The 144,179-nt window shown below is 31.6% G+C and overlaps 4 protein-coding genes across 10 annotated transcripts in view; all 4 read right to left on the bottom strand.

Annotated features, from left to right (window-relative positions):
- LOC127721668 (uncharacterized) overlaps positions 1-3,111 on the bottom strand; it is an 11,141-nt gene extending 8,030 nt beyond the window's left edge. Inside the window, exons 1-4 of the mRNA XM_052228463.1 lie at positions 2,737-3,111; positions 1,703-1,757; positions 1,252-1,287; positions 1-281 (exon numbers count right to left, since the gene is read on the bottom strand). The exon at positions 1-281 is cut by the window's left edge and continues 34 nt beyond it. Of these exons, the coding sequence (XP_052084423.1) occupies positions 1-281; positions 1,252-1,287; positions 1,703-1,757; positions 2,737-2,895 (531 nt within the window). The 5' untranslated portion in view covers positions 2,896-3,111. The remainder of the gene's footprint in view (positions 282-1,251; positions 1,288-1,702; positions 1,758-2,736) is intronic.
- A 25,173-nt stretch (positions 3,112-28,284) lies between these two features.
- On the bottom strand, positions 28,285-106,473 carry LOC127721666 (uncharacterized). Of its 7 annotated transcripts, XM_052228459.1 has the most exons (11): positions 58,173-58,228; positions 55,654-55,720; positions 40,516-40,615; positions 39,920-39,968; positions 39,457-39,659; positions 38,524-38,810; positions 36,087-36,227; positions 34,884-35,135; positions 32,939-33,048; positions 32,415-32,556; positions 28,285-30,781 (listed from the first exon to the last, which is right to left on the bottom strand). In XM_052228459.1, the coding sequence occupies exons 3-11, from the start codon at positions 40,598-40,600 to the stop codon at positions 30,023-30,025; spliced, it is 2,028 nt and encodes a 675-aa protein (XP_052084419.1). In that variant the 5' UTR covers positions 40,601-40,615; positions 55,654-55,720; positions 58,173-58,228; the 3' UTR covers positions 28,285-30,022. The 7 variants fall into 7 exon arrangements, with proteins under 7 accessions (XP_052084419.1, XP_052084416.1, XP_052084414.1 ...); XM_052228456.1 differs by lacking the exons at positions 39,457-39,659; positions 39,920-39,968; positions 40,516-40,615; positions 55,654-55,720; positions 58,173-58,228 and adding exons at positions 90,608-90,810; positions 91,506-91,557; positions 92,324-92,606; positions 106,378-106,473; XM_052228454.1 differs by lacking the exons at positions 39,457-39,659; positions 39,920-39,968; positions 40,516-40,615; positions 55,654-55,720; positions 58,173-58,228 and adding exons at positions 90,608-90,810; positions 91,506-91,557; positions 92,324-92,606; positions 102,759-102,852.
- LOC127721667 (uncharacterized) lies at positions 79,160-90,185 on the bottom strand. Its single transcript, XM_052228462.1, has 6 exons — positions 89,950-90,185; positions 83,447-83,587; positions 82,889-83,143; positions 82,381-82,490; positions 81,958-82,099; positions 79,160-80,912 (listed from the first exon to the last, which is right to left on the bottom strand). Exons 1-6 carry the CDS (start codon positions 90,163-90,165, stop codon positions 80,157-80,159), a joined length of 1,620 nt encoding a protein of 539 aa, XP_052084422.1. The 5' UTR covers positions 90,166-90,185; the 3' UTR covers positions 79,160-80,156.
- Positions 106,474-122,282: 15,809 nt separating the features above from the next.
- LOC127721669 (uncharacterized) lies at positions 122,283-128,697 on the bottom strand. The gene is made up of 2 exons (XM_052228464.1): positions 128,657-128,697; positions 122,283-123,292 (listed from the first exon to the last, which is right to left on the bottom strand). The coding sequence occupies exon 2, from the start codon at positions 123,248-123,250 to the stop codon at positions 122,324-122,326; it is 927 nt and encodes a 308-aa protein (XP_052084424.1). The 5' UTR covers positions 123,251-123,292; positions 128,657-128,697; the 3' UTR covers positions 122,283-122,323.
- Between the last annotated feature and the right edge of the window lie 15,482 nt (positions 128,698-144,179).

Below are 144,179 nucleotides of genomic sequence, written 5' to 3' on the forward strand. Positions count from 1 at the left end.
TCCAATTAGACCTATATCCCCTTTTGGTCCTCTTAAGCCCTGGCTTCCAGGTTCTCCCTTTAATCCAATTATGGCTGGATCGCCAATTTCCCCTTTCAAACCTTTTTCTCCTTTCATACCAGGATCTCCACGAAGACCCGGAGGTCCTCTCTGTCCTTTATCGCCTGGTGGACCTAGCGGTCCTTGATACCCTGGATCTCCCATCAATCCAGGGTGACCAGTCAAACCCTTAGCTCCGTGTATTCCTTGGTTTCCTTTAACGCCACTTAAGCCCCGTGGTCCTTCAGAAAATAAATATTGTTAATCTACTTAATTGAATGCGTACATTTAAGATTATCTAAACGAAAGCCAAAATTGTGTTTTAGTAAACTGTTTGTTGACTTTATATGTTCATATATAGTTCAACAAATGTAGATATGTATATATAAAACTACCGGGACCAATTTTAATGCACCAGATGTGCATTTAGAGAATTATTGTGTCTTCATTGATGCTCGAAGTCCACATATTTGTTGGCAAAACTTATATAGATCTTTAAATGTTTGATTATGTGTTGCTCGTTTTCACCTTTTTTCTGCCTATATTTTACTGACCTATTTTGTCTTTTAAATTTAATTTGTTCTGATGTTAAACTGTCTCTTATTTTTGTTCATCTATTTGTTTAAGTTTAACAATATGTTATTGTAAATTTTAAATTGATCTTACTGTAAGTGACTCACTTTTATCTATTTTGTTTCTTTTAAAAATAATATTGTATACCACCGAAATATAGAAAGGTAACAAGTGGTAACCAGTGGTTTTGCTTGATGTGAAATGCTGGTTGTCGTTTGTTGCTGTAAATCATATTCGTTTTTGTTTTATTATCTTGTACATACATCTAGCTGTTAGTTTCCTCGTTTGAGAGTATTACATTTGCCATTTAGGATCCGTTTGAAGTTGACTATGCAGTATGGATTTTGCTCATTGTTGAAGGCCGCACGGTGACCTATAGTTGTTAACTTCTATGTCATTTTTGTCTCTTGCGGAGAGTTGTAACATTGGCAGTCATACCACATCTTCTTATTTTTATTTTAATCATTTAATTTGATAAATTCATGTCGTTTATTAAATGCGAATTCGTAAGATATTGCGAAAGCGTGAGTTTTAAAGGGACTCGAATACTAGTACAATGAAAATAACTTGAAATCGAAACAATGTCGGTAAACTTTTACCATGAAAAATTATTCATCGTAGTGAAAGCGTAGTACTCACCTTTTGTTCCCTTTGCCCCAGGTTGTCCTTTAATTCCTACAAAAGAAACACATTAGTTTTATGGTAAAGAGCACACAGTACGCCCGTCATACGCATACTGATGATGTTGCCAAAATGATATGGACATTTGTAGAAGGTTTTTTTTATCAGAAGGCGTTAAAATGCTATTATAAAAAACAACTTACAGAAGGCTAGCTTGAGGCGTATGAAAACGTGTTCAAATTTATTGTTAACAGCCTCGTTAATCTTGTGAAATAAATCTTAAAGCACGCACGTTTGTGTGAAAAAATTACAAATGGGCGCCTCATTTAAGAAAGTGTTATATATCGGCTTGGCGAATTCAACAATACCAAATTTGATCATATTTCTATACTATAGTTTACTCTTCAAAGGTCCATTTAATTAAACCTATGATCAGCAAATTTATTTACAGGATTTAACTGATACTCACCCCAAGAACAAACGGTACCATTACTAGAAGTGCAGTGTTGTTCTAGAATAGATTCCTGTAAATATAAACAAATGTACTTCATAATCTTACCTTAATTGCTTTCTCAAACAAGATACTTCCAAATAAGGAAGTCTAGGTTAAAAAGTGTCTAAATAATGTATGAAATGTGTTTTTCATTTATATCTGCTTTGCCTTTTTCAAAACTATTTCATTATTGCTCATCTTTTACGTTTGGTGTTACGTTGAAAGAAACGAAAAACAGCTGCCCAACAAGCATAGTTGCAGTATCAGATTTATTGATTAATTTGCTGTTTTAAGCCTCATTAACATATTGACGAATGATATGTAACGTACAGATTTAAGTTTAAAAGAAGTGTAATTAAAAAAAAATCAATTAACCCATTTTATATATATAATCAACGTTTAAAACTAATATTTGTCAATGATAAAACAAATGTCATCTGACGTCCACATGCATTTCTACTTTGTGATACGTGTATCATAGGATATTTGAGGTGTTATACCACCAACTCATAGTACGTCTCATCCGGTTGCATATGGAATGAATTTAGAGGTGTAGGAAATTAATCCTATATATTTCATTGCATTAACAATTTTTGAATTATAAACATATATCTTGTGTGTTTCAAAGCACCATTATGTTTTATTTAGTGTTTCTATAGAAGATTAAGGAAACCTGATGTTACATGGTTACTTAGGTTGTACACATGAACAACAATGTGAAAAATTTGATTGGTTAACTTCCGATGATGGTTATTTTCTTATATGCAATAAAATGGTAAGCAGTATTTTGTTTATAGTAATTGACTGGATTAACTTTACTCATGCCAAGTATTTCTTTTTTTGAAACAAAGATAAATTCTGCACAATGTTTTGAAAAGTGCAAATTTAACAAAGAGTAATAGTGGAATATCAATGGAGGTTTCACACCCTTTAAACACTTTCTATAGCTATAAATACTATATGTGACACTACCTTTTGATACATTATATAAAGCACAATTGATGTCATACCTGCATGGTTAGCAACTGTTGAAACATAGCGTGAAGAGAGGAGGATGTCTGTCTTTTATGTAGATCCTTACGAACTCCATTTTCAGGTTCCAAGACTTTAAGTATGTCTTTTACTATATTGTTCGGAAGATGTTTGGTGTTCTCTAGGAAATTTATCATTTCTTTTGTCTGAAAACAAAAAAACTAAACTAAACATGTTTTCTTCTGTGTTGTTTTTCTTTCCTCTCATTTGTTCTTACAAAAGGGACTAAATATTGATTACAACTGCATGAAATATTTACCAATAAATGATTCCGTTTTTATTCCAGAGCTACATGGTTATATAATACCGTTTCACGAACCAATATGAAGATAAAGAGGTCGACTGAAGTATTCACAAAAAAACATATCTCAAATATCGGTACTGTGTCTTTCTAGCATGTCTGACATATTGTTGGATGTTTGGTGCTGTGTTTCATGTTTATTATTCTCTTCATTTCCTTCGAATGAATAAAGTATTCTTCCCTTGTTCACAATTTGCATACTCGTGGTGGAACTTCCTTTTATAAAGCAGGTATTAGACGATAATGGGTAAATGTGTTAGCTTTTTGTATTGTTATATTCTAAAAGCTCTTATAGTTTGTGTTCCCGAGCGGAAGGATGATGTTATTCAATAATCGCGTAGTGTGTGAGAGTAAATATGCATTTGTTTTATTACTATTGAGTTAGTTTTGTATTCACATTTGGTTGATTTTTATCTTAAAAGGTCACACTCCTTGAGGTCAGTGTGTTGCTAGCATGCAATTAAAAATTCATAATTTTTATACAAATGTATTATGCACACGTAAGAAATAACTAATCTTACCTCAGACATTGTATCCTCAGAACCACATCGTGTTTCCAGGACCCGTAACTTTTCTGACTCGTATAAGTATTCATGCTTGAGTGTGTAGGTTTTATAATATTGCCAAAGAGACAATATAATAAATAAAGCCGTGTACAATGTTGTCAGACATATAAGTATTGTACGAGATAAAGGTTTAATCTCCATTTTGAAATACTTATCACGCAGACATTTCATGTTAGTATTACAATATGTAGAATTATCTATACATGTATGTCCAAATATAGCAAAACAAGTTAAACCTTGGTCAAAGGTCCTTTACAATAATCTTTTATGGATTTAAGTTATGAATTTTGAAAATATCATTTTCTTTCGCTAAAGACATTCTTTAAAAGGTAAACTACATTTTTGAAACTAAAACACAAAACAAAATGTTTCATAGATTTTAAAGGAAATTTCGAAAGTGCTTTTTAAAACTGATTAAAACGGGAATTAATGTTATTTTATCCTAGAATAATAATTTTATAAACGGACAGTCAATACTAGTTAATGTATCATGATTGTTATTTGACTTCAACTGTCAATCTAATCTTCTTAATGCTACTATTATTCGGTCAATCGATAATTATTTAACAATTTTCTATCTTTCTTACAAGCTTCGGTAACTGCGATAACAGGTCTAGTAACCGCTCGACTCCATCCTTCCGTCAATGGATAGAAAACTTTCTTCGAGTTTTTCTGTCTTCTTCTATGGAAGATAATGATTGAATATTTAGACTGCAGCTTTAAAATATTGAGATGTAGTGTGTTAGCATGTTTTACATTGCTGTGCAGCAACTACCTGTTTGATGATAGTTTGGAATTTTACAACACTCATTGTACAAGTGAAATGTTGGTCAAAATTTTATTTGTTTCTATGGAAGAGAACGACTTTATATAATGGTCTGCAGCTCGATAAGTACCGATTATCAGGTCTGCATATTTATATTGTAAAATAATTGCTGCGAGTCACAATATGAAACTTTCTGTCGAGTGAGCGCACCGAACGAGTTCAAAAAGGCTCGATATTGTGTCGAGCAGCTGATATTTTACAATATAGATTTGATGAAAATCTAATAATCGATTTATCGGATTATATATTTGTGTATTTTGCATGATAGAAACAAGTCTTTTTCTTTGTTTAACTAGCAAACAGGGAGATGAATGATAAGTTCGGGTCAAACCAATGTTGGTTCATTCATTGTGACGTCGATGATATGTCTGGGTCAAAGGTTTTTATGCCGATTTAACGTATTTAACGTCACAAAGCCGTGATACGCAATTTTATGAAGAGCTGAGCAGAGTGATACAGACAGTTGGAACACCGACAATATTGAGTCGCAGCATGTTTGCAATTCATACATCTGCCGTGAAGCAACTTTCGTTTGCTGATAGTTTTTCCAACATTCACACTTTTTGCACAAGGAAAATTTTCGAAAATATTTTCTTGGCTTCAATAAAAGGGAGTTATCAGGTTTTTTTTCCTTAATCAAGTAATTGATACGGCTACATTGTTTACATATGATAATTAGAAATAAGAAGATATGGTGTGAGTGCCAATGAGACAACTCTTCACCCAACTCACAATGTGTAAAAAGTAAACAATTACAGGTCAAAGTACGGCCTTCAACACAAAGCCTTGGCTCACACCGAACAGCAAGCTATAAAGAGCCCCAAAATGACTAGTGTAAAACAATTCGAACATAAGTTCCTTTCGCAACACTAAATGTAGCCCTGATCTTAGCCTGGGGAAGAATATTATCAGAAAATAAAATTTGATAAAACAAATGAAACAAATACATCAACCAACAGCAACCTAAACGACTCAAGCAATCTGAATTCCCATTTCAAGTCGAGAATTCCAGCGTATAATAGTAACTCATGTCTACTCATTTTACTAAATGAAAATACATTTAAATGTCAGATAACTGTTAATTCCTAATTCATATGTTGGACTATAAAGTGCGATGGGGAAGCTTAAACGCGATGGTCACGCAAAAGTGCGATGGTCTACGCTAAAGTGCAATGGTTTGGTACACTAAAGTGCGATGGTCTGTGCTATTCAATGGAACACGCTAAAGTCCGATGCCTCGATACGCTTAAGTGCGTTTTCTCGCGAAAGTTCGTTTGTTTATGAAAGTAAAGAAGTTAACAACGCTTAACAGCATTCTGTCATTACAAGCAGTTTGTGCAAACAAAAATGGACATGCCGGAATACTAGAATGTTTGTTCAAGGTTTTGTGAGACAACGAAAAAGAACAAAAGGAAAAAATGCAAATGATCCTTATCCGGAACAGGTTTGGTCGGTGCTGGAAGAGGTTAACTATATTTGGCTAATTTGTGTTTACAAAAGGGCCTCAAAACGACGAGAGTATTTAACTATTCAAACGAGAAAAAATAACGGCCTAGTTTATATACAAAACAATAAACGAAAAACAGATATGAAATACAGCAACAAACGAATACCACTGAATTACAGGTTCTTGGCTTGAAACGGGTTCATAAAGTATATACTTGCTACTGCAATGCAACCATTTCACTGGTCTAATAACCATACGTCCTTAAACGTAGAGTCTTGGCGCACGCTGCATAGCAAGTTTTGTAGGGCCACACAATGACCAGTGTCAAACATTTCAAAAGAGAAAGACAACGGCATGATTCATAAACATAAGAATAAACGAAAAATTAAAAGGAATACAGCAAAAAACAAAAACCATTGCCTGAACCCCATTTCCGTTACACTATCAAACTTTAACTTGCTATATCATTGCTCTTTAGCATGTTATACCATCGCACTTTAGCGTGTCATGTAATTGCACTTTAGCGTGTCATACCATCATACCTGAGGGTGTCATATAATCGCACTTAAAAAAAAACAACCATCGCACTTTAGATTCTGACACAATCACACTTTATCGTACACCATCCAACTTTAGCGTGGTCATCGCACTTTAGAGTACCATCGCACTTTAGAGTCCTACACATATATTTTCTAAAGGTTTCAATTGTTTATTGTTTTATTCTGTTCGTTCCCTCTAGATGTCGATTTTTTATTGGTATAATCGTTATTGTAACTTTATTCTTGATGCTAACTTTACAACTCAATTCGTTAAATCTAACACCTAACGTGAATGCATTGGGCTCAACACAACTCAAATTATAGCCAAAACGGAACCCCTGTCTTAATTTTTTCCTTTTTCTAAATTATAAATGCAAAATTAAGATATAAATCAATTGTTTTAAAAACAATTGTTAACGGTCTTTTCTCTCCGAAACATGATTGATTAATTAATTGATTGATTGGTAGGTTGGTTGGTTGGTTGATTGGCTGGTTGGCTGGCTGGCTGACTGGCTGGTTGGCTGATATAGTAATTAAACACATGGGGTAGGGTCTCATTGAATAAGCGAAGAAGAAACAAATGAGATCTTGGACCCCGTATTAAACAGATTGATTGATTGGTTGGTTTGGTAGGTTGGTTGGTTGGTTGATTGATTGATTGATTGTTTGATTGATTGATTGAGTGATTGATTGATTGATTGAAAGTTTGCATGGCACTCTCTCTATGCGAGGCATCGGACTTAACGTTCTGAGCAAACGTGGCTGCGTATTTGTACATCCCGGACAGCCAAACGGACGGCCAGGATTTCCTTATGAATACAAATCTTTACATTTTATAAATGTTTTCTTTTTTCTACGGGAACTCTGACTTATTCATATTGATTCAGGTAAACAAGTTGTAGATACAGAAATTATGTACACTTGTTAAAAACAAGTGTGTTTACAAACCTGTCACCACGATCCCACAATCGTTTATCAGTAAATCACGTTTCGCTGTTAGGAAGACAGTCATGTAGTTCGGGTATGCTGCAGATAATTTATCATGCAGGTCTTTGTCGAAATCCGGAGAATTCAACATATCTTCAACTGACTCAAATATAACTTTTAAACATTTAATTTGCTCATCTGAAGATGTTCTCATTGTTTCATGCCTAAAAAATAATATTCGTTTAACATTAATTGTCGTCGCTTGTATCAAGGACCAGGTACTACATATGTATCTATCAACGTTAATATTTCAAATATGTTTTACCTATTGACTATATCGATGATTGTACAGATTTCCTTTAAATAGAAATATATTTGTATAATAAGAAACTACTTTGGCACCTAAACAAATCTGAAATAACTCATTATTTGTTTGGTGTGTAAATGGCTAACTCATAATAATTAATATGTGATCGGCAAAAGAAATAAGTTAAATTAGATGTCACCTGATCACAAAACTGATTGAAAAATGCTAAGAATGTAACAAATTTGTTACGACAGAATTGTACACATCTTTTACGGTTATAAAAGATTTATGATAACAAGAAATATAATGTACGGTGAGAAAACTCTTATAGGTTCCGTCATTCATGGTGTATTCTGAAACAGATATCACTGTATCGTTTTATGTTTAATTTTTTATTCGAATTATCGCAAAACAAAAAAACTAAAACATCCGGCGGAAAAAAGAAAAAGCCATTATCAACAATATCAAAAGGTCTTTTTACCGAAAAGTAGATTTTCTTAATCAAATTTATATAGTTATTTAAACTAGACAAGTACTTAATGCAGTTAATGTTAACATCTTTTCAAATACATTAACCTATAATGGTTTATCCAAAACTATCTTGTTTGTAAATGTACCGATATATGTGTTGCTTATCTCAAATCTTCGCGGTTGTTTCCTAATGTAAAAAACAATTTTTTCTCACCTTGCCATTGCTTCCTCATCACAAATTCCATCCTCATTGATTGATCCAAACATATCCATATTCTTTACATAACTTTCCAACTCTTTGATTCTTCTCAGCAATTCCTTTTTTCCAAAGCACGTTTTCTTTGAAGTAGCATTTGTCTTTTGTGCTGTAAATCTTCTATTTCAATTGTCAATTATGGTTCAACCTAACTGATAGCGTGAAACTTCTAAGTCATTCTCTCTACCCGAAAAAAGGTAAATTAACTCTTGGTCATTGCCTATTATATCAGATCTAGATAAATAAGTTGAGATGTCAATTTGAATTTGTAATTGGGGCTAGATTAGCAATTATGTCTTTTGTTGTATTCTGAATATTTAGCTTAATATAAAGGCTTTTTTACAAACTAAAATTTCCAATAATGTCGTGAAGATCCGAAAAATTATCCACACCTTTTATCAGATTGATATATACATCAACAGTTTATATTTCCAAAAAAGCTATTCATAGTCTTTGCAGTGTACTTTCTTTTTGTTAGGGATGTTCTAGGTTCAAACTTTTACACATGCAAAAATTTACAATATGTAAAAAACATTGTCTTGAACAGCAAAGTAGAGTACAAATGAACATACTTGGTTTTTGACAATATTTCACATGACCTTAGGCATCTGGCATACCAATTTATAAACCTGGTATATTCGATGATTTGTGAAGGTATATTATCAGACTTCAACTAGATTCAATCAAATTTGAGATTTGTAACCCATGAGAAAAAACTTATTAGAGATCTTTTAATCAAATGAAATTACTCGACATAACATACCTATCTGAACATATTTCGTATTGAAACATGACGGAGGGGAGCAGAGACTGCATGGATGTTGTTTTTTTTGTAAAAATTGACCGAAACGTGTTTTCAATCTATATACATTTTGTTACTTAAGGTTTGATGTTTTAAGTTACAACAATCATTCAGCGTTAAATTGACTAGTAACCGATGCACCAATCTCTCCTTGGTTATTTCAGTAGTGTTTTGACCCGGATATAGTGGTTCACTGAACATTGAAATGTGATACTGTACATATGAGGGGAGCATGTTGTCTTATGGACACATATTCTTGTTTCATAAGTTTTTAAAATATAAGTATGTATATTATCAATAATCATCATCTACCCCACTAGTAATTAATCTTTTGTTTACAAATTATGTATACTATATATACTTACTAAATGTGTGATAAACAACTATGGTTCTACAAGTTGATACTTATATTTTGGCTTTGCACAAGGTCGTGGGAACAAAATCGAAATGACACCAATAACAGTGCCTTTGTGACTGCATTGTGCATTTAAATCTTGTAATTTTATTTTTTTCCATGTTTTCTTACTTATAAAAAATGCACTTCAATGATTATGCAGTCAAAACGAATTCGAGGACCTATAAATTATTAATTATTCATATTTGTAAAATAACATAAGTTGATATACATCAAGTTATAAAAAAGATTTTAACTGGAAATGTCTTTTTGTATTTGGACTCAAATAGCAATTTGTACTGTCAACCCCGTTAAACAAAACCACACAGTACAATCCCGAAACAAGTACAACTTCTAAAATACAAATTTTCTATGAAATGTACTTATCTATAAATCTAATCATAAAAGCAAATTACTCTTTTTTGTTGGCTTACATTTTAAAGAAAAGTGTTGTGTAAAGATTCTCGTCAGTGTTATATGTTTCTGCATGTTTATTTTTCAATTAAGAATCAGAGACATAAATGTTTGTTGAATTTGTAAATAAGGTTTAGTTTGATTTAGAGCTTACCAAATAAGATTGTCATTTGCTCATCCTCAGAGGCCGTATGTCTACCTATCAGTGTTTTATTGTTATCTCTTACTTTGATCTGTCGCGTATCTGCTGTAAAAAGGGGTTGCTATTGCAATGTTTATCAGTTTTTCATCAAAGATTCTTTTTCATTGTGAAATTTGTTTTTATTATAAATAATTATTTTTATAAAGATAGGATCGGCCACTCTGACAACGATCTATAACTTTAAAACTTGTACAAGGTCTACTGCATCTTTTTTTTTTTTAACTCTGTGTAAACGGTCTAGCTGAACACATTCTTTCTTCTATAGGAATCCTCTTAATTTCTTCACATGTACACATCTTTTATTCGTATACATATTTACACGAAAGAATATCTAGATTAGATGGAAGCGAAAGTTATCAAACTGGATTTTCTTATTCCTTACAATTTGCCGAAGGAGAGTTTGCTATAAAACCAGGTATAATCCACCATTTTCTACGTGAGGAAATACCTGTTCCAAGACAACTGTTTTCCATCGTTTGATGTGTTTCAGCTTTTTATTTTGCCATTTGATAAAGGACTTTCCGTTTGGAATTTTCCGTGGAGCTCGGTATTTTTGCTATTTTACTTTTGTTAAATGATGCTTTATAACATTTTCAAGTTTTATCAATAGACAAATTCTGAAATACCTTGATTTCGAAATATGTAAACTTGTCAGAAAAATATCCTATCTCAAGGAGCATTAGCTATGATTTAGACAAAGAATTAAAATACGATTCTTTTTGTTTCTAGTATTAATAAAAGCGGAGTTTTGAAATAATATTTTGTTATAAGCAGTCAGTTTGGCCCAGAATTGTCAAAATAAGCCCAAAAACATCGCTGATGTATTATTGACTTGCAGGTTAAAAATTAACACTCAATTGAATCCATATTCATGTGACCTTCAATTTAACCCCTTAGCTTGAGATATATTACGCATGTACTAGGCATGCTCAGCTATTAAATAGAAAGGAATTTCATCATTGAAAGGGAAACAAGAGTGAATCATTTCATTTAAGATTCAATCCACAAAAAAAATATTCTTATACAGGTAAAAAACGATACTTTACATATTTTTTTAATCTATAACATGAAATCAAACAGACCTAGAAAAATCTAATCACACGTGCTCTCTATCTATTTATAATCATATTCATGTCTTATCTAGTTATATATGGGCATTTTTCGGCGGTCATCTCAATGGTTTATTAAATTGCTTATACACTAGAATACACACAAAATGCTGATTCATATTATCGAGTCCATGCATTGTTAACTGGTTTATGTTAAGACGTTTTGTAATTTGGATAGACATTGTAGTATATTGTATATCAAATATGAGAATTTGAGTTAAATCAGTGAATATGACAGCTAATGCCGATGTTATATTTTTCTCCCACCCCAAAAAAGCAAACGAAATTGATATAGAAAGAAAGAAAGAAAGGAGTGTGATAATGACAAAATAGCATATGAAATGTAGAATAATGGAACGTTCGTACAAATAAACTCATCATAGATACCAGGCTTTCACTGATGTACGCCAGACGCACGTGTCTACAAGAGACGTTCGAATAAAATAGTTAAAAAGGTTAGATAAAGAACGAAGTTGAAGAGCATTTAGAACCAAGAAGTCCTGCAAGGAATGCCCTACATAGGAATGGAAAGTTCACAATTGAAAAGCTAATACTATGTCATGTTTTGTTCTCCTCTACTCTTAAATTTAAGTCAAGATATTAGGCAGACTTATCTGTATCTGTGTAATCCGTTATATCAATGAGATATATGCGTTCATCAATGACATATTGTAAGAAGGTCAAATTTTAAATCTTTTTCAAATGTTTTTAGGATAAGATATGTTTTGATGAATAGTGATGATTATTCCTCATAAATGATTATTTAATTTTCTATGGTATTTATTTGATATAATACATTTCAAAGATTAAAACCAATGTTAAATACTCTATATAACAGCCCACCACATCAACAACCATTCCTGACTAAAAAAAACGACATAAATACATGCACACACACAAATGAAAAACATATGGTCCAGATAGCCTGATTTGTTGCAAGCACAAATTATTTCAGTGATGTTAAACAAGATGGACGAGCAAATAAACCTAATACCCTTGTTTTATGTCCAAAGAGTTAAACCCATGAAAACGTCACAGTCCAGTTACCAACATTATGACCAATAACTTGGAAAATAAAACACGGTCAGTGATTCAGAGAACTGGGTTAACATGTGTTCGACACTCAAGAAAGCCATGCTTGTTAAACAACTTCTGTAACTCACTGCAGTGTAACGTTGGCGTGTATATATTTTTGCATTACTAACATATTTAGGTATTTAAATCAACTTACCAAATTACCTTGAATAATGCAAACTATACACATTGCGTTATAAAAACGCGTGTTTTAGTTTAAACAAACGAGCTTCAGTCAGGAGCCTATTGTTCAGTGGTTGTCGTTTGTTGGTGTGGTTTATATGTGTTTCTCGTTTCTTGCTTTTATGTAGATTAGATCGTTGGTTTTCCTGTTTGAATTGTTTTACGCTAGTCATTTTGGGGTCATTAGCTTGTTGTTCGGTGTTAGCCAAGGCTCCGTGTTGAAGGCCGTACTTTGACGTATGATTGTTAACTTTTTATACATTGTGACTTGGATGGAGAGTTACATATAATGTTTATGTAATTGGCAATATTTCAGACTAAATGTCAATAATGTATATCGTATACTATTGTGTTTACACATGGTTATATATAAATTATTGTTACTAAAAGTAACGATCCACTTTTTGTTTTACTTTTTTACATTGTCGCTGTCGGATCACGGGCTTATACTTGTAAAATTATTTTTAAAACTGTTTTTATCTTAAAATGCTTTCCTTTAATATAGAAATCTCGTTTTTGCATGCGATATTTAACTAACTTATTATTTTTCCAGTTAAAACATTACCTTATATCGATGTCTATAAATGTTGTTTATGAAATTAATTTTTCTACCATTCAAATTATATTTCCAAATTTTATTACAGCGTAAATTGTATAAATTTCGTATCAAAAATACAATATATATGTTTTTTTTTTTCTATAAGTGGTCAATTTTCGATAGTAATGTTTACCTCTGTTTTTGTGTGCTCCATATTCATATGTCCTTGAAGATATTATTGCTTGTCATAAATTCAAGGCACATTTAAATCACGTAAAATTACGTAATTTTAATTTTAAATTCCATGATTGAAATTCAAATGTGTTTCGTTTGAATGGAGATACAGTTAGACCAGCCTTTTGATGCACAAATAATAAAATTTTACAACTTCTTTCAGGTGTTCACAGGATATTAGTTTTTTTTGTTGTTATAACTATATTCTTTGTAATGTATTATATTAAGACTTCAAACTTCTTGCATTCCCTATTAAACTACATTAACTGGTTATATAGTCTGATTTGAGACCTTTTCAGATAAAGATATGAAACAAACAAAAAATATTCTGTTTCAATTTATAATATATATAAACAAAGCTGTTAATGTGGGGAAAAATGTGTTTGGCTAAGACCTATGCTTATATCAATTTTTTTCAAAAACTATGCGTAAAATTTCCAAAAAAAGGCACTTGCTAAAGACTAGAAAATGAAAACAACACGTTTTAAATTTCATGCGTCCGAAGCACTTTTCTGGATTTACCTTCATCAGGATCGCTCAATGCCAAATATTTGAAACCAAGGATGTCTAAGAACCGAATCAGTTGAAGAGCTATACAAACAAAAAGGATCTAAAAATATAGCGTCAAACTTTAAAAATGAGTTGCAAGGTCAAATTATTTATCTGTAGATTGAATTAATTAAATGCCAATATTTGTGATTTGATAAATAGTGCAAATAAGAGTAGTATAAGGTAATAATTTTATCTTGAACACCCTAAATTGTTTTGATGTTTTCAATTGGATAGTTGTCTTTTTTGTTGCAAAAAGTACTGATAATCATGTAAACAAATATTTTTTTTATAAAGGTCAATTTTAAATGAGTAGATCTGCATAAATCTCCAATGTCGTGTAACTTCGACACAATAATTAAACAGGATATATATTTTTTTCTATTTCGTCAATTTTTTTTATGTGACTTAATAAATCAAATAACATTGAGCATTTCAACAGACAAAGTAAGTGTATTCTAATTAATATCAAATATTATCAGTATGTAAAGCAAGCTACCTTCTTACCGTTATTGGCAAGACTCTACTGTGTATTTTGAGTTTGTATACCCTACAAAATACCTGGTTTAGCAAGTTGATAAGAAAGCATGCGACATTTATATATATATATATATATATATATATATATATATATATGTTGTGTACAAGTTATCATTTTGTACAAATTATAATTAGTACAAAACAATTGTACAAATTATAATTAGTACAAAACAATTGTACAAATTATAATTTGTATTTTGACTTTGTACAAATTGTAATTTGTACAAAAAGTGCTTGTACAAATTACAATTTGTACAAAATTTGACTAAAATCCACTTATAACTTATAATTTATTGTATGGATTTTGTTATAAAAAAGCATTGATACAAACTATAGATTTTTTATTCAATGACCACACAATAAACCTTTTTTACAAAATTCAAAAATACCCAGATGGAGACAGGAAATGTAATTGATACATGCATGCCAGTTAATTCTGATAGTACAATAGAAGTTGGCCCAAGTGACAATTCTGATAGTATAATAGAAATTGGCCCCAGTGACAATTCTGATAGTATAATAGAAATTGGCCCCAGTGACAATTCTGATAGTATAATGAAATTGACCCCAGTGACAATTCTGATAGTATAATAGAAATTGGCCCCAGTGACTGTTCTGATAGTAAAATAGAAATTGGCCCCAGTGACAATTCTGATAGTATAATAGAAATTGGCCCCAGTGACTGTTCTGATAGTATAATAGAAATTGGCCCCAGTGACAATTCTGATAGTATAATAGAAATTGGCCCCAGTGACTGTTCTGATAGTATAATAGAAATAGGCCCCAGTGACAATTCTGATAGTATAATAGAAATTGGCCCCAGTGACTGTTCTGATAGTATAATAGAAATTGGACCCAGTGACAATTCTGATAGTATAATAGAAATTGGCCCAAGTGACTGTTCTGATAGTATAATAGAAATTGGCCCCAGTGACAATTCTGATAGTTTAATAGAAATTAGCCCCAGTGACTGTTCTGATAGTATAATAGAAATTAGCCCCAGTGACAATTCTGATAGTATAATAGAAATTGGCCCCAGTGACTGTTCTGATAGTATAATAGAAATTTGCCCCAGTGACAATTCTGATAGTTTAATAGAAATTAGCCCCAGTGACTGTTCTGATAGTATAATAGAAATTAGCCCCAGTGATAATTCTGATAGTATAATAGAAATTGGCCCCAGTGACAATCAGGATGACACTGACTTTGAAACACCAATCATACGTGACAGGAAGCGTGCGGTGTCTATCCAACAGATCCAAACCGAATATCTAACCAAGAAAACGAAACAGAAATTATCAGAACTTGCTATTCATAATGTCATTATACCAATTCCTCAGTGGGATCTTGCCCAAACTGATCCTCGAAATATCTTAGGCGTAATTATTGAATCTCGAGAATTTGGGTACCGCATAGGAACAGCTGTAGAAATTTGAACAGGATATTTGTTGAGAAATTCAAATTGAAGCTGTTAAAGACACATCTTTATTCGCAGCAATGGTTTCTGAGATTCAACTATCGCTACAGTACGTGAAGCATTTTGAAAGCTTCCAAAAACTGGTGGTCAGGCGTTCCTTTAAAGTAAATGCAAAGGGATGTGCAGCACTTCTAAAAGTAAATGTAAAAAGCAAAAGATGTTGTGCAATTCCCGATGCCATAATTTACTCGAATGCCCAAATAAATGATACAGAACCATTTTTTGTATTTTGTAAGTAAGGTTTATGGTGTGGTCATTGAATAAAAAATTCTATAGTGTGTATCAACAAAATCTATACTATTAATTATTGTACAAGTTATAAGTGAATTTTAGTCAAATTTTGTACAAATTGTAATTTGTACAAGCACTTTTTGTACAAATTACAATTTGTACAAAGTCAAAATACAAATTATAATTTGTACAATTGTTTTGTACAAATTATAATTTGTACAAAATGATAACTTTTACACAACATATATATATATATCTGAATAGAAATAAATATTTCTTTTATAGGACAACTTTCGAAAAATGATGTTTATCATCGACATCTGACAACAACCTTGGATTTAATTTATTGCTTCAATACATTTTGATTTATGTTGGAATTACATAGGTGTGTCACTTGTATAAATTGTTAAAAATTAAAATTTATTTGAAGACTGATTGGTTAATATTTATTATATATGATTTTGATGACAAAAAATTAGACGTCTGACTGATAAATTTGTCTTTCATGTCTCTCTTAAATGGAACCAAGGGAGGACAGCATCTGTAAAACATAGTTTGTCCTTGCATCTCCTCAGCAGAACTAACTATAATAGTACTGTATTCCAACAGCAAGTACAGCTCATAGGATACATGTACCTTATCGCGAAAAGTGCCTTCACATATCAAAGTTTATATTGGATGTAAGAATTTGAATATATTTCTTCCTTTTTCAAAATCATATGAATACCGAAGCACTATAGTTAACGGAAAGGTGATTCCATCGGGTACTAATAATTCACCGGCATCGGTTGCATGTATAAATTTAGGTGCGAATTATGTCTAGTTTATAGTATATATTGGTTATTTGTTTCAAAATAAGATTGTTTAAAATTTTTTAAATGTCATACTTATTATATTTTTAACAATAAAACATAAAAGAAAAAATGATACGATACTTTATTCTGTTCACAAATAATATATATAATATTATTTTGTCACTTGAAATACGAAGATAGATATAAGTAATTATATGGGTTATGCCTTTTTTATATCCCTTCTGCTCCTGAACATGCATGTCATATTTGCCATTGGAGGTTAAGCAACCAACAATCAATCAACCCTTCAGCCGTTTGAGCATCACTATTTTGAGCATTTTACTTTTAGACTATTTACTAGTAATTTGTTCTACTATTTTCCGTTGCAATAGAATTATTCGTTTAAATACAGTTTGTTTATATGAATAAACCCTATAGGTTGCATTTCTGTAAATATAGACAATGCAATTTCCCATAGGAACTCTCTTTACGGCTAAAACTGTGTCACTTTGACTATGAAGTTTCGTAAAAAAATATATCCTTGAATGGAAAGTTGATATGCACTACTATTTTATTCAAAGGTCAAAACATAGGGCTGTGCAGCATATTTTCAACATTAATATGCCCCAAACTTCTAAGAGTTTAAACTTATACTAACATTATGTACAATCCCTCCATTCACTTTGGGTCTTCTTCAGAATTCAATATCGCCGCTATCTATGTTTATTTATACTGGTAACATTCCCAAGTTATGACTCTATGAGATGAAACATAGAGATCATACCTGGGAACCAGTATGTAAACAAAACAAAATTTCTATGAATAGTATATATCTATCCAAAAGAGGCGTGGTTTGTCAAACAGCTGTATTTACAAAGTGCAACCTATAAAAGAGAGGCAAAAGATACCAGAGGGACATTCAAACTCATAAGTCGGAAATAAACAGACAACGCCATGGCTAAAAAAGAAAAAGACAAACAGACAAGCAATAGTACACAAAACACAACATAGAAAACTAAAGACGGAGCAAAACAAACCCCACCAAAAACATGGGGTGATCTCATGTGCTCCGGAAGGGTAGGCAGATCCTGATCCACATGTGGCACCCGTCGTGTTGATAATGATGTTTGTTTAACTATGTCATGAAAAGATAATTTTGTCTTTTTATCAGACATTTATGACGCATTATGTGTTTTCAAAATAACATTGTTTGACTGATTGTTTTGTGTATATTTTCTCATGCAGCAGATATCATCAAAACCCACAGATGTGTTGCGATTATCAACTATCGATCGTGTGTTACTTTTTATTTTTAAACTGAAACTGAAAACAGTTATACACTTTGTGTCTTTATATGCTGACTATTGAGCAAAAATATGTCAACATTTTGATTTTTTAAAGGTTTATTGTTATCGAGTAAAATATTCATTTTGAAGCTTTTAAGAATAGACATCATCAAATCCCGATTACAACATATTTAAAAAATAGCTTAGTGCAGCCTGATTGTAACTGTTTGTACTTTGTACGTAAAAACCGAATATATTATGTGACACAGAGAATATTTGAAAATTTATGTTAACATTTTTAATGATAAAAAAAATGTTATAGATCTTAAAATTACAAAAATCAAGATGAATAAGTTAATTGACAAATGTGTCGTCAGGTCATTCAAAGAGAGGCTAAGGATACCAAAGACCAAAGGGACATTCAAACTCACAAGTCAAAACAAACTGACAACGCCATGGCCATGAAAAGAAAAGAAAAAGACAAACAGACAAACAACAGCACACAAAGAAATCAAAGACTGAGCAACACGAACCCCACCAAGAAATTGGGGGTGATCTTAGGTGCTCTGGAAGGATAAGCAGATCCTGCTCCACAAGTAGCACCCGTTGTGTGGCTCATGTAAGTACAAATCCGGTGATATATCTAATTAGGTCACATTCAGGGGAAGGGGACAAGATTGCAGTTACGACAATTGGAACATATCCGTTTGAAACATATATTTCATAACTGATAACGGTCAACCAACTCACGATGGCGTCAGTAAAATTTACAAAGGGATGACTTCACTAAAGTCCCAAATTTCAATTCAGTAAATGGGGGCATTTGATTTTAAGAATGTATTTTATATATCCAATTATAGTATGCCAACAAATGTCGTATAAAAACTGTAAAGCATCCAAAAGTAATATTTTTTCATCACTATGCTTTCCTTAAAACGTACGTACGATTATTTGTCAATTGAAGTCTGGATCTGGTCTGTCAGTTACTGCTAGTAGTCCTTAGTAAATATATGTTTGCATAAGTCTTTCTCGTTTCTCCTTTTTATATAGATTAGACCGTTGGTTTTCTTGTTTTAATGGTTTTACACTAGTCATTTTTGGGGCACTTTATAGCTTGCTGTTTGGTGTGAGCCGAGGCTCCATGTTGAAGGCCGTACTTTGACCTATAATGGTTTACATTTACAAATTGTGACTTGAATGGAGAGTTGTCTCATTGGCACTCATACCACATCTTCTTATATCTATTATCATTGTCATTTGACTTAGTTTCTTCTGTTACCTATTCTAACATCGAACTCGGACTTCCTTTGAACTGAGTTTTACTGTGCGTTTTGCTGTGTGTTTGTTTATTCCACATTGGTTAGAGGTAAAGGGGAGGTTGAGATTTCAAAAGTCATTTTTAACCCCGCCACATGATTACGCCTGTCCTCAGTCAGCAACCTCTAGCCTTTGTTAGTCTTGTTTGTTTTTAATTTTGGTTCATCTGTATGTTCCGGTGTTTAGTTTGGCGTCTATTTTGCTGAAATATTATACATTATTGTTTAGGGGCAGCTGAAGACCGGGTCTCTTTCGCTGCGTTGAAGACCAATTGGTGGCGCTGGTGTGTTTTCTACTCTATGGTCAGGTTGTTGTCTCTTTGACACATTCCTCGTTTCCATTCTCTATTCTCGTTTCAAATGACTTTTGTATAGACGTTAGTATAGAAAATGGTTCTCTTTTAACATGAAATTGTGAAACATCGAAGTTTATATATTTTTATAATGGCTATGTTATAACATTGATCTCATCATCATTCAAGACAGAGATAAAAGGACTAAATTTTCGTCTTCCTTCGAAAATAAATTGAAGAGAATTTCGTCAAGTCATTAAAGATGTTCCTTCATTCGTTGGTAAATAGATTAGTGTAAACGGGACAAAACTAGTAAACAAAATCACAAACAACAGATACAGATAAGTCTGTTTTCTATCTTGACTCACGTTTAGAAATTGACCTGAATGGCGTTTTATAATTAATGTGTTAGTTATAATTCGTTTGCGAAAGTGACGATTTTGCAAAAATGTATCAATTTCTAGAAATTAAAGCTGGCGCATTTCTTAATGTATTCTGTTGTTATTTTCTTATTGTAAGTCTTTTTTCAAGGAGAAGTTTGTTTTTATTTAGAATTTATTTCTCTTTTATCATGTTCATACATGATTCAGATCCCGTTTATTAAGGGCAAACGATACAGTAGAGATCCCTCGTTGAATTTTTCTTGAAATTTTCATAGAAGGTCAATTTCAATGTGTACTTTTGAAATATGCAAAGACAAATATACCTTCATGACTTACTTTTTGAGATATCTTGGTTCGTAATTTGCATATTTGAAGGAAAAACCCTGAAATTTTATAATTAAGGACTTTTACGGAAAGTAGCAATACTTTTGGACGAACAGTCATATTTTAGCAGGTTTGTTTTTGTAAAATGCTCCCTTGGTCAATGGCATTAACGTTCTGTTACAAATTTAAGGTTTAACTCAATTATTATATCCTGAATTTATATTACTATAAGTGAAATAAAAAAGCTGACAATATTTTTGTGTTTACAACGAAGTGCAGAAAAAATCTATCGTTGATTTTTTCCTAAAATATTGGCGGAGCGTTCTTGAAACAGTAATTGATTGATTGCAAAAGACAAAAATAGGGGTCCATGTGCTTGTTTTTTCAATATGAGCCATAAACCTTGATTTTTTAATGGAAACGACCCGTTTGCCAATATGGCGTAAGATTCCTTTGAAATAAGTTTTGATCACAACAACGTCGTGCAATCATTCCCGCCTTACACGACTACGCTGTCAAGTTCAGTGGTATAACCAAGGGTTTTTTCCCAAAAGCAACGATATTAATCATCAAAATTTATAAAGCTGGTAACTCGTAAAATAGCAAAAAATATTTGCCAAAACCTTTATTAAATGATGAGAAACTTGGACAGAAACTTATTCATAATCCAAAAAATAGCATCTTAAAAGTATTCTACAAAATTACTTACAGAAATGTACTGAAACAAAAAAGATGAATCTGATATAAGAAATAATTTTAATCTCAGTCCGACATTAGTCCTGAATTGTTTCATGTAGACAACACAGCTTGAGCATAGTTTTAATTATTCAAAAGGCCCCGCTCGACATGGCAAAATGTGAACAAAATATAAAGCAAGTAGGATAATATAAAAATAAGGACATTTGAAACGTTTGCCAATGAGACAACTGTCCACCATAGTTCAAATAACGAAGATAAAAGCAACAAAAGGTCCCCATACGGCCTTCAACAATGACAAATCCACACCGTATAGTCAGCTATAAGAGGCCCCGACATGAAAAATATGAAACAATTCAAACGAGAAAACTAACGGCAAAATTTAAACCTGTTTTACGTTTCCTGTATGTTTCAGTGCACTTCTTTGTCCATTGAATCTATTAAACAGGACAAGGGGTTTATCATTTCGGTTCAAAGACCTTTTCCTCTACATTCAAACTTTAATTGCAAGGAGAGACAAAGATATAAATCAGCTAAAATGTTCCTCGTTGAGAAATTGGTGTAGTGAACATTAATTTAGTTATGTGGATTGAGAATAAACAGAATATCTGTGGACACTTGATTTCGTGGTTCTAACAAATTCTGCATGCAATAGCAGCCTAAAGTAAAATATAACTCTGTTGAGAACATGAATTTATGGTTTCCGTTTCATATATACGAATCAACAAAATTGATAACCCATTGATAATTTTGAATTCCTAGCCTTCGATTAATTCAAAGTCACGCTACATTGTACAGAATGGTCAAAATAATTGATATGCATGTCATTATACAATAACCATACATATTATTATTTCGTTGACAAATTTTTCATAAAAAAATCAGAACATGAGAGCATGGGTATTAAATTTGTGTCTATAGGCATTATATGTACGCTCAACCACATATATGCACATTAACTCGTGAATATTTAGAGCTGTTTCGTGCAAATTCATGTCATAATTGTCTCATTAATAAGTCCATTGCGTTGTAGTATAACATTTAATAGGAAGTGCACCAGCCGGTATTAGATCATGAAAATGCATGATTTCTATATCAATAGATAAGTTACAATAGCTTGTCTTCAGGGTAATATTCTTTATTACGATACACGTGATTATTTACATAATTTTCTGTATTATACTTCCACTCTAGGAGTGGATCAATATTGCAACGACCTTGTTTGTCCGTCCGTCCGGTCGTCAAATATTTTTGTTTTTGAAACTACCTTACAGAATGACTTCATATTGGGCATATTGGGTCAGCTGCTTTGTATCAACGAGTTTTAACGTGTGAACGCTTTTCTGGTCTGTCAGATACCTTGTTATCCGATACTTCGATTTTTTTCTCTCAATTTGTACAAGAGGGTACATGCTTAGCACGTCAACGGGTGGGTTCTTGATTCTTATCTATCATACCTGGTTTATTATTACTCTGTCTTTTTAACTGACAGTTCTTCTTCATACACATATATATTCCACTGTCACCGTGTTAAATAAATTAAAAAAAAATAGTCAGGAACAGTATTAGGCGTTGTCTATATCTATTATGTTATTTTGTTATTTTCTAGATAGTCTTTGTTAAATATCCGTACAATGACAATTCTACATACGATTTAGATTTTGCCAAATGAAATAGATACTATATATATATATGTATTGATAAAAACAGTACGTTGATATCTAAATTACTTTTTTTGGCTTTTTGTGTAGTTGGGTTTCCGTGTAATTGACATATTATTATCTGCATATCTTTTTATTCATTTCCTATATGAAATAAAAAAAAAACATGATTTGATTTTATACGCCCGTTTACGGGACGTATTATGGTAAACCGTTGTCCGTCCGTCCGTCCGTCCGTCTGTCCGTCCGTCCGTCGTCAACATGTCGGACATTAACTCAAAAACGCTTTAACCAATTTGCATAAAACTTTGCTGAATTGTTTATATCTATTGACGTGAGCTGCCTTTCGTTTTTTATAAATTTTAGATTTTACGTTTCCGAGTTAAGGGGTTTTATTCATTAAAAAAAGGGGGATTTTCGAGTTTTCGGACAATAACTCAAGAATGCTTTCACCAACTTGCAAGACATTGTGGCGAATTGTTTATATATATTGACATGAGCTTCCTTTCGATTTTTATATATTTTAGATTTTACGTTTCCGAGTTACAGAGTTTTATTCATAAAAAAAAGGGGAATTTTCCAGTTTTCGGACAAGAAATCAAATATGCTTTCAGCAGTTCTTATGAAACTTTGGTGAATAGTTTATATCTATTGATGTAAGCTCCGTTTAGAATTTTATAAATTTTACATTTTACATTTCTGAGTTATGGGGTTTTATTCATTAAAAAAGGGGGGATTTTCCAGTTTTCGGACAATAACTCAAAAATGCTGTCAGCAATTCTCATGAAACTTTGGTGAATTGTTTATATCGATTGATGTAAGCTCCCTTTACATTTTCATAAATTTCTAATATGACATTGAGAACTAATTGAACTTTAATTGTTTATAGTCTGACAACAGATTTACTAAGTATTGCGCAACAGCAAGAAATCTTTAATTGGATATAAATTCAATTCATATAACCAATGTCAAGTTCTTTGACTACATTTATTCAGAAACCTATAATATGTCAAATATTTAATACAATCCAAATTCAGACCTGTATCAAGCTTGAATATTGTGTCCATTTTTGCTCCAACTGTTCAGGATTGGACCTCTGCGGGCGTATTCAGCTGCGCTCAGCGAAGCAGTTTATTTTTACATTTCAAGATTAAAAGATAAGAGAAACATCGCGAAATTACAACGGTTTTATTAACAACGTCGAGAAAGCAACACGAAACGTTTTGAAATGTTATTTTCTGCCCGTGCTGTGCTACTGTATCGTATGCCCTTAAACCCAGCATACTTTGTGCCTATGCACGTTTTTTAACTTATTTAACGATGCTGGTTTTCATCCAAACTTGGTTTTTAATTTTTAATACAATATTTATACACAATTTTCAATTTTTACTAATCAAAATATATGTGTATGTTACAGGCATTTTCTAAATTTAGGCATTTTGTAAAATGACTGAATTTTCAGGAAATTTATAAAATGCCTAACCTTGACAGGCATTATATAAAATGACTAAGAATACCTAGTCATTTTGTAAAATGACTGAAATTTTGAAAGAAAATTCAACAAATTGCATGTTCAGTTTTGGGCAATTTGTAGAAAAAGGATATCATTGAGATGCATACATGTATGACAAGAAAGTGGACAAAAACACAACATCTTGCAAAGAAAATAACCAATGGTTCGGTAGAATTAGTTAATTCTTGAATAACCAGCTGGGAAAGTTTGTATATATATGTAATATGATATGTTCTTTTTAGTGAAACTACGTTAAGTATGTACTCACTCTGTATTTTTTATAGTAAATTTATGATTATTTTATCAAAATGGCAGAAGGACAAATTGTTCTTTCAATAGACCACCTAAGGGGCAGATCTGCTTTAGTTCAAAAACTATAAGCCAAAAGATACAAGTCAAACTAATCATGAAAATGTACTTTGAATCTTTTGGGAACATTTGAAAAATAAGATATTCATGTGTGACGTGAGTGCTTATTGCGGAACCCAATGTTGTCGAACGTTAAGTGTTTTATCAGATTCTGCTCCATAATTCGGCCTTTTAAACATGACAAAACAGAAAGACTTTAATATGAATCTATGACAAACGTAATTATTTCAACTGTCCATTTCTCAGTAGAAACATACTTACTCTGCTCAATTGATACGTTACGCTAGTCACACTATACGGTTTTCATTGAGAGAGGCGTGATCCTTACACAAAAAACGATCCATACACATGATACAGTTATAAAGACATACAACTTACATCGACACTGCTTAAGTTTTACTGCCACCATCACAAAATGATTGACCGATACGATATGCCAGTGTCTCAACTCACTCACGGCATGATTTCAGCGATCTATAGATACCGAAAATGTCGTCTTATCTGTAATTTAATCAATTGTGTCCTTTTTACTAAGCATACATTTGCATGGCGCGTAATGCATGCCTCCACGAAGTAAGAGATATTTATCCTGTCGATATACCAGGACTCGCTGCTTTTGAAGTCCGTGCTATTTCTTCAGTTTTTGTCTGTTTGCTTTATTTGTCTTCTTAATCAATTTATGTGATTTGAACATTGGTAAACTACTGTTGCCATTATTTAACTAATTTGACCGATTCTACTTATTTTCTTGTTTAATATAGAAGACGGAAACTGTAAACAGCAAACCTGATAATATAGGATCCTAAAAATGTCTGCATAAAAAAAAAGAAAAATCAATTGAAATCTATACAAGAGTTAATATAAATAGAATAAGGTTTTGAGTTTTATCATTGTGATTTTATAAGATAGACAGACTCTGTTAACAGAATAAATAATCAGGAATGCAAGATCTTAGAAAATCACAAATTGACGCCTTGTAGGAGTTACATAGTCAACTTTTGCCTTTGAAATTAATAAAATGTATCTCTCTCATGCAAAGCTTTAACTCCTTGGCCGGCTTTGGCTATATGTTTTGTCCTTTTTTGGTTTAAAAAGAACTTCAGTTTTGGATTTTCGAATATTTTGGCCTCTCGAATCATTGAAGAGACATTTATTGTCGAAATGCACATCTGGTGCAGTACAAGTAGTATCGTTAATGTCATTTGCTGTTCATCTAAAATCTATAATAGATTTATAATTAACTCAAATATGCTGAACATAACAAATAACTTCCAACTTCTTTCTATATAAAGAAGTTGCATTATTTTATGTTTTGGCTTAAACAAAAACTTAAAATGTAGTATATAACTTAGCATAACCTTTAAACCTATCCCCAAGTTTAAAGTGAAATGTTCGTTTAAGTGGAGACTCTTTGGGATTTCAGAAACTGAACATCAAAGCCATATTCCTTGTTTTAGGGAAGCGATACACGCGAATTCAGTGTTCAAAGGTTTGGCAACATTAGTCGTTTCTGGGTTTAAAATATGTTTTTGAGAAGTCAAAACATGCAAAACGGAGATATAACAAATTCTTCATTCCCACTTGCATTTGATATTTATGATACAAAAAAAGAGTGTGTAAAAATTTAACTAATATCAATGACTTGTTTTACAGTATAATACAGTAAACATGTTTACATTATATAATTAAATAGAGTTGGTCAGTTTTTAGCTTTGTAGTATACTTTACTATGGACAAATTTGTAGGAGTTATTGCCTTAACACACGATCAGTGAACAATTTTGCATATTTAACTTTAATATTGAAGGCTGAAACAAACCGTAAACAACGAAATTATTTAACATACATGATCTGCAGCAAAATAAAACATCAAATGATGCCTTGTAGGACGTAGTACCTCATAGAGAGGCAAAAGATACAAAAGGGACATTCAAACTCATAAGTCGAAAATAAACTGACAAAGCCATGGCAAAAAAAAAAGACTAAAAGACAGTCAACATTTTACAAGATACAGTATAAAAAACTAAAGCCTGAGCAACACGAACCTAAAAAAACTGGTGATCTCAGATGCTCCGGAAAGATATACAGCTCCTGCTCCACATGTGGCACTTATAGTAAAGTAATTTATTTCAGACAGTACAATTGCATACTATTGTATCATTTTAGAAGTATATATTTGACAGATTTAGCAGTAATAAAATATTCAATAAAAACAATCATGGAATCAAAGATTTACTTATAAGTGTTTTCTGCTTAGCATTTACAATACTATGGCTATTCTTATCTTAGGGCCTGGGTGGCCGAGTGGTCTATGTAGTTCATTTATTGTACGACTAGCCTGTCAACACTTGGATTGTGAATTGAAAACGGCACGTGGAAGGCGCGTTCGACACCAATCTTAATTGACAAGGAGGGTTCATTTTCCTGCCTAAGGTGTTTGCCTTTTTTCCTACCACTCCTACCAATAATAAATGACCGCCACCATATATCCAATAGTGCTGAAAATTGTGTTAAACAATGACAATCAATCAATCAATTATTCCTATCGAGAACATTTGCAAATCCAGTTTGTGTATACTTACTTGTGTTTTCTTCTCTTATTACGGATATCAAAATATACTTGAAGTCCTGCTATCAGTTCGAGTTAGCAAATTGAAGGTATAGCTGCTGTAAATCACGCCCTTTACAACAACAAAGTAGATGTGTTGGAACGACACGAATGGTCCCGGCTCAAAAAGTTGAAAAATCTGTAGTTTCAACAACACATGTGGGCACAAACATGCATGGATAATATCCAGCTCTCAATACCAATATTAGTTTGATGAACAATTTCCTTGATCTATGAGTAGTTAAATTTCAAACAATCAGCAAACAGGAAGTAGATGTACTGCGAAACGACATGAAAATCAGCATAGCGGAACTAAACATAAACTTGACCTGTAACTCATCATGGTAGACTTGCATATCAAAATCAGTGCAAAATTTGAGAGCGTATAGAAAAAAAAGGCCGTATAACTGTGATTTTCAACAATTTATCAAAGTCCAAAGCCCGTAATTTCAACAAAAACTAGCAGAGCGGAACGAAACATAAACTTGATCTGTAACTCATCATGGTTAACTCACATACCAAAAATCAGCCTAATATCTAAAGGCGTTTAGAAAAAAAGTCTGTATAACTGTGATTTTCAACAATTTATCAACGTTCAAAGCCTGTAATTTCGGCAAAAATTAGCAGGGCGGAACGAAACTTACACTTGATCTGTAACTCATCATGGTTAACTGACATACCAAAATCAGCCCAATATCTGAAGGCGTGCAGAAAAAAAATGCGTATAATGGTTTGTTGCGGAATGACGGACAAGGGTAAAACTATATGGCACCGACAACTTTGTTGCGGGGCCATACAAATCGACTCTTATCAATACAAGACAAGTATACAAACTACCTTGTTCAATATCAAATACATAGTTCCTATTCAGAACTATATGCAATAAAGAAAGCAAAATAATTCAAAACATTTTACTTGTGATCCAATCTTTTTTTTAATGGTAAATAACATTAAACATCTCCAAGTATTCAATGGGTACATAAATATTAATTTACAACTGATAAAAATGGAAAACACGTATGTCATAATTCGTCAGGAAAAATTGAGTTAAGTAGATTTCGTGCCATGCTTTAAGTCATTTCAGGTGTCGATTTGCCTGTTCATTTTTAATTCTCAACTTCTGGTTCTGACCCTTTCTATATACATGTATAAATGTGTATAAAACTTATTGAAATCAGTTGGGGCAAACTATATTTACCATTTATCACATGCATTATTGAAGGACTGACTGACGGAAAGAAACACAGAGAAGATTTAAATCCTTAGGGCAACACCATCACTATTTGGCGGGCCTTAATAATCTTGCAGTTGTATACACAAAATGACAACACTCAACAATATTATTATTATCTTAAACACACGGTACTTTTGCAAGCAACATACGTAATTTTATGTTATAGAAGCAAAATGTAAATGATTTCTTTTCAATCTGCGAAAAAAAAAAGTTATCTTTATTTCTTTTAAAAAAAAAGTCATTTAAAATATACAAGAAGTTAGCCGATTAAATTAAGACAAGTTAATAAAATTCACAAAATCTCCCTCTCCAAATGACGAAATGTATCAACTTTATTTTTTCAGTCTGAAATACATTATTTATGTTTTTTTCACGTAAAGGATTTTTTTCTGGTATAAACAAAAACGAAGAAATGTATTCTAGAACAATATAATAACGCTTTATATAATTTGTGTTGGAGAGTAAGTTCGTGAACGCGATATGAATGCCATAATTATTGTCTTTAAAAGTAAATTGTAATGCCATCAATTTCATATTATTAATTACTTATTGATGTAAGACTAAATATACTTATGGAGGTCGTATTGTACGAATATGACATTTCACAAACCAAACTAAAATTACTAAAATTAGTTTTTCAAGTTAGTTTTTTTAATTGTGAATCAAATATAAAATATAAAAATAAGGAGATGTGGTATGCTTGCCAATGAGACAACTATCCACCAAAAATCAAATGAAGTGGATGTAAGCAATTATATGCATCAGGTCGACAACATTGAGAAAAATCCATACTGAATTGTTGGTTATAAAAGGCCCTGACATAAAAAATATGAAACAATTCGACTGAGAAAACTAACAGTCTGATCTATTACAAAACAATATATGAAAAACAAATATGACAGACCTAAACCAACGACAACCACTAAACTACTGACGCCTGACTTTGGACAAACACACAAAGTATGTGGAGGGGTTAAACATTTTTGTGAACACTCAACCTCCCTTACCTACGACAGTGGTGTAACAGCACAACATGAGAACAAACTTCAAAATTAGTTGAAAAAGGCTTAACTCATCAGATCGATACAAAGCGGATAAACATCAAACAAAAACACAGGACCGGACGTGGCAGGGTATATATCAATCCCTCATCAATCCCTCATCCATAATGACTAAAAAGAAAGTAAATACAGATCTACGAGCACTCGCAGATACTGACAGCTAGTGCAAAGCCAATAACAACTAATAAAAAAATCAATTATCTAAGACTGTATCTAAAATGTCTGTATATGGATAATCTTAGGAAAACACTTTAAAAGACTTGTACAAATTGAAAAAGGATAACACATTCATGCTGTTTTATCTTTGACACCATCCTCATGTTAGTCGACACAATCAAAGTCAATGAAGCTGTTCAAAATCCCTTTCAAAATTTTCGGTTGCTGTCTGGATTTTCTGAATTTTACCTTTTAATCGCATGAATGATTTACTTTTTTGTTTTATAGCCTTGTGCTCGGCATGAAGCTTTTTATTTGTACTTAAAAGACTTTCTATTACCTTTGGCACACTTTCCTCAAAAATACGAATAATCACCTTACCGTATTCGACACCAAATGATTTTTCGAAACTTTCCTGTAATTCAAGCTTTGATATCTTCCCGAGACACTCATCATAAATTTCATCTGCCTTTTTACGAACACCTGCCGACCCAATAACCCAGCCCCAAGCTATATATAAGGGTGCAAATACCACAGCAAAAACAAACGTAAGTACAATTGAAAAGGGTAAAAAGAGAAGCCCAAGACTAAGACCAAGTCCGAGAATAACGCGACTGCCTTCGACTCTTGGGTCTATTCCTGTCATCTCAATCTCAATTTCCAGCAGTTTCGACTCTATATCATTGACACTTAATCTGATTTTTGTGTCTGCATCTTCAATAATTGATTTTACTTCTTGACCATCGCACCATCGATTGATTCCACTCTGAAGTCGTGATTGCACTTCTTGCCCAACTGATCTGTACGAGACATCCCATATTTTAGTTTCACCAGGAGGATTCAAAATTTCTTCCCGTCCATGACTTGAGTAAAGGTAGGCATATAGTTTTTCTGCAAGCTGTGAAGTTATTTCGGTTTTATAGAATTCTAATTCTATTTTTGACTGCAAATTTAAAAAAAATTAATACATATTTGAAAATACAACTTTTAACATAAATATGTCTTCTTCTATTCATTTTTCTTAATTTGTTGTTTTGTTTTGCTTTTTTATTTTACTATTTGGGTTCTTATAATTTCAAATGGATCCATTTAATTTCAATTTGACATTTTAAGTCACATCATCGTCAAAAAATTAAATGTAAAATAACATTTTATGACTCTCTAGGTATTTTAATCTCTCAGATCAAAATGTTTGAGAACCAAGTAATAAAAACTATATATAATTGTTACATGTGTTCAGACTAAAAATAAACATCACCTGGGTTGAAAAAGAGCAGCAAAGTAAACCGTCTTAGAATAAATGACCAATTTCTCTGCAGTAAGTTGATTCCATTGTTTTTAGATTCTAAAACATCGGAAATAGTATTCAGTTTTGTCGAATGGTTAAAGGTTGATGTTACAGCTTAATTTATTGATATATGATACGATTGTATAACTAATCAAAAGTGCGTTAATTTCCTTTAGGACTATTTGTACTGACAAGTCACACACAATGGACACTTTTATCCACAAAATATACGACATAGATATGAATATTACGTCCTTTTGCAGGCTGTCAATGTTTTATTATAGTCAGGAAGCAGCTTTTTATTTGAAACTAGAGGCTCTAAAGACAGAGAGCATGTATCGCTCACCTTTGTATATGTGCATATTCAACAAAGGACACTCTCCAATATTGTAGACGAGAATAGAATTCATGACAAAAATCTCTGTTTTTTAAATCTTGTAATGCTGATCATTCAATCTGATCAGTTTCTGTCTATCTTCTTTAGTTTTAGCTCAAAACACAAAAGAGAGTAAAAAATCCTTATTAAGGGAAATCACATAAGTGATGGTCATTAATAGGCAATAATTCAAATAAGGAGTCGTCGGACGATTTCCTCCATATTGTCCTAATTTTAGATCTTGTCTTCCTGATCATTTTTGCTTAGTTTAGTTTTTATCTATCTATTACAATTTTTAAGATATCAGTCAAAAATTGGTAAAAACCGTCATCAAAGGGCAATAACTCTAATAAGGAGCAGATTTCGACAATTTTTGACTTGTGAAGTTTCTCTCTATCTATTATAGTTTTCAAGATAAAAGGCAAAAATGAAAAAAATAAATTGGTAAAATTTGTCATTTGAGTGCAATAACTCCTATAAGAAGTCGTCTGACAGTTTTGAGGTATATAATCAATTGGTAGAGCTCAACATTCTGAACATTTCTGCTCCTGTCAGATTTTCTCTTTTTATAACGGTTTTCAAAATTATAGAAAAAACTTGCTGTTTGCCCCTATGTTCTATTTTTAGCCATGTCGGCCATCTTGGTTAACAGTCGGGGTCATCGGACACATTTGTCAAACTAGATACAATAATGATGATTGTGGCCGAGTTTGGTTAAATTTGACCCAATAGTTCCAGAGGAGAAGATTTTTGTAAAAGTTAATGGCGACGGACGACAGACGAGGACGACGACGGATGATGACGACGGACGACGGACGCCAAGTGATGAGGAAAGCTCACTTGACCCTTTTTGCTAGGTTAGCTACTTAAAACCAATAGAAACAATTTTGTTTGAATTAATCATCCATTTACCTGCTTGCATTTCATTTCTAAATCTCGGATCTTAGCATTGTTTTGATCCATGATTCGCTGCTGTTCGTCTTCTGATCGCTCCAATAGTTTTAACCTAGCTAGTGTACCTCTCTCAGCATTTCGGATGAAATTTTTCAAAAACCTTTTAGAAAATAGGAATAAGAGAGTTTGTTTTTAATTTTCTTTTTGTCTGTATATTTGGAATTAATTGTAAAATGCAAGTTTTATAAAGTATTCACCAGTTTCCAAGTTTTTAATTAAACTTTAACAAAATGATAACATAATCAATTACGAAATAAAACATGTGACACATGAGAAACCTTTCCAAACCACTTGAAATAGAATAAAAATGCAAATGGTGTCTTAAAACAAAAATGGAGAATCATTATTTTCATTTTGTTCATACAATTTTATTATAAACTGACACGAATTTTTAAGTATTTTTTTTTTACCAAGAAACACAAAAGAAATCATGCATCATTTGTCAGGTTTTTTTTAAACCATCTAGAATGCATGTAACCAACCTGTAGTAGAATTCCACTCTTTTATTTTCATTTTTATGTATCGTTTCCTTTAACAAAGTTTCGAACCTTCTGTATTCATCAGTAAAGAAATTGCTGACCCCTTTTTCAACCTTAAACAATAAAAAGAAACAAAGGTATTGAATACGACTACTAAAAAAATGAAAGGCTTATAATTATGTACGCATGACGCGCGATTTGTCTACTTTAGTCACAACAGTGGCACACAAATCAAAATAGTTGAAAAGCCAAATCAAATACGTAGTCGAAGAGCAAAAATCAGCCTAAGAGTTGTTTTTAAATAAAACCTGTATAGATTTGTGTTCTTCTAATGTCTCTGGGTTTTTTCAACTCACAAAATGTGACCAGTTTTCTTCCTTCCTTTTTAGATTTTTTTCTATTTAAGGTGGAAAGGGGCTGAAATAAAATCTGATCGATAAATTTTTAGTTTTAAAATTGAATCAGTTATTGCTATCATTGTTTCGGCATTTCAACTTTATAGCTCTATTGAGGAGAATTTTTTTTAAATTTTTAATTGTTTGGTAAAATGAATAAGGCATCGATCTGAAACATTTTGTATTCTCCAGTTTTGACAACGATAAATGTTTAACAGACGTCTTGTTTATCGCACTTAGTGCACATGTATACTTCAGCTCCTTAGTTACTAAATGTCAACTGTGGACTTGACGGTAACTAATGAGAAAACATGTTAATCAAAAATGGCAAATGTTGGGGATGAGAATTAAAAGAATAAAACAATTTTTTCTACGGTTTTACAAAAAATATTTCATGCAAGCTATAGATTTATTGGACTTTTTTTAGCTTTATCTAACAGGGTGTAAAAAAGAACACACACACACACACACGGCATACCCACCCTCACTTCAGTTTTTAAATTACCGTATTTGTCCAATTAGAATCGAAATAATTCATGGAAGCCATAGATTTGTTGGCCTTTCATTTCTTTATGTAAAATTTTTGAAGGATTTGTTATGCATGTATACATGTGCACTAGGTGCGATAAACAAGACGTTTTTTAAACATTTGGCAATAATTCTTTTTGTTATGCATCCAAATAAGAATAAAGGTTCTGTAGTTTTTTTTATCAATTTCAATTTTTAACACAGTGAATTCGGCGTACCGTTTACACATACGATACATGTAGGTTTACGTGGGAGGTAAATTGTAACAGCCATTATTATGTATAACTCTGAGTTTGCGCTAAGTATAGATATATCGAGAATTTTATCACGGTGTTGTTTACAAAGCGAAAGAAGCACGTCATATTAGAATTTGTTTTATGTATGAAAAAAAATTAAATGCTGCAGATGAGAGCATTTTGCGCTTTTAATCTGTTATGTCAAACAAAAATTCTACACTGCAAATTGCAATTTTTGCTTTTACGATTGATATAGAAACAAGATTTGTTCTTAGATCAACACAGATAAAACTTCTTTTAATTCTTGTTAAATGTTGAAAAAAATAATCAGTTTTTGCATTAATGTTATTTTGATGTTTTAAACTTTTTTCGAAAAAAAAAATTAATTTAATGAACATTTAAAACTTTGAATCTAACTAAGACACAACATGTTACTTTTAAACTTGCGGAGTAATTTCCAAAATGTATTTTCTAAATATAAATAACAAATGTTTGGCGTTAATGCACGCGTATAACAGTCCATTCCAAGTATTCACTTGGGTTGTTGTCGCTTAATTATCAATTTTCTACGTAGATTGTTTGAACACGAGCATGTCTTTTTTTTTTGCAATGGTGTTTTCTACTGTCAGTTTCTTTTTATTTTCCTTTCTATAGGTGAAGACTCATTTTTTTTCAAATTATTGTTTTTTCTTCCCCCTTATTCTATATTAAAGTTCATTCATTGAAACACATAGTGCCAACATAATGCCTACATTGAGAAAGTTATGGTCAAACACATAAATGATTTACCTGTTTTAAGCTTATACGGAATACATTCTCAACATTAAACCAACCCCAGCCCTTGCTCAATTTGCTTTGAATGAGCTTCCATGTTTGTGTATGCTGATCATCTTCTTCGCTTTCTTCGTCTTCGTCGTCGTCTGATAAGGAGTCGTCATTGTCGATGATATCCCACTGATTCGTTAGAAACATGACTTCCCTTGGATCAAAGCAAGGCATGTTTTCTCGATTGTCCATGATTGTTTTCAAAATTTTTGAAAGCTGAAAAAATCATCTGTATTGATAAATGTGATAATTTGTGCAAGTATTGTGATTGTTATTTTCTTATAAGTATGAATAAGTTTGTAAACCATGTAAATATGCAAGTGTTCATTTTATTTTTAAATATTCTTTAAAGATATATAATTTTTTCTTTACATAAAAATTGAAGTCTTTTGTGTTTTATTTTCCTGTCTAAACTAAAAGAACCCACGTCAAACTTGATAGGTAGAGGAGAATGCCTTGACTCTCATAAAAAAAAATGAAAACAACACATTATATAAACTTCGTGCGTCCGAAGCGCTTTTCTGGATTAACCTTCATCAGGAACGCTCAAAGCCAAATATTTGAAAGCCAAGGGTTTATCAGAACCAAAACAATTGAAGCTAAATGACCAAAACAACCTAATAAGATAGCCAAATCCATCTTAGACCAACTCTGCCTGAGGGAGTTGAAGCCTTAGTGTCTTTCTAATTTCCAAATTTATAAACGAACAATTTTAGAAAGGATTGTTCTAAATCATGTCAGTACCGAAGTACTGACTACTGAGTTGATGATACTCTCGGGGACTGATAGTCCACCAGCAGAGGTATTGACCCAGTGATGTAAAAAAAGAAAACAACACGTTATATGAATTTCATGTGTCGTACGCGCTTTTCTGGATTTACCTTCTTCAGGAACGCTCAAAGCCAAATATTTGAAAGCCAAGGGTTCATCAGAACCGAAACAATTGAAGAGCTATATGACCAAAAATAACATAATGGAATAGCCAAATCTAAGACCAACTTTGCCTGAGGGAGTTGAAACCTTAGTTTCTTTATAATTTTAAAATCTATAAACCGACAATTGTAGAAAGGATTGTTATAAATCATGTCAGTACCGAAGTACTGACTACTGAGCTGATGATAATTATTGCTGATGACAATTTTTATTCAATCGACAAAAAAAGTGTACCCTGTCTTCGTGTATTCCACCTGCATTTTTTGCATTTACTATAAACACAAAAGAGACTGCATGTGGCAAGAAATCCAAAAGTATATTGTCCAACTTTTCATTATCTCCTATACCAGGTGTGTCCACAATAACAACGTTTCCCTGAAATTCAAAAATAGAAGTTATATTCAGTATGAAAGATTACCCTTTGGTTAAGATTAACAAAAAATACTAAACATACAATCTCTTTTATATTTAACATATATAAAAAATGAAAAATGTGGAATATACTACAAAAATACAAGAAACCAACGACAAATATCTCAAAAGACATTCAGAGAAAAACAAAAGGTCTTCGACAGTGGACAACTATCATTTAATGTTTGACGCACGAAATCGTTGTCTAGGCCTATAAAAGTTAAGGGGGAAAAATTAAAAACAAAACATCCAAAGATCAGCGAATAGCACATAATCCTCCAAATAACGAAAACACTACTCCCGAAGGAAATTTTAAACAATAGCTTTACTGTTAAGTATATTGTTGCCAAATCGTGTTACGAAACGCGAGTCAGGGATAGCAAATTATATGCCTAGTATATCGTTGAGGAGTTATTAATCCTAAATTTTCCACCAAATAACAAAAATCATTAGAGATACCATATTTTAGTATAAAGTCAAGTGAGCTGCGTCGGATAGAAATCGTCATTATGCATAAGAATATCGATACATCTGTTAACATATTTCGTGTTGCAAACATCTCTATGAAAAGTCTGTAACTGTTTAAAACTGAGCTGTTATACTAAAATCTACAAACAGACTTAACTTCATCATTTATTTCGTATTTGAATGTTCAAAAATCAAAGTCTTATACATGTACATGTATACGATCACTTGCATAAGGTCGAGTTCTATCCGACGCAGCTCAAGTTATTAATATGTAAAATCATTTTAAAAAGCATTGGTTTCATATTCAAAATAATCCGAAAAGGTTATATCCTTATTGGACTTGCAGATCTGTGAATAAACTCATCATAGATACCAGGATTGTAAAAGAGAGGCAAAAGACACCAACGTGATATTCAAAATTCATAAGTCTAAAATAAACTGAAAACGCCATGTTAAAAAAGAAAAAAGACAATCAACAGTATGCAAAACTAAAGATTTGGAAACAGGAACCGCATTATAAACCGGGTTGATCTAAAGTAATTATAATTGTTTTACAAAAATTACAGAACTGCAGTATATTGTTATGCGTCGATTTGTGACATAGAATTACTTATTAAACGAAGAAGGAAATGTTCTTTTATGTATAATTATGGTGATGACATACTAAGGGGGTATTTTAAACCATACCATTATCGATTTTTAACAATGAACAGGTATCATACAAATATTTCAAGCAAGTGTCGTTGAGTCTAGATCGATAAAGATTGTTAAATTTTGAGTTACGTCTCGCCCGCTTTAATAATCGGTAAACAAGATGTTGATTGATGATAGATGTAAAAACAGTATAGAGTGCTTACATACCACTTGATTCTAATAGTAGGATAGCTTAAATGTGTATTTCCTGACCAAAATTCCTTTAAATTTACTTAAATCACCAGTGTTTGAAAGAGTGCATAAGCATTCGGCAAACATAAGTTTATTAACGATATTTATGAAAAGAAGTTAACCAGTAGGATGTCCTGCACACTGTTATCATGATAGACATTTCAGAAAGCTCTGATATGTAGTTACTGAGAAAAATCTAACAAAATGTGTATAGCAATTATGTGTACAAATAAATACGTATTCAGTAAACAGGAAGTGGATAAATTATGAACCTGAAATGTATCACACAAGATAGCATGCTCACATGAAGTACGGTACCTATTTGAAGAAAGTACTGATGTGAGTTCATGAGTAAAACGCAACCAAAATGTTATACATGGCTATTATATGTTAGAATATATTCTGTTATAAAAGCATACACAGGAAAAGCGTTAGCGATGAATCTACAAATTCATAACACTGTGTAAAATGCTCAAACGAAGGTTAACATCAAAATTTCGAAAAACCTTGTTTGAAGCAACCAATATTTCCATTATGTGAAAGAATAAATGCGATCAATCTGAAATACATCACAAAGTATAGCATGTTCAAATGAAGCTTGGTTTCAAATTTTCGGAAGCCTTCTTTGTAGTATCTAGGAAAACGCTACCAAAATTACACATGACCATTATGAGTGAGACTATATAAGTTTTCGGTTAAAAGAAAGTGGATGAACGATAAATCTTAACACACATCTAACAGTAAAACATGCTCACATGAAATTGATATCGAAAGCACTTCTTTGTAGTATCTCAGAAAAACGCAACAAATGGTAATCGGAAGAACCGTTGTATGAAAGCTACGAATGGGGGGTGGGGGGGGGGGGGGGGGGGGGGGGGGTGAACAATTATATCCTGAAACACTGTACCTTTGAAATTGCCACTGGCAAGTAGACGTCTACATAATATATGTCTTTTAAATCCTCCGGGATTTTACTTATATCAGTAAGTCCTTTAATAACAGATCTCAGTTTTTTTACATCTTGTACTCCTTCCTCCTTCTTTAAAGTTTCGTCTTTTGTATAACATTTTACTGCCATCGTTTCTGAGTCCCGAATTCTGGTGATGGTACCAGTAGCTGCCAAATTACTTGTGACGAAAACCTTCTTTTTAACAAGTTGATTTATGAGAGTTGTTTTACCAGCACTTGTTTCTCCTAAAAAGGCGTTCGTTAGATAATTATGTATCTATGTTTTACAATGATTTTAACAATTATTATATGAATGTTAAATTGACCCATCTGAACAGATAATTTTTGACTTTACCCGTGTTGATTTTCTTCCGCCATTGATGTCTATAATGCAGGCAAATATAGCTAAGGTTTAAGGTTAAAGAGTTTCTAATAAAAGGAAATTCATGGTCTTTAGTGTTCTTCAAGACGCATTTTGTGTTGATGTTAAAACAAATGCTCGCGGTTTTAAATTAATTTTATAGATGGCGACATGATATATGTATGTAATAATAGGCATATGCCATGTGTGAATTTGTATTTTACTGAAATGTTATCGTTTTAAACGATTTCTTTTCCGGGGAAAAATTGTTGTCTCATAATGCTTCAGTTCTGCAAAGTCACTGAACTAGCCTTATCATTGGGAAAACCTGTTGAGTTATATGTACAAAAATAACCTTCCTTTGGTAAGAATTGTGAGATACATTCCATTTCCTTTCCAAAGAATATAGCAGACTTATTTTTGAACTGTACTGAAAAGTGTTATCATTATGCAATATTTATTTTGAGTTTCATTAAGGTACAGAAAGAAAGACAAACATGTCTGTAGATTGAAAATTATTTCTTGACCAACCTGTCACGACGATTCCACAATCATTTCTCAATAAATCTCGTTTTGATGTTAAGAAAACTGACATGTAGTTTGGACACGCTGCAGACAATTCATCTTGAAGGTCTTTGTCATATTCAGGAGAATTCAGCATATCTTCCACTGACTCAAACATTATTCTTAATCTTTTAATTTGTTCATCTGGAGTCGTTTTTGTTGTTGAACGCCTAAAATGTATTTAGATTCGAAGCTATTTTTCCTGCTCAATATTTTTATATATATGCCAGCTTTATTTATTAATTTTTTTTTTAATCTGAGTATTCTTCTCCCTTAGGATTTGAACAAGTCAAACAAAGTTTTAACATAATATCTAGGAACAGTTTACTTTGATTTTCAAAGGTTATTTCCTTACGTTTTATGAACAAACAAAGAAAAAAAGGCCTTTCATTTCACATCTATAAAATAGTAATGCTAAAAAATCATTTACGTTTGGACACGCCATGTATCAGCATTCTTTTCTGTCAAACACTCTCTGCCTACAAAGTACAAGTTATAGGATACATGTACTTCAATATCAATTAACAAAGACTATCAGAAAGATACAACATTATTGCTTGATAACTTGTTTTTATAATACGACCTTATGAAATCTCGTTCTAAAATGTATCTAATAAAATGTAAATTTATTATTTCCATTTGTAAAGTATCAATTGGCATTTTATACCTTTAATTTGTCAAGTTAATATTAAAATCTATTTTCCAGATTCAAATGTATTGACAGGTTTTTTTTCAATCTTTCAATTTTCATTTTTTTGCAATTACGTATATGTTCAAATTGTCGAAATCATTATTCCGTCCCCTTTTCCTCGATTGCGTCATGATGCCACTTATATACTCATTGTTTTCCTTTCCTGTTCTTGTATGTACTTTTTCATGTTAGTTCTCAAATGCTTAAGCCAGCATAAAAGAAGGAAGACGGTCTAATTTTCTTAATGTAATGCTTATCCAATTTGTTACGTTTTATGTGAATTGTGAATTCCTTCTTATCACCTTTTCCTTGCTTCCGTTCATTAAAAATCGTACCTTTACTATCTGGTCCACTTATTGCCATATTTTTGACATCATTTTCTATATCTTTAACTCTTTTCGTCAATTTATTTTTTTCCATGTCTCCCTTTCCTTGCTAGAAAATTCATCATTAAAAAGTGAAAACAACACATAAATTGCATGCGTCAAAATCTTTTTTCTTGATTTACCTACATTAGAAACGACAACTCCTTTATTTGTTTTACCCTCTATCTGCAAAATTTGTGTTTTGATCTTTACTTTGGGCGTCATTTTTTTCTATTCTTAAGTCTAAATAAAATAAATCAATAAAGCTACCAGGCTTATACATATGCATGCCAGACGTTTTGCTACAATCAACTTAAAGTTACCTTTATCTTTTTTAATTAAATCTGGTTTATTTAAAAAGTGTTACGAAAAGTTTCGCATTATCTAATTAAGCGATAAATCACCAAGATCTCAGATTATTCGTTTCGAAAATAAACCTGCGTTAACAACATTTTGCTTTGGTATTTTAGGAGGACAATATTGTATCTACCTAAAACTTTTTAAGATCATAAGAAAAATTGTAATGTAAAACCCCTATTGACAACAACGTTTAATTACTATCAAATTAATCAAATGTTTTAACAAATAGAATGTTGCGTTTAAATTAAGATTTATAATGACCTTACACATGTAATTATTACATCCTTGACGCAGATTGCATTGAAACTTGGTATCGTCTGGATAGACTTCAAAAGAAAGATATATCGTTCTGATAGGCAATAACACAGTTTAGAAATATAATCCTGTTTAGATTTTATCCAGTTCAGTATGTTTTGTCCCTTTAATTTCCAATATGTAATGTATTATGAATAGAAATTAATTTATCAAGATATCAAAATAGTTTAGTCTGACAGATATAAGTACTTTTATATTTTAAATTTGTCAAAACACTTTTTGTAAAAAAGCTGATACTTTGGGTCAAGGGGACTTCTAAAGACATGTAAATGTGATTAATCATATGGCTTATATTTGAAATTATTAAAAAAATATGTGTAGAGTAACTAAGGTGAAATACGTCGATCACAATTATAAAAGATGTCAAAGCTGCCTGGGTCCAGAAAGATTTCGCTTTATAGTTACATTTAATTGTTAATATTTGAAAAACAATACACAAGTCAAATAAGGCAAAATGAAGTATTTTAATTTCGTTTTGGTTGACGTATTTTATCTTGTTTCTTTTATACATAGTTTTATACAAAATTAGATTATTGTTGATAAACATAATTTTCCGAAATGTGTCCTTCGAAAGCATTTAGCATTTGTAGCAGTTCAGTGTTTCTGTTATTCTGTTTTTCTTATAGTTGACGTGTTTCCCTCTGTTTTGGTTTGTGACCCTGATTTGATTTCGTTTTATCGATTTATGACTATTAAATAGCGGTATACTACTGTTGCCTGTTTTATATATATTTCTAACTCAGACCGTACGTCTTACGCATGAGGTAATAAAGAAACTATTGTTAATTAAACATATCGCTCATATTTAATTTTGTACAACTGTGTATAAAATTACCAACGTAAAATACGTCAATCGCAAATATCATGAATTTCAAAGTGATATCACAATTGCCAGGCCCAGAACCTTTAGCTAAATTGTTACATTTAATTGTTGATGTTTTAAAACCAATACATGGAATGAATAAGGTAGAAAAGTATGATAAAATACTCATCTCAAAGGCAATTTAAAATCGATAAAAAAAACGCTATCAATCAACGGATCAATTGAAAAACAGCTACCATATTCACCACTAGGTAGAAAGAGTCTTTTCATTTTGTTTATCTCTTTTTTAAAATTGCTATGGAAATTATCGTTTACAAAATGAAGTATCTTAGAAAAACTTAACTTTACTGGATATATATTAAAATTTGGAAAAAGGCTGTTCAGTGGCTTCATCATGTCAAACATAATAATCAAACTAGATATCTACCCCTTTATGATGAGTTTACTTGATATCAATTTATATAATAAAACAATTTGAATAATGAAAAACAATAAAATCAGAAAATTTTTAATTGATACTAGAATATCCCTATTTATACCATAAAAGTTACAATACGTCTTACCTGTTCACAAGACTCTTATTCGTCCAATGAGTTTCTACATCAGCAAAAATAACTTCTTATATAAGTTGAGCATGCGTAAAATTTTAGTTCTGAATTATATTTATATATATACGATACACTCAATGTTTCTTTTAAAGGACAATTTTCGGAAACTCATGTTTATCAACTATATTTGACAATGACATTGGATATAATGCGTTCATCTGATAGGTTTAAGTTCATGATATAATTGCGAAGTTGTGTTTCAGTACAACTTTTATTGTTTGAATACATTTAGGAGACAACACGGTCAAACATGATAATCATACTTGATAATAATTAATCAAATTGAGGCCTTCCCTTATAGCTATGTATGTAGGTCTGCGTGAACTAAAATGCAAAAACACCTACATCAAACATTACAAAAATCAATCACAAAACACTGCTTTTACCAAAAAGTACTTTTAAGTTAAATCTTGGGTAAACCATTACTTGCTATTCTACATTATGTTGTCGGCTTTTACCAAAATGTGTAGTTATTCAAATACATTAACTTTTAATTGTATATACAAAATTAATTCCGATTTTGAGTGATTTTGCTTTTTCTAACTTTTGCTTATTCTAGCGAGAAAGTCTGTTGTTTCCGAATTGTATAGATGCCATCTTCTTTCAAATTTGCCAAAGTTGCAAAATACATTTTTTCCATGCCGACATGGTTCATTTTCCCATTTAAAGTAACATTTTTCTGTTTAATGTCCATTGAATGATGCTCCTATTGTTAACGTTTAAACATTTGTGTGTGCGTACTTTTGATATAATGAAAATAAGTTTATGATACCTATATGGAGTCAATCTGATGATAATACTTTGCACCATGCATAATGATAATTGAAAATAATGTCACAAGGTAAAAGGGCAACATTTTTATTACAATTTGATAATTTACATATTAAAATATTTCTATGAAAATAAACAACAACAAAGAATGAACTTTCAGTCATTTTTCGTTAAATTATTTCAATACACAATAACTCCGGTTAATATTTTGCTTTGCATTACTTCTTCTTTTAAATAGTTACATATTGTCCTTAGCAACTTTTGGAGAAGCAAGAAGTAATTATACAGTAGTGCATTCAGATACCCTAAATCACTTGTGTCGTATAACACTTCATTTAATTAACAGTATATACATTTTTTGAATGACTTCCATATTACTAGATAGCAACTTATGTTTGACGAACATCAAGGCAAAACATATCCTAATCTTTTCGTACTACACCGTTGTTTGAAATAAATAAAAGTAAAAAAAAAAATAGATATTTTAAACGTAACAAACCGTCATCTTTAATATAAATATCGTCGTAAGTAACTTCTATCGTTTTTAAAATTGGTGCTTAAACTAGATAAAGTTACCATGGTTAGTGAATATGTACAATAACTCATTATTGAAATTCAAAATATTGGTAAACAATATGATATCAAATCTAAATACTATTTATCATATATCCATATAATAAGATATCATACATGTACAATTGTGAAGCAAAATAGTAGTATTCAAATATTTCATTGTCATAATACTGTCACAATGGTCTGATCATCTGTTTGCCAACTGTTATAATAGTAAAATATCTTTATGTCGATTACGTTTTTGTACAATTTACAAAGAAATTCATTTTATCTACTGTATTAAGGTGGCTTGGGTGTCATCCTCCATCTTTGATTTTGAAGTAGCAGATAACGTTGGTATAGATATTTGATGAAATGTGCAAATTTTGAGAATAGTATGTAATTTATATAAAAGACTTTTGATGTAAATATAGAAAATTGTATGTTTTATCATAATTACGGCTGTAATTTCTCAAAAACACCTTTGTGTTTGATTAGATTTTTTTCAACTTTGCCAAATAAGGGGAGATAACTCAGATAAAGTAAATTTTATAATAGAAAGTGTTGTGAATTTACCTATTTTGATATATAGCAAGAAAACAAGTTCGGTGACCCCATTTTTTCTTTTTCTTATCTGAAAGCATGTTATAAAAAGTAAAATCACAAAAATACTGAACTCCGAGGAAAATTCAATCGGAAAGTCCCTAATCACATGACAAAACACATCAAACGAATGGACAACAACTGTCATATTCCTGACTTGGTACAGGCATTTTCAAATGTAGAAAATGGTGGATTAAACCTGGTTTTATAGCGCAAACCTCTCACTTGTACGACAGTCTTATCAAATTCCGTTATATTTACAACGATGCGTGAACAAAACAGACATTATAAATAGAATAGTCAAAATATGGGTACAGCAGTCATCACTGTGTTACAATATCAAAACAAACAATTATTTACAAAAAAAACACAAAAGCATCTATCAAATTAAAAACCACATTCATTGCTTCGCGTGTCTGACGTCAGAAAATGTAAACGTCACATAAGAAAAAAGTTTGTCATTCAATGTTTATTCAAAACAATTTTATAATTTCACATGGGGAATGTTGGTATACAGGGTTAAAAAATCAAAAGTTATGTTAGAATTAATTTCAGAAATAGACCGAGATTTAAAATTGTCCAGAAGTTCTTTAGAATTTTTAAGAATCCACATATGGTAAATACCACTACGCGAGTAAAATAAATTTGTCGGTTGTCGTTCAAAGTATTTTCAAATTTATAATAGAACAATAGCATAATGACATTATAAGAGCTATCTTCTCACATTTTTTCTTGAAGTTCTATCAAGTAGTTTTCTTTTTATCACACAAAATTTGATTTTCCATGCATAATCTTTACAAAATCTGACAATTTTGCACAACCTGTAGCTTGAAAAAAAGTCCGGTGACCCATCCTTTTTATGATATTTTTGAAAAAAGCATGATAAAAACTTCATTTTGACAAATTATCAAAACGTTCTATCAGTTTTAATTAAGACACCCCAGCCACCTTAACTACCATATTGAACTATTCAATAGTGTTTGACTTATATAAATCAATCTTAGCTATCAAAGATAAAAATAATAATATCGGATTATTTATTTTTGACATTTCAGTCTGACAATAACATGGTTAAAGAAAGATTGTTGAAGGTTACCATATAGTTGTATATCTTTTTTGAAATATTTCATGTTGCAACATGAGTAATTAAGCTAAACAGTTATGTTATTAAATGAATTTAACTTCAGTTACTGCGATAGTTCTTTTTGAAAATGGTATAACTAGTCAATAATTTGTTTTATCTTGTTATCTATTACATCATTTTTTTATAATTAAATGAAATCGGTTTTCATTGTATGTATTAGATACAATTCCATTAACAAATATGTGTTTTATATTTGCACCAATGTTTTAAGTTAAAATACAAAATGAAAGAGAGAGCGGTCTTTCAGAAACATGACCTTATGTTTAAGAAAAACAGTATAAAGGAACGATAACATATTACTTTCAATGACATATTAACATGATATAAGGGTAGAATGTTCATTTGACTGATCAATATAAAAACACACAAAGGCTAGAGATAATAGTTGTTGTCTCTTTGACACATTCCCCATTTCCATTATCAATTTTAGAAAGAGTCTCTGTCGCTCACCTGCATCTTCAACAATGCGAACCTTTCATTAAAAATCATCATTTAAGGGCGAAAACCTCTAATAAGAATTAACTGACAATTTCAGTCATGTTGAAATATTTGTAGATCTTATCATATGATGATTTTTCATTTTAAAATTTCTCCTGATGGATTATAATTTTCAAGAAAATAAGCACAAAAAATGCAAACAAATTTTAAAATGATCATAAAAGGCCAATAACTCCCCAATAACTGATCGACTGAATACTTCGGCCATATGCTTCATTTATAGATCTTGTTTTGCTGATGACTTTTGCATTTTAAAGTTTATATCTATCTAGATAATTGGCAAAAATGGAAACATTGGGAAAATCGACATCAATAATTACCTCATTCAGGAGTTGACTGACAATATAGATGATTTGACTTGTTTGTAGATTTTGTAATTTTTGCTATTTAAAAATTCTGTTTATCTATAATGATTTTCGTGATGATAAGCAAACACGAAACAAAGTGTTAAAATTCGTCGTTTAATGACAATATTTTGATGCCAATGCACTTTAGGTAGATCTCATCATTTTGAACATTTTTGATCCGTCAGATTTTCTTTATCTTTATGAGTTATCAAGATGATGGACAAATGTTGCATTTAACTTCAAGTTTCTAATTTGGGCCATGTCGGTCATGTTTGTCGGCAGGCGGGGTGATCGGACAATTTTTGTTAACTAGTTACTCCATAGATCAGTGTGGCCAAGTTTGGTTAAATTTAGCCAAGCAGTTTCAAAGGAGATGATATTTTTAAAAATTAACAGACGAATGGCGACGACAAACGATGATAGACGACGGACGCCAAGTAATGACAAATGCTCATACTGACTCATCACATATTTCCAAAGAGGAAGCTGACACAAGTGAACCAGTAGCATGATATTTTTGAGAATAAATAAGTAAAATTTCTTTTTTTACAATAAAATGTATATTTATGCTAAAATCACTAATTTAAACCGAGACCTTAACTCAACCGTGTCTAACTAACATCTCAGTAAATTGAGTGAAATATTATGTCTTAGTCCAAATTTGTAATTGAATCATAAATAAATGATAAAATGACACAACACTAATAGTATTTGAGATATATGTTTAGTACTTGCATCGAACTCTTTTCCCATGTAACCTGTTTGTTGTTTTATGGACCGTTTATTACAAAGTATCAACGTTTAACAAAGACTCATCTCTGGTTATCTAAATGTAAGGAAAAACGTTTTCTGGGATAAACGATATTATTTTTCTCATAAATGAATTCAAATTTATCTAATGGTACTCCCAAACACTTTTACAGACCTCATTTATATGTCTTATATTATCCGCAATATTGGATTTGTTGTCGGTTGCTGTATATTTAGAGTACAAAATGTATACCCCATATATTTGATTCACCTTTATTTTCGCTGGTTTAAGTTGAGTTCTACGAGGTAATTTCTGATAAAATAAATACAATGAAGCATGCGCATAACATTGGAAAACATTATATAAATATTCAGTTTAATTATAACGATTCAAAATTAGTTATCTTCAAAGAGATACTGTTATGCAATTGCTAAGGTGCATATGATGTATGCTGATTTCATTGTGCCTTTGTATTGTAAATATTTTCTTGCACTTCTTACTTTATCTTTTTAGGATTTTACTGTTTGTATAGAGATAATTTTAATTGATTTATACAATATTTGATGTTGTCTTTTGCGCCATCAGCATTGAATAGCTGATTGATAATTTGTTTATGTGCTATTTTTCATAAAAAATCAAATAAAGACTAGACTACATTACAAAGGTTTAATAAAAGTCACCCAAAATAGACTCACTAATACAAAGTTCGCGTACACCCGTAGAAAATTAGTTCATAAATTTTAAATTCCAACAGCCTATAAAAACACATTATTGTCCGTTGCCTTGAACGGTGTCATATTTTATAAAGCGTTATTTTAAGTTCAACACTTATTTCAATGTTCAAACTTACAAGTCTTCAATTAATATTTCCAAAATATGTTCATTTCTAATAAAAACTGACAGTGAACCAAACTATTGTACTTTTGAATATACATTAATCATTTGTTGCCATGGTAACAGAATAATATCAACGTTTTTCCAGTTTTTAATTTGATTGGAATTTGGTACAATAAGGACAATGATACATAAGTAGACATTCTCAGATTTAAAATGAATTCCTCAGAGAACTTATTATAATATTTCGAATTGATAATAGTGATCAAGAGGCTCACAAGAGCCTCAATTGCTCACCTGGTAAAACTATGCCATTTTGATAATGATATAATCAATTTATAGCTTTAATTTCATTTTTATCATTGATTTTACTATGTTTAAACAACCAAATTGCATATTCGAATTATTAACATTATAAGATCACTTTAGTTTTAACGTATTTACAATAATGCAATGAATAACATGAGCGAAACAAGCAACTTTAACAACAATACTTTTGATTGAGTTAAGCCATTTCAATTGATATTTTATAGTGTGTCTTTCAATGTTGTGATGTTACACTATTGTTTCAGGTAAGGACGAAGGTTAGTACCTATTAAAAAGTTTAAACCCGCTGCATTTGTTTGCACCTATCCTAAGTCAGGAATCTGATGTTCAGTAGTTGTCGTTTGTTGATGTGGTTCATAAGTGTTTCTCGTTTCTCGTTTTTTTTATATAGATTAGACCGTTGGTTTTACACTAGTAATTTTATGGGCCCTTTATAGCTTGCTGTTCGGTGTGAGTCAAGGCTCCGTGTTGAAGACCGTACTTTGACGGTTTATAAACCTATAATGGTTTTTCTTTTACAAATTGAGACTTGGATGGAGAGTTGTCTCATCGGCACTCATACCACATCTTCTTATATCTATCTATTAACTTTTCAAAATAAAGTAGATATACAAACTAAAATACACAACAAAGAACAACAACATGGTCAAAATAGCCTGATTCGGTACAACGACACATTTTTGTGGTGTTATACTTTGTTTGACGTGCACACAAACCTCCCTTTATCCCTGTCGAGACCATATGGCTTTAACATCAGCTGTTGGTGGATATTGTCGTTAACTGATTAATGTAGTATACAGTGCGTAAGAGTCGATATTTTGACACTAAAAAAATGTTTATCCATTCAAACCAACATTAAATAATTCATTGTAGCTTAAAGGGACACTAGCTGTCAAATTCATGTTCACCAATTTGACTCAAATTCTCATATTTGATTTATAACATATTAAAACATATCTCCGAATTACAATAAAGCTAAAATAAACAGTTAACAATTCATGTACTCGATAATATATATGAGAATTTCGTGTGTATTGTAGTCTGAACGCCATTTAATTAACTATCGAGATGACCTCCGAAAACTGCCGATGGTCACACAACCCGATATAAACATAAACATAAATTTAAATAGATAGCGACTTCGTGCAATTGGATTTTTCTAAGTCTATTTGATTTTTTGGTGGATCGAATCAGTCAACGAAATGGTTCACCTTTGTTTCACTTTCAATGATGGAAGTTTTTAACGACCTTGCACGGTCGGTAACTTTCAGTGGTTACATTCTTTTCCTTTTAATTGCTGAACACGTCTAATGCTAATGGGTTAAATTGATGGTCACATGAATACGGATTCAATGAGAGCGAATTATTCATTTGCAAATGAATAATTCATCAGCGATGTTTCTTTACTAATTTTGACAAAATTTAACCAAACTGGCTGCTATAAGCGAATCATTCTTTCATTATTTCACTGTTATTAATATTTTAATCAAACAAAATAATATTTTATTTTTTACACACCTCGTAGCCAATACCCCTTTAATAACGCATTGTATATATCGTCAGTGTTAGTTTAGAAGGAAGTTTTGAAATTTTGTAATATAATTACAATGCTTTCGATAATAAAGTACTAAACTGGAAGCCTATGCCGGATCAAGATAATATTTAGTGTTGTTTTGGAGATTTCATTAAATGCAGGAGAATATTTTATTCATAATGATCAAATTAAAGAAATCGAAAAGCATCTTTGCAATACAAAAAAAAAAGCATAACTTTTTATTTGATAACGATTTCACCACTTCTATAACATTTTTTTTCTATAACGTTTTTTATTCTATATGAAATTATATAGTTATTGTACAAGTGCGTGAATCAAATAATCCTTCATGAACAAATTACCTTAACCTTTAGATTCTGAATATAGATTTGCGTTTCTGTTTGTACATGGTATTGTTTTTGTTTTGTTTAAATTTTGGGGGAAAAGGAAACGAATATTTTCTTATATATTACATAGAAATTGGAATAATTAAAATATCATCTATTAAGGACCTTGCTAAACAAAATGTTACTGATGTTTTTATATACGTTTCAACGTGTCAAAATTGTGTTGATTTTTCATTATTTCATGTAGGATTTTAGAAATAAGATATTATTATCTAAGTTATACATCATTAAAATAAAATGTTTTTTTTTAAATAATTTAATAGCGTATCTATGATTGGATGCTTTCTCTGTTTTTTTTATTATTTGTAACAACCTTCGTACATATGTAAGACGTGCTTTTTGCTCTAATTTGTGTTGATCACATATGAAGTAGGTGTTTACATGTATTTCTCATAATTTTGAAAGACACAGTCAGTAATGTATATGGACAATAAAAGTTGATAAATAACTTACTTTAAACAATAAAGCCATGAATCTGTGTTGTATCGAAAAATATATTCTTGGTTTGACTTATTATTGACGGAAATTGTAGTAGTACTGTCCTAAGGAATTTATAAATCAAATCCATATAATGAGGCATGCGCATATCATTGTGAAACAATATATGAATATTCAGTTTAATTCCATGGATTCAAAATTAGTTATCTTCAGAAAGAGACTGTTATGCCGTTGCTAAGGTTCACATGATGTATGCGAACTTCATTGTGCCGTTGTAATGTAAATATTTTCCTTGCACTTCTTACGTCATCTCTACAGGATTTTACTGTTTGTTTAATGATAATTTTAATTGATTTCTACAATGTTTGATGTTGTCTTTTGCGCCTTCAGCATTCAATTACTCATTGTTAATTTATTTATTAGCTATTTTTCATCAGCCTTCCAATAAAGACCAGACTACATTGCAAAGGTTTAATAATTGTCTTCCAAAATAGTCTCACTAATACAAAGTTTACGTACATCCGTAGAAAACAAGTTCATAAATTTTAAATTGCAACAGTATATAGAAATACATTATTGATCTTTTCTTTGAAGGGTGAAATTTTTTCATATTCATTATTTTAAATTCAACACTCATTTCAATGTTGAACCTTTTACTGATTTAAAGAAGATTACAGTCGAAAAAAACCCATTTAAATAAGTCTCCAATTAGCATTTAAAAAATATGTTCATTTAATATAAAAACCGACAACCTACTAAAATATTATACTTTTGAATATATTCTAATCATTTGTTGCAAGGGTAACATAATAATATATACATTTTTCCAGTTTTTAATTTGATTGGAATTTTGTACAATACGGATAATGATACAAACAAAACTACAAACATGGGCATACTCAGATTTTACATGAATTATTCAAAAGTACTTTTAAATGACATTTCTAATTGATTATAGTCAACAAGAGGCTCACAAGAGTCTCAATCGCTCACCTAGTAAACATATGCCATTTTGATTTTGATTTTACTTGTATTGCTTTCAGTTGTTAGCTTGTTTGTAAATCTTTGTAGGTCCACTTTGTATATCTTGTATTGACGATCAGTTTTACTGTTTAAATTCTATACCTTTCTATTAGATCTTCAAAACAATTGGCAAAATTATAAAATAAAAAAAAAACGTCATATAAGGGAAATAAATCCTATAAGGAGTCTGACAACTTGGCCACTTTGGCTTATTTGTAGGTCATAGTTTGCTGATATTATTTTCGTTTCTAAGGTTAATTCAATCCATTATAGTTTTAGATAAAAATGAAAAAAAACGGGTAAAATCAATCAGGAAGAAATAGCCCTTGTAAGGAGTCGTATGATAATTGTGATTAATGTGCTCATGTTGACTTAATTGTAGATCTTGTTGTGCTGACCTTTTTTGATGTATACTGTCCCCCTTATCTATAATAGTTTCTCGTAAACACGTATAAATGGGTTAAACTCATCTTTCAATATATCATCCAAACGAGAACCAAAAGATATCAAAGGAACATTTAAACTCAAAACTTGAAAATAAACTGACAACGACATGGCAAAAAAAAAAGAAGAAAAAGACCATAAAAAACAACAGTATCCGACACACAACATAGAAAACTAACGACAGAGCAACATAAGACATCAAATGAAGACCAGACTATATTACAAAAGTTTAATAATAGTTATCCAAAAAAGACTCACTAGTACATCTCACCTACGCCCGTGGAAAATTATTTCATAAATTTTGAATTGCAACAGCCTTTAATAATACATTATTTCCCTTCACCTTGAACGGTATAAAAGAGAGGCGAAAGATACTATATTGACATTTAAACTTGTAAGTAGAAAATAAACTGACAACGACATGGCTATAAGAAAACAGAAAAACAACAGTTCACAAAAAACACATAGCTATCGACCGAGCAACACAAACATAAATAGCATTGTCAGTTCGCTTTTACTTATGAGTATGATTAACCCTTTAGTACCTTTCGCCTCTCTTGTACATACCAATGATAAAAGAAATCAAAACTAGTGGACAGTTCAACAAACTACTTCAAAAAGCAATGTCCGAATCCTCGTAAAATACCCTAGACCAACAAAAAGGGACTTCAACAAACCAAATATGGTTCAGGAAGCCTTGAAGTGTGCAAGTACACATTTCGGTTGAGTTAAACCAGTATTACATGTGCACAATCCTCACAATTTGCATATCTATGTCCTGAAGGAAAAACTCACAAAAACGTCCAGCTATCAACAGAATTACGAATAACTTCAACAAGGAAATTAAAAGACGGTCAATAATTCGGAAACCAGGGTTTTCTCGTTTGAATTATTTTACATTGTCATTTCGGGGCCTTTTATAGCTGACTGTGCGGTATGGGTTTTGCTCATTGTTGAAGGCCGTACGGTGACCTATAGTTGTTAATTTCTGTGTCATTTGGTCTCTTGTGGAGAATTGTCTCATTGGCAATCATACCACATCTTCTTTTTTATATTAAAATGTGCTCGGCTCACCCCTACGAGATCACCCTAGTTTTGCTTTTTTCTGTAACGTTTTGGCGGGATGTCACATCCAAAATAAAACGAAATATTTTTACGGAAAAGAGTATACTGCCTCTCAAGATTTTGTGAGGTAGACGAAATTGACCCTTAAACATTAGTATTGAATTTTGATGTCCACAAATAGACAGATCGGACATATTTTGACTTCATTTACTGACTACTTTTGTTTGGAATCAATTGTAATCATAGATTTATAATGAGACTGAAAAATGTTTTTTGTTATAAGATAAGCAATAATTTTACCTGGCATAGCCGTGCGTAAAATATATTTCGGCATTTCTCTTCGAAAAATTACTTGTTTAATGATATAAAACATCTGAATTTTAAACCGTCACTTTTATCTCTGGAATAGGCTATTAAAAAATAATTTATCTACTTTATGTTTGGAAAATTTGGTAAAAAAATAGGAAGTGGCAATTATTACCTTTCCTACCTTTAGTTTCATTGATAAAAGATAATATGGACTCGTCCAGTGTCCAGTTTGAGGTCATTTAAGTTGCTGTACACATTCAGGCACGTTCTGATTGAATCCATAAACATGCATAAAAACATAAACAGTCATAAGGTAAACTAATAAATACTTAATCCAATCAAATTGCGTGAGATTCCATAAGAATGGCCGTTTCATATCATAATAAGTAATAGGGGTAAATGACAGATATTTTTAGTAATTTTTTTGTTTCGCAATAACGAATGATAATTTGTCAACCAAACGTTTTGCTATAACTTCAAATATATGTCGCTTTGTATTTGCATAGTTTTCAGATCTTTCATTTGTGTATTTAAGGCAATAGAAAGTTTGGGCTTCAAAAATCTTCATAATAATTCACTTTATACAGAAAATTCTCACTTTCAAAACATTTATTGTTTCACAAATAAAACATGACAAACAAGCAAAACCATTTCTTAAAACATTGCAAAAAAATATTCGGATTGGTACAGTGGTAATTTCATAATGTTGGTTCAAATAAAATGTGTTATAGCAAACATCGAATTCCCCCACAAAATGTTATCACACACTACACATATCAAAATTTATGTAGACAAATTACAGTGTCTATGCTGGGATTCGAACTCAAGACCTTCCGCATATAGACCCACGATTCGTACCCCTTCACCAGGACAACTGGATATAAACTCTCTGTAAATTCAACATATTTTAACATTGTGTGCGGGGCTCATAAAGAGTATATACTATATAGTAATATATAAAGTATTTAATAATGATTGTGTGGCGTTCTTAACTAGATGTTACAAAACGTAACTGTTTTTATCTATTCTAGAACAGCTGGGATGTAAAATAGTTATCCCATTCGGACTCATGAGATATCGTTTACTTATTCAACTATCAATTATATTTTTTAAATGTTTACCTGCATTATATGTTTATACATGTGAATACTTTTATGCAGTCGAAATAAAAAGGTACATGTTACCGGATATCAAATTAAAACAAATCTTAAACTGAATTTATCAATTACATATTAAAGATTAAAGCCTAAATTGCATATAATTGTAACTTGTATAAACGACATTGGGTTTTCCATACGTAACCAATTTTCAGAAAGAAATGTTTTGTGTGCTATATTTTCAAAATGACCGTGAAGACATTGTTGCTTTTAATAAATTGGAAATCGAATTACAAAATTATGTAATTTAAACTTTAAAATTCATTATTGAAATTCAATTATGTAGCTATGATAGAGGGCTGTTATTATATCTGTGTTTTTCTCACTGAATGCGCAAATTAAAAAGAACTTTATGATAAATTATTTATGACATGTCGACCTTCGGATGTTAAAATGATATCATTCTGTTAAATATCAGTATTTTTATAATTAAATTTTTCAAATCATTTGCATTCACTATTGGCTAGGTAAAATATGTGAATTGCAATTTGTAAGACATTACAGATGAAGCACAACTGACAAGGTCTAGCTAGTGTAGTGCTGAAATATCAATATTTGTGATTCTATACAATAGTTGCATTGAGTAGATTTTCAAAACTCCCCATGTTGTGTAACTTCGACATAGAAATTTAGGAAGTTGTTTCAAAAATAATAATCCATCAAGATACCCCTCTTTTGTTAATTCTTTTTTTTTTAATGAATTATTGGGATTTGAATGATATTAACAAAGTAAGCGTTTACACAAGGAAAATATCGGATTAAACTTGATCAGAATTTCTGTTATCAAAAACATCTTACCTTTAATGTAAGACTCTGAGCTGTATTCCGAGTATCTTTACACAACCAAATACTTAGCCAATCAAACCTATAAGAAGGCATGCGCAAAGCCCGAGTTTGAATTGATGCTTTATATATACAATAAAACAAATGATTCTTTTAAAGGACGGTTTTCGGAAAATTATGTTTATAAGCAATATCTGACAATCATCATGACCTTGGATTGAATTTCAAGTATCAGAGAATTTATAGCTTATATTGAATTTATCTTTAAATTATGCATATCTACTTGACATCCATTTAGAAATTTTCAATGAAAATGTAATTCATATAAGCTGAACAGTTTTATAACAAAAACAAATTCTTTTAAATTATATAAATATGATGTTTATTCATTTCGTATCGAGACCTCGGTAGCTAAGTAGCCTAAGTAGTTTCGCGTACACACCTTATTCTTCAGTAAAGCACCAATTTTATGACGCTGATTTGTCCCACCGTAACAAAGCAAAACTAACAACTTCGAGCTACATATCCGTAGCTTGTTAAACTTATATCTGTGATTTTTATATTTCTCTATTATCTATATTTTCTTTTTTTATAAAGTTAAGTATATATTGCACAACGATAGTGATTGTACCGGCCGTCATAATGTTTTCTTCATAAACCTGTAGTTTCCGTTAACGGATAAAAGACCAGGCAGGACAAAATATTTAGTACAACATAGAGTGTTATATGAATAAAATGTGATGAGGGGCCAGTTCCACAAAGCTGTCTTAGGACTTAGGCATGTCTTACAGTATGATGGTCTTACGACATATCTAAGTTCTAAGTGGGTTTCACAAAGTGGTCCAAAATAAGGACATCCCTTAACATTGGTCACAAAGTTAGGACTATACAACAGGTGTCTAATGATGGTCTTAGGAAAGTCATAAGTTTAATTATATAAATTACACTTATTTCTAATATTAATTTTGCACATTATCTAATCATTATCTAATTATCTATTCTCCTTTTCCTGCTCATAACTAAATCTTTACAGGTTGACAGATTATCGTGATTTGTCAACAATGAACATTCGATGTATTGATATCAAGAATGCACGATTTTATCCTTTAACCTTATTTTTTTTAACCGATACAGTGACAAATTGAATTTAACTCACTTGTACAAAACAAAAACTCATCATTTTATTCTTTTGTTTCTCAATTTTTTATTTAATATTTATATTGGTGTATTATTAATAGATTATTTATATAAATAACACTTTTTAATATTAATGTTGCAAATTATCTAATTATATTAATTAATACGTTTAGTAATTTATGGGAAATATACTACATTTACGTGAATTATTCCATAATCCATGTTAATGTTTGGTAGAGGAGAGCCTATGTTTTGTAACAGTATTACTTTCCTTTAAATTGGACTGTTGTTAAATTAACATTTGAGTATTACAGTTGATATAAATTATTGATAAAAATAATTGTTTTACATGTCAAAATATGTAGTGACTTTATTGTGGTATAATTCATTGAATATATTCACAGATTTTTGCTAAATTTGCAACTTATTATTTACTTAAATAGTGTTTCTTTTCGTCTGGTTTTTGTTAAATAAGTTTTGATATATTAATATTTGTAGTTGGCATTAACCTTATAACCACTTGGTCTTCAAAGACCTCTCTGTCTGTTTCTATATAGAGAGAGGTAAAGATATTTTTAGCTTTTTATGAAGAGCTTTCTGATCTTGCACAGACCTCACCATTTACAAGAAAGGTGACCTTGTTTTGCATTTTAATGCATCTAGACAAAATGCCACTCTTATGTCTTTCATTTTGATGCGTCCAGACTAAAGTTAGAATGACAAATTGAATTTTATTACTTTTATGGGAATTTTAACTGCTTTACATTTGAATACTTTTATCTTTATCAAATTGTTGATATTTGTCAAATAATAATTCACTAATAAACTATGAAAACTTGCTAGTGTTAACTTTTGCAAAGCAAAATATGAAGGATCAGAGACTCTGGTTTTAGATTTGAACTCTTTATGCAGACAGGGGGGGGGGGGGGGGGGGGGTAAACAGTTGGATAAAATATGTCGACAATGACACAGAAAATACAAAACGCCAAACCCCTCCTGTCACAATTTAAAAATTAAAATTTAAAGAACTAGCGACAGGTTTAGGATATCTTTGCTAAGATCACCCTAAGACAGCTTCGAGGCGAGGTCTGAGATATGTCTAAGGATTGTCATGAGAGGATCATAAGACCTGTCCTATGATATATCTTATGATATATCACCCCCATTTTTTGGTGGGGTTCGTGTTGCTAAGTCTTTAGTTTTCTATGTTGTGTCATCTGTACTATTATTTGTTTGTTTGTCTTTTTATTTTTGGCCATGACGTTGTCAGTTTGTTTTCGATCTATGAGTTTGACTGTCCCTCTAGTATCTTTCGTCCCTCTTTTATGACAGGTCTTAGGATATCTTCGTAAAACCGGCCCCAGTATTGCTATTATTAAAATTAAATTACATCTTACCCTTTTTACAAGACTCTAATGTGTATTCCGAGTATCTTTACACTACCAAATACTTAGCCAACCAAACTTATAAGAAGGCATGCGCAAATCCAGAGTTTGAATTGATGCTTTATATATACAATGAAATCATTGATTGTTTTAAAGGACAGTTTTCGGAAAATGATGTTTATAAGCGCTATGTGACAATCATCATGACCTTGGATTTAATTTCAAGTATCAGAGAATATATAGCTTGTATTGAATTTATCTTTAAATAATGCATATCTTCTTGGCATCCATTAGGAAATTTTCAATGAGAATATTAACCATATTAGCTGAACAGTTTTATAACAAAAAGATATCTTTTAAATTATATAAATTTGATGTTTATTCATTTCGTATCGAGACCTCGGTGGCTAAGATGCCGAAGTAGTTTAGCGTACACACCGGTTCTGCGGTAAAGCGCACATGTTATGAAGCTGACTTGTCCCACCGTAACAAAGCAAGACTTACAACTTCGAGCTACATATCCGTAGCTTGTTAAACTTATATCTGTGATTTTTATATTTCTCTATTATCTATATTTTTTATTTTTATAAAGTTAAGTATATATTGCACAACGATAGTGATTGTACCGGCCGTCATAATGTTTTCTTCATAAACCTGTAGTTTCCGTTTACGGATAAAAGACCAAGCAGGACAAAATACTTAGTACAACATAGAGTGTGATATGATTAAAATGTGATGAGGGGCCAGTTTCACAAAGCTGTCTTAGGACTAAGTATAAAAAAGAAGATGTGGTATGATTGCCAATGAGACAACTCTCCACAAGAGACCAAATGACACAGAAATTAACTACTATAGGTCACCGTTCGGCCTTCAACAATAAGCAAAGCCCATACCGCACAGTCAGCTATAAACGGCCCCGAAATGACAATGTAAAACAATTCAAATTCAAACGAGAAAACTAACGGCCTAAATAATGTACAGAAAATGAACGAAAAACAAATATGTAACACATAAACCAACGACAACCACTGAATTACAGGCTACTGACTTGGGACAGGCACATACAAACATAATGTGGCGGGGTTAAACATGTTAGCGGGATCCCATCCCTCCCCCTAACCTGGGACAGTGGTGTAACAGTACATCATAAGACTATAAAAATAAGTTGAAAGAGGCTTAACTCTACAGAATGATAAAAATACAAATACTAAAATTAAAAGTGGACGTGGCCGGGTACTTGTACATCCAACAACAAAAAGACACTAAGTACAGATCTGAGAGTACTCGCAGTTACTAACAGCTTTTCAAAGCCACTAACAACTAATAAAAAAAAATCATGCACCTAAGACTAAATTATCAATCCGTACACATCCAACATCCAATGGATTTAGTGTAATAACGTAATAAACAGTCAGAGAAAAACATGACCTTGTGCAATGCCAAGATACAGGTATCGACAGATCCACGAATGTGTATATGTATATAACAATAATATTAAGTTTGCATTTAATTTACTGATAACAAAATCAATATTAGTACATATAAAACAATATTTAATGATCTAATTACAGTGTTGAATTGGTAACCTTTTAGAATAAGTTTATTTAAAGGATCGATTAGTTTACCAGGATCGTTTCTAAATTTCCGGGCACGCTAATAAATATTGCCGTAAAAATGAGGATGTGCAATCCCGTTTGAAATAAGTGGTAACAGGTACAACCAAACTTCAAAACCAAATCTTTATATGTGTGGAAGAATTTAGTTAAGGTTTTAAGTAATTTGTGGTAACGAAATCCCTGGCTTAATAATTTACCAGTAATACATAGATTACGTTCGTTAAAATCAAAAACGTCACAACAGACACGGGCACAGCGAACGAGTTGTGAAATATAAACACCGTAAGATGGTGCCTAAGGAACATCACCATCCAAAAAGGGAAAATTAACAATAGGGAACGAAAAATCGTCCCTTTTGTCGTAAATTTTAGTGTGGAGTTTCCCGTGTAAAACAGAAATATCTAAATCTAGGAAAGGACAGTTGTTATCTTTTAAATTTGATTTATTTAAAGTAAGCTCCTTTGGGTAAATTTCGGCAGTATCTTGAGAAAATTCTTGATTATTTAACGAAAAAATATCATCAAGATAACGGTATGTGTTGTTGAATTTATCAATTAAATGCAGTTTAGACGGGTCTTTACTGAGTTTGGTCATAAACTGTGATTCATAACAGTACAAAAACAAGTCTGCTATTAAAAGGGCGTAATTAGTGCCCATAGGAATATCTACAACCTGTCAATAAACTTTGCTGCCGAAACATACATAAATATTATCAAGGAGAAAATTAACAGCTTCAATCATTTCATCACACCTCCAGTAATTATATCTAGCATATTTACCTTTCTTATTAGAGAACGACCATTTAATTAAATAGTCAAATTTTTGTTTGATAAGATTGTGTGGAAATGTAGTGTTAAGAGTAGAAAAGTCAAAACTGTCAACAAAATCAAAAGGACCATCAAAAGAACGTAATTTATCTAAAACATCCAAAGAATGTTTTACACTCCAAAAATAGTTAATTCCACTATTTTAATATATTTTATTACAATAGTTTATGATAAGCTCTTTGATAGTAGTTAAGAAACTTGTTAAAAGCACTGAAAGACTAGTTGTAGAACACTTACTTGAGGCCGAGATGAAACGATATTTTACTGGTTTTTTGTGTAGTTTTGGTAACCAATACATAGTAGGGACCTTCAAATGTTCAGAAGAAGCCTTAAACTGTGATGTGTTTATGATATGTTTGTTATCTATATGACTCTCTGTGGGGCGCTTGGACTTGAATGTAGATGAATTTAAAATTTCATTCTTAAGAACGTCCATGAAGTATTTACGGCATACCACCACCCCATTGTTGGCTGCTTTGTCGGCCGGTACAAACACAAACCGCTTTGAAAGTTCTTGAAGTTTATTTCTTATTCTGGAAATAGGTGTATTATGTACTCTATTATTTTCAAAATGTGATATTCTATTATCTACCACATTCATACATTTATTTAAATAAGAATCAAGAGATTATTTATCAGATTTTTCCCCATATCCAGAAATCAACGCCACTTTGCTTATTAGAATATTATACTAAAGAAATCGGATACGGGTCACGTAAATTATATTGAAATGATAGGGAAATTTGAAAAAAAATGTCTGTTTCAACTTTAATTTAAGTGAAAGACAGGTTGCCGGGACAGAAAATAAATATACACAACAATATACACCATTTAAACGAAACATAATGACTGTCGTTGCAAAAATCAAGGTTCCTGAGCTATTTTAAAAATCGAAGCGAGAGGCTTTTAACATTGCAGTATAAAATACAGGCTTAAATGGCTGAAACGTCAAATTTGCAAACTTCGTGTTGAAAATTGGCTTACAAGGTCATTACAAAAACAGGTTGCAGGGATAAAACTTGAAACTTGAATGTCCAAAGAATAAGCAAGTCCAAACCTTGTATGTGTAGTCGTTGAACTCTAGGTTCCCACGTAAAGTTAAAATGCCCCTATTTCAAGAAGAATAAACTCACGAAAAAAAAGAAAAATTCACTAAATTCGCGTTCATTGTTTTGATTTTCACCGCCTGACAACTTTACGGAAATATCAGAGTGATTATAAACAAGGACTTTGTGACGGGAAACTTATAATATCTGTGTTTTAAAGATTTTAATGATATCAAGCCAGTCCAGTTCAATCTATTATCACGTGGTACAATTCTCATTTACATATGATGAATATTAATTAGCAAAAGTACTACTAATTTCTGGCTATGAGTTTACACCAATTTTTACAAAACGAGGAAAGAGCATCTTTGGTGACCTGACGGTACTGTTTCCAATCTATTTAAGATGGAGGACGATATTTTGGTCCTTTTTTCAAAAAGTTTTTAGCCTCTCTGTCCTGGACGATATTGAGGTCCCCCGTAATAACATGGCCATAGGGAACATATGTAAACTTCGACGATTCACAGTTTCAAGTTAAAGGAGTATTATGTTCTACATTGACGTCTGATGTTACCGGCGTATAATTAAAAATTAAATACTGCTGTGTTTTTTGTATGTGTATGAAATAATAGTTAGTTCTGTGTTATCAAAATAGGGAGGTATGAAGTTTTGAACGGTAGAGTCATCAAATATACTAGATACATTGATAAAATCAATACCTTTGCTAATATATTTAATTTTTAGAAAATGACGTTTATGATCTTCAGGCTTGTCGATACGCGGGAACAGCCTATGGTGGCAAAAAGCTGTAATTATAGGCGAATATTCATACAGCGGGCTGAAGAAAGAGATGGTGTCACACTCCTTGAAAATATCATGTAATTTACTAATTGGTATTTGACCTAGTTTACATAATAATTGATGCCTGCCATTGTTTTTAAATATACAGAGGAGATTACCAAGTGTATAATTTATACGATGTTTAAATCGTTGATTTCGATTGATATGTTTGCCATGAGACCTATCTTATGATGGTTTTACGACATATCTAAGTCCTAAGTGGGTTTCACAAAGTGGTCCTAAATAAGCACATCTCTTAACATTGGTCATAAAGTAAGGACTACACGAGAGGTGTCTTATGATGGTCTTAGGATAGTCATAAGTTTATTTATATAAATTATACCCATTTATAATATTAATTTTGCAAATTATCTAATCATTATCTATTTACCTATTCTCCTTTTCCTGCTCATAACTAAATCTTTATAGGTTGACGGATTATCGTGATTTGTCAACAATGAACATTCGATGTATTGACATCAAGAATGCATGATTTTATCCTTTAACCTTATTTTGTAACCGACACAGTGACAAATTGAATTCAACTCACTTGTACAAAACAAAATGTCATCATTTTATTTTTTTTTCTCAATTTGTATTTAAAGTTTCATATGTATATTGGTGCATTATCAATAGATTATTTATATAAATAACACTTTTTAATATTAATTGTGCAATTCCATAAATCCATGTTAATACTAAAAAATGAAAGTTTAAAGAACCTGCGACTGGTTTAGGATATCTTTGCTAAGATCATCCTAAGACAGCTTCGGTGCGAGGTCTAAGATATCTCCTAAGATAGTCATAAGAGGATCATAAGACCTGTCCTAAGATATATCTTATGACAGGTCTTAGAATAGCTTCGTGAAACCGGCCCCAGTATTCCTATTATCAAAACTAAATTACATCTTATCCTTTTTACAAGACTCTAATGTGAATTCCGAGTATCTTTACACTACCAAATACTTAGCCAACCAAACTTATAAGAAGGTTTTCGCAAAACCTGAGTTTGAATTGATGCTTTATATATACAATAAAATCATTGATTGTTTTAAAGGACAGTTTTTGGAAAATTATGTTTATAAGCGCTATGTGACAATCATGGGGGGGGGGGGGGGGGTTCCCCTCAATCATCATGACCTTGAATTTAATTTCAAGTATCAGAGAATATATAGCGTATATTGAGTTTATCTTTAAATTATGCATATCTTCTTGGCATCGATTAAGAAATTGTCAATGTTTATCATATTAGCTGAACAATTTTATAACAAAAAGATATCTTTTAAATTATACAAATATCATTTTTATTCCTTTCGTATCGAGACCTCGGTGGCTAAGATGCCAAAGTAGTTCAGCGTACAGAACGGTTTTCAGGTAAAGCGCACATGTTAAGACGCTGATTTGTCCCACCGTAACAAAGCAAAACTAACGACTTCGAGTTACCCGTAGCTTGTTAAACACATATCTGAGATATTCATTTTTCTCTATTATCTATATTTTTAATTTTTATAAAGTTAAGTACATATTGCACAACGATTGTATCGGCAGTCATAATGTTTTCTTCATAAACCTGTAATTTCCGTTAACGGATAAAAGTCAAAGCAGAACAAAATATTTAGAACGTGTGTGATATGAGTTAAATTTGATTATAAGGTTACCGTAAATAATTTTGTTTATAACAATGGTCATTTATTTCAAATCATATCAGTCTGGAAAACTAATCAAAGTTGAAAACTGCAGAGATTTGCTAAGCATGTTATCTCTGTGGAATGGTCTATTCTAAACAAACACCGATTTTAAAAATAAAATCTAAATTCCAACAGAATGATATCGGTGTCAACATTTAATTTTGATACAACTTCTATCTTCAGATACATGTATTATGTTTCATAAATGGCGAACTCATCGAAATGTAACCTCCGTGGAATGCAATCTTCATTGACGTTTTGGTGAAGAGTGCTTTCTTTAACGTCCGCACTTCTATCGAGTATGGTATGCCAAAAAACATTTTTGATTATTATTACTGATGGCGAATATATAAAACGTAAAATCACAAAAATACCGAACTGCGAGGAAAATTCAAAACGGAAAGTCCCTAATCAAATGACAAAATCAAAAGCTCAAACACATCAAACGAATGGATAACAACTGCCATATTACAGATCAATTACACACATTGTACAAGAATTGCTTTTTTCTCAGATTTAGAAAGAAAAGAAAACGAACCGGATGTGTTTATATCAATATTAATGCAAGTAAATAATCTTAACCCGTCAATATTCAAGATATGAAACTTTTATTATTAATATAAATTTGATAAAAATTTAATACGATTTAACAATTATGCAAGTAGTCATAAAAACTGCTCTGCCTGAGCTTTTAAATACTTTCCTTCTTTAAAATTAAATTACGGCGACGGCTGAGAGGGCATGGTATATATTGTCTGTTACATTTATTAACAACACCTTGTACAAATATTCTTTTTTTTATCGAAAATAAAAAAAGTTAAATAGATCAAACAACACTATCCGTCACAATAATATACGAGGGTCGGGAGGTTTGGCTAGCCACAAAATTATGTTCAACCTACCATTGTTTCTTAAAATGTCCTGTACCAAGTCAGGAAAATGGCTATTGTTATCTTAAAGTTCGTTTCTGTGTGTGTTGCATTTTAGTGTTTATGTTATGTCTTTGTTCTCCTCTTATATTTGATGTGTTTTCCTCAGTTTTAGTTTGTAACCCGGATTTGTTTTTTTTCAATCGATTTATGAATTTCGAACAGCGGTATACTACTGTTGTCTTTATTTAAGGGAGGGGGTCTACATTTCTGTATTCTGCAATTCTTTTGGACATTTTTTTTCTATTCAGGAAGAAATATGCTTATTCTGTAAAATTCTCGTGTTCAGATCCTGCATATGAAAATGTCCTGCTGTATCATAATTTTGACATTATAGATCTTTTGTCTGTATCAACGACATATTTGTGACGACACTACCCCGTAAATCACACCCCTTGAATATGTCACTGTACAGCACAAATGAAACCATTTAACAATTTTAATTAATATCTGATTAAAACCAAAAAGGATAATAAGCAGTTATTAGAGAATATGATATCATGTTTATTTGATCATATTTGGTTTGTGATATGAGGCACTAAAACTGAGAAGCTGAACATTCAGTTTTATAACAGACAGTACCGATAGTTAACCGACATTAAGAAATATTTGAAATCTGATAGAACAAAAATTCGATCACCTGAACTTGATTTTATCCTTGATAGCCCAACTGTCCAACAAAATATAAAAACATTGCCCATCAATCAATTATTTAAGAGAATATTAAAATATAATTAACATTTATTGGTATTGAAAAAAAACATGTTATGTCCCCTTAAAAATCAAAGACAATGTCATCCGTCCTCGAGTATCAGTCACCAATAAATTGTTGTTTTAAATTGTAATGAATTATGGATCTTACAAATATGAAACTGAAGACGGAGGAATCATACCGGCGAAAGAGACGTTTTGATTCTGCAATTCCTTTCAATTCCCTTCAATTGTCCATTTATAAATTTTGAAATTATAAAGAAACTAAGGTTTCAACTCCATCGGCCAAAGTTGACCTTCGACTGATTTGGCTATCTTTTTATGTCCTTTTGGTCATATAGCTCTTCAACTGTTTCTGTTCTTTTACATCCTTGTCTTTCAAATATTCGGCTCTGAGCGTAAATGATAAAGATAAATCAAGAAAAGCGCTTCATTTTTTTCCCTATTACAGAGCTTTTTGTTGCCAATGGTTATCTTGATCTGACCTCTGCCACATACTGTTTTATCAGTGTTGTAATTTGTAATCATTGCTGACAAAATGCAGGGGAAGATGTAAAGTTAATTTTGTCTGCAATGGTGGACGAAATTATACAACAAGTTTTGTTAACTCTTGCAAGATCTTGATTTTCGAGGAAAATAACGATGCTTAGAAATGTATAGAATTTGCATCGCTAACAAAAATGAACCAGTTCCGATTACGACCAGTTCAACATTTCCTTCCAAATGATCTACTAGTCTATTGACAAATATCAATAATAAATTTGATATGCAGAAAACTCATTAATTTCATTATTCTGTTAATCATTTATTTCTGAGATCAGTATTTTTTTTACCTTATTCTTAATTTGTATGTAATTATATTTTTTTTTACATTTTAACGTCCTATTTTTCTATATTCTTTCTTTATTTTTCTTTATTCTTTATTTTTATTTATTGGAGGGGGGCATTATTTTCTCTTCGGAAAACACCTCATATATTTTGGGTTATTTCAAATAAATCTCTGATATTCAAGCGGGATGTTATAGATAATGCATATTTTAAGATTTGTTATGTCGTAGAACACACCGAGGGAGGATTGATCAAATGAAAGACCGACCGTTGGAAGTCTTTCTTTGGGCAATCCTGACATCTAAGGGTGTGTTTAATGACAAGAAAAACCTTTAAATATGCATTATCTGACTTATATACCATCATAAAAATAATATTTTCTGCAGAGATTTGCAGAATTTGTATCATATTTTACCGACCACACTAAAGTGGGATATGCTTTTTTGGTGCGCTCAGGTTTAAAAACGCCCTATGGCTCAATTAAAATATGAAATAAAACTCATAAATGAATCTAGATATAAACTTTTAAAAAATCACTATCCAGACACAATAAAGAATATAACTGTTACTGCATGAAGCAAGACACAACTGAATTGTTACTACCTGATAAAGGTGTATGAAAAATACAAGTCACTTTGTAAGTAGTTTATTGTTCCAACTTAGCGTATGAAAGGGGGGTGTTATGATGGTTGTTTTTTCTCTAGTTGTAATGACATTTTTATCTCGGAAAAGCAGATTATTTTTTCAACAATTTTTAACGAAAGAACCATTCTGAATACTTTTCTTTTGATTTCAAAGAGACAATCAGGATTAAATTCTATACTCCCCGACCCCATTGTGAGGTACGTGGCTGTTATTCAATAGAATATAAGAATGAATATTTGATCAGCTGATCATTTGTTAGAGTAAAAGGTTTATATAGATGTAAAAAAATTAGAACTGACACGAAGAAGGCACGAAATCGTGATACATGTACATATAACACGAAAACAAATATCCATACATAAAGAACATTTTACTCTTAACAACAACAATAAAAATCCTGTTTCTCGTATCAAACATAAACTAAAAGAACTAGCCAAGGAATTTGTTTTTGTCCCGGCTGATAAAACTGCTAATGATATCATTATAGTTTGACGTAAATTTTACATTGAGGTTCTGCAAAAGGAAATCACGAATTCACCAACATTCCAACTGACTTCATTTTCAGAAAACGATATCTCTAACAAACATAAACTTTTAGCTACTTCTTTACAAGCAGAACCAATTACAATGGAAGTCCCAACTATGTACTGGCTTCCGAAGCTACACAAATCACCTTACAAATATAGATTTATTTCGTCTTCAAGTCATTGTTCCACTTCTAAATTGTCTATTCTACTTACTAGTACACTTGGTACAATCAAAAACCTGATAATAAATTGTTCAAATAAGGCCTTTGAAAATAGTGGAATTAACTACTTTTGGAGTGTCAAAAACTCGTTGGAACTACTTGATAAATTGCATGCATATATTGGTGATTTTGAATCTGTTCAAAGTTTTGATTTTTCTACCCTATATACCACTTTGCCTCATATTCTTTTTAAGAAAAAATTCACACACCTAATTAAATGGGCATTTAAAAAGTCGGAATGCGAATACATATGTTCAAACTCTTTTAGGTTATTTTTTAGTAGCAACAAACAAAAGAGCTATGTCAACTGGACATACTTTGATACTATATCTGCCCTTGAATTTTTACTTGATAACTTTTTTGTTTGCTTTGGAGATTCCGTATATCGTCAAGTTATCGGAATTCCAATGGGGACTAACTGTGCACCACTTATTGCGGGCCTGTTTCTGTATTGTTATGAGTTACAATTTATGACTAAAATCAGCAAAGACCCATCGAAACAACACCTGATACAAAAATTTAACAATACTTTTAGATATTTGGATGATATATTGGCTCTCAATAATGACGACTTCAGTATGTATACTAAAGAAATTTATCCTGTTGAACTAACTTTAAATAAAGCTAATACTAACAATGACCACTGTTCTTTCCTCGATCTTGATATCTATATCATTAACGGGAAGCTTAATACAAAAAATATGATAAAAGAGATGATTTTTCATTTCCTATCGTTAATTATCCATTTTTAGATGGTGACGTTCCCTCATCACCATCTTATGGTGTTTATACATCTCAACTTGTACGATTCGCTCGTGTATGTAATAACGTATTAGATTTTAGCGAGAGAAATGTATATATTACTGAAAAATTATTACACCAGGGTTTTCGATATCATAAACTAGTCAAAACATTTACTAAATTTTATCATCGGCATAAGGACATCATTCGTAAATATAACTCAACATGCAGACATCTTATACGTTCGGGTATTTCACATCCAAACTTTTATGGTAATATTCTTAACAAAGCACAAAAATGTCAGTATTCACCTCAAAAGCTAACAAAACCTTTAAACAGACTTATTAAGAAGGGATATAGTTACGATACTGTTGTCAGGTCATTAAAGATTGCATATTTTGGCTTTAATATTGATTCACTTATAGGGAATTAAACATATTTATTCTAAAACCAGTTGTTGGCATGACACGGGTTATGTTAATCACATATATTTTATGATGGTATAATACTAAACCCCTAACAGGAGGGATTGTGCCCGATATTCATATGATGAAGACATAATCTTTCAATCAGTTTAATTGAGGTCTGGAGCTGGCATGTCAGTAACTGCTAGTAGTCTGTTGTATTTATGTATTATTGTCATTTTGTTTATTTTCTTTTGTTTCTTATTCTGACATCGGACTCGGACTTCTCTTGAGGTAACACGATACCGAATGGCATATCTCCCGATTTCTAAAATTTTTGGCACACTTGTACTTTGATTCGAGTTACATCGGAATATGAAATAAAAAATGGGGGTCACCATTCTTGTTTTTTTGTAATTTTGATAAGTAAATGTCAATTATGGCGCCAAATTTACATAAATATGTAGGGAAAATGCCTTTTTTTCGACTTACTTTTCTAGATTTTTCAATGGATGGCTATTTTCTCATATATGGAGAAAGACTAAAAACTAACATAATATCCAGGATTGTATACTAAATCCATACATGTATAAAAAAAACATATGTCACCATCCTTGTTTTTTAGATAAATCGCTTCAAAGATGACCGATACGCTTAGAAATTGACAAAAATATGTGACGTTACGGAATACAAAATAACGTTATTTTTATTCAGAGAGATTGAAAAAAAATATGTAACGGGATCTGAATATTGTTTGTTATTTTATTTTCATTCCCCCTGTCGGAAATTTTATAATTTGATAGATTTGATACTTGCCATACTAAATATACTTATTAACTTTCCAATTCAAGGGACCAACGAATCTTTACTAAAACTACAAATTAGCAGTAAGAAATACTTGTCCATCCTGCATTAGTCACGTGTTATATAAATGTCTTTGGTTTTGTGTGTCGTTAATTGGCCATTTGCTGTTTTATTGTATATCCCACATTTCCATTTATGCACACAAAGAAAAAACAACCCTTTTAATTTACATTAACACTTGTATACTTGTTGTAAAAACTTCTTTTAAGACTGCGAATATGTGAGCAATACGTCCATCCCCCAAAAGGCACATTTGATAATCGTCTGTGTGTCGTTTTGTCTCCCCCCCCCCGCACGACGTGTTGTGGTGGACATACGAGTACCGGGCGTCCGTCCTTCCGACCGTCCGTTTATCTTTCCGGTCTTGTTACCTCTCTGACATGTACAATTCTAGCCTGATTTTTATAAAACTCATATATAAGGTTTATATCAGCATTTTCGCTGACAAGTTTGAAAATCAATGCCGATCAATTATTTTTAAAAGAGTCATGCCCCTTGGATATATTAATTAGTATATGGAAAATTGCATTTTTAAGCACTCTTACGTTTACAATTTTTGCCAGATCTTTAAATAATTTATATTAAAGGTTTATATCAGCATTGTCCTGGATAATTTCAAAGGTCAGTGCTGATCAAATATTGTTAAAAGAGTTATGCCCCTTGGAAATAATAATTATATCGAAAATTGAATTGCATTTGCTCTCAAATCTCATTTCTCTATTAACGATATTTATAAAAAAAAATCAAAGAATAAACTTTTTTTTAAAGTAATAATGCCCATTGACAGATACAATATGTACAACGTGGGAGGGGGTGGGGGTGGGGCATTGGAACTGTTCTTTTAATCAGTTTGTTTTTGCCGTTTGAATAAAATAGGTTAATGAAAATATCTTGTTGTAGCTTGTTTGCGTTCGAAGTGCTTCTCTGGAATTACCTTTATCGAAGCACCGATCATTCATTCATTGTAGCTGTCCTGTTTAGACTGTACTTATAAGATTACAATGCTAGTAGTTTCTTTTAAACAAGCTTTCGAAACCATATCGGATTTCTTCTGTACAGTCCAATTAATTTCAAAGACTTTTTACACTTTAAACATAGGGAAAGCTGTTCGGCCAAATAGCCAATTTCAACTACTCTTCTTTTTTCATTCCATGCCAATAAACCAGATTCTGTCTGAGTTTGTACGTCTGCTTGCATTGTGCTTTTTTCGCTAAATTCTATCGGTATTCTTTCCCAAATAAATTTCCTTTTTCTATTTTGCTAGCGACGTTTTTCGGTGACCATTTAAAAATAAAAATGGTCTTCTTAGCGGAATTGCATTAATTGTGGTACAGTTCCCCGTATTTTCATACATTATCATGCATTTCTATAATGTAGATTTCTACTTTCAAAACAAAATTTCATCGGGAAACGGCGTGCATCCTTAATAATCGTACAAATGCTTACTTATCAATAGAAACAGAACATTTAAAAAGTATATATTTAAATGTGAAAAATGAGAAGAAGAATAGGAGGAAGACGCCAAAGCAATCAATGTCAAATATATAACGTATTGCATTGAATCCCTCGACATTCTGCATCTATGCAAAGTTACTATTACAAATGTTAATAAAAATAAAAGGTTAATTTACTATTTAAATTTCACCCAAGTGTGATTTTTTTTCTCTCATTTTTGTTCTTTTATTTGAATCGTAAATATGTAAAGTTTTTTGTTTTGTGATTGAATATGATACGTATAGAAAGCGACGCTAAAATGAAGGTATTTTTAATATATAATCATATATTCTTGCAAATTTGAAATAAAAAAAACATTTATCTTTCAACTATTTTATACCAGACTGAGGCAAATTGTTTGTTTGATTCGTTCTAAGTTATAATAAAACATCAGGTTTTACGTTTGACGTCAATTTCAAAGATGTCGACAACAGCAGGAACGATAACTAGTGGCGTAACGTCATTCGGTATCGTGTTACCTTAAACTGAGTTTTACTGTGCGTACTGTTGTACGTTTGTTTTTTCTACATTGGTTAGAGGTATAGGGGGAGGGTTGAGATCTCAAAAAACATGTTTAACCCCGCCGCATTTTTGCGCCTGTCCCAAGTCAGGAGCCTCTGGCCTTTGTTAGTCTTGTATCATTTTTAATTTTAGTTTCTTGTGTATAATTTGGAGTTTAGTATGACGTCCATTATCACTGAACTAGTATACATATTTGTTTTGGGGCCAGCTGAAGGACGCCTCCGAGTGCGGGAGTTTCTCGCTGCATTGAAGACCCATTGGTGGCCTTCGGCTGTTGTCTGCTCTATGGTCGGGTTGTTGTCTCTTTGACACATTCCCCATTTCCATTCTCAATTTTATGTAGGTCAAAGTATGGTTTCCAATTCAGTGTGAATCAATAAGATTTTCAAAGTCCTCCACACAAATGTGATAGATCTGGCTTCTTTTAAAAGTGTTATGAAACGTTTTGCATTTTTAAATTCACCTCACACATATATGATAATGTCCCTTTATTGTAGTGATAAATTAACAAAACTTCACATTATTTGTTTCGAAAGTTAAAATGTGCATCAATGACAATTTTTTTGTTTTTCAGTCTAATATACGGAGGAAAGGATTGTTTCTGTCTTAAACCTCTCGAAGATGGAACATTAAACAATAAATTCCCCAATTGGCAACAACAAACTATCAAACGAATTAAATGTTAAAGTATAATAGATTGCATTTTTATCAAGGAAAATATTGACCTTACACAGGTCATTATTGTATGCTTTGAAGCATATATCATTGAAACTTGGTATCGTCCGGGTTGATTTTTCGAAAGAATGACCTATCGTTCTGAAAGAAAATAACTCCACATAGGTAAATGAAGGATACATAATACTACTAGTATAAGAGTATCTACAAGTATAAGCTGTTTAATTGGTCGCTTTTTGATGGTCTCTTTTAAAAGTCGGTGAGATTAATATGCTACAACCAACCAACAAAAAGGGTTGCCTACTATAAATAAAAAATCTATGAAAAATGATTTTATATTTTATATTTTGCTGTTTGTCTTTTTGTCGTCTCTCTCTGGTTATGGTTTTGTTTATTTTTATTGGACTTTTTATAATTCTTTTTCAATGACAATGCATGCAACTTATTATTTCTTGTTTGAAAATTCTTCTCTCGGTCATAAATCTGCATGAAATATTTGCCACTGTACATTCAGAAAACAACAATCAATCGATCATATCTCCTCTAAAATTGCAGTACTATAATAACTTTAAACATTATCAAATTATTGATAAAAGATTCGTTTAATCCTTTAATCAGTTATAAACACGTCTCATTACTCTCCTATTATTCAAATTTCCGATACAAAGAAAAAAAGTATTATTGAATATAAAAGGAAGTGACCCTTCAAGGATACGTATACAAAAAAAAAATAGTGATTCAAACTATTCAAAGCAAGACATGAACGCATTATACGCCATTCTTGTGCATTTTGAAATTGAAACAGTTGATTTATAAATATGACCATACCAATGATAATTCATGGTAACACAGATTTGCCAACTAGATGATGATGATGGTGATGAAGATAATTGGGAGGAGGAGGAACATTCAGCGGCGAATTATATGCATATACGGGTCGAAAGCATGTCAATACGTTATTAATATTAATCCTACTTTGTACAAGACCGACATGCTAAGTCAAGTTTTTAGCGTACTAGTTCACAAGGTAACAGTCACCCTAATTTGTGTTGAAGATATTAAAAAAAAGACATATAATAATGCAGACATGGCTGAATATTCCTTAATTTCAACTCACAAGAAAAATGCACGTTAAAGTTTATGTGAATATAATAAAACACCGTAAAAGAAATGATTTCAAAGGTTTCAGAATTTTTTTAATATGGAAAATTACGACGTCAAAGGAAATAAAATGACGTTAAATGTATTTTTTGACATTTTCATCTAAAATGTCTCGTCATTCATATTTAACGTTAGCATATAACATGCTGAAATTTATATGGTGGATAGTATATACTATGAGGATGTTCCATATTCTTCATTTATAAGTTTTGCTGCAGCTTATATCTTATCATTTTTTACTTCGACGTTGGGCGCTTTACCGGAGAAGTAGTATAACGAAAACTATCCTGTCAACACTGCGCTTTGATTTCTAACTCGTTGAAAGAAACTTCGACTCCGATCTTTACTGACTTTGAGTTTTTTCTCCCGAAGGTTGCTGGTTGTCTCCGGGCACTCTGTCCACTTCCAACAATGCACACTGGCTTCCACAATCGCTGTGTGTCCTTTTTCGGTCGATGTAATAAAGTAGCAATTTCGTATGGTTTTTTGGGGTTTTGTGATATTGATTTGTCAAATTTCTCCATTCATTGTTTAAGGTCTATATAATCAGCATAAAATGATACAAGTTATATAATTAAATGCCTGTACCAAGTCAGGAATATGACAGTTGCTTTCCATTCGATTGATGTGTTTGAGCTTTTGATTTTGTCATTTGATAAGGGTCTTTCCGTTTTGAAATTTCCTTGCAGTTTTATATTTTGGTTATTTGACTTTTTAAACCCCAATGTCATTGTAGAAGTTATTGAAGAAGTAATAACTCCTCAAAAACACACACATACACGCACAAAGAAACTTCGTGTAAAATGGCAATTTTAGGTCAATTTTACAATTGCGACATGTTTATTACGTCATAGTTCTATCATAATCGCTTGTTTTCACGAAAGTGTCCAGATTATATAATAACCAATTTGTTGACATGAAATATTATTGCTACAACATTTTTAATAGTTTTGTGTTCAGTAAACTTTAAAATCGTACAAAATCATAAGTTTTTCTTCTCCAGGAAATGCCTGTCCATAGACAGATTATTTATATCTTTTTGAAATGTTTGCATGTACGGAACGGATATGAACTCTGCGCCGGAAATTGATGTTTGTCTTCATTGCCTTTTAACTTCCTTATTGATTGAGCATATTTTCGTATTCATTGATAGAAAAAAGAACAATATTTTAACGATTTCTTGAAATGTAGATGCCCTTCGTTATTTTTGTCTTTCGATTGTTGTCTCATTGTCATAATTCAAAACATATCCGGTTATTAATTGTTATAAAATGTCATGCGATGTGGTAATATTGTAAATACGAATAAGGCTTGTGTCTTTTTCTTTATTCGGGCCAGGCAATTTTTGTTATTTTTGTATTGAACGCAAAATTCAGTAGCAAAAAAGTCTCATATTTCAATAACAGAAGGACTTTTTCGAAATGTATTGAAATACAAACTTACGGTTGATCATCAATTTCAAATAAAATTTACCATATTTTTACAGCCTATGATTTTTTGCTTTCAATAGCGACTTTATGGAAAAGTACTTTTATCATTGCAGTAATGACCAGTATTCGTTTATAAGGCAGATCATCAAACGTCATACTCTACCTTAAGACTAACCAAAGAAAAGTCACAATTTTCTAACGCATTGCAGAATACGACTACCAAGTTAAAGCATTTTTGTATCACCAATTCATATCACACGCCGTTAAATTTAATATGAGCCATATATATTCAAACTTGAAATAGATGATAAGCACAATCTTAAGATTAATCATAGCAGTATTCTAGACAATTTTGGTTAAACATAATATAGAAAAAAATAATTCTTCATTGTCTCCGTGGCTAATACACATTAATACTCCCGAGCACCTAAAACCACCACACGAGTTTGGTGGAGCTTATGGTGTTCAGTCTTTAGTTTTGTATTTAGTGATTTGAAGGGTGTTGTTTTGTCTTTTCGTCTTTCTTATTTGCTATGTTTTGTCAATTTCTCTTCGAATTATGAATCTTGATTATCGCTTTAGGAGAATTATTATATTCTTCCTTTCTTGACTCGTGTTGTACATGTTTAATTTTATTAGTGACTTCTTGACTTCAAACATCCTATAATCTATGGGTATATTTTTACAATATAACATAGGTAAACAGTCAATTCCGGATTTAATCTGCTTAAAGTTAATGAAAATTATTCAACCGCTTGCCAGGTCAATTTTTTTTTTCAATCATAATCGCGAATTTGTATTTGTTGCTCACCGTCAGGAGCAAAAGATAACGAAGTGCTATAAGTACTTAATCTACATGAGATTTTAGTATTATCAGAGATATCATTGGAGTTGTTCTGTAATGTGTAATTGTTATTCTAGTTAAAATTCTGCATACGAGTGTAATGAATATTAATGCATGCACGTGTTTTACGTCGCAAAAATAGTAAGCAAAAGCATGCACACTAACATATGTTGGATTAAACAATGTATTTGAGTTCACTACAAACATGTATATATTCTAGCTTCAAGGAAATGATAATTACTTGTAGAAAAGAGATAACATTTGTCCTTATCATCATTTTCACTGTCAAATTACACAATATCGCAATTAAATCAATTAATTGGACAGGGATGTTCTATAACATTATAAGTATGATCCGTCTGATATTACAGGAAACTTTTTTCGCACCAGCTAATTATGATACAAAACACTACCAGACCCCAAAAGCATATCCAAATCCCTGTTAATGTTTTATCTATTTTTTTTTAATACAATGAGTTTTTAAAACATCTCCAAAGAGTATAGATCTGCACATTAACCTGAATCAGTTTATTTCGAAGATATAAGCTAGAGAACTTTACATTAAAGTTACATGTTGTGCTTTATTTCCGAATTACTTCACAAAATTGGCACAAACAGTAACATTTATGATATTTACGGAGATTTCATTTTTATTGATATCTGCCCATGTCTTATACATAATAGTTCCTCTGTCTCATCAAAATATACGCACATCATTAAAATAGGTGTCCTTCCATTGCATAAAAATTTAAAACACAACCAAAATCGGCAAAACGTATGTTTTGGGTTTAACATCACGAAGTAGCTACATGTAACAGTTACAATGTTTGTTTCAAACAACTTGCAAGACACATGTTGTCGGGATGTTAGGTCTCAAGACATCATCATAGTCGTCTGATCTGATAAGGTTTTGGTCGATTTTTTGTGTATCACACATTTATTCTAATTCTAATTTGAGCCCTTTGAAGGATTGCGAACAGTTTGCATACACACATTTCCTTGTAAAAAAATATTTTTGTTTTCTTTAGATTGTTTTTCATTTTTTTCTATTCGTAAGTTTGCTAGTCTTTAAAGATGTGGGTTCCATGTGGCTCATTAATTAGTTGTGTTTATATAGTGTTTTACTTGTAACGAGGTTCAACCAACCATTTTGTCTTAAAATGTCCTGTACCAAGTTAGGAATATGGCAGTTGTCATCAAATAGTCCGTTTCTATGTATGCTGGTGTTTGTTTTTGTAGCAGTTCAGTGTTTCTGATGTTCCGTTGTTTTCCCCTTATAGTTGATGTGATTCCCTCTGTTTTGGTTTGTGACCCGGATTTGTTTCGCTCAATCGATAAATGACTATTGAACAGCAGTATACTACTGTTGTCTTTATTTATAGCGACTGTTGTCTTTATTTATAGCGACTGTTGTCTTTTTTTATAGCGATTGTTGTTTGTTTTAACGTCGTTTTTTTTTCGTTTTTTTCGCCAGAATATTATTAGCAATAAACGTTTAAATCTTGGCATAAAAAATCGTCCCAAATAGAACTATGCTTTTCCGACTCTTATATTGGTCACTGTATTTCCGAATATAGAAATGATATGAATAACGTTAACAATCCGATATAGTCTAATTATTTAGGTTATTTCATAAGAAAGAGAGAAAATATATAAGCGATTATCTAAATTCATTTGTTTTGTGCCAAATAAAATTCTTATGCATCCAAAATTTAATCAATGACGAAAGCGCGTCTTATTTAAAGAGGGACAAACGATATCAAAGGGACAATCAAACTCATTAGTCGAAATTATTCTTACAATGTCATGGTTAAAAAAGAAAAAGACCAACAGTAGTACCAAAAAACAAAACACAGAAAAATAAAGACTGAGCAACACGAACCCCACCTGGGATGATCTCAGGTGCTCCGGAATGGGTAACGAGATCCTGCTCCACATGTGGCACCAATTGTGTTGCTCATGTTAGTACAAACCTGGTATTAATTCTTATTCGGTAGGTTACATTCGGTCAAAAGAGGACCAGATTCTTGAATGACATTTGGAACATATTCGCTATCATCTGTGAAACGGAAATTCCATAACAATCATCCAATTCGTGATGGCATCCATAAAGGAAGTCATGATAGGAAACACAAGCCCTGGAATATCGTATCAACTGGGAGATATATACTCCGTATGCAGGCGCTTTTGTAATGTTGCTACATAGAAATGGAAAGTTCACATTTTGGAAGTTAATGTCATCTCTCCTGTCGTAAAGTTTTGGTTTCAACCGACCCTCATTGTCAATTATCCATAATGTAAAACATTAACAGTTTCATTTTTCTACGGCAAAGTTGCATCCAGTTAGTGTGTTTAACATTTTAAAAGATCATTTCAAGTGTATACATTTATGTGAGTATTTCTAATCTGAAACTAAACGTTCTGGGCATTTGTTTTAATGCGTTGCTACAGATACAATATTTAATTCACATTTTGTTTGTTTTTCTTAGGCAATCAACACATTTGAATAAAAAAATGTATTCGAAATTCAGCGGATGAATAATAAACTTGTTTAAAAAATTGGTATCGTGTAAAGTTTAATGTTCTAGTATACCTTAAAACAAATTTAAACTTTATCGTTAACTCTTATTTTTTGTAATTACATTTTTAACTACAATCCCGTTCCCTTTTCCAAGAAATTGACCTATGGAATTAGACTAATAACCGGGTTTATACTAACATGAGCAACACGACGGGTGCCACATGTTGAGCAGGATCTGCTTCCTTTTCCGGAGCACCTGATATCACCCCAAGTTTTTGGTGGGGTTTGTGTCTTTGTGTTGTCTATGTTGTGTTTTGTTAGGTGTTGTTTTCTTGTGTGCTCCTATCCTTTTTAACCATAGCGTTGTCAGTTCATTTTTTACTTTTGAGGTCGAATGTCACTTTGGTATCCTTGCCTTTCTTATAATCAGAATATTTAATTTACCAAATTTTACATAAAAAGACAAACACACCAACAATTTTATTAGGAAAAGGTCAAAATATTTTTTTTCATTTATCTTAAATATATTTAACACTTATATTAAGGAAGCGAAAAAAATAGCATTTAAAGCTTTGGATACAATGCTATACAATATATGCAGGTAAACAGCCTTATTAAATAAACTTAACTACAGTGTATATCATTGTTTTCCCTCTTACAATAACTATCAACTAATGTCTTATAAGATCAAAAACGTTTTTCTCTTTAGTGTAACTTGCGTCTGTCATTAATAGAAATAAAACAAACATGACAAAGGACTTTCCATTCATTTGCTTTTGAAAGAGAGTTATTGGATGCGGAATTTATGCTTTCATTTTAGAAGATATTTGACTTAAAAAATGAAAACAACACGTTATAAATTACATGCTTCCGAAGCGCATTTCTGGAATTACCTTCATCAGGAATGCTCAAGTCGAATTTTTAAAAGCAAAGGATGTAGAAAAATTCGGGACAGTCGAAGAGCTATATAACCAAAAAGGCTCCTAAAAATATAGCCAAACCCATCTAAGACCAACTTTGCCTGAGGGAATTAAAACCTTAGTTTCTGTATAATTTTAAAATTCATAAACGGACAATTTTAGAATGGTTAGTTATCAATCATGTCGGTACCGAACTTCTGGCTACTGAGCTGATGATACCCTCGGGGACTGTTAGTCCACCAGCAGAGATATCGACCCAGTGCTGTGACTTAAATACTGCCCTGCATACACAATGAATCTATTTTGTCATTAAAAATGTACTTATCTTTGATTTATTACTAATACGACTTCTAGTCAACATTTATCAAAAATGTTGTAAATATTAGTATCATTAGATAAATATAAAAACGTTCGTATGTTGATAATCTAAGAACAAAGGTATTAATCTACATTTTTACACACTCTGAACAATTTAAAACCTCCTTACCATCTTATTACATTTTAAAAATACTAGCAGTTAATATCAGCATGGACAAGCAAACTTAAGACGTATGTTCAAAATTCTCCGTTGCTGTTTGGATATTCCTAATGTTCTCTTTCAATCGCATGAATGATTTTTTTTTCCTTTTAATAGCCTGGTATTCGTCTTGAAGCTTTTTGTTAGTAGTGAGTAAACTGCCTATTACCTTTGGCACTGATTCGTCGAAAATAAGAACAATCACTTTACCGTATTCGACACCAAATGAACTTGCAAAACTTGCCTTCAAATCAGACATCGATATCTTTCTTAAACAATCATCATATATTTCATTTACTTTTTGGCGACGACCACCAGCACCAAGAAAAAACCCCCAAGCCATGTAGATAGGAGCAAATGCCAAGGCAAAGACAAATGTAAATACGATCGAAAAAGGAAGAAAAAGAAGACCAAGACCAAGACCAAGTCCCAAAATAGCAGCTCCGGTAGAACTAGTGTCAGCTCTTACATCTATTCCTGTCATTTCAATCTCAATTTCTTGCAGTTTTGACTCTATATCTTTGACAAATGCTTTGATTTTTGCGTCAGCATCTTCAATGATTGACTTTGCTTCTTCTCCATCGCACCATCTCTGTATTCCACTCTGTATTCTTTGTGGCACCTCTTCCCCAATTGATGAATAAGAGACATCACATATCGATGTTTTACCAGGAGGACATAATATTTCTGATTGGCCATGACCTGAGTGAAGGTAAGCATGCAGCTTCTCAGCGAGCATTGAAATGATTTCTGCTTTGTAACTTTCTAATTCTTCTCTTGACTGAAATATATGATTAAAACAAGTACATAACAAACTGACATTGTATCGTTCGATTGTTCACATTTATTTTTTTGCAATATTGATATGTTTTGATACGTTATATATTTTTGGCAATTATAAGTTTTTTTTATAACGTCTAAGAGATCTGCTAAATAGCGATTATCTTTATTGTAGAGATGCTTTTTTTCTAAAAATGCCTCTTTTTTGCACGTAATACTTTACCGCACGATCGCTACTAAATGTTTGCGGCCCAACATATCAAATATGTCCAATCATAAAATCATAAGGCCAATCTTTTTTAGATTAAATGTAAAAGAGTTACGGTCGCAATATATGCAATTTTTCTAAATGATTACAACGTAAACCGCTTATTCTGTTTGAATTTTTTTATGAACATGATATATCTGTTTCTCATCAGACCTGTTCAGATTATTTCAAACCTATTTGATAAAGGACTTTCCGTTTTGAGTTTTTCTTGGGGTTGGGTATTTTTTTTTTAATCTCATGCCTTCCAAAATCTTGGTATTTATACACAATTTCCGTATTGTATTATGTGTACATTTGATGGCATGTATATCTCAAAACTCCAGAACGATGTTCTGACGTATTACTTTACCCTATGGCAGAAGAATGAAAAGGAAAAACTCCAAAGTATCACAAAGCCTTCTGTTAGAGAGAATGATTTTCAAAATACACATGGTTTAGTTAATTGGGTTGGATGTCTGTAATAAATGTTTATACAGTTGTATTGGCTGTTAGATCCTAATTATTGTCAGTTTTTACAGACTTTTTAAATATACCTTGGAGTTCGGTATTATTGTTATTCTTTTTTTTTTCTTTCGATATCTGACAGTAACTTTTAGAGGATCACAGATACAATTATTTGATGTCCTGATTTTAACTCAATATATTATGCAAACTCCATAGCTTCAAACTGTTTATGTGCTTTTATGTAACTGTATGTTGTCTGTTTTCTAAAGTTCTAAGTTCTAACTTGAGATAAAAATAAGATATAAAATGAATTTATTTGTATGTCAAAAATTACCTTCTTGCATTTGAGTTCCAAATTTCGAATTTTATCATTGCTTTTCTTTATAGTTATCTGCTGTTCTTCTTCTGTTCTATCTAATAGTCTTAGCCTTGCCAATGTTCCTCTCTCTGCTTTTCTTATAAAATCTTTTAAAAATCTATAAAAGCGTATACCTTAGAATGTGATTGTCAATAGGATAACTATTCAACAGAGTTCAATTGAAGCAGATTTAAGCGATTATATGTCGACATACGGCCTTTCCTCGTTTTTCAAGTTTTTGTCTGACTTTCTTCGACTGACGTGTATTGATTTTGCCATTGTAATCTCCAACGTCTTTTTAAATATACCGTAACAAACGTTTATGTGTTGTATACACACATGAACACTATAAAAATATAAAGACTTGTTACTTTTCTAATAAAATAAATAAGAACAAACCTGTAGTAGAATTCTACTCTTTTATTTTCATTTTTATCTATCGTTTCCTTCAACACGGTTTCAAATCTATTGTATTCATCAGTAAAGAAGTTATTAACTCCTTTTGCAACCTATTGAAGAGAAAGGAAAAAGATTATTTAGCAATAATTAATGCATTAGTTAAAGATGAACATGATAAGGTTTATCTTAAAATGATTGGTCTGTTTGTTATGTAAAATCCAGATTTACGATTAAATGTATTGCACAGACAGTTTTAGAGCCTTAGATACTTCTTTCGATTCATTTAAACCCCTGATCGTTGGTCATCTGCTAATACTGATGAGTAAAATAATATTCTTTCCTTATATAGAGGAAAACTAATTTGATAGAGTGAGGTGCAAGAGTTGATAAATCATGTTGCCGTCTCAAAACTGCAGTTAAATGAAGTTTAAGTTATTTTCAATAGAATAATACTCATGTTAAAAAAATTGGGAAAATATATATTGTGGTTACACAAAGATAAATTCACCTGTTTTAAGCTTATGCGAAACACATTCTCAAGATTGAACCCAAACCAGCTTTTTTCCAATTTCGTCTGAATGACTTTCCATGTTTTTGTATGCTGATCTTCTTTATCCCTTTCACCACCTTCGTCGTCGTCGTCCGATGAAGAGTGTTGACTGTCGATAATATCCCACTGATTAGTTAGAAACATGACTTCTCTTGGATCAAAACAGGGCATTTTTTCCCGATTGTTCATAATTGTTTTCATTATTTTTGTAAGCTGGAAAAATATTATTTTAACTTGTAACAGAAAAATGGATGAAACTTTATGTAAACTAGAGTGTATGCGATTAAAACAACTTTTCAAGTTAGTTATCTTGTCGTACATCATAAACATAATTCAAATGTGTAAGGCTCAAACGGATAGTGAAAACTAATTATATTTACAATTATCTTTTATAATAATGATCTTGAATATCTAGTGCAATAACAATCATCATCTTTCTGAAGCTAAAAATTTGTTGTCCAACATCCTCTTTATTATTTAAAGATCATTCATTACTGATACGATTTCAATATTTACCCTATCTTCGTGTATTCCTCCAGCATTTCTAGCATTTACAATAAACACAAATGAGACTGCATGCGGCAGAAAATCTAGTAACATTTTATCCAGGTTTTCATTTTCTCCTATTCCCGGTGTGTCTACAATTATTACGTTTCCCTAAAAATGCAAAATACAAAACTGACAAATAAAGTATGTCTTCCACGACTAAAATGTCAGTACACATTTAGTACAATTTGCGTATTAACGTAATAAAACCTCTGAGAAAAGCCACATAATATATAAATATTTATATGATTCGAATGCATGTTGGACCAGAAGGGTTCTTAGCTGTATAGCAATTCACATGTATTTATATATTAATTTGTTCAAGTTCCGATTAAGAAAATGTTAAAGATTTAAGTACAGTGTATGATTGATACCAAATAGGAAAAGGTCTAGTCAAAGGATAAATCGATTACACTGATCGCATTCAAATTAACGATCCCTATAAACAATTTCATTGTACACTTTTGGATGTTATATCCCGTTTGTAATAAACTACAGCCAAATCTTTTCATCAACGTTATTTGTTATACTTACTCATTTACCAAATTGAATCTAAAACGTGTTACGAACATGGTTTGTCTTTTAAGCGGCTGAGTGATACTTATGTTAACGAAACAAATTTTGCTTTTGTCTGAAACTTAATAAATCGAGAGCATTCACTTATTTTCACTAAATTCCAATTTTGAACCGGAATGACTTTCTATCTTTTATCATCAGACAATTATTTTTGCAGTTATTATTGATAGTTTGTTCAAATTGATTATTACGACATATTTTAAGTTTTATTAGAAATTTTTCAAAAGTATCTACCTAAATGTAAATTTTGAAAACCAACGGACTCTGTGTAGCTCTTATGGTAATATACAGTTAACATATAAAAATGAAGATGTGGTATGATTGCAAATAAGACAATTTTTCAAAAGAGACCAAATGACACAGAAATTAATAGTAATTCTCTGTAACCACCAACCAAGTGCGCATAGTCTCAGACTTTCTTGAAATTTTGTTTGTTGGTAACTATTGATAAACAAACAAGAAATATGTTGACAAAAAATTTGTTTATGTCCCCGTTGCCATGGTAACAGGTTCCCTTGGATTTTGCCTCAAAATACATATTTTGACGAACAAAAATGACCCATTCTAAGCAGTTATCATGCACACATTTCAATTTTGACGAATTTTTTTACATTTGTTCATTAAAATATAGCACTACATGAGTAAGATGAAAGATAAAAATTAATTCTGATAAAAAAGGAAGGAGGGGGCAGCACCGATTTATATAACGGATTTTTCAATGTACTCAAGAAGGCAAATTATAGACATTTTGCATCACATAATTTCTTACTTTTGTATCCACAACCAATTATACTGAGATAATAAATGTAAACTATCACTGTTGCCTAAGAATAATTTATAGCTAAAGGTTTGGGAAATAGGTTGCTAGGGAGGTTACTATGGGAGCGTAAAAGTGTCATTTCTGTTATTTTGTAAAAGAATTTTGACCTTGTTATCAAAATAACTCAAAAACAGTGACAGATAAAGGATGTAAATCATTTGAGACACGTTGTGCATTCAATGACCTTAAGGTTACCCCAAAGGTCAAAGGTTATTGATGATCTTGACCTTTGACCTTTAGTCTTTTTTTATTAAATTTTGTAAAGAAATTTTAACAAATAAACCCACACAGTATATAGAAAAAGTGTTCAGAATGATTATTGCTTTTATTTGGTAATAAAGCAAACAAAATGTCGGAGGTAAAGGTCATGTCATAAATTCTTAGCAACGACCCTTACTTGATATAAAAGTACCTAGCAACCATACATAATTGGGTTCAGATTAATATGAACTATGATATAGATCCTAATTTAAAGATAAGGGGTCAATATTGTCAACATAGACTTTAGCAGCTATTCTCATATAGTTAAAAAATGCCTAGCAACCATCACTGTATTGGTGCCTTGGTCAAAATTCCGAAATTTTGAAACTAAACTTGTAATTCTTTCTTCCAATTACACTTTCGAATTCCCTTTAAGAACAGAAATTGTGTTTCTTAAATAATTCACATACTCATGTGAATTTCAGTTAATCACCAGCCAATGTGTCTCCTGTTCTAACTTGAAATACAAATGCTGTTTTATTCAAGGCATATATACATGTATATATAAAGTAGTTAGAGCAAGATAGGAATGTTATGGTCAGTAGGTATTGATCATTCTTAAAATTTTCAGAACAACTGGACAACATTAAATGTCAACTTTAAGCAAATTTCGCAGTTATTTTACTTCATAACTTTTTCAGATAAAAAGTTACAAAAAAGTTTAAATACTTTAAAAGACGATTTTAACGCATTGTTTTGTTTTTTTTTGCTAGCCTAGCCTACAGGGCAAATTGAGTTTTTCATCTCTTATCGTCCGTCTTCGTTTTGTGTAAACTTTTGCAAAAGTCTTGTCTTTTGAAATTACTTGGCAAATTGCAACCAAAACATATCATTCTTTTTTTCTCCTGTCCCTTTCTTTCCTCTTCTGTCTATCTTGAAAATTTAATGAAAATTAATTATATCCTAAGAATCATTTTATGATGATTCATTTATTGGTCTAAGGAGTTACAATTACTTTATTGTTACAGCTTTCACAAACAAGGTACCCTGATATATTAATATCTCTAAGAATATGATGTCTTAAAGATAAGTTTTACTTTATAATTGTTAGGTTAATTACATACTTTAATACAAACATATATAATGCAAATCATCGAAATTGGTATTTACGTATTTTTTGTTCCAGATTTGACATTTACTTGTTCATCCTTATACAATCTACCTGACACATATTTTACTCGATTAGAAATACAGATACAGGACATTTGAAGGGATAAAATACACTGTAATAAAAAAAAGCGAACACGTCAGAATAATAATAATTTGATTTCGCGTTTTTGCTTGAAATATTATTCTTATTTTATTGTATCAATTTTACTTAAAAATACCAGTTGAATCATAATACAGTTTCCTTGGGGCCTCATGTTTTACTTTTTTGTTCTTTATCTTGAAACTTCAATAAATGGATAGAAAGTAATATAGCAAATCAAAGTTATTTCTATTCTTTTGACCTCATATGGGCGTTTTGCCCTGAAATGACTACTAAGGGAGACGGATTCAAATAACAGCACTTCTCTTGTTTCGTTATCCCAATTTTTGAATTACTGGCATATTTCGTATTTACTTACTCTTGTAGCTTATTCTTTAATGTATATGTTAATACTAAATGACGATTGTTGTGCAAAATCGTCATTAAAGGGTAATAACTCTCATTAGGGGTCGTCAAACGAATTTAACTATGTTGAATTATTTGTAATCTTGTCTTGCTGATAATTTTGTAATTTAAAGTTTCCTTCTATCTATTATGATATCTTTGATATTAGACAAAAACTCAAAAAATATCGTCTTTAAAGGGCAATAACTCCAATAAAAAAATCAGCTGACGATTTCATCCAAGTCCTTTTTTTGATCAGGTGTTGCTGATGATTTTTTATATTAAATGTTTCTCTCTATCTATTATTGTTTTCAAGATAATAGGCAAAAACGAAAAAAAAAATGTTAACATTCATCATTAAAGGGCAGAAACTCCCACAACAAGTTGTCGAGCAGTTTTAATGTAAATTGACAATAGGTAGATCTAATCACTCGGACTATTTACGGTCCTGTCAGATTTTTCTCTATTTATAACAGTAGTCATGATGATAGACAAATTAAACTTGTATTTTATCCCTATATTCTATTTTTAGCTATATTAGCCATCATGAGACACATGTTTTAAAGTACATACTATAATGATGATTGTGGCCAAGTCTGGTTTAAGGAGAAGTCCGGTAAGGGCTAATTTTGGCCGAAAATTCGAAGTTCATCAGCTGAATTTTTTTTTTTTTTTTTTGTATTTTTAAACACTTAAGTGCGTACTTGCACTCGATTCAATGAATGTTAAAGAATTGAACTGATTTGGTCATTACAAACGCTCAAATTCAAGTTTAAATATGAAAAATCTTTCAAAAATATCATTAAACGTCACTTTTCATATGGTTTTTGTCTAAAATGGAAGTGGCCGAATTCATGTTCAGTCTCAACATTATATATGTTATGCATTGTCATTAAAAACAATATATATCTAAATATCAAGACTGAACACAAGTGCCATTACTTTTATTTATGACAAAAATCGTCTTAAAATTAGCACAAATGCTAAAATTTCAGTATTTTTGCATGACAAACTGATGCTAGTACCTGATGAGTGTCCATTGTATTGTCAAAAACGACCCATATTTATCTAACAAAAGTATTCTACTATCTTATAAATAAAGTTTACATTTTAACAACTTTGTAAAAACGCTATATTTGGGGGCCAAAAAGGGGTCTTGCTGGGCCTACTCCGTTTGCTTATTAGTTTCAGAGGAAAAAACGTTTTTTGAACAATTTAACGACGACCAGCGCAATGTTATGAACAAATCTCATTTGGCCCTGTGGGCCAGGTGAGCAAAAAAAAAAAATTTGCAGAACACAAATTTTTTTTTTAAGAAAGTTTTTTTTTTTAAATCATCCACTTTTGAAATACAAACATATCACTTGAGCGAATTCAGGGTAGTTCTATTAGTTAGGGAGGACCATTGTATATTTTGTGATGATGATAAGGGATGCTTAATGAAATGAATGATGTGATGGTGTCTAGAACTTAAGATCAATAAAATTGGACAAGACATGCTGAAAGGGAATTTTCTGTACATTCAGATGCACATCAGCCACATACGATTTGAAATAGGAAGATGTGTACACAATGAAAAATAATTTTTCGACGACAAAATATGAAATAAGTATTCCAATCTTATATCGAGTGAAAATGATTATTCTATCTATGCAAAACCTCTTGTCCAATAACCCAACCCCAACAAAAGAAATAAACTGGTCGTTCTCTTAGTAGTTCTTTTCCTTTTCTCTTGTTCTTGTAGATTCAAAGGACCTGTCTTAACAATAACCTTTGGTGTCTTGTGGAGAGTTGTCCAATTGGCAATCGTACCACATCTTTTAATTTTTGTATTTGAATGTGTAATCAGTCTCTTGAAAATTGAATTTGCCATTTAATTTATTATTCTGTATTATGCATGTGTTCCTAAAGAAAACTGCTTGTTAAACATTATTTTTTTTCTGATTTTTGTCACAATGAAACAGAAAATATGTTGTTGCTAGGCAGTTTTCCAATATAAATGGTTGCTAGGCACTTTTCCAATATAAATAAATGATTGTTTAAAACTTATATGATGACCCCCCCCCCTTTTGACCTTTTAGGTAAGGTCTATGTAATAGTTTATGTAGTCCTGAAACAAATCATGTATAGTAACTAGATACTTTTTTATCAAATAAGGGTGGTTTCTAAGCACTTTTGACAATGACCTTGATTTCTGACTGTTTATATGTTAATAAAATAGTGGCTTTAAACGTCCTGAACATTTTCCCCATGTATGGTATGCTACTTTCTATCATCGTTCCTTTCAAAATTCGATTAATATTCACAAGGTCAAAGGTCAAGGTCATCAATGACCTTTCACCTTGGGTCAAATTTATGGTAATTCAATTGCACATCATAGTCATTCAATAGTTATTACTTTATGTGGATTATCCTAATAACATGGTCAAATTTCAGAGGTAAAAAGGCAAAAATGACACATTTTTGTTTCCATAGCAACCATCCTAGAACCCAATATCCCAAACATTTAGTTATAATTAATTGACTAGAAACATTGTTACTTTTTTTATTTATAACCACAGCTTAAATGGAGGTGGATGCAAAATGTATATTTTGTTCATGCAAAATGTTTATAATTTGTGTACTCAAATTCAATGAAAAATTACCTCTGCTTCTTTTTTTACCTAATAACATGTTTAGGCTTAGTTTCAGGAAAATCGGTGACTATGCGTGGCGACCCCCTATATGAAATGGTTGGTGGTTACAGAGAATTGATCTTATAACAACTATAGGTCACCTTAAGACCTTCAGTAATGAACAAAGCCCATACCGCATAGTTAGCTACTGTGGATTTATTTATTTTCGATGGTACCAATTTTCGTGGATTGAAAAAAACTTTCATTTTCATGGATATCTGATTTCGTAGTTTTGCCAATCTCTGCATGCAAAGCCTATGGAAAATTTGTTATTCTTTGAATATTTGAACTCGTGGTTCATCTACACCCACAAACCCCACGAAAATTGGTATCCAACAAATGATGATGAATCCACAGTATAAAAGGCCCAAAAATGACAAATGTATAACAATTCAAACGAGGAAACTTACGGCCTAATTCATGTACAAAATTATGAACGAAAAACAAATATGTAACACAGCAACAAACGACAACTACTGAATTAGAGGCTCCTGACTTTGGACAGGCACATACTGAATGTAGTGGGGTTAAACATGTTATGTTTTACCTTCAAAATTGACACTGGTAAGTGCACGTCCACAAAATAAATGTCTTTCAAATCGTCTGGGATTGTATTAATATCAGTAAATCTTTTGATAATAGATCTTAATTTCTTGATATCTTGTATGTGTTCCTCTTTCTTCAGAGTTTCGTCTTTTAAATAACATTTTATTTCTATCTTCTCTGAATCCCGAATCCTAGTGATTTTACCCGTTGATGCCATAACACTTGTTTCGAAAACCTTTTTTTGTTGTTTTACCAGCACTTGTTTCTCCTACAAATAATTATATATGTAAAATGTTTTCTTTCGGTAAAGAATAATTATTCGTTCAAAAATGTGAACACAAACTTGCAAAGGTGTGTATTTTAAAATATTGACAGGAGTTACAGTAACTCAAGAAACATAATGTTATGAATACTGACATCATGGCATATGTTTAATGGGGAAAATACAGACATCACCTCATGTTTTAATTTTGAAAATAGATTATGGTCAAAGATCTTCTCTTGACAAAATAAAACTATCATATGGTTAGAATTTTCTCTGACAATTAAATTGTTTTGTAAAGTCACTAGAAACTTAATACCATTTCCATTACAACTTGAATGTAGCTTGCAAGCAACATAAATTGATCCGGTAGGAATGGCTACTTTTTTTAACCAACCTGTCACAACGATCCCACAATCGTTTCTCAGTAAATCACGTTTTGCTGTTAGGAAGACGGTCATGTAGTTAGGGCATGCTGCAGATAGTTCCTTTTGTAGATCTTTGTCGTAATCTGGAGATCGCAGCATTTCCTCCACTGATTCAAACATTACTCTTAATCTTTTGATTTGCTCTTCTGGAGACGTTTTCCTCATTGTACTCCTGCAATATCATATTCTTTTCGAATAACATGTATTTGTACATGTTTTATGAGGTTATAAACATCACTGAAGAAACATTAATTGTCGAAACGTGCACCGGGTGCAGTAAAACCGGTACCGTGGATGTAATTGTCATTCTTTGCCTAGAAGATTGCGGTAGTCAGTACTTTTGTGTTGAATGATTTTTCAGTGATATGGACATAATTATGAACTAACTGTTTACAAAACGTTGATTTTTCCTAAATACTAAAGATTTTCTACCCCAAGAATAGATAACCTTAGCTGTATTTTTCAAAACATTTCGGAATTATAGGTACTCAATGCTCTTCAACTTCGCAATTTGTTTGGCCTTTATAACTTTTTTATTCGAACCTCACTGATGAGTCTTTGAGTTGAGAAGAGGAAACACCCGTCTGGCGTACACTACCTTAATCCTGGTATTTATGATGAGTTGATTTACATATATCTAAACGTATTGATGTTTCTGAACTTCTCAACTTCACGTATTGATTATACTGATAAGTTCATATGCTTTAATCATAAGAACAATCAATATATATTTTAGCAATTCAACGACTTTAGCTTTAGCCGGGGTTACATTTTCAAAATATGTGGAAATTTGTTGTGTGTATCAAAACGATAAAACAAACAACGAACTTGTTATTATATCTAATCGTTAAGAGAAAATTAATTTACCTGGGTGGCAACCCGCCGGTTTTAGAAACCTTTTCTCTCAAATTCTTCCTGTCTGCAAGAAAAGTCTTAACATATGATAATCAATGATAAAAAGTGAAAAGAGACAAAAAACAGTTATAAATGATATATATAGAATGAAGAATGTAAGAATCAATCATTAAAGAAACAAATGTACAAAGTATTGTTCAAAAACAATATCAACCCCCCCCCCCCCCCACCACCACCACCACCACCCGAAAAAAAAACACATATAAAAATAAGGAGATGTTGTATGATTGCAGACAGCTATCCACCAAAGTTCAAATAAAGTGGATGTAAGCACTTAAAGGCAACCGTATGGCCTTCAGCAATGAGAAAAACCTATACCGTATAGTCGGCTATAAATGGCCCTGGCATGAAAAATATGAAACAATTCAATTGAGAAAATTAACGGCCTAATCTATAACAAACCAATTTACGAAAAACAAGTATGACCGACATAAACCAACGACTACCACTGAACTACAGGCTCCTGACTTCGGACAGGCACATAAAGAATGCGGCAGAATTAAACATGTTTGTGACATATACCTTATTAAAAGTAGAACTTGTTATTTTACGTTGCGCACATGGTGTTTACCCATATTTACATCTGTTCAAATCTACAATCTCTTCAAATCCTAGGATTTTGTTAGTATTTTTATAAATATTAATACTTTTCCCGGTGTTTCCAACTACTGGAAGACGAACTTGTCGACAAATAATCTAGTCCTATCAGTATATTTTGTTTTGATTTTAATGTTTCACACAATCTTACTTTCTTGCAATATGCCACTTACCTTTTCTTTGAGTCCTTTCATCTTCACTGACTGGTTCAATCATATCCATATTTCTGACATAACTTTCTAGATCTTTGATTCTTTTAAGTAATTCACTTTTCTGCACATCTCGCTTTCTTTTATCACTCATTTGTCTTGTGTGTTGTAAATCTTTGTTTTCATCAGAATCCATCACCAAATCGTATATATTTCTATAATCGTTAATTGTGGTTCTATATACCTTACCGGAATCTTTACTCGACAATTGTCAATAAACCCATAGCCAATGACTAGCGTATCAAATCTAGAAAATTAATCGAGATGTCCATACAAATCAAAAGCATGAGCTACTGGATACAATACGCAAAATGTTTGAAATTAACACCCTCGTGCTTTGTCTCATTGGCAACCACATTTCTATGTTTTATATGTTTATGCAAGTGTGGTTTGCAAAGATTTAAGTTGGACAACAATATTGTATTAAAACATTCGTTTCTGTTTTTTTCTTTCATTTTACACATAGTATGATTATCTTAAAAATATTTGTTGTATACGCATGGAGCGGTTGAAATTTTGCTTTTTTAATTCAACTAAAAAAAAATTGGACATGATTGTGTTAAGAGTTTTTAATGACAAAAATAACAAAATATAAAGATTCTGTTTTTTTTTTTTTTTTTTGCTGAAGGAACTTCTGAACATGAATTCAAGCTAGTTATTATTTTTGTATATAGCTAATGTTAGTAAATTCGAATTTGTATCATATAGTTAATAATTTGACCCAGACTAATGCTAGCGTATGTCAACATTTAGAAGTTGCTTACTCCTTTACCAATCAAAAAAAAATTGTTTACTGTCTGTTACATCACATATGTCGTTATAATATACAATTGCTATCAATTTTTCCAAAAAAATAACTACGTTTGAACATAAGTTAAGATTATTGACAATTCTGTTGGATGGATTGGTTCAGCAGTGTAATGGTTTAATTCGTATTCGACATAGTTCAGTTCTGTGATTCTTATCGTGTATGAGGGAAAAGTAACGATGAAAGTAAACATACATTATACTATTGAAATACTGTAAAATAAACTGATTTTCGCGGTAACTTTTTTTCGCGATTAACCTATTCTACACTATTTCGCAGCAATATATTGTCGCCATTTCCTAATGTTGTTGTTTTGTTCATATACGAATAGATCTAGGTTTCACATATTTACGTAGATTTTTGAAAAATAAATCGATCTAGAAAATAAGTCGTCTACAGTAAATTTAAGATATTAGGATTATAGAATACGCATGTATCAAGAAATCACAAGGATAATATATTAATGCGTTTCAATGATAATTCTTTTTTTAAATTGTTTCATTTGGAAAAGGACACACGAAATTGAATAGTAATATAAAAAAAAAAGGTAGATGCGGCATGATTGCCAATGAGGCAACTATCCACACGAGACCAAATGACTTTAGTTCGCCCTACGGGCTTCAACAATGAGCAAACAACATAGCAAGCTATAAAATCTCCGACAAAATTGAATGTAAAACAATTCATATAGAAAATCCAAAAGCCTGATTTATGTGCAAAACAACAAACAAAAACAAACATAATATACAGTAACAAATGACAGCCACAGCATTACAGGCTATCTTTATATAACGTGTATCTTGGAATTTAAATAATTTCTCATACTAATTACCAGATCGAATAAGATTTTCTTATTTTCGAAACTTTATTCCATAAACAAAAAACCCAACGGATAAAGCAATACAACACAGTACATGTATACAATGTGACAAAAACATAATCTTTTTTATTCATTCGGACATATAATTGATAAAATTTGACATTATATCTCTAATTCTACTTTTAAAGTGTGATCTTTCATATACCTAAATTCGGAAGTTTGTAACTAATTGACAACTTATTAAGTTCTTCGAAAATCTGAGGTACTCTTTCATCGTAATTTTATGTATATTTTAATAAAGGTTAAATAACTTTAACATTGTTTAATGTCCTGACTTTCTTGTGACGTCACATCAGGTCAAAACTGTGTCTTGGTTTCGCGTCCGCAGGATGATGTGGTTTTGCTGTTTGACGTTTCGTCACGAGGTATAACGAGCCTAGTTGTCAACACTCTATTTCTGACATAAAATATCATTCATGCAGTCATGTTCTGTACATTTACCGTTAACAAGATGGTGTTCTGCTCCAATGCACAACCTTCTGACATATTTGGTTTTCATTTCTCTTCAACTTAATCATTTTTTAGACTTCAAAATGTTTAGATGCAGGCACCACCGACCAGTCACAAAAATACTTCAATTATTTTTTAGAAATGAAGATTTTGTGGGGACTTGTGCACTTGAATCTATGTTTGTCCTAAACCATTTTGAAGTTTGTGTTTAATTTATTCACAAATTTGTAGACTTAGGGCGATTAAGAGATTGACATATTGTATAGACAGCTGTCGTTTGATAAAGACTGTATGGTGCCTTCTCGATATCGTTAGTTTTGTTATCAGGTTACTGAATGGTTTTCGTATAACCCCCACATCTCCGTTTATTCTTCAACGTCATTATCTGGTTCAAAAAAAGGCAAACTATGTATAGTTTGCTACAACACTATGTACAAAAAATTGACAAGCTGTTATGTTTGCAACTTTAAATAGACGTCTTTAACCATTTGACTAGTAATGCCGCTCACGATATCTGTAAATCCCCGACATAGTCAATCTTTGATATAAAGAGAAAAGATTACAGATGAAACAGAAGCAACGCTTTCTGTTTTTGTAATGTATGTTATACCGAATGCCAGGTCAAACGAACTGTTGTCATATAAATTCTATCTTAGTATACACACGTAAAGTAAAAATGTGTATTGTACGGTTTGCTATTACGCCCACCCAATTGGGTTTAAAAGGCTTCTTTTCTTTGAAGTCAATTCGTAAATTGTAAAACTTCGTTTTTTTTAAAACCGCCTTCAAACATACTAACAATATTAAGGTGAAACAAATATGTATTGATTTGGATCTAAACCATAACAAATTTGATCAGAACCATGACGAATTTCTAGACACATAACTGAGCCATGTCATTTGCTTAACCAAACCATATCAATTTCTATATTTTACTTATCCTGCGTTAATTTCTTAAAATGATTGATTGATTGATTGGTGTTTAACAACTCTTATAACACTACTATGTTATTCCGTGGCTGTCAGTGTTTATTGGTGGAGGAAGCCGGAAACCAACACTTTCAATGTAGATCGTTTGACTTACAATATAGATTCAAACATCTTATTTGCTTTTTATTTGCTCATTTCAAAAGAACTGAGGCAATCATTCTGGAAATTAACCTAACCAAACCATGACTAACTTAACCAAACTATGTCAAAATCACTGTACTATCCACTCTTCGATTTGACGACGTTAATACCCATGAATCTATTGTTAAGAGTCAATCTTTATATAGTATGTGTTTAATTAACTCTTATCCAAAACTCATTAAGAAAGTATATCATTAATCCCGTGATCTAAATTCAAGGTATCTATAGCAGTCCGTATATGTATGGATATTGAAAGTTGTACTAAAGTATTTTGAATGTGTATGACGCTTGCATTTCTACACGCATTTAATAATAAATATACGCCAACGATGCATATATTTCAAATATAGTACATTTGTATAGGTAAAAATATGGATTTATAACGCTGTATATGTTTGTATTTAACCATTTTGTTCCGATTTGCAAAGTTTGAACGCTCGTGAAATGGTACATTGATATTGTAGGTACCAGGTGCACAATGTTTGTGTATAAAACATAAAACGTGTTTTTGTTCAGTAGTTGTCATTATGAAGAATTTAAGAGGAATGCATACCAATCAAAAATCAATTTGCAAGAGTCTATATAAAAGAAAAGAGGTCGAACCAGGTGCCCATGGAATTTATTTCACGCTAGAATCATTTATTTTTTTTTTTTATTTTTTTACTGATATTTACAGTATGTTAGCTGCATGTGTGTACTCAAACTGAGGCTCTAGCTACATTGGGATGTATTTTTAAACACATAATCAAGTTATGAATGACTACAGATTATCTAAAACGGAAACTATGCAAGATTTCAGTTAATTTTAAGTTATTATTGTCAAAATGAAAACGAAGGACATTCTAAACCAAAATCAAAATGATATCGAAAGTAAAGCGATACCTTGTTTTTCAGATATACTTTTACTGAATTATATTTCCTTTGGTACAAAGTTCTACAAAAACATGTTAGATATGCGATACTGAACAAACTATAACGGATTGTATAGAATTATATTCTAATAGTGTAATTGTATATTGCCTGACACATTTAAAGAACAAGCTGGCAGAGTTGGTCCAAATGCAGAGAATTCGAAAACGCACATACCGATACAAGCATATTAATTAGATCCAATGTTACATAGCATGTATATGTACAGTGCATCGTTTTCGATCCACCACTTTTATGTTATGTGTATGTACTTAAAACTACCATATGGGTATTTAGTGTTATTGAAATAAAACACAAACAACAAAACAGTAAATAACGATAATTGAGTTTTCCATAACCAGTGAAAATTCGGCCCAACATATTTCAACGTTGCTTACAGAATTGGCGCGATGTATTGAAGAAAATATTATTGATATATCTGAATTCAAGGATTTGTCTTTAAATGATGTTTAACGTCTGGAGAAAACCCCATCTCTAAAAACTATAAAATAAGAAAAACGTTAAATTGACATTTCAAAATTATATTCTTTTATGTTGTGTATTTAATCAATATTACCATGTTTACGCTGTTGACACTGTAGCAAAACTTTTACCTTTTCTGATCATTGCTCTCACCCGACATACATTTCTGCATACTCACTTGACATACATTATATTATATGACGGGAACATGCGTTCTTTAAAAAAAGAATACTAAATGTATTATCATAACAAAATATCTGATGTGGCCTTGTAATTTTGTAAAAGGCAAGGCGGCATTCAAATGATTTACGTCATTTAAATTGAACAATATTGTATTGAATTTTGAATTTGTTGTGACAACATATTGATTGGAAACTTCTAGTTCGTCCGCATGCAGAGGGTTCGAAAATACACATACCGATACAAGCATATTAATTAGATCCCATGTTACAAGTAGTTTATCATGATACCAAGTCTAAGACATTCTTGATCTCCTTTCAATGTCTATATAGTCAATGTTCATATCATTTTATAATTACATAATTTAAAAAAAAATCTTCATTGTTTACAAAGGAATTTCTTTTCAATACATAAACACTCTTAATAACTAAATCGGAATTTCCATCATGATGTATGTAAAACTAAATAAGAAGATGTGATATGAATTCCAATGAGACAACTCTCCTTCCAAGTCACAATGTATAAAAAGTTAACAGTTAAAGGTCAAAGTACGGTCTTTAACAAGTAGGCTTGGCTCAGACCGAACAGCAAGCTATAAAGGGCCCAAAATGACTAGTGTAAAACAATTCAAACCGGAAAACCAACGACTAATCAATATAGAAAAGGAGAAACGAGAAACACTTATGAATCACACCAACAAACGACATCCACTGAATGCATAGTTTTCGATCCACCACCTTTTGGTTACGTGTATGTGCTTAAAACTACCATATGTGTATTTAGTGTAATCAAATAAACAACAAAACAGTTAATAACGGGAATTGAGTTGTCCATAACCAAATTCGGCCCAACAACATTGCTTTCAGAATTGGCGCGATGTACTCAAGCAAATTCAAGTTTATAACGCCTTTTCTTCGAAATATCTCTTTTTCCAGATTATAATATCTTTAGCATCATTTCTGTTAACCAAAAGGTGAAAAAATAAACAACTTGTATGTGATTCGTACTTTTTATAAAATTTTACACTGCTGATAATTGTAAGTCCTGATTTCCATATCCCACGAAAAAGCCTTTAAATGAAGAAATTATTGAATCGAAGGATTTGTCTTTAAATGGTGTTTAACGTCTGTAGAAAACCCCATCTCTAAATACTATCAATCAAGACAAAAACTTTTTTCAAATTATATTCTTCGGTATTGAGTATTTATATCAATATTATGATGTTTACACTGTATACACGGTAGCTAGAATTTTACATTTTCTGATCATTGCGCTCTCCCAACATAAATATCTGCACACTCACTGGACTCAAATTATATTATATGACGGGAGCATTCGTTCTTTAAACAAAAAATACTAAATGCATTATCATAACAAAATATCTGATGTGGCCTTGTAATTTTGTAAAAGGCAAGGCCGCATTTAAATGATTTACGTCGTTTACATTGAACAATATTGTATTGAGTTTTAAATTTGTTGTGACAACACATTGATTTGAAACGTCTTGTTGGTCTATAAGCCAATATTCATAACATTTTACGTTTACAAAATTTACCAAAAACAATCTTTATTGTTAAAAAAAGGAAGTTCTTTTCACAACATAAACACTCTTAATAACTTAATAAAATTTTCATCGAGATATATTTACAACTCATTGTGTTCGGTCAACCACTCTTGGGTAACGTGTATGTGCTAAACACTACCATCAGCTGTATCGTGTGTTATATAAATCAAACAAAGAACAAAGCAGTAAATAACGGGAATTTAATTATCCATAACCAGTGAAAACATCGCAAATTCGGTCCAAAATCTTTCAAAGTTGCTTTCAGAAGTCGCGCAATGTATTCAAGCCAATTCATGTTTATAACGCTTTTTTTCGAAACATCTCATTTTCCAGTACGGTGACCCTACGTTTTTAAATCCTTATTTTGTTTAGTTACAAACAGTGTATATTTTATTCAATTCTCATCGAGAAGATATAAGTCTTTTTTTTTTTTTTTTTAGATATTTCACCATAAAAAAGGCGGAAAAATTATTATATCAACTTTCGTTATCACTTGTCCTTCAGAAGATTATAATATCTTTCATATAATTTCTTTTAACTAAAAGGTGAACAGAACAAACAATTTATATGTGATTCGGAATTTTTATAAAATTTGACAACGCCAATAACTACAAGTCCCGATTTTCAAATTCCATCAAAAAACCTAAAGTGAAGATATTATTGACAGATCTGAATTAAAGGATTTGTCTTTAAATGGTGTCTGACGTTTAGAGAAAACCCATTCTCTAAATACTATAAAATAAGAAAAATCTTCAAATTGACATTTCAAGTTATATTCTTTGATTTTGAGTATTTATATCAATGTTACTATATTTACACTGGTTACTCTGTAGAAAGAATTTTACATTTTTGATCAACATCATTGCACTCTCCCCACATACATATCTGCACACTAACTGGACTTAAATCATATTATATAACGGGAGCATGAGTTCTTTAAAAAGAGAATACTAAATGCATTACCATTACAAAACATCTGTTGTGACCTTGTAATTATGTAAAAGGCAAGGCCGGATTTATATGATTTACGTCGTTAAAATTGAACTATATTGTATTGAATTTTAAATTTGTTGTGACAACACATTGATTTAAAACATCTGTTTACGGTGTATCATTTACAATGTATACATATCTGCTTCTGAAATATAATCCTTATAATATATCAATATTGAACCACTTCAAATCTTAGTAAAATGCGTTGATTGTTTTATAATGGCGCAAATGAACAGTTATATATTTGAAATTAAAAAAAAAGTACAACAGTGACTTTAATGTCTATTTAACCATATATAATAGTTTTATTTTATCCGTTTACTCTCGAAGTGTAAAGGCTCTCCAACGAATTAGGAATAATAACAAAATTGATCATATACAAATCATACAACTTCTCAAATGTTGAAGGGGGTGGTTTGATAAGAGCTATTAATTGGTCCCTAAAAATGATAAAAAAGTATGAAAAAAAATTTTCTAGCCTTTTAAATTCGTGTTATTTTTAAAGGGAACATACTGGTATAATCTGCACAATTCAGTGCGTAGAAGTAATTTCTAATTGCACAACAATGTTATACACATGTAATAAGGGAGGCAAAATATACCAAAGGGATACCCAACTCATCGGTCGAAAACGAACTGACAATGCTTTGGGAAAATATGTGAAAAATGACCAAAAGACAACAGTATACAAAACACAACATAGAAAACTAAAGATTGAGCAACACGAACCACACCAAACACAGAGATTGACGTAAGGCGAGACGGAAGGGTAAGCAAATCTTGTTCCACATGCGTCACCCGTCGTGTTACTTATGTAAGTACAAATCAGGTGAGAAGTCTATTTTAGTAGGTCAAATTCGAGACGGGATTGTGATTACGGAATTTGATAAGACTGTCGTACAAGTGAGAGGTTTAGCGCTATAAAACCAGGTTCAATCCACCATTTTCTACATTTGAAAATGCCTGTACCAAGTCAGGAATATGACAGTTGTTGTCCATTCGTTTGATGTGTTTTGTCATTTGATTTTGCCATGTGATTAGGGACTTTCCGATTGAATTTTCCTCGGAGTTCAGTATTTTTGTGATTTTACTTTTTACGACAATTGAAACATATCCGTTGTCATCTGTGGAACAGACTGAGATATTCAATAATGATATGAAATGCATGCTCTTCAAGATTGTATCAACTAGGAGATATATACTCTATACGCAGGCGCTGCTGGAATATTGCTACATATAAATGGAAAGTTCACAGTTGGGAAGAGGAAATCATCTCTTTTGTTGTAAGGATTTATTCTTAACCGATCCTTATTGACAATTTCTAGATGTAAGTCAAGATATGAGACATACTTAACTGTCCCCCTTTATCTGAGGTTCGATAGGATAGATGCGTTCAATATAGTCATCTCATTTGAATTGCCGGTATTACGTGAGAGGACATCTTCTAAATAGCGAAACGTGAATTTAAAGGATAATTCTAGTTTCTTTTTATTCTTCCGAAGAAGCTCATGTATGGTCTGCGTCATATGAATACAATAGATTTTTTACTCTAACTCGTTATTTTAGCATGGTTTTATAACATGTATATGAGCCACAGTTTTATCAAAACGGTAATTTATACACCTTAACAACAATGTATAATTCGACTTGTATCAAAATATGTTTTCTAGTAAGATTTTAGATATATCTAAATATGAATAACGATATCCTCCAAAAAGCAGTTTGTGCAGCTTGCGCCAAATGCAAGAAATATCAAGACCTTTTCCAAATATGCTAGACAAAAATTCAATAAAATGATACGGATGTCTGAAAAGCTAATGTCATGCAAAGCATGTGTGACAATTTTTGGAAATTGAATATTATTTTTTTGTATTTTTGAATGCAGGGGCCAAAAAAGTGACAATATCATATCTTCCTCCACAAAATGTAATTCAAGTTTTAATTTTTTTTTTTATTATAGATCCTAGTTTTTAAATAAAATTATAAAAACTTTTCATAACTAACGAAGGTCATGTTAAAAAAACATTTTATTAAATATGACAATCTAAACTTTTGCATCTCAATTTTTTTAACTCGAAAATCAAAAACCAATCATGATAAAGCTGCAATAAATTACTCCTTATAATATATTAATAAATTAATTCTGTTTATTTGTTTAACTTTAATCTGAACTTTAAAGGGAATTTGAATATGTTGTAATATCACTCCAAACCGAAGCTACAACCATGGAAATTAGCGATAAATAGCAGAATTTATTTCAAACTATAAGTGATAAATTGAAGATTCAAATTTAAGTAACAAATAAAAATGAGGGAACCACAAAAGGAGAAATACGGGTCCCATCTACAAGGGCAAACGCATTTCGGCAATTTATGTTTCTTCAATGATGCTTACGACAAAAATATTTGAAAATCAAAACGTTATAGAGCTGATATAACCGAAAAACGTAATGCACAAACAAGGCATCATATCTAGTTACGAGAGAGATACATTCCTGAATTTTAAATGATTTACACAGTTTTATAACGGCTAAATTTCGATGAAACCGTAACCGTTTTTCATGCAACCTTCCGGGACTTACAGTCTACCAGCAGAGATATCGACCAAGTGGGAATAGAAAAAGAAAGAAATCAAAAACTCAAAAGACTGCACCAGTAAAATTGCCAAAGTAAAATACGTCAAATGCAAACATTAAAGACGTCATAGTGACATCAAAAGTCTAGACAATTGGTTACATTATTATGACTAAATTTTCGGCAAAAGAGTATACAAATTAGGTATTATATAAGAAATTTACATTACTCCAATATTGTTTACCTTAGACGTGAAATTTCAGTGGTAAATATCAAAGCTGTCTGTCGTTTTATTCCTTACTCAATTATATGATTTCATTAAACAATTGTTTTATTTTTTTTGTAGTAATTCAACAGAAACGTAAGTGCATTTTAGCTTATATAAATTTTATCAGTACTTCAGTTATAAAAATAATCGTATTTCTTACCTTTTTCCAAAACTCTATTTTGTCCTTCGAGTCACTTTAACGACAAAAACGACTAGTGAAACAAGTTGATAAAAGAGCATGCGTGAAACTTGTCTTCTGATCTGGTGCTATATTTATACATTTAAAACAACACAATGTTTCTTTGAAGGACAATTTTCAGAAAATTATATTTACCAACAACATATTGACAATGACCTGTAATGTAATGTATGACATTTATGTGCAGTGCTTATCAACAGGGAATTGAACGAGCGATAACCTCTCCTCAGTTGATGTTAATAGCTGCAGGTGATTAATGCATCTCTTTGCTACAATAATAAATCTAATTAACACACAAAACGACTCATAAAGTTATTTCATACCGGACAGGTTAATTGTTTTATAATCAAATTCAAATCAAAATCAGATAAATTGATAACCAGATATTTATTATGTACAACTATACAAGCTTCAAACATGTGGTTTAAATAATCCTCATACAAAAAATAAATAAAACATATAAAAATGAAACTTGGCGTTTCGAGCAAAGCGGAGGATACCAAAAAGACATTCAAACTCAAAAGTCGAAAATAAACTGATTATGCTTATAGTTGATATGTATTTTAATGATAAATTAATTAACATACATATCGGAAACAGAAACATAAAATTCAAATATTCAAGCATCTATCGCGGCAACTGCAATAGATGACACAGTGTAGACGTAGTACCGTGACCACAAATAACTTAAACAGTGTTCGTTGAATAACAGTTAAGGCAAAAGTTACGGGTCACTTTAGCACACACACACCAACAGAAACATTTATAATTCAAAGAGTAAAAAATGTAACCTCAAATGATGTGCATTAAATAGGAAAGCGAGCCTTTCGGAAAGAGAGCATTGACAACAGCTTGAAGCATAACGAAGAACAATGTGTTCCTTCAAAAAACTTCTCTATTGGTGTCATTTTGGAGCGGTAGCCCAGCCCATGCTTACAATGACTCACCTGCGACAAGTAACTTCGAGTGAAAAAAGATTTACACACTAAACGTGTATATAAGGAGTTTTAAATGGATAAACAAATGATTTGCTAAACCGACAAGAAGGCTGCCTAGTTTATTTCAGGGCTGCCTGCGAACTCAGATAATATTTTTTTGACAAGTAAAATATGGGTGAAATTCATCATTCATTATTGGAATTTACTGACCCCGTGTATATCATATTTGGTCACCAGCACACTGTATAACTGATAATATCCGAAACTCTGATATAGAATACCTGATGTTTTGGTATTTTCACATATGCAGTATACAGAGCGGGCTTAATAGTTATAACATGAAGCAGGTGTGGCTAATTTTACCTGTCTAAAAGTGTCTGTTTTTTTTTATATCTTAAGTTATTTTCATTACACTTTTACATTGATTATTTGTTCCTGTATAATATTTTTCATTTCTCTATTATCAGTTACTTCATAGGACGGATCTATGCCGTGAAGATGTACTAGGAATAGATCACTAGGTAAGTAATTGTCTACCATTGATCTGATCTTGTTGTGTACGTCTCCTGTAGGTAAGAGTGGTGAGTCCTAAGCAAAATAGACCTCAATATGTCTTCTTGTTGATGTGTAATTACATTATATTACTTTTCTTTAAAATAATCATGATTACTTTAGATTACTTACGATTACATTGTATACTGTGGTATTGAAAAGAACTTTTTTAAACATTTGATCTTCACATAAAAAGGCTTTTCTGAGAGAAAAATTGTGTTTTTAATATTTTGAATATAAACATGTTATTTATAAGAACTTAGAAAAGGTGCAGTGTATTATTTGTATTATTTGATGACTTAATTTTGTTTGACAGATTTACTTTGAATGTAAATGTCTCTGTGCTTTGTCTGTGAAAGGAATAACATTGTTTTTTTTAATATGGTAGCCCAAATTTAAAATATATTTTCAATTAAGAAAAAGAGATTATCAAATAGTGATTATTTAATGATCAAGTAGCCTTTTTGTCGGTGTGGATATAATTGACACTTAAAAGTGTTTTTACAGGTGTTAATCACTACTTCAAAATTTATAACAAACTATAGGTGAGCTTGGGTAATTAAAATGAATTGTTTTGATTGGAATAATCAATGAATTTTTATACAATTTATTTTTTTATTATATACATGATTGTAAAAATTATATTTCTTTACAAACATATTAAGAAAACATATGTTAAAATTATGGAATTTTTGTTATACAAATTGTGAAAAAAAAATGGTTCTCGATTCCATTATCATTTTAAATCGAACATCAAAGTCAAAATAAAGAGCAAAATTTGCACTTAACCTTAACAGTTCGAGAATTTTCTGCACCCCAAGGGAACAACAACAAATTTAAAAAGCAGACAGCTTATATCACAAGGACTCATTTGAAAATGAAACTTTTGGAAAGGTAAATTCATTTAATAAACTTTTTTAAAAATCCACACATTTTCACCCTAAATACCCTTTAACAAGAGTATACTGAAACTGAAATTATTAAATAGTTAACAGGATCAATCATATCGAACCATGATCAATCATATGAACATTAGTTTGAGTTTTTTTTTTTACTTATTCTTGTATATAAAAAACAATTTTTATATGTAAAATTTGTAATCAGCAAGTAATGATTTGAATGCAATCTAAAAGAAATCTAAAAGAAATCTTGATTACACCTGTTTTTGGCATTGTAATCGATTACATAACGATTACTTGTAATCATAAAATACACGATTACTGATTACATGTGATTACACTGCAAAATGTAATCGATTACAGCTGATTACGATTACTGATTACGATTACCCCATGCCTGTTTAAAACCAGGTTTAACCCACCATTTTCTACATAAGGAAATGCCTGTACAAAGTCAGGATTATGACAATAGTTTTCCACTCCTTTGATGTGTTTCAGCTTTTGATTTTGCCAATTGTTACAAATGTAAGGGACTTTCCGCTTTGAATTTTCCTTAGATTTTGTTTTTTTTTTTTAATTTTACTTTTTATATTGCTTTATTGAATATAAACCTTAGTAAAATAAAAATTTTAATTATTAATAATAAAATGAATTCTTCGAAATGTAGTGAAATACAACCCTGCGATTAATCACAATTTTCAAAGAACATACACGAAATTTTACAGCTTTTGATTTTAAGCTTTCAATAGTGACATTATGTCAAGTACTTCTATTATAATCCAAGCAATAATATGCGCAACTTTATTGTGAAAATGTATGCAAAGTGAATGATCACCAAATACTGTACAAAACAGGTCAATCAAACCGTATGATAAAGAAAGAAGAACAACACCATGCCCAAAGGATAAACAGATGAAAAGACGTACAACAGTCTATTTAACAATAAAAAACCAATATAGCAACACGACACCAATTGCCATAAAAGTAAAGAAAGCCATGATGACGGCGTTAACATATACCTTTATTTATAATTAAAAGGAAAATTGAAAGCAGTATATTGTTAAGATCAGATTTATTTTTACACTTTTTCCAAATAAACATTGTTTGAAAATTCCTATTATGTTATAGAATATTATGTTTTTGTGTATTTATATCAATGTTACAATGTTTACACTGTAGCAAGAATTTTACCTTTTCTGATCAACATCATTGCGCTTCCCCAACATAAATATTTGCGCACTTACTGGACTTAAATCATATAATATGACGGGAGAATGCGTTCTTTAAAAACAGAATACTAAATGCATTATCATAACAAAACGTCTGATGTGACCTTGTAATTTCTGTTAACCAAAAGGTGAAAAAATAAACAACTTGTATGTGATTCGTACTTTTTATAAAATTTTACACTGCTGATAATTGTAAGTCCTGATTTCCAAATTCCACGAAAAAGCCTTTAAATGAAGAAATTATTGAATCGAAGGAATTGTCTTTAAATGGTGTTTAACGTCTGTAGAAAACCCCATCTCTAAATACTATCAATCAAGACAATAACTTTTTTCAAATTATATTCTTCGGTATTGAGTATTTATATCAATATTATCATGTTTACACTGTATACACGGTAGCTAGAATTTTACATTTTCTGATCATTGCGCTCTCCCAACATAAATATCTGCACACTAACTGGACTCAAATTATATTATATGACGGGAGCATTCGTTCTTTAAACAAAAAATACTAAATGCATTATCATAACAAAATATCTGATGTGGCCTTGTAATTTTGTAAAAGGCAAGGCCGCATTCAAATGATTTACGTCGTTCAAATTGAACAATATTGTATTGAATTTTAAATTGTAACAACACATTGATTTGAAACATCTTTTTAAGGCGTATTATGTACAATGTATTCATATCTGTCTCTGAAATATATTCCTTAACAAAATATCAATATCAATATTGAACTATTCAAAATCTTAAGTAAAATGCATTGATTGTTTTATAATGGCGCAAATACACAGTTATATAATATCAATAAAAAATAACAGTGACTTTCATGTCTATTTACCCATATATAATAGTTTTACGGTGTCCTTTTTCTCTTAAAGTGTTAGGGCTCTCAAATGAATTCAGAATTATAACACAATTCCTCATATATAAATCATACAATTTCTTAAATGTTGAAGGGGTGGTTTGATAAGAGCTAATAACTGGTCCCTTAAAATTGGGAAAAAGTATATAAAAATATTTTAGCCTTTTAAAATCATGTTATTTTTTAAAGGCAACATGCCGATATAATCTGCACATTTTAGTGCGTAGAAGTTATTTGTAATTGCACAACAATGTAATACACATGTAGATGAGAGGCAAAAGTTACCAAAGGGATACCCAATCTCATCGGTCGAAAACGAACTGACAATGATATGGGAAAATATGAAAAACGACCAAAGGACAACAGTATACAAAACACAACATATAAAAGTAAAGACTAAGCAACAGGAACACCAACAAACACAGAGGTTGTTCTAATATGAAACGGAAGGGTAAACAAATCCTGTTCCACATGTGGCACCCGTCGTGTTATTTCTGTAAGTACAAACCCGGTGATAAGTCTATTTTGGTAGGTCAAAATCGGGGAAAAAATCAAATAACAAAAATACCGAACTCCGAGGAAAATTCAAAACGGAAAGTCCCTAATCAAATGACAAAATCAAAAGCTCAAACACATCAAACGAATGGATAACAACAGTCATATTCCTGACTTGATTCAGGCATTTTTTTGTGTAGAAAATGGTGGATTAAATCTGATTTTATAGCTAGCTAAACCTCTCACTTGTATGACAGTCGCATAACATTCCATTATATTGACAACAATGTGTGAATAAAACAAACAGACACAATAGTTAAAAATGTCAAAAATAGGGGTACAGCTGTCAACATTGTGTTATAATCTATATCACTTAAAAAACAAACAAATATGTCCACATATGTAAGAGGACGGGATTGTGATTACGACAGTTGAAAAATATCCGTTGTCATCTGTAGAACAGACTGAGATATTCAATAATGGTCAATCAACTCATGATGGCGTCCGTAAAATTTTCGAAAGGATGATTTCAACTTCACTACTTGAAACTACTGGTATTGGTTTAAAAGCTTCCTCGTAAGCAGCAACCTTCTTTTAAAAAATAATGATAGAAAATGCATGCTGTGGAAAATTGTATCAACTAGTAATATATATTCTGTATGTAGGCGCTGCTGGAATGTTGCTACATATAAATGGAAAGTTCGCAATTGGGAAAAGGAAATCATGTTTTGTTGTAAGGGTTTGTTCTTAACCGACCCTTATTGTCAACTTCTATATGTAAGTCAAGATATGAGACATACTTTACTGTGTCCAGTATCTAAAGTTCGATTGGACATCATCTATATAGCGGACCGTAAATTTAAAGGATATTGCTACTTTCTCTTCATTCTTCCGAAGAAGCTCATATATGAACTCTGCCTATGAATACAATAGACATTTTTTTACTTTAATATAGTTTTATAATATATATATGAGCCACAGCTTTACCAAAACGGTTATTTATACACCTAAAGAACAATGTATAATTCGACTTGTATCAAAATATGTTTTCTGGTAAGGTCCTGGTTAAATCTAAATATCAATAACAAGATCCCAATAGAAAGCAGTTTTTGCAGCTTGTACCAAATGCAAGAAATATCAAGCCCTTTTCCAAGTATGTCAGACAAATTTTAAAAAAAATAATACGGATGTCTGAAAAACAAATGTCATACAAAGCATGAGTGACAATTTTTGGCAATTGAATATTATCTTTTTTATTTTCGAATGCAGGGGCCAAAAGAGTGACAATATCATATCTTCCTCCAAACAAATGTAATTCAAATTTTGAAACAAATGTTTTTGTCATAGATCCTAGTTTTTAAATAAAGTTATAATAATCTTTCATATTATCATCTAAAAAAGCCTTTAATTAAATATGACAATCTAAACCTTTGCAATTCAATTTTTTACATCGAAAGTCAAAAACCAATCATGATAAAATGCAATAAATTACTCCTTATAATATATTTGTAACTTAACTCTAAAATTGAGAATGGAAATGGGGAATGTGTCAAAGAGACAACAACCCGACCATAGAACAGACAACAGCAGAAGGTCACCAACAGGTCTTCAATGCTGCGAGAAATTCCCGCACCCGGAGGCGTCCTTCAGCTGGCCCCTAAACAAATATATATACTAGTTCAGTGATAATGAACGCCATACTAAACTCCAAATTGTACACAAGAAACTAATATTAAAAATAATACAAGACTAACAAAGGCTAGAGGCTCCTGACTTGGGACAGGCACAAAAATGCGGCGGGGTTAAACATGTTTATGAGATCTCAACCCTCCCCCTATACCTCTAGCCAATGTAGAAAAGTAAACGCATAACAATACGCACATTAAAATTCAGTTCAAGAGAAGTCCGAGTCTGATGTCAGAAGATGTAACCAAAGAAAATAAACAAAATGACAATAATACATAAATAACAACAGACTACTAGCAGTTAACTGACATGCCAGCTCCAGACTTCAATTAAACTGATTGAAAGATTATGTCTTCATCATGAATATCAGGCACAATCCTTCCCGTTAGGGGTTTAGTATCATACCATCATAACATATATGAGAAGAACATAACCCGTGTCATGCCAACAACTGGTTTTTAAATAAATGTGTTTAGTGCCGATGCAAAGACCCTATAAGTGAATCAATATTAACGCCAAAATATGCAATCTTTAATGACCTGACAACAGTATCGTAACTATATCCCTTCTTAATAAGTCTATTTAAAGGTTTTGTTAGCTTCAGAGGTGAATACTGACATTTTTGTGCTTTATAAAGAATATTTCCATAAAAAATTGGATGTGAAATACCTGAACGTATAAGAAGTCTGCATGTTGAGCTATATTTACGAATGATGTCCTTATACCGATGATAAAATTTAGTAAATGTTTTGACTAGTTTGTGATATCGAAAACCCTGGTGTAATAATTTTTCAGTAATACATAAATTTCTCTCGTTAAAATCTAAAACATTGTTACATACACGAGCGAATCGTACAAGTTGAGATATATAAACACCGTAAGATGGTGACAAGGGAACTTCACCATCTAAAAATGGATAATTAATGATAGGAAATGAAAAATCTTCTCTTTTATCATATATTTTAGTATTAAGCTTTCCGTTAATGATATAGATATCAAGATCGAGGAAAGGGCAGTGGTCATTGTTAGTATTAGCTTTATTTAAAGTAAGTTCAACAGGATAAATTTCTTTAGTATACATACTGAAGTCGTCATTATTGAGAGCCAAAATATCATCCAAATATCTAAAAGTATTATTAAATTTGTGTATCAGATGTTGTTTCGATGGGTCTTTGCTGATTTTTGTCATAAATTGTAACTCATAGCAATACAAAAAAAGGGTCCGCAATAAGTGGTGCACAGTTAGTCCCCATTGGAATTCCGATAACCTGACGATATACGGAATCTCCAAAGCGAACAAAAATGTTATCTAGTAAAAATTCAAGGGCATATATAGTATCAAAGCATGTCCAATTGACATAGTTTTTTTGTTTATTGCTACTAAAAAATGACCTAAAAGAGTTTGAACATATATATTCACATTCTGACTTTTTAAATGCCCATTTAATTAGGTGTGTGAATTTTTTCTTAATGAGAATGTGAGGCAATGTGATATATAGGGTAGAAAAATCAAAACTTTGAACAGATTCAAAATCACCAATATATGCATGCAATTTATCAAGTACTTCCAACGAGTTCTTGACACTCAAAAAGTAATTAATTCCACTATTTTCGAAGGCCTTATTTGAACAATTTATTATCAGGTTTTTGATTGTACCAAGTGTACTGGTAAGAAGAATAGACAATTTAGTAGTGGAACAATGGCTGGAAGACGAAATGAATCTATATTTGTAAGGTGTTTTGTGTAGCTTAGGAAGCCAATACATAGTTGGGACTTTCATTGTATTTGGTTCTGCTTGTAGAGCGGTAGCTAAAAGTTTATGTTTGTTACAGATGTCGTTTTCTGAAAATGGAGTCAGTTGGAATGTTGGTGAATTGGTGATTTCTTTTTACAGAACCTCAATGTAAAATTTACGTCAAACAATAATAATATTATTAGCAGTTTTATCGGCCGGGACAAAAACAAATTCCTTGGCTAGTTCTTTTAGTTTATGTTTGATACGAGAAATAGGTTTATTGTGGTTATTGTTAAGAGTAAAATGTTCTTTAAAATGTTGAATACGTATATCAACTATGTTCATTACTGATTTAAAAAAAGAGTCCAAAGTTTTTTTGTCAGCTTTTTCCCGTTTTATCCATTTCAAACAGTAAGTATGGAGTGAGTCGTGGATGATATTACGACACTCATTCCAATTAATAATTGACGGGGGACGATATTTAGGTCCTTTACTGAGGAATGATTTTAACTCTCGGTCTTGAACGATGTTAAGATCTCCTGTTATAACATGGGAAATGGGTCCATAAATGTATTCGGAATTACTGCAATTACATAAAGTAGGTGTTTTTTCACTGATATTAACATCTTTACACAATTGGCTATAATTAAACACAAATTTCTGGGTAGATTTTTTGTAAATATAACAAATAAGAGGGAGCTCAGTATTATCAAAATATCCCGGAATTTGTTCTTTAACAGAATGGTCGTTAAAAATACCGGCAATATTTACAAAATCAAAACCTTTATTGACATACTTTATTTTAATAAACTGTTTTTTATGATCTTCAGGGCGATCAATTTTGGGAAACAGTTTAGAATAACAATATGCCATTATAATTTGAACGATTTCATACTTAGGACTGCTATATGAAATTGTGTTGTAATCCTCTAAAATTTTATTTAACTTATTAACCGGCAATGAACAGAGCTTTGTTAACAGATAATGTCTGCCGTTGTTTTTTGAAATAGAAATTAAGTCCGAAATATTGGTCCGAAATTTTCTTTGATTGCGATTTTTTCTACGACCATGAGAACGGTTTTTACGAACAGTTTTAGAAACTATATCCAAAATGTTAACAGAATCGGTTCTTGATATATTACCAATTCCCATGATATTATCATTAAGACCGAGAGGGTAGACTGTCTGTAAATTTTTAATCCAATTTAATTCAATTATTTTCCGCGATCGTACAAACTTTGAATGAGATTCACCAGGCTGCTTATTTACTACTTCTAAAGGTTGAACTGCTAAATATTTAATAGGATGATTGTGCTTCTTAAGGTGTTGATAAATGATACTTTTGAATTTATTGGGTCTTTTAAAACGATACAGATGTTCTTGAGTGCGTTTAGATAAATATCGTCCAGTTTCACCTACGTACTGAAGACCGCATCCCGGTTTGTTTCATGTGAGTAAATAAATTATACTGTTTGTTTTTCAAGTTATATCAGTTTCAAAATTTAAAGAAAATGTGCGATCATTAAACGTGGACCTTACCGTATTGTTGGTGGAAAGACGGGAACATGTAAGTCATTTTTGGCATGACACTTATCGAGTGAAGGGTAACCACGATTTTTATTGTTAAAAATGTTTATTTGTTTAACTTAAATCTAAATTTTTAGGGAATTTGAATATGTTGTAATATTACTACAAACCTAAGCTACAACTCTGGAAATTAGCGATAAATAGCAGAATTTATTTCAAACTATAAGTGATAATTTGAAGATGCAAATCAAGGTAACAAACAAAAAGGAGGGAACCACAAAAGGAGAAATACGGGTCCCATCTACACGGGCAAACGCATTTAGGGCATTTATGTTTCTTCAATGATGCTTAAGACAAAAATATTTGAAAATCAAAGCGTTATAGAGCTGATATAACCGAAAAACGTAATGCAAAAACAAGGCATCATATCTAGTTACGAGAGAGATACATTCCTGAATTTTAAATGATTTACACAGTTTTATAACAGCTGAATTTAATGAAATCGTAACCCTTTTTCATGCAACCTTTAGGCGCTTACAGTCCACTAGCAGAGGTATCGACCAAGTGGTAATGAAAAAAGAAAGAACTCAAAAACTCAAAGATTCCAGGATTTTAATTTGGTACCGCACCAGTAAAATTGCCAAAGTGAAATACGTCAAATACAAACATTAAAGACGTCATAGTGACATCATAAGTCTAGACAATTGGGTACATTATTATGACTAAATTTTCGGCAAAAGAGTATACAAATTATGATTCTGATCACATTTTTTACATAATATAGGTTTCTGACACAAAATAAATGTGGTCAAAGATCTTAAAAATTTGAAATGGGGCATTTCATTTACCTAGAATGGTCTGATATTCAAAATCTAACAACATGGTTAGATTCAGCATATAACAAAACACCAAAATTTAAATTTTAGTTGAAATCAAACAAAATTTAATTTTAGACCCTTCAAACCTTAATATGGACTAATTAAAAAACAGGGCCCAAAATAAAAAATCTAAATGCACAATAAGATTCAGCATATCATACAGCCGCAATAGTTCAGTGTTTGGTGAAATCAAACAAAGTTTAATTTTGGACCCTTTTGACCTAATCAATGTAGACCAATTTAAAAATGGGGCCCAATATCCAAAAAAGTAATACAAGGTTAGAACCCCCAAAAATTAAAGACTTTAAATGAATCCCACTAAAATTGGTTAAAAGATTTGTATCTATTTTCAATTGAAGATTTCTTGCTATTGCGCAATACTGTGCAATTGAAGTTTTCTTGTTATTTCGCAATACTGTGCAGTTGGAGATTCCTTGCTATTGCGCAATACTGTGCAATTGAAGATTTCTTGCTATTGTGCAATACTGTGCAATTGAAGATTTCTTGCTATTGACCAATACAGTGTAATTGAAGATTTCTTTCTATTGCGCAATTCTGTGCTATTGCTCAATAATGTACTATTGTGCAATACTGTGCTATTGCGTATTACTGTGCAATTGAAGATTTCTTACTTTTGCACAATACTGTGCTATTGCGCAATACTGTGCAATTGAAGATTTCTTACTATTGCGTAATACAGTGCAATCATTTGAAATTTCAAAAATTTTGAAGAAAAAAATATGAACCCAAAAAAAATTGGAAAAAAAAATCCCCAAAAACTTTCCCCCTTGGAATAATTACCCCCAAATTAATCCCAGCCTTCCCTTTGAGGTATGGAATCTTGTTGTTCAATTTTAGAGAGATCCATACATTTAAACACAAGTTACTGTCTGGAAAATAGAATAAATGCTTGTTTTTGGCCCCTTTTTTGCCCCTAATTCCTAAACTGTTGGGGCAATTACCCCCAAACTCAATCCCAGCATTCCCTATTTGTTATGGAACCTTATGGTACAATTTCTGAGAGATGTATACACTAACACACAAGTTATTGTCAGAAAACTACAAAAATGCTTGTTTTTTGCCCCTAATTCCTAAACTGTTGGTTATAACCCCTAAAATCAATCCCAACCTTCCTTTTGTGGTATTGAATCTTCTGGTAAAATTTCTTAGAGATCCATTCACTTAAACTGAAGTTATTGTCCGGAAACCAAATGTGTCTTCGGACGACGACGACGACGACACCTTAGCATTATACTACGCAGACATGTTTTTGCGGTCGTATAAAAATGTAACCTCGTATGATATGCATTTAATAGGAAAGCGAGCCTTCGGAAAGAGAGCATTGACAACAGCTTGAAGCATAACAAAGAACAATGTGTTAACTCGAAATACTTCTCTATTGGTGTCATTTTGGAGCGCTGGCCCAGCCCATGCTTACAATGACTCACCTGCAACAAGTAACTTCGAATAAAAAAAAAGATTTACACACTAAACGTGTATATAAGAACTTTTAAATGGATAAACAATGATTTGCTCAGCCGACAAGAAGGCTGCCGAGTTTATCCAAGGCTGCCAGCGAACTCAGATAATAATTTTGTGACAAGTAAAATATGGGTGAAATTCATCATTTATCAATGGAATTTACTGACCCCTTGTATATCGTATTAGGTCACCAGCACACTGTATAAATGATAATATCCGAAACTCTGATGTAGTTTATCTAATTTGTGGTATTTTCACATTTGCAGTATACAGAGCGGGCTTAATAGTTATAACATGAAGCATTTTTGATCATTTTATCTGTCTAAAAGTGTGTTTTTATATCTTATTTTCATTACACTTTTACATAGATTACTAGTATTTGATTTTGTATAATATTTTTTTCTTTTCTCTATTTTTAGTTACTTAGGATCTATACCGTGCAGATGTACTAAGAATAGTTATCTGGGTAAGTGTTGTGTACCTCTACTGTTGGTAAAAGTGGGGAATCCGAAGCAAAATAGACCTCAATATGTCTTCTGGTTGAAGTTTCATTAGCGTATTCCTCACATCTATTCATTGATAGAAAAAAGCTATCTTTTAAGGATTTCTTGAAATGTTGATGTCCTTGGGTATTTGTGTCTTTGGGTTGTTGTCTCATTGTCATATTCCAAAACATCTCCAGTTATTCATAGTTGGAAAATGGCATACGATGCGGTAATATTGTGAATGAAAATAGATCTTGTATCCCTCTCTTTATTTATATTGCTTTATTGAATATTTACTTTATTAAAATAAAAGTTTCATTCAAAAATTAATTTAATTTTGGATGTAACATGTCTTCTGATTGGCTGAATGTTTTTGGTCTATCAGCTCATAGACATAATTTTGTCATGTGACCATGACGTCATCATAGTTTTTTCATCATTTACTCCTAAAAAATGGTTTTAGAATTAAATTATACGGAATTATTGTAATACTTTTTCTGTCTATTCAAAATAACCTAAAAATGTGGTGCACACTTTTAAATAACCCGTTACGCTAGTTATGCTGTGTGCACCACATTTTAATGTTATTTCTTCATAGACCGAAAAAATATTGCAGTCATTCCTTGAATAATAAAAGGACTTCTTCGAAATGTAGTGAAATACAACCCTTCGGTTAATCATAAATTTGAAAAAAAATACACGAAATTTTAAAGCTTTTGATTTTAAGCTTTCAATAGTGAAATTATATGTCAAGTACTTTTGATCCAAGCAATACTATGCACAAATGTATTGTGAAAAACACATGCAATGTGAATGATCACCGAATACTGTACAAAATATAAAATAAGAATAAACCAACAGGGCAATCAAACCGTATGATAAAGAAAAAAGACAACACTATGCCCAAAGGATAAAAAGATGAAAAGACGTACAACAGCCTATTAAATAATAATAAACAAGCAATATAGCAACACGACACCCATTGCCCTCAAAGTAAAGAAAGCAATGGTCACGTCGTTAACATATATCTTATCTTTAATTGAAAGCAAAATTGAAAGCAGTATATGATTAAGATCAGAATTTTTTGACTTTTTTTCAAAATAAACATTGTTTGAAACTTCCTACTACATTAAATAATATTATGTTGTTATTGGTTTTGGTAGGCTTACTTATATAGTAACTGCGTCTTAAATGTATATAACATAGATATTATGTATATTCACTCATTCCTTAATATATTTTTAGTATTACATTTTGGCGAGGAATTATATGAAACTGTGAACAGGGTTGACTGTGTTACAATAAAGTATACATAGAGAATAATACACGGCAAAATCCGTATCATATGCCGTATCATCCCGAGATACCAATATCAGCCCGAGGGCCTTTAGGCCCAAGGGATGATATTGGTCGACGGTGATACGGGATGTGATACGAATTTCGCCATTTTTTATACGCTTTATTCATCCGAAGCACCTGGGTTACCTTTTAATTTGCATCCTCTTGTTCATAGAAATATTTAGTTTATTGTATTTTTTTATGTTTGGTATGGTATTTCATTGAGTTCTTTTTTATAGTTGCATTTAGTATGCCAGAAAATATGAAAGCTCGACGTCTGTGACGTCACATGCTAAACAATGACGTCATTCGATAAATGACGTCACGCCCTAATGACCGTTTCATTTAGGACCCATTGAAAAAATTTCTTGAGAAGCTTGCATAAATTATAATATGGACTTCATGTAAATTTAGTCGGAATCACTACTGTCATAAATGAGAAATTTGAGTAGGGGTGTGATAAAGGGGTGTGACAAAGGGTGAGCATCAAAGTTGAGCGATACGGATGAAACAGCAGGCTATTCATCAAATATTCAAAATTACTATATTTACTACTAAATATATGGTAACTATGTATATACAAAAAAAACAAAAACAAAAAAACAAACAAAAACAAGAAAACAAAACAAGAAAAAAACACAAAAAAAAAACACAAATTGAAAGAAAACATGAAACAAAGCAAAAAAAAAACAAATGAAAGTTCTTAATGAAATGTAAATTATTAACTGATAGGTATCATAAAATTGTTTCAAAATTTAATCAGGTTGTTCACTTTTGTGTCATCTGTGATATACTTTTTAAAATATACTTTGATAAAAAATAAGAATAACGGTCCCTTTTTTGAATGATTTCTCGTTAAAACCCTACTTATTATGATTTATTTAAAAAAAAATGAAACATAAAAATAGATGTCTGTTTCTCCAAAAAACTCATTGTCACATATCTAATTATATTGAACATCTGCACGACGGGTGCCACATATGGAGCAGGATCTGCTTACCCTTCCGGAGCACCTGAGATCACCCCCAGTTTTTGGTGGGGTTCGTGTTGCTCAGTCTTTAGTTTTCTGTGTTGTGTTTTGTGTACTGTTGTTTGTCTGCTAGACTTTTTATTTTTTTAGCCATGGCGTTGTCAGTTTATTTTCGAATTATGAGTTTGAATGTCCATTTTGGTATCTTTCGCCTCTCTTCTGTAGATTATATAAGGTAAATCCTTCAAAGATTTATACTCCAAATCGATCTATTCCTTTACCGGAATATATCTCTCCTAAAGTGACTTCATTTTTTAATATAGATTTGTTTTATGCATATACAGTCATAAAAAAATAACCCCAGTCAGTGTATGTTTTCTGAGTATTTTTATTTTCCGAAAGCTATAATATTTACTGACGTCTGGTCTGGGATAGTCTCAGTACCCATTAAATATTTACCCATTAGGTTGACTGGCATATGCATCTTATTTATAGTTTTCCGCCCCCAAAAAGACACTTAAGCGTCATTTCTAATAACAATTCAATGTCTTGTGCACACGAACAAATCTTTGCAACAAGTTCTTTAAAGGTCATGCATAAGGTGGCATGTTGCTAGGTCAAATGTCTGCCCCTTTTAGGCATACTCTCTTTTGCAGTGACATCAGCATTTCTTTGCCGTCATCCCCGTCGACTCTATTTGCAGGATGTACGTTTTGAATTTGTATTTTTTTTATTTTTTATTCGTTCTTATTCTGGACAAAAATGAATATTTACTACTGAATGACAACTAGAGGCTCTCAAGAGCCTGTGTCGCTCACCTGTATCGACTGTGGTTTTTGGAAATCATGTAAAATAAGGTTAAAATTATAATTAATAGTATCAGATACCCTAATAATGATTGACGCCAAGTTTGGTTTAATTTGGCCCAGTAGTTAAATTAAAAGCAGGTCATCCCATTGTAGTCTTACAATAGTTACTGAAGACCCCTTATCATTATTTAAATTAGTTTTCAAGTTGTGACCATTTAAGATTGGTTTTACAATTTTCTCTTAGACTTCTATAGTTCTATTTTTAGCCATGGCGGCCATGTTGGTTGGATGACAGGGTCATCGGATACATTTTTCAAATAAAATACCCTATTGAAATTTGTGGCTAAGTTTTATTCTAATTGGCCCAGTAGATTAAGTGGAGAAGATTTTTGTAAAAGATGACAAAAATTTACGAAAAATTGACTATAAAGGGCAATAACTCCTCAAGGGGTCAATTGACAATCTTGGTCATTTGACTTATTTGTAAATCGTACTTTGCTGAACATTATTGCTGTTTACAGTTTATCTCTATCTATATTAATAATATTTAAGATAAAAACCAAAATCTCCAAAATTTCCTTAAATTACCAATTCAAGAGCAGCAACCCAACAATGGGTTGCCTGATGCGTCTGAAAATTTCAGGGAAGATAGATCTTGCCCTGATGAAATTTTTACCCATTGTCAGATTTGCTCTAAATGCTTTAGTTTCAGAGATGTAAGCCAAAAAATGCATTTTACCCCAATGTTCTTTTTTAGCCATGGTGGACGCCTTGGTCGATGAGCGGGGTCATCGGATATATTTTTGAAACTAGATACCCTAAGGATGATTTAGGCCAAGTTTGGTTTAAGTTAACTCAGTAGTTTCAGATGAGAAGATTTTTGTAAAAGATTACAAAAATTTACGAAAAAATGCAAAAAATTAACTTTATTTGGCAATAACTCCTTATGGTTTTAATTGACAATTTTGGTCGTGGTTTGACTTATTTGTAGATCTTACTTTGCTGAACAATTTTGCTGTTTACAATTTTATCTCTATCTATTATAATATTCAAGATAATAACCAAAAAACTCCACAATTTCCTTAAAATTACCAATTCAGGGGCAGTAACCCAACAACGGGTTGTCTGATTCGTCTTAAAATTTCAGGGCAGATAGAAATTGACCTGATGAAATTTTTACTTATGTCATATTTGCTCTAAATGCTTTAGTTTCAGAGATATAAGCCAAAAACTGCATTTTACCCCCATGTTCTATTTTTAGCCATGGCGGCCGTCTTGGTTGATGAGCGGAGTCATCGGATATATTTTTGAAACTAGATACCCTAAGGATGATTTATGCCAAGGTTTGTTTAATTTAGCCTAGTAGTTTAAGAGGAGACGATTTTTGTAAAAGATTACAAAAATTACGAAAAAATGCAAAAAATTTACTTTAAAGCGCAATAACTCCTTATGGGGTCAATTGACAATTTTGGTCGTGTTGCCTTATTTGTAGATCCTACTTGGTTGAAAAATTTTGCTGTTTACAGTTTATCTCTATCTATTATAATATTCAAGATAATAACCAAAAACTGCAAAATGTCCTTAAAATTACCAATTCAGGGGCAGCAACCCAACAATGGGTTGTCTGATGCGTCTGAAAATTCAGGGCAGATAGATCTTGAACTGATGAACATTTTTACCTATTGTCAGAGTTGCTCATTTAAATTTTTTAGTTTCAGAGATGTAAGCCAAAAACTGCATTTCTCCCCCATGTTCTATTTTTAACCCGGCCATTTCGGTTGATGGGCGGGGTCATCGGATACATTAGCCCTTTTGGGCCAGGTGAGCTAAAAAATGAATCAATCCATCACATATCGCCCGCTGTTTTTTATGGTTTGCTGCTAGTACACTTTTTGTCTTTGTTTTCGTACAAACCTCTCTGGTTGCTTATTATTTATTTGTATCTGTGTTGTCCTCAGAATTTAGAGCTATGATTTTGGGAGTTGCTTTTAAATCTTCTTCCTGTTACCTTCCTGTAAAGTTTCGGCTGCAGAAAGTCGACTCGTAATTTTAACCCACTCCTCTTTTTACTGACACCTAATACTACTTTATTTACCGAAACCACATTACAGTACAAAAACTAAAATAACTAAATCGAAGGTTTCGGTCATTTTGTTATTTATCTGCAGGCAGAGTGGTTTTAAGTTTCAATAAAATGACATAGAAGAGGCGACGGTTACCAAATTACTCACCATAGATACCAAGATTAAAATTGTTTACGCCAGACGTGCGTTTCGTCTTTGAAAGGATCATCAGTGATGTTCAAATAAATATATTTTTAAAAAGGCCAAATAAAAAACGAAGTTGTTGAAGATCATAGAGGACCCAAAAACTATGTTAGGAACCAACAGAAATCATAAATCAAAAAACTCACTACACCATGGTAAAAAATGAAAACGTAAAAAAACATTGGTCTACAAAACACTTAATAGAAATCTAGAAAGTGATCAGTACGAACTCCCGTTTCAGTGAGTGATCTTATGTGATCCGTAAAGGATAGCAGATCATACTTTACAAGTGGCAAAGAGAGGGGTAGTATATCAAAGGGCTTTCATTGACTTTTATCATATAGCGAAACAAAGATGGGCTATTTTTTAATCTGTCTTTATTTGATGTATAAGAAACACTAGTGTCAAGGGTAGAGAGGTAAAATATCATTGAACATGTAAGAATATTTACATTGTACATGATGTACAGATCTTTTGGTTTTTTTTTTATGAACAGCTGATTAACACAGCCATAGATTAAGTTGATTCACATTAAGTGATAAGCCCATTTTTGATTTTTGATCATAAAGAAACTAATAATTTCGAAAGAGGTTTTGCTGCATTTGCGGTATTTCAATAATGTTTAGACAATTCGCTTGCAGTCGATCCAGTACTGTTCAGTAGCTTTCCAGCCATTTCAGTAAGATGTTGATGTGTGTATATGTAAATAACAACTACTAAACAATTTGAACATAGACTGAACAGATCTTACTGCAAACGATTTGACTGAACAGTACTAAATTTACCGCAGTTGGTAAGTATGAAAAATAACACAAAGACTTAAAATGACATAAAGATTTATTGTTCAGATCAAAATGACAGTTGTAGATCAAAATTTGTTTTTTCGGGTTGTTAATTTTTTTTAAATTCGCAAGTTGTTTACAGAAAAGGATAGAAGGCCATGAAGAGAATAGAGTACCGATTGCGCTGTACATAACGTAAATCAAGCCCTAGAGTAAAATTATACAGTGAAAAATATCCTAAAAACCTTTTTTCTCTTAGAAAAAATAAAAGGTTATACAATTCGCAAGCTTCTTTTTTTTAATTTGTAAAACATGATAAAATCATCAAATAATTTTCTTGATATGATTTTTTTGCATCTGTATATCTTGACAAGAAAAGGGTGACACAATCATTAAATGTAGTCATGAATAAGTCATGATAAAATGTGATATTTTTATTAACATCTTTTACGTTTTCTGTGACTTTGAACGGATCATTAAGATTTCAAATATTCGCCATTAAAAGGATTTAGGACATGTTTTATAATAAAAACTAACTCAACATTCGAACAGTAAAAAAACTATATTTTAATGCTACATGTACACAAATTAGGTAAAATATCTTGCTATCAACTTATACACAGATTCAGTTAAGTGAACATTATCCGTGTGCGCTTTAGTGGAATTAGTAATAGGAAACATATCCATAAAACCTACGTTTGGAAACTTGTTACGTACCATATCTTTAATTAATCTATTCCACCGATGAATCCTTCGATTGTTTTGAGGGAAGCCTTTGTCACCTCTTACTGCTGTCGTGGAAATCCAAATTACATTCTGACAAGTTTGAACCAAATGTTGTACATAGAAGTGTACATTCTTAACATAATGTCGGTCTGTGAGGGCTGGTAAAATCATATCATGAAGACCAGAATTAACCACACATACATTTGTAAAATTTGAATTTAAGTACAGAGAAACGGCTCCTTGAGTACTATTACTTGTTGTTGACTGAATTTCGACATCTCGTGCATATTCAACTGAGATATATTCAATTTTGATGTCTTCACAATTATAAAGTGCACTGCTACATCCAGAACAATCTGTACAAAATGGGTGTGTCAATCCATACGAATAAGGTCCTTCTGTACTAGATGGTTTAGTCCATTTAGAACGTCTTTGTTGACCCAAATAAGAGATAAGGTTACATCGATTAGCCTGTTTTAGAACGTTGCAAGATCTTTTTTTTCTCATAATAGTCATAAACAACCGATACATAGATGAATCACCCAGAAAAACCAATGAGTTATAGGTTTTCTTCCAAAAATAGGATTTAAAAAAGTTGGTACAATTTAGGCCAGTGCACGCATGGAAGGTTTCTGTATCCAACTTCAATGTTGTGTCCCACTTCAATGTAATCAATGTTGTGTCCCATTTCAATTCAATTATATTATTGAATACTCCATAATATATCATAAAACACATCCCTGTTATGATAATAGCAACTGTTGGTTTAACATACTGGCCGTTATCCATTCTATCTTTAGAGATAAGAAATCGTGTGCCTTCTCAATTAATCTACAAATACGAAAGTAAAAATTGAATAAATAGTTGACACAGAGGTATGTCTCGTCTTTATGTTTTATTTTTGTGTTTAGTATAATACAAATGTTGCAAAACGTTCAAGGTCAATGAACCATAACTTAAGGTGCAGGGACAAATAACCTAAAAGCAAACTTTAATATGTAAACTACTGTAGATTCATTTATGTTCGTGAGCACCAATTTTCGTTTGAGGAAAACTTCCATTTTTGTGGATATTTGATTTCGAGGTTTTGCCAAAATCTGCATACAAGCCTTTAGAAAACATGTAATTCGCTGAATCTATAAATTTGTAGTTCACCTGTCCCCACTTAATCCACGAAAATGGTATTCAAAGAATAATAGTTATTCTAAAGTATTCAAAAGTTTTAAAGTCGATGAGTCAATGTACCAAGGGGGATTTGAATACTGTCAAACCGTGAAGTCTCCCAACTCTACTCATGAAGTTTTTTTCTGAATCGATAGGATGCTTTCTTGTTAACAACTGCATATCTCATTTCATTCATATCTTTATTTCCCGAACTTGATGTACTTTTGGCTTTAAATATAATATTTGAATTATATTTTCGTCTTGAACATGAATAATCATATCAATTTATAGTATTGACAGAAATAAAGAAAATAAAAAACAAGATGTAATATCCATTCATATGCGTTGGCATACTTACATTGGCCCACCTATTGTGCAACGTTTGGTAAAAGTTGTATCGTTAGTTGAATGTAGGCGTTGTTATACTAACATTGGGCTAACGATGGGCTAACGATGGGCCATCTATTTTTTTTTTAAGAGTTCAACAGTGAATGGGTTTTCCAACATAGGGCCTGCCTTTGGGCAGAGGTTGGGTGTTAACAGATTATTGTTTGGCAGTATGCTATGCAAACATTGCATGAAGGTTTTACGTTGGTTAATAGTTGGTTGATTTTTTATATCTTATTCTTATGTCATATAACATATATATGGTCACCACGTTGATTTATCATATTTTATACTTGGTTAAAAGTTTGGACGTCAAATAAGTGTCGATTGACTGACTCTTTCGATTTTCACATCCCGATATCTATTAAAATTTAACAATTTAATGTACCAAAAAAATATACCATTCGTATTTTATTATGAAAGAAATAGTTTTTTTTTTAATGTTGAAAACAGTTTTACTATGAATTAATTAAACAATTGGACAATCTGTTCTGAAATATTTGTTGTTTGTTAAAATGTGTTATTTTACACAATTTATTAATGATTTTATAACCGACACAAACATTTATGCTTCACTGAGCAAAGACGACAATAAGTCTTTAAGTGGGTTTCTTACAGCCGAGGAATGTACAAAATAAATTTCTCAAATGAAACTTAATAAGTTCACAGGTTAAGACGGTCTGTCTGTTGGATTTTATAGATAATTTTGGGATAAATTAAAAAGTTTTACAACAGATAGTTTTAATTACTGTTATAAAGTAGGAATGTTGTCAGAATCTCAAAAAATAGGCCTTATTTCTTTATTATTCAAAAAGGGGGACCGTACAAATCTATGTAATTACAGACCAATCACATTACTGAATATTGATGTCAAAATCATTGCATAATCATTAGCCTAAAGATTGAAACCATTATTGCCGAACATTGTTCATAGTAATCAGAATGGATACATAAAAAACGTTACACAGGTTTCAGCATACGACAAATACAAGACATTATTGATTATGCAGAAAAGTTTAAAATAGTAGGGGCCATACTGTTTCTTGATTTTTCAAAAGCATTCGACTCACTCGAATGGGAATTTGTGTTCCAATCTTTACAAATTTGGTATAAAAAAAAATCTATGTTACAATGGGTGAAAACATTGTCTAAAGATATAAGAGCCTGTATAGAAAACAATTGATGGATTTCAAGCCCACTGGAAATATATAGGGGAATTCTTCAGCGCTAATTTCTTTGTTTTAGGTGTTGAAATACTAACATGTAAAATAAGAGAAGATAATATCATGAAGGGATCAAAATAAAACTAGATGGGAAAACACATAGTTTTAAAATAAGTCAATTAGCAGATGACAAAACACTATTTTTAAACGCTAAAGACGAAATTACTCATGCTCTTAATGTAATTGAGGTTTTTGGATCTTTAACAGCGCTTATGGGTCATTATCAAAAAAACATGCAAAACTATGTTATTTTGTCTTTTCAAGTCAAAAGACATGAAACTATATCAAAATGTGTCAAAATAACTATTGCATATGAAAGATATGAATGTTTTGTGATACACTATACACAGTTAACAGTAAGAAATGAGCTGCGTCGGATAGAAATCGACCTTATGCAAATGAATATCAATGCATCTGTAAACTTACTTCAGGTTAAAAATATTCTATGAAAAGTCTGTAACTGTTTCAAAATTGAGTTGATATAAGAACCCTACACAACGGACCTAAATTCATCTTTTATCTCGTATTTGAATGTTCAAAAAGGAATCAAAGTCTCATAAATGTACATGTATACGTGCAATTGCATAAGGTCGATTTCTATCCGACGCAGCTCAAATGTTATAAAAACATTCATAATTTTTTCTCAAACCCTTGGATATAGCCAGAATCAACTATTATTTTTTACTATAAATCCCTTCAGACCTGAAATAGGGCTATTATTCATATCATTTGTTATTAGAAATTATCACTTTTTATTGCATTTGATACGTACAAACATTTTTTTAATGATTTGGAAGGTGTATGTTGGTTTTATAATAAAAAATCTAACCAAAAGGAAAAGTCTCATTTTTTAAGTCAATGGTGTAACCAAAAGACAAATTGGTAGGGTAAGAGTTATCTTTCTCAATATTTCAGCATTTACAATAGTTTCTTTCTTAGCAATGTTACCTGTAAGCATGTTATGCAAAAGAAAACAAACATTTATGTTGAAAATTTAGTAAAAAAATATTAAAAGTAAGTACAAGCTATATCGTAATTGAAAATAGTGTCCATGGTGTACCCTTATAAAAATCTTTTTTTTTTTTTAAATTCCTGAACTTTGAATTATGAAATATATTGATTGTAGAAACATGCACCAGGAACAACATATAAAATAGGGGAATAGAGCCCTTATTTTGTAACTAAACCTTAAAATACACCTGAAAATCAATGGTGTTACTGTCAATGGTGAGACCATTTAAATAAAATAACACCATTGACCAGCTTAGTAACAACACTGAATATATTATGACAATCAGCATTTTTTGGTGTTTCTTTCATGTTTAACAAGCGAAACATCATATTATTTATAACAAACAATACTTATTTAACAATGTTTTAACAATATCATGTATAACATATACAAAGTTTTCAAAAACTGGTGTATGCTGGTAACACCAATGACACTATTTAGTAACACTACTGACATTTTTAGTTATTGCTATTATGTTATATAATTTGAGATTTTTAAGCCTAAGAATTATTTTTTCTTCTTTTTCTTTTGCTCAGTGTTCTCTGTTTTGTGTTAAGTACTTAATAAAAGTAAAATTTGAAATGTGTTGTCAATGGTGATATTTTTGTGTCATTGGAGTTACTGAAGAGTCAGTGGTGTTACTATATAAAAATGCGATACTTTTTAATTTTTATTCATAAATGAAAGCGTTTTTATGTTGTATACGAAGGATTAAGCATATTCTTATCATTTCATCTTATACATTATACATATATTCAATTTCAGTGTATTTTTTAGTATTTACAACAGCCATAATTAGGACAGCCAACTTTTTAACGACAATGTATTCTGAAATTTATGTTTAAAAAAGAATGTATAGCTAGAGGAATAATGTCAATAAGTAGTAATTTAAACCTTAACAACAAATTGGAACAGTTGTTTGATGTTTAACAATAATATTTAGTACCTAAATGCATGTTTTAAATTGGTAACACCATTGACACGATTCTATCAAAGGATGACCTAACATTGTTAAAATTGAAGGAACCCTTCATTTTTCCCATTGCATATTTCTGAAAATAGTTGCTACCATACTATAGAATAGAGGGACACATTTAAATGTTTTAAACAATGACATCGTTTTTCCAAATATTACTTCATCGAAATTTGCATGTTTTTTGATAATGACCCTTATACTAAATCGTAACAAAACTGAAGGTTTATGGCTAGGCAACTTAAAAAATATTCCAGAAAATTTTGAAAACATAAATTGGAGTAGAGATATTATTAAATGTTTAGGCGTTTATTTTTGGACATAACAAACCACAATGTATGAAACTTAACTTTGAAAAACAATTGCAAATAAAAAAATACTCTTAATTTATAGAAAAAAAGAAATCTTACAATGATAGGCAAAATAGCTGTTGACAAATCTCTAAATATCCCAAGCATAACCTATATTGCATCCGTTTCAAATATTGACGCTGAATCATTGTCCGAATTTAAAAAATTGGTATATAATTTCATCTGGGATGGAAAGGCAGAAAAAGTAAAAGAGAAAGATTTGGACAAAAATGAAGGAGGACTAGGAATGATAGATATAAATGAACACTTCGAATCAATTAGAATTAAATGGATAAAGCGATTAATAGACAACGAAATTGCAAACTGGAAAATAATTCCACCATACTATTTAAATCAATATGGATCAAACCTATTAATTTTTCAAATGAATTTAGATAGTATTAAATCAATCCATAATGTTGCATAACATATACTCAAATTCTATTTAGAGCTACTAAAATCAAGGGTTAAATATAGGGGCGGGCAAACTGACAAACCTGATAATTTTAGAATAATCAGACCGCAAATAATATGGGGAAATAAATATATAAAGTCTAACAGACATAGCTTGATTTTCAGACACTGGATAGAAGACAAAATGATTTACATAAATGACATTATTGACGACAAAAGTAACATTTCTAAAGAAAAAAAAACTTAAGTAAATTAAAATGTAAAAAACAATTGGAATTGTTTAAATAATGCAGATAAGAAAAAGTATACCAAAGCAGTTGAAATTTCTGTTACAGAAACAAGATTCAATTAAAGCTACGGTGCAGTGTAAGAGTAAAGTTTTCTATAAACAAGAGACAAAAACATATGAATTACTCAATATAAAAAACATCAACATTTATAAAAGTTAAATACATTTTGATAAAGAATTTCCACTTTTTTTTCTTGATGGATAAACAAGTTCCATTTAAATAAAAAGGTATAAATTTAACACATATTAGAATTTATTTTCAACTACTTAGAAGATAATAAACTTGAAATGGTTAGATGGGAGTTATTACATTATATCCTTCTAGTAGGTGCTCATTGAAGCAAACAAATCTATGTTTTACTTGTCAAGTAACAGACACTTACCTTCACAATTACATAGAGTGTAGATATTTCAAGGAGTTCTGGAAAAAAATACTCTGTTACAAAAGTGTCATATTGATATACATATAAACAACTTAAAACATTTTGTTATTGGTTATAAAATAGAAAACAGTGCATATAATGATATAAATTATATATTAACAATATTTTTATTCACTTTACATAAATGTAATTGTATATCTAATAATAAAACGAAACCAATAGATGTTATGAGCTATTTGAAAATGAATACACGCACAGGTTAAAAGAAAAAAAGACTATAAATCACCTTTTGAAAATCTACAATTAAATCTGTAAAGTTTTCGGTTTCCCTCGATCAAACATAAAATCTTAAAAGATAATGCAAGCATTCAAATGTAAACTTGGATGTAGTTGGTCAAGTTATCATGGACACATACATCACATTCATGTACATGTATCTCTCACGGACAAATCCTTTTATATTTACAATAATAAGGTTAATAAAGCAATCACAAATCATACACATTTCCACCAAATTTAATATTAAATTGTATGATTGGTGCAATTTAGGGAGAAAGTTTACTGTTTTCCGATGATTTTGTCGTGCACAGAAAACATTTAACAGTTGATCCCCCCCCCCAGATAAAGCCCCAAGCATTATCGTTTTTGTGAATAAAACACACCACATAAACTGCTTGATCTCTTTTGTATTCCTTTGGAATTTCAACCAAAGATGAAGAACTGGATCTACCTTCACTGTATTGGATACCAAATTTATTTTTAAAAAAAAGTGTACCTACACACAACGTTATATTGCTTGGTCTTCCAAATGCTCAACGAAATCTCGTTCTAAATTATTTACATCAGTTTTATCAACAATCATAGACGGGCTTCTGACTTAATTTGAACCTACATACTCTAGGGGCGCCGTGAATTAGATATGGATACAAAAAAAAATCAAAGATCTGTTAGAGTACTACAATAAGTCTTTATCCTCTTGAAACATTGGATTTTATACCCTTTACACAAGTATTCCTCATTCCAAAATAAAAGACATAATTGAAAGAATTGGTCCTGCTCTGTTTCATGAAAAAAAGGATGACCAAGGTAGATACAAATATCTTGTCTAGGGAGGGATAAATCGTACTTTGTGAAAAATCACACTGATTCAAACAAACTATTCTCTGAAACTGACATCATCAAGAAAAAAGTAAAATCACAAAAATACTGAACTCCGAGGAAAATTCAAAAAGTAAAGTCTCTAATCAAATGGCAAAATCAAAAGCTCAAACACATCAAACGAATGGATAACAACTGTCATATTCCTGACTTGGTACAGGCATTTTCTTTTGTAGAAAATGGTGGATTGAACCTGGTTTTATAGCTAGCTAAACCTCTCACTTGTATGACAGTCGCATCAAATTTCATTATATTGACAACGATGTGTGAACAAAATAAACAGACACAATAGGTAAAAATGTCAAAAATAGGGGTACAGCAGTCAACATTGTGTTATCATCTTGATCACTATAAAAACAAACAAATGTAACGAAGAAGCACACAAAGGCATACATCAAATTTAACATCCTCATTTTGCTTTTTTATTATACGATTTTATTTATCTATGTTAAATCCACCCATAAAGGATGGAAGGTTTTAAGTACTGGCGTAAAATCGTGATTTGTTGATTGACAACATATGTGATCCATATGACATTTTCAGGCTTATGGATATAGAACGTCATTGTGAGAAAACCACCGTTATCTATCTATAGACGTTACGTCAAATTCCGTATGGGGGACAAACACATTTATTTATATACTGAATTTAAGTTATGGCTGCTTTTGTGCATTGCATGTGCAATTCAAAGCTTTTAGCTAAAGCGTGCAAACTAATCATAAAAAATTTGAACAAGAAGATGGGAACTCTAATGGAGATACGAAATCAGAATAATTCTACATTTTAATTAAATTGTCTGTATAAAAACAAGAAGTTTTGTAAAGTATCCTTTAAACGTATTCTTTCCAGTGGCGCCTTGTACATCACATTTTCTAATGAAAATATTGTCTGCAAACATTCTTACGATCTATACAATCTCACCATGTATTCAATATAAAATGAATGTTTAACCAAGTATTTATATCTTACTATATTATATAAGGTGTGCATGGTAGATTTAAAATATATTAGTAATATAATTCCAGTTGCGGATCAAGGATTTTGAAAGACGTGGCGGACCAAGGCTACGTTAAGGGTGTGATATACTTGTAATAAGTATAAGCATTAACCATATATGTAGCTCCAGCCCAGCCGGTCCCCCGGTGACTCCCCCCCTACCCCCACCCCCTTCCACGAACAAAAATTAAAATTTCTTTCTGCCTTCATAAGTTAAAGCCTGGTAAACATAATATATAAATAGCCAGTAAATTAGTCATTTACAAATTAATAACTGTTACTTCAATTTCCCCTAGATTCTTTTAAATAAACGTTTAATTGTCGTCTCGAAGTATTTGTTAAGAAAAGGTATAACACTTTATCTTATCTTCTTTGATTTTTGCTGTTAGCTACATAAGTTCCTGAAGAAGTTTAACCTTATTGTTAGAAGTGAAAATTATTTGAACCTACACAAATTGATAAAAAGTCAAAATTCTCTGCTCTATACTGAGTCTAGGGACTCTGTGGAATTCTGACGTTACCGACGTTATATCTGCCAGAGTGCAATTATGTCAAATCTTTTCTTCATGATATTAAAATCTAATAGTTGTACCTCCAAACAAACCCTTTCAAAATTATATCATGCGAAAACCAATAATCCACAGATTTATTTATAATCTTATATAATTTTACGAAATAACAGTGGATGGAGTCAGATTGTGATGATTCTTTGTAACGTTTGTCTTGTACAAATAAATAATTTGCGGCCGTTTATTACAAACACATCGCACTTAGGTACATTTCGCTATTTTCAATGCATAAATAAAACAATAAGAAAACATAAGATATTTGACGTTTTATGTCCTAAATCGTTTAAGACAGGTATAAAATCAAAATAATGGTGTTAAGCAGCATACAAGTATATTTATTTAAAATTTATGTAAAAATCAAGGCTCTTGTGGCGAATTGCGTGCTTTATACCAGTCCCATTCAATTCTACACATACAAATAATTCAAGTTATGTCTGTCGTTTACAAAGATGTTTTTTTATACAAAAAGCGATTCCCATTTTAAAATTGCTCTATCACTAAAAGAAATCCGATTATTACGTCGTCTATTTGTATCACGATTACGTCGTCTATTTGTATCACGATTACGTCGTCTATTTTTATCACGATTACGTCGTCATTTGTATCACGAATCGATTGCGTCGTCTATTTTTATCACGATTACGTCGTCGTCTTTTATCACGATTACGTCGTCTATTTTCATCACGATTACGTCGTCTTTTTCTATCACGATTACGTCATCTATTTTTATCACGATTACGTCGTCTATTTTTATCACGATTACGTCGTCTTTTTGTATCACGATTACGTCGTCTTTTTGTATCACGATTACGTCGTCATTTTCATTACGATTACGTCGTCTATTTGTATCACGATTACGTCGTCTGTTTGTATCACGATTACGTCGTCTATTTTTATCACGATTACGTCGTCTATTTGTATCACGATTACGTCGTCTATTTGTATCACGGTTACGTCGTCTATTTTTATCACGATTACGTCGTCTATTTGTATCACGATTACGTCGTCGTCTATTTGTATCATGATTACGTCGTCTATTTGTATTACGATTACGTCGTCTATTTGTATCTAAAAAAGTGAAAAAAAGAAACTATCATTGATCATGTCAATTTCGAACATTTCAGGAAAGTATGGTGCTAACCTTACTACACTGTGTATCCTCGCCATCAGAAACTGGGTACCAGCGAAGCGGAGAGAAAGGAGAAAAAACAATAAACAAGGTAAGAAATTCTTTAATTTAAACCATTTCTACCGTATTGATGAGGTAACCGCTTATGAAACGATTTTCTGATAGATAGTGCTTTAATTTTACATGCCAACAATTAGCATACAAACAAGATTTTGTGTTATAGTCCAAAACCGTACACTTGATACCATAAAATTTCGAAGTCGATCGCCCTCCGACGTCCCGCTGGCAAGACATTCAACGGTTCTCATTCTTTTTTCCAGACAATGTTTTAGATTATGATAGTGTAACTTCATAAATACTGAAATTCGCTATCAAAAAGATGTTTTCTAAAGAATATGAACCAGAACGGTTATTGTTCACTGTACGGCGAATTGCAGGGCGTTGTACGGCGAATTGCAAAATAACAACTTATTTTCTGAAATGTTAAGCTGATATTAATAACTATATAGACAATAATAAAGTTGATATGGTGTACATATCAACGCGTTACCAGCTTATAAATATGCGAAATAAACTACATAAAAAATATTATAAAATATATTCCGTAATTCCATTCAGATGTCATCATTGCGTACTCTTATTGAATGTTGTGTTTTGAAAAAAAAATGTTACTTAAATTTAACCTAATCATCCTGATTATATTCATATGTCTTTATACTACCAACAACTGTTGTCTTATTTGTTGTAAGGGTGAATTATCAAAAGTTCAATTAAACACCGACAATTTATCTTTTGTTGGGGAGTTTATTTTTCTATATATTGTTAAATATCAAATTTCTTAATACATAATTTTATTTCAAATAGTTCTTTGTTTAGAAGGAAAGTGAACCAAAAATTTTTGCATTGAAAATTAAGGGGGGGGGATGAATTATTCATTGTGTTTCGTAATAATTTTCTACTTACTGTTTGCCGACTTAGAAATTTTAGTTCTTTTGTATGACGTTAATCATCCAAACTACTAATACGTCAGACTTTAAATGTGTGGTAACCAAATACAAATAGTCACAGATAAAAGAACAAAATACCACTTTTTATTTTCAAGATAGAAAAATACCACTTTTTTTTTTATTTTCAGATCTTCTTGCTTCTTGTTTGGTCTTAGATAAGTGGATTGAAGAAGTTTTTTGTTTGTTTGTTTTTTTGTTGGTTTTTTTTGGGGAGGGGGGGGGGGGGGGGGTAGTGGGGGAGCGGCTATATTCGCCCGACATCTCTTTTTGTAGTTCATTTTTAAGAATAAGACTTCATGTCTAATAAAATGATATAATTCAATACAAGTAAGACTTGCAATTACATTAACAATTACAACAGCACGTGGTTATTTTGTTTTCAAACACACCTGCTCTTTTTTTGAAACTTAAAGGATAGAAATTTGATTTTCTGGAAGGCGGCAGGAGGATCATGAATAATAAATAAATTGACCGGATAAGAACTGAAAATAAATAACTTTGCACAAGACAGGATGAAAATGAATATTCTGCAGCTCAAAATGCCGAAAACAAATATGTACAAAAAGGCGGAAAGAAATAAACAAATAAATGATCAATTAAAAAAAAAAAAAAATTCTCGTGTCCCCCCTCGACCCCCCCCCCCCCCCCCCCCAAATAAAAAAAAACAAATGGTCTGGTCGTCCCTTTATAAATGTATAAAGCTAGACCTATATATTAGGTTTTAGATACAATTTTATATTTTCAAGATAGAGAAATACAATTATTTTCAGGTCTTTTTGTTTAGTCTTGAATAAAAGGAGTTGGTCTTTTTTTTTGGGGGGGGGGGGGGGGGGGGTGTATTCGCCCGACATCTCTTTTTGTAGTACATTTTTAAGAATAAGACTTTATGTCTAATAAAATGATATAATTCAATACAAGTAAGACTTGCAATTACATTAACAATTACAACAGCACGTGGTTATTTTGTTTTCAAACACACCTGCTCTTTTTTTGAAACTTAAAGGATAGAAATTTGATTTTCTGGAAGGCGGCAGGAGGATCATGAATAATAAATAAATTGACCGGATAAGAACTGAAAATAAATAACTTTGCACAAGACAGGATGAAAATGAATATTCTGCAGCTCAAAATGCCGAAAACAAATATGTACAAAAAGGCGGAAAGAAATAAACAAATAAATGATCAATCAAAAAAAAAAAAAAAAAAATTCTCCTGTCCCCCCTCGACCCCCCTTTCCCACCCCCAAATAAAAAAAAAACAAATGGTCTGGTCGTCCCTTTATAAATGTATAAAGCTAGACCTATATATTAGGTTTTAGATATATTTTCAAGATAGAGAAATACAATTATTTTCAGGTCTTTTTGTTTAGTCTTGAATAAAAGGAGTTGTTCTTTTTTTTTGGGGGGGGGATGTATTCGCCCGACATCTCTTTTAATAGTACTTTTTTAAGAATAAGACTTTGATATTGTGTCTAATAAATGATATAATTCAATACAAGTAAAAGAATAATTACTTTAACAATTACAACGGCCCTTGGTTATTTTGTTTTCAAACACATCTTCTCTTTTTTTGAAACTTGCGAGATTGCAATTTGATTTTCTGGAGCACAAAAAATAAAATCTTATACCTCAGAGGGTGGTCGACCTCGAAATGTTCTGGTACCAAGTGCACAGTTTTGAAGTATAACACAAAATTTTGTCTTTGTTTGGCATGAAAATTAAATATAAAAATAAGCAGATGTGTCATGATTGCCAATGAGACAACTCTCCACAAGAGACCAAATGACACAGAAATTAACAACTATAGGTCACCATACGGCCTTCAACAATGAGCAAAACCCATACCGCATAAACAGCTATAAAGGGCCCCGAAATGACAAATGTTAAACAATTCAAACGAGAAAACTAACGGCCTAATTTATGTACAAAATAATGAACGAAAAACAAAGATGATACACAGCAACAAACGACAACCACTTAAGCATTAACTATCTATAAGAAAATTGTTTCATAAGAGGTAACCTCATCAAAATGGTAGAAATGGTTTAAATTAATGGATTTCTTACCTTGTTTTTTCTCCTTTCTCTCCGCTTCGTTGGTACCCGATTTCCGGTGGCGATGTTACACAGTGTACTTATAATAATAAGTATTGGGTCATTTTCAAAAAAATATCAAATTTACAGTATACCTATGCTTAAATTCTTATTTTTCATGGAAAATGCAGTTGTAAGTGTTTAAATGAAAGTTTCAAGAATTTATGACTCGGAACATCAATAATAAACACGATTTAAATATATTTTTATATCATTAAAATATATTAAGTCCATTTTTTGAATAATTTATGCATGACACATTGTCAGGGTAACACATTTCAAATGATTTTTTTTCTTATTTTCTGATTGCCTTGATATCTGCAAAAGGAACATGAAATGCATGTCTATCCTGTTACCGATACTAGATTAACCATTAAATTGTTTCTCGCTAATGATATGGAACTATTCAATGATGTACAAAGCATCCTGCAAATTTAACACAGCACGTTTCTTGCATAACAGCGTAAAGAAAGGGAAATTCAACACATTCAATGAAAAAAAATAGTAGTTAACCTTTTATCATGTCTCTGCTGTTACCAACAAATTTATTGATTAAAGCAATATTATACTTATAAAAAGTGCAATTACGTGTTGGAAACCAAAATTGCAGCAGAAAAACACCATACGTACATCAAAGGGAGTAGTTATTTCACCACAGCATTCATAAATGAAGACATTTTTCTATCCCGTTATGTCTATCCCGTTATGTCTATCCTGTTACTATGGTTACAGTGACCGGATAGACAATATTTGACTGAAATGCCTTTAAAAAGTATATAATTACATATACTTTTACACTTAATGGAATGTTTGGTTGTTTGAACTCATTTAAAGGTTACAACGTCTTAATCTTTGCAATTTAGCATATACAAAATGCAATTCTGTTATCGGTAACAGAATAGATGAAAAGGGTAACAGGATAGAAATTAATATGGTGATATATCGTTAACGTACCTGTTACCAAAAAACAAAAAGACAAAAGTAAACCAACATGCGAGGAAATTACTTGATGTTGGGTTTAATAAAAAGAGAAAAAAAAATGCTTTCAACATTATGAATTGCTATCTTAGACTTACGTTGCTGGTGATTATTTTTAAAACCTTTGAAAACCAATTTTTAGAGGTATTTTTTCAGTACAACATGGAACATGTGGAACATTAACTAATAATCTTTCATTACACAAAATGAAAATATAAAAAAATGTTAAACTCTTAGAAACCATCTTATTGGGCATGAAAAACAAGCTTAAAATTTTACCGAAATCTTTTCTAAATAACTCAAAATTTCTTTTGAGCATGGTAACAGGAGAGACAAAATATTGCACCATCTATCAAAAATTTTTCATTATATTTTTGTATGACATTATCAAGATTGCATCTTTCTATATGTTGTTCCATAGGCATTGTTTGTTTTAATTTGCTTATGAAAAGGGTGGTTTAATTTGGTAACATTAATTTATTCAATTTTGCAATTTCAAAATTCGACATTTTTTGAAAATGACCCATTTATGGCATGTGAAATTATCAGCTTGATATTCTAGCTTTGACTGCATTTTAACATGTTTCGCATTTTGGTAAACCCATATGGAATTGTCCTACATACGTGTTTGATCACTTTATATATGTAGTGAAGAAAAGCTTGACATTGGTATGTGTTGCTTCTCCGCTAAGCACGCAGCATTGAGGAGTAAGAACAAAGACTGGCCGGGTAGGAATTAGAATAATGTGTCCGGGTAGTGACATGTCTTCCTGAGGACTGTTGCCTTGTGAACTAGCATGGTAAAAGTCCGGCTCAGCGTGTCGGTCTAGTACAAATCAGGATTATTACATTAATCTGTTTTTGTCCTTAATATGCATTTAATATGCCGCTGGACGTTTACCCCTATCCACCCTGATCATATCTGCATAACTACACTTTAGGAAAGATTCTATAGGGCCGTGAAACGTTTGATGAGAAAAATAGAATATAGTTTTGTTTTAAGTGATAACTAGAGACCAGTGATAAAAAAGGATAAATATGTGATTGATAAGGGATTGTTTAATATCAGCGCTAAAGGGGTATGTATCTTGCACGAAGGAGTAGATTAATAGAAAAACAAAGGATATGGGGTATCCATCAATGACACAAAATTAGTACATGCACAGCAACAACAAAAACCCGCAAAAAGCAAAGGAACAGCGTTTTTATTGCTGTTCCTCATCTCAAAGTCTTTTTTATTTTGTCTGATATAGATACTCTAAGCGTGCCTTAAAAGAGTATCCTTGATAGAATCTTAATCGGCAAAATGACTGAACTTATATTCACTTATATTCAGTCAAATACCAATATATGACTATAATAGGACATACAGGAACAAACAATTATATGAAATTGGTCAAGCGATTGTACAGAAAATGCCCATGTAATTGCACAGTAAACGCCCAAGCGACTGTATAGTCAAGAAATTATCCGACATTGGGATAAAAGGTTAGTTAAAGGCCAGTTAAGGTCAGTTGTACTCTTAATTTGTTGTACATTGCAAAAACAAATGTATGTATAACGCTACCCTCGGATATGTCCGCCATTGTCCTATAAGTATATATATTATGATTGTTTTTTCCTGTTGTTGCAAGTTAAGCTGTTTGGGAGTAAATTAAATCTCGAATCTTGAACGAATCCGGTTCATGTTCCAAGTGAGAAACATCTCGGGTGTACATGGTGTAGTTATTGCAGACTTAAAATTTAAAGACTCGCGGCAAATTAAGAGCTAGACATTGTACTGTGTACACGTTCGTGTATTGTTTGTGACCATTTGTTAACCTCTAGATGTTTTAATTGTTTTTGGTTGGTGGACTGCTGTTTCATTGACATCACCGTAAACCTTCCTTTTATTCATATTTTAATCTTTTTCAACTATATATATTACAACAGTTGAAGAAAACTTTACAATGATTTTGACATTTTTCAACAATGATTGTATAACTGAAAGAAGGGACATGTTTATAGATCTTCGTTTTTAAATACAGACATAGTATGAGGCCCCTCAAGGGGGTGTCAAAGTAATCACAAAATCACAATTTTTTTGCCAATATAATCACATAATCATTAATTATTTTTTTAGACAAGATAATCAAAATTACAGTCCTAGATTATCAAATAATTATTTGGTCTGGTAATCAAATTATCACTATGAAAACGGTCAAGTAATCACATAATCAAAAACCCCATTAGCAGGCTCTAATCATGTACAAGAATTACTGACATTTCAAGGCGAGATAACTCGTGTTACTTTTCTATTCTGGTTCCCTTCTTGTTCTCATCGTCTGGTGACGAGTAGATAAGAATAGATAACTCCCCTAAACGAACACCTCGCCAATAGATGTCACTTTGACGGTATGCCTATATAGGGTAATTTATGATATTAGCAGTTATACGATAATTCAGAACCCAGTTGGATGTAATAGTTATACACCGAGGGAAAGGTGTGTCTGGATGTTTCTTATCCAGACACGCCGTATCCCGAGGTGTATAATTAACTTACACCCAATGCTATACCCTATATTTGTTAACATTGATTATAAAATGAAAAAGAACGGATAGCATATTTATTGACAAATCGAACCATGATTTATAAGAATTTTTTTTTTTTTACATGAAACCCCACTAGTAACCTTACTTTGGCTATGTTCTTTCAAACTTTGACAAGTGAGTAGATTTTACAAATGTCAAAGTTGCTGTTTTGCATATTCCCGTTAAATCCTGGTGCTAATATGGATCAGAAGTTCAAGGTTGACCGTTTCGTGCATTCTTATCACAAAAAAAAAAATACATCATGCTCCTTGTATGCAGTTGTCAATATGGACGGGTATAAGACGGGCGACATTTTGAGTCAAGCGTTGGATTTGGTAGAAGAGACTAAAGATAAAGGCAATATTTATATAACCCAAAGTACTTACCTGTATCAGTTTAATTAAGGTAATCATAAATGTATTTTTTATGTTACGGTTTTATAAAAAAAAAAAAAAGCACCCCCTCCCCCTTCTCGAGAATAAACACACATTCATATTCGGACACACTGAGGGATAGGTGTGTCTGGATTAGAAACCCGACGACCGGGATCCAGGGGGGTCCGGGAGTTAGAATCCCTGTTTTTTTTTAAAGATCAATGTTTAAGAATAGAGACATATGCCTGGGATCAAAAATTTTACCTTCAAGCAAAGGAGTATTTAGGGACAAACCATTTTAACTTCAAAAGGGGGGGGGGGGGGGGGGGGGGGGGGGTTGTCGGAGTCAGAATTTTTTATCTCGCAAATCGCGAACAATTTTATTTAGTTTTTCAACGCTATCAATCAAATCATTGTTCCCTTAAAGGATTTTTTTTATTCAAAATAGATGCTTAATATTTTTTTCGCTATTGGAATTTCCTAAAATGTGTTTTTTAATATCTTGAAACAACTTGTAGTGAACACTATTAGTAATTTCTTATGTTCATATGCTATTTAAAAAATAATCAATTTCTATTGTAATGAATAACAATGGACTGTGTTTTCGGGATGTAGAAGCAGGTGTTTCCAGAAACCCCGCTCGTCACACCCGGTGGTCAAAATCCATTGTTATTCGTAACAATATTTCTATTCAATTTACACTTGTTTCAGAAATAGAAACTATGAAGTATAACAATAGAACTGGGGTGTAATTAAGAAAGAAACCCCACGTACACTATACACAGATGAATGATGAAGAAATTGCCGATTGAAAAGAAATAATTAAAAAAAGAAAAGTTTTGCATGCCCTATGATGTAGAAAGAATATTTTCTGTTAACGATGGTTCAAAAGAGATACGTTAACATGTTATTATATTCCCTATATTTATAATATATGTATATCTGTTGATCAATACTTTTTTTTATTTTTTTTTTCTTAATCTAGTAAATTTTCTTATTGTACATGTATGAAATTTGTAACCCTGTTTATACTACACACGACCTTTTCGGAAGCTTTAAGATAGTCCAAATAATTTATCATCGGTGTTTCTGATTTTAACATGTTCAATAAAAGAAACCTTTTAAGGCCGCAGGCAAACTGATCTATCCCTGTATATTTCTTTTTAATACACCAGTTGGCCACAGACCACAATTAAATTCCCTATTAGTTCTTTATAACGTTTTGTTTCATTTAAAAAATTGCACCGATTCTTTTTGTCAAATATTTTGTTAGTGTAAAGTATAGTACTAGTCCAAACATATATCCAACATTCAGAAAAATTGCTCCCCAGTGTCTTACAAATTTAGCCAATACACATCCATACCCCTATGGACAAATCAAGAGATGTTCCGAAAACTGTAAATATCACCTTTTTGCACCTGGCCTAATCACTCTTTCCATATCAAAATCAGTTAAAGTACAACATCCAAAAGTTTATTTCGCCTCTCTTCTTTCATTTCCATCCAAAAACAAAACTAAGAAATGAGTGAGGAAGGGAAATAAAAAAAAATAAAGAAAACATACACTTTAATTAAAAGGAACTATATTCGCAATGAAAAACGGGATCATTAATTCTGGTCTGGGACCAGTTTCACATTTAACTGCGCATGTCTAACCTAATTAGACAAACTGTGAAATCATGCGATAATTCCCGAGAATTCATCGACTGGAGGCTTACGGTTGATGCAGAGCAGCGACCATGCAGACCTGGAAAAACAATCACCTGATTAAGTGTTTGCGTTTATATGTACACGAGCATCATTTGAATCAAAATATATATTGACGAGACAACTTTATTAACAATGACACATTAAAAGATTTTTAAACGGACTACTGATGTGTTGTAGGTTTTAGTAATCGATCTAATATGCCGCCTGACTTTGTACCTTTAATTGTCCCGAAGAAATGCTTGGATTCCCGTTGAGGTCGTTCACTTAGCGGGAAGAATAAACTAGAAAAATGAGCGGGGGTCACTTCATATCAATACATTAGGTCACTGATAAATTAAGAAGTCAATTAACACCTTAGCCATGTGAAATTCTAGTTTTACCTTGTACAATCTCACCAGGTGACAATTGATAATAACGTATCCTTTTCTACATACAGTTGCTGAAAAGGGGACGACCATTTGATATTCTGACGGAAGCCAGAAGGATTTTTTCGGATTGAATATTCATCGTCATCTGTTTTGCTACCTGGGAATATTATACTGTCAACCACGATTTAATGTCCCAGTTTCTACGCATTCTTTTTTTTTTTTTTTTTTTGGCTGCGCGAAAATTTATTTAACTTTTGTTCACAATTATTTCCTGCATTTTGTGATGCAGATTTTTCTTTTTCATCTTGCCGTGGGCAAAATTATTTATTTTCAGCTCTTACTAGGACCAGGGACTTTCTATACTATACTTAGTATAGAAAGTCCCTGCTAGGACAGGATGTTCATTTGTCTAACCCCCCCCCCCCCCCCCGAAAATCAAATGGTCATCCCCTAATATAGATGTTTAAAATGTAAACCCTGTTTCTGTATAAGATACATGTACCTAATTCAACTGAGATATTACGGTTAATGCAACTAGATATATTTTAATGATTTAGGAGGGGGTCATTCAGCAATTTGATCTTATTTTATGGTAAAGCAGGATATTCAATTACTGATAATGATATCTTATTGTAAATTCTTTCATTATTAATCAGAATAAGTAAACAGATAATTTTTACATAACAAGGATTTTACTAGTACTACGACCGAAGGATATGTCCACATTTTCTAATTATAAAACCAAATATATGTTCTAAAGAATATATAATTGAATTACTAGTACCTGTTCTTAGAGACACCCAAATTGTTAGAGCGTTGAAATACAATATGTTATGAGGAAGTATTAAAATGTATACATGAACGCATGCTGATCAATTTAAGTAACGACAGCTGTATAAAAAGAATTAATATTGAAAAAAAAACTACATCATTTGTTACTAAAATCTAATGCGAATGTCTTTACAATACATAATAGCTATACGTTCGCCGTGAAAAATATACAGTGTACTCAGTGGTATCATCTGTTTACCTGCCTCGAGCACACACCAAGAGAGAGAGATGTGTATTATTGGTATTTATTATTGTGTTGCCAAATATAAGAATAAATTGGATAGCCCCCCGTTACGTATGGTATCGTTAATTATCGCGGGATTTAAACTAAAACGCGCATATGATTTTGAGATCAGGGTTGATAAGTCGCTTATGTGAAACTGGTCTATTGAGTTAGATGAAAATCCCATATACAAATCCTTTCAACATCAAGCAGGCTTGAGTATTATCTAGATTATGTTTTATATAAAAAAAATAGCATTTAACTATTCAACGTGATTCTGGAAAAGGATAGACAATTTATGAATATGACGAAGACAGTAATCTTTCAATCAGTTTAATTGAAGTGTGGAGCTGGCATGTTAGTTATTGCTAGTAGTCCTTTGTTAATTTATCATGTATCATTGTCATTTTGCTTAGTGTCTTTTGTTATCTATTCTGACATCGGACTCGGACTTCTTTTAAACTGAGTTTTACTGTGCGTATTGCTGTGTTTTGTTTATTCTACATAGAGGTATAGAGGGAGGGTTGAAATCTCATAATACATATAAATAAAGGTACAGAAAGGCAATATCATAAATATGACAAGATGAACACTACTGTCAATTTTAGATTTTATTTGATATGGGTAGGTCACATGTATTCCATATTGACATTGTATAAACCAGATGTATACTCCATGCTGAATTTTATTTGATCTAGGTAACACGTAGAATCATTAACACTTGTGGATTAAATTGTAATATTTTCCTGTCCTCTAGGAACATAAAATTTACATAATTCACTACCCTTAATAAGACATGGATATCAGTAAATAAAACCGCAGACTTTCTCCTTAAAGTTGGGGGCATAGTGTTTTACCCCTGTCCGCCCGTCCGTCTCATTATGGGTATTTAGTTAGTAAATTCAAGGAATTGTATATTTAAAAGGAATGGAAACGCGGCTCGAGATCAATCGGGATACCCGCAGAGCACCCGCAGAGCTATAATCCATGTCTTACTCAAGTATGATGAATAATATAAAGAATCATGACGGTGGTCCATTTCCTGTCATATAGATCGGTCTTTTAAATTCACGGGGTCATCTTGCTTGAGAAGATATAAAGGAGAGAGAAACCAAAAATCAAGAATAAACTTCCATTCCGTGAATAGTTAAGGCCTTTAAGTATCATTTTAATGCCTCATCGAACATACGTTTGTAATATTTTATTATGAAAATTCTTATTAAACATGTTAAAATAGACCTCGGTCTTGAAACTTGAGTGAGTTTCATCCGGATTACAAAACAAAAAATACAGTGTTTTGATTTTTTTCTAAAAGCTCGGCAACTACGAAGTGCAAAATAAAATAGTTGATATCATTATGAAGCTGAAACCTTATTCTAGCATTTTGCGATTTTTTTAAGTTTCTGGTAAGATTTCTGAATTTTCTACGATTTTTCGAAATTTCAGTTTTGAATTTCATTATTCTGTCAAAACACGTCTATCAATCTGCGAGTGTAATACGATTTCTTCTAAATATT

Source organism: Mytilus californianus, unplaced genomic scaffold (genome assembly GCF_021869535.1).
Source record: "Mytilus californianus isolate M0D057914Y unplaced genomic scaffold, xbMytCali1.0.p SCAF_12, whole genome shotgun sequence".
NCBI classification, from domain to species: Eukaryota; Metazoa; Mollusca; class Bivalvia; order Mytilida; family Mytilidae; genus Mytilus; species Mytilus californianus.

What these genes read in the sequence shown, in the direction of transcription:
- LOC127721666 (XM_052228456.1), bottom strand. Translation starts at nt 92,495, where the DNA reads ATGGATTCTGATGAAAACAAAGATTTACAACACACAAGACAAATGAGT. An exon ending in TGAAAGGACTCAAAGAAAAG is followed by an intron (nt 91,558 to 92,323) that starts GTAAGTGGCATA and finishes CTTTTCTTGCAG; the next exon opens with ACAGGAAGAATTTGAGAGAA. An exon ending in ACCGGCGGGTTGCCACCCAG is followed by an intron (nt 90,811 to 91,505) that starts GTAAATTAATTT and finishes ATGATATTGCAG; the next exon opens with GAGTACAATGAGGAAAACGT.
- LOC127721667 (XM_052228462.1), bottom strand. Translation starts at nt 90,165, where the DNA reads ATGGCATCAACGGGTAAAATCACTAGGATTCGGGATTCAGAGAAGATA. An exon ending in TTCGCATAAGCTTAAAACAG is followed by an intron (nt 82,491 to 82,888) that starts GTGAATTTATCT and finishes TCTCTTCAATAG; the next exon opens with GTTGCAAAAGGAGTTAATAA. An exon ending in TGGAACTCAAATGCAAGAAG is followed by an intron (nt 80,913 to 81,957) that starts GTAATTTTTGAC and finishes CATATATTTCAG; the next exon opens with TCAAGAGAAGAATTAGAAAG.
- LOC127721669 (XM_052228464.1), bottom strand. Translation starts at nt 123,250, where the DNA reads ATGGATAACGGCCAGTATGTTAAACCAACAGTTGCTATTATCATAACA.